The sequence below is a fragment of the Podarcis raffonei genome, chromosome 2 (assembly GCF_027172205.1).
Source record: "Podarcis raffonei isolate rPodRaf1 chromosome 2, rPodRaf1.pri, whole genome shotgun sequence".
Taxonomy (NCBI): domain Eukaryota; kingdom Metazoa; phylum Chordata; class Lepidosauria; order Squamata; family Lacertidae; genus Podarcis; species Podarcis raffonei.
The window spans coordinates 7,082,473-7,223,639 of NC_070603.1; the positions used below are offsets into that span (position 1 = coordinate 7,082,473).

A 141,167-nucleotide genomic window follows, 5' to 3' on the forward strand; every position below is an offset into this window, starting at 1 on the left:
AAGCCAGGGAGCCTGCATTCGCTCCATAGGACGCACACACATTTCCCCTTCATTTTTGGAGGGGAAAAAGTGCGTCCTATAGAGCGAAAAATACGGTACTTCCAACCTTATTCAGTAGACCTTTACGGTATTCGGTTGTATGATGTGCGCTTGTGTATCTTGTCCTATCAGAGTTCAGTGGAAGAACAGATGCTTTGCATGAAAAAAGATCTCAAGTTCAACCCCTGCAGGGCCGTCTTAAGCATATCCAGCGCCGTGGTGCAAATATCTCTCCGGTGCTGCCCCCTCTCCATTTCCCAGAGTTGTCAACCTTTTTTGGGGGGGGGGACTTCAGTCTGGCTCGTTTACATCGCGTGGTCCGATGCGCACTCGGCGCTGTACATAAGAGGCGCCCGGATCGCAGCCCAGATGGCCTCCTGCGAAGCCTCCCTCTAAGTGCCTGGCGCCCCTTACCTGCCCCCGTCTGGGGAAGTCCTCGCAACAGGAAGGCCAGCAAGCAGATCAGGTGGCTCACCTGCTGTCCCATCCTCACTCTGAACCAGGATTGCACAGGGCGCTTCCCTGCTCCACCCTCCGACTCCGCATGGAAGTGCGCAGGCAGCGCCGTGGCCAGAGAGGGGTGGGAGAGACACGCCCACCCCACCCCACAACTGCCCCCGATTGCACCTGCCAGGCACCCAGGCAGCCCCGGCGGGAGGGGACGCAAAGCAGCCCAAAGCAGTCCAAACACAGTGTGCTGCAATGGGTGGCTAAGAGGAGAGGAGCGGGTTGCCCCATAGCGGGGAAGGGGGCGCGTTCTGACTCTCCTTCCCAGTCACTCAGCCTGTGGCACCCTCCAAGATCTGGCGCCCGGGTGCCCCATGCCACTAACGTCTATGGGTAAGATGCCCCTGAATCCCTGGCATATCCAGGTGTGAATGAATCTTGTCTGAAGCCTGCCAGTTGCTGTAGACCAAGAGTAGGCAATGTGATGCTCTTCAGATGTTGATGAACTGCAACTCCCTAACCATCGGCCATGCTGACTGGTGCTGGTGGGAGTTGGGGTCCAACAATATCACCACATTGTCGTAACCTGTACTGATGGACCAATAGACTTCCATAAGGCAGTTTCCTAGCACCCTGATCCTACCTATCCACCAGATCTTCACTCTTAGTGGTATCACACATATTTGGCTATATATGCAGACCCTACAAGTGTCCATTTTCTCCAGGGATGTCCCTGATTTAGAGAAGTTGTCCTGGTTTCTGATTTGATCCTGGTATGTCCCACTATTCCTTAGGATGTCCCTATTTTCATTGGAGAAATGTTGGAGGTTATGGAGTTATCTGACCCCCCCCCCCAAGCTGTCTGAAGGCAGCCCTGTATAGGGAAGGATTTTTTTTAAGGTTTAATGTTTTATTGTGCTTTTATATGTGTTGGAAGCTGCCCAGAGTGGCTGGGGCAACCCAGTAAGAGGTTTGGGGTGTAAATAGTAAAATTAGCATTATGGAATGTGATGTCCCTATTTTCATCGGATAAGTATTGGAGGGTATGTATATATAAGAACACAAGTTCGGTCTCCAGCATTTCCAGTTAAATGGTCTCAGAGAGTAGGACTGGAGGAAGACCTCTGCCTAAGATATAAGAGAGACATTAATCGGAGATCACAGCACTGGCCTAGTTGGATCAATGTTCTGAACTGGCACCATATGGTAGTGGACTTTGCACTGCAGTGGACAGCAGTCCTCATCATTTCTGACCATCAGCCATGCTGGCTGAGACTGACAGGCGTTTTGGTCCAACAACACGAGGGCACAGTTTCCCTATTAATGGTATAAGAAGACATATTCATGATTTTGGCACTGCTGCAGTGGTGCTTACGCCACACAGTGGAGAGAATGGTGGGAAACCAGAAACTCTCATTTCATGAAGTGTCAAATGGCCCTTTGGGGCTCTACTGGACCATTTCCACTTTTTTGTGTATGGTCCAGTTCTGAGACAACATGAGTCTGGTGAAATGTGTCTCTCAACTGTGCTTGTGAGGGAGCAGACAATGCTGTAGCTTTGTTGAAACTACCTAGGTGTGGAATTGATTGGGGCGAGGATGAGAAACCACTGGGTGCTCCATATAAGCCACTCTGAGCTTTCTAAGTATCAGTGGTGGTGGCGGTGTTGTTTTCCCATACCATAAAAAACTAGAGTCCTTTCTTGCACATGCATGCCTTTGTGGTTAAGGTGAACTGAGCTTTCCCTAGGCATAGAGGATCTGGGGTTCCCACCCTTCGGCTAGGGCCTCCCTACCACACACTTTTCTTCTTTCAAATAAGAATTGCGTAATTGAACATTCTCACTGTGGTCATTTCTTTTCCTTTTGTATATTGTTCTTCCATTCTGGAGGGTTCTAAGGAACTGCATGCTGGAACTTGTGATCAAACCTGCTTTAAAAAAAACAGACACACACACAAAAAAACTGGGGAGGAATTATCTTCCTGGTGAGTCTTGAGATTGAAATGTGGGTAACTGCAAACCAGGGCTGAACATGGCTAGCATGTTTTGTGGCAAAATAGGTTGTTTCATATCACTTGTCCCTTCTGCTCCCTGATTGCTGGTCCCACCACTGCTCTGTACCAGGATTCATTGCTGAAACACACTGTCAATGACTCCAACTCTAGCACATGATTTGGTGTGCCAATCATGCCTTACTGGATTCCACCTTCGCCCTCTTGGGAAAAACCCCCACCCCATTATCATTAATAACTATTAAGTTATAGTATTTGCTTTACCTATTTAATTAATTTATATACCACTTTATCATTTAACAGTCTAAGCTGTCTACAAATCCCAGCAAAAAAAAAGAAATCAGTCTTGGCCCTGATCAAGCCAACACCGAGTTAGTTTCACATTTATTATGGCATAAGCTTCAGGGAAGACCCTTGCAAAGCAGATCTCTGCAGTGCAGCTTCTCCTTCCTGCCTGACCATCCTGCCCTTCTTCCCCAACCAACCTTTGTTCCAGCTTCCTGCCCAACTAACTTCCTGCCCCTCAACAGTCCCAGATTGCTATGGGTGGCCAGAACCAAGCCAAGACCACCTGCAACTGAATCCCCCCGACTCAGGCCAAGCCAGATCTCCACCACAAGTCAGCCAGATGCAGTTCGGGATTTAGCTAACTGTCATATTGCCAGAATGTTACCACGAACAACATTTTGCTTGTGGAATGATCCTGGGAAAAGTTACCTGAGGGGCCACAGATATTGTGGGGCCTGGACCCCAAAGGTGCAATTTAAAATGTTTAAAACTAAGAAGTAAATTCCTCAGCTTCGTATATGTGGAGAAGAGGGCAAGGAACAGCTGTTCATAGGGCTTTCGCATAAGCTTTCCCTCATCTACCATTTAAGAGACTACTCATCCCCCAGAACTCCAGCATCTTGAGTTTCCAGGAGAGCAACTGGAGATAATATCAGTCTTGTGGATGCAGCTCTCCACACCAGTTCTCTTTTAGTAATGGGTGCTTTTGAATTATGGTGCTGGAGGAGACTCTTGAGAGTCCCATGGACTGCAAGAAGATCCAACCTATCCATTCTTAATGAAATCAGCCCTGAGTGCTCACTGGAAGGACAGATCCTGAGGCTCCAGTACTTTGGCCACCTCATGAGAAGAGAAGACTCCCAGGAAAAGACCCTGGTGTTGGGAAAGATGGAGGGCACAAGGAGAAGGGGACGACAGAGGACGAGATGGTTGGACAGTGTTCTCGAAGCTACCAGGATGAGTTTGACCAAACTGTGGGAGGCAGTGGAAGACAGAAGTGCCTGGCGTGCTCTGGTCCATGGGGTCACGAAGTGTTGGACACGACTAAATGACTAAACAACAACAGCAACAACTTACAATGGGCAGTTTATCTAACCCTGCCAGCCTGCACAAATTCATGCATTCAAGCTCTGCAGAATTGCCAGTGCTTGAGAAAGTTACCAGCTCTTGGCCACACTTTCTGACGCTTAGGTGTGCCCATCCCTGCCTTCAATTTAGGGAGGACAGTGAAGAATAGGCTGTCACCTTCACAGAATTGAGTAAGTGGTTTTGCCATGAGATATAGCACCGGCCTGCTTTCTTCTCGTTCCCCAGCTCAAGTACAAATTGAACTCATTAACACTGCCAGTCTCCAACAGAGGCCAGGGAAGGTGGTCATTATCTTCAGATGACAAGCAAGCCTTGCTGAGACTCTTGTACTTCCATTCATCCTTTTGTGTATGGGCGTGTGTGGCATGGCAGGGTGATGTCACCACCCAGAAAAGCCGCAGGGCATGCCCAGCCCCATTAATCAGAAAGATGATCCATCTTAAATCATGCAACCAATCCCACTTTCTTCAGAATATAAATAAAAAGAAGAGCCCTTAAGTCCCAGAGAAAGCAAGTGCACACGCCTCTGTCTCATCACCTATCTGTGCTCTCTCCTGCTCTCTCCACGCCAGTCAAAATGTCTCACCAAACTTCAGTGAAGATCCAGAGGAGAGGCTTCAGCAACTCCTCTGCCATCGTGCCTGGCTGTGGCCGCACCAGCTTCACTTCGCGCACTGTAACCAGAGGTGGAAGCTGTGGTGTTGGTGGTGCTGGTTTTGGTAGGGTCAGTGGCGGCGGTGGCGGCGGCTTTGGCAGCCGAAGCCTCTGTAATCTTGGTGGATTTAATAGGGTCGCAGCAGCTGGTGGTGCTTCCAGCACTGGTTACGGTTACGGTTGTGGTTACGGTGGTGGCCTTGGCAGTGGATTTGGGCTTGGTGGTGGAGCAGGTGGCAGCTATGGGCTGGTTGGAGCTGGCTTTGGTGGTGGGAGAGGCGGTCCCGGCTTCCCTGTTTGCCCACCTGGTGGGATCCAAGAAGTGACCATCAATCAGCAGCTGCTGGCACCTATCAACTTGGAGATTGACCCCAACATACAGAGAGTCCGCAAAGAGGAGGGGGAGCAAATCAAGACGCTCAACAACAAATTTGCATCCTTCATTGATAAGGTGAGAAGTCAGATTTCATGAATGCCTTATCCTGCGACCCTTGAGTTGTTTCAAACCATTCAGTCGCTTTATTTCTGCTACTCTCCTTCATTCTAGCTCAGGCCACTATCACCATTTAACACAGGCACTACCAGCCATGTGCTCAGTGGCACAGAGCTGTCAACTTTTTATTGGCCGTGCTTTTGATTCTGAGAGCAGCACTTTCTGGAAAAAAACTGCAGCCGGTCCTTTTTTGTTTGTTTGTTTTGCCATGGACCTAAAGTGATCAGGAAACCTTCTAGAGCTGTGATTGTATTATGCTTGAAATTAACATGGCTTCAAGGCAAACTTGCAGATTCTTTCTTGGGAAGAGCATCTGAGCACTCAGTAATTTCAATAAGGTTGTTGAAATTCCATATAACCCCTTTACTTGGATAACAGTTTCAAGTTGCTGTTAGGCACTTGTCCAAGGCTGGTAAAATATGTTGGCAAGCAGAGTCCAGAAACATGGAGGGGTGAAGGAATTCTACCCCAGAGGGTTTGCATTTGATGCAGAAAGCAGGGCTGGAGGGAGAGGTGACTCATGGTGAATAGCAGTGATGGATAGGAGAGAGTCAAATAGCAGCACTGAAGATGCATGCAGGATGAGCCTTGAGTGGTTCACGGGGCTCATTCATTCATTCATTTGCTCACATTCGTAATTTGCCTCATCCCAAAGTTTGAATGCAGGTAATAATATATTAAGAGTGATTGTATTAACAGCCTGATCCTGTGCAAGCTTGCTTTGAAATAAATCTCAGTGTTCAGGGGGACTCACAGGTAAATGTGCTCAGCACTGCAGCCTTAAAAGCCTCATTAAAAGTTAAATCAAATCAATTAAAACACAATGCAAAAATAATGTTATTTGCTTTACATCCTTGCAATTCTACCCCACTTTTCCTCCAAGTAGCTCAAGGTGAAATGCATAGCCCAGCAATCCTATTTTGTCTTCACAACAGCCCTGTGAGGTAGGTCAGACTGAGAGAGAGAGAGAGTGATTGGATCCATGGTAACCCAGTGAGCTTCGTGGCTGAGAAGGGATTTGAATTTCCAGTCTTAGTACATATCCTAATGGCAACAACCAAGCTCCCTTAAAAGATGCTCAATCCTGAGCACAGATGAAGTTCGATGAGGGATGGGGAAGGGGTTCCATATAACTCAAATAACTCAAAACTTAAAAGGTTTTCTTAATGTGTATTACTTAAATGGATGCAAAATCTGAGTTATCTCTGTGTGTGTGTTTGTGTGTGTATAGATAGATGATAGATAGATGATAGATGATAGATAGATAGATGATAGATGATAGATAGATAGATAGATAGATAGATAGATGATAGATAGATAGATAGATAGATAGATAGATAGATAGATGATAGATAGATAGATAGATGATAGATTAGATAGATAGATAGATAGATAGATGATAGATAATGATAGATAGATGATAGATGATAGATAGATAGATAGATGATAGATAGATAGATAGATAGATATAGATAGATGATAGATAGATGATAGATAGATAGATAGATAGATGATAGATAGAAGATAGATATAGATAGATAGATGATAGATAGATATAGTTATTTCAACCCAGCCTATATGTGTACTTAGGGTTAGACTCCACTCAGTGTGGAATTTCCCTATGTGCCTTAACACTTGACTCTGCGTATTGCTAAAAGAGCCTTTAATACAACTAGTGGTCATATTAACTGTGGCCTAAGATCAGCATTAGAAGCCTTGCCATTAAGAGACTGGCAGGCACCAAAGACAGGGTCAGTTCAGCCCTGGCTTATGGAATTTATTTCTAAGGGAAGTGTGATTGGCCTTCTCTGTGCCAGTCTTCAAAAAGACCTTGAGGATAAACTAAGATAGTTTCATTCATGCCACTGCTGGGTTCTAGAGCATTGGTTTTAGTTTATAGAACTTTGTGTTTATTTTTGTACTAGGCTAAACATCCTTTTAAGAGTTACCTAATTCATACTTAACTGGCTTTTTGTTGTTTCGATTTTGGTTGTTTTCGTTGTTTTATCTGCCATACATTTGTAAGCTTCCTAGAAATTGCATCATCCTGTAAGGCAAATGAACAACATAAGTAAAATAGAACATAAGTCTTGTTACCTGAACGATTTGCAGGAAACTAGCTTGTAACTCCTTCTGTTGTGCATGATCTAGGATGTCCTTCCAATCAACTGCAGTAAATACCTCCAGTATTTAGGCTTAGATTAATGCTTTTCAAGTGGGACCCAAACTGTTGAAATTAATGGCCCAAATTAACGTCACCTTCCCAGCCCTTCTTTCTTCCTCAGCAGCAGAAACACACAAATACCAACACTGAAGAAACATATGTCTCCCCCCCCCCCCATGCTTAATGTGAATATACCTAGGCAATAATAGAATTTAATCATGAGATACAGGAAGGGAACACAATTTAGAAGGGGCAATGTGGGAATCTGTTTCTTCGAGGGTCCTTCAATGGTGTGTTGCTGGCTTGGTAAAAGGAAGGAAGGAAGGTCCTCATTATGAGACTAACCCAGGCATGGGCAAACTTGGCCCTCCAGATGTTTTGGGACTACAGTTCCCATCATCCCTGACCACTGGCCTGTTAGCTGGGGATGATGGGAGTTGTAGTCCCAAAACAGCTGGAGGGCCGAGTTTGCCCATGCCTGGACTAACCCAATATTATGTCAGGACTCACCTGTAAGGAGAGACTCACACTTAGGAAAATAGGAAGCTGCCTTGTATTGTGTCAGGACAGTGGCCCATCTAGCTTAATATTGTCTACACTGACTGGCCGTGGCTCCCTGGGGTATCAGATGAGGGGCATGACCTTTCCTACCTTAGAATGCCAGGGATTGAACCAGTAAACCATCTGCATGCAGAGCAGTAACTCGGCCACAGAGCGATGGCCCTTGCCAGTTTGTGAAACACTTGCTTAGCATCCCCATCAGAGTGTGACTTTCGTTTAGTCATTTAGTCGTGTCTGACTCTTCGTGACCCCATGGACCAGAGCACGCCAGGCACTCCTGTCTTCCACTGCCTCCCGCAGTTTGGTCAAACTCATGCTGGTAGCTTCGAGAACACTGTCCAACCATCTTGTCCTCCGTCATCCCCTTCTCCTTGTGCCCTCCATCTTTCCCAACATCAGGGTCTTCTCCAGGGAGTCTTCTCTTCTCATGAGGTGGCCAAAGTATTGGAGCCTCAGCTTCAGGATCTGTCCTTCCAGTGAGCACTCAGGGCTGATTTCCTTAAGAATGGATAGGTTTGATCTTCTTGCAGTCCACTTTTAGAAATGGTTAATGATGCCGTAGGTCTTTCTGCTTCCAGGTGCGTTTCCTTGAACAACAGAACAAAGTGCTGGAAACGAAATGGACATTGCTTCAGGAGCAGGGCCAGAAAACAATCCGAAAAGACACTGAGCCCCTTTTCGAAGCTTACATCAACAATCTGAGGAAACAGCTCAGCTGCCTGGAGAGTAACAAAGGAAGATTGGCTGGAGAACTCAGCAACATGCAGAACCTAGTTGAGGACTTCAAGCACAAGTAAACCTCTCTCTTCCTCACAGTTTGTTTTCGATGTCTTCCTTCTCTTCTGCATCTCCTCCCCTTTCTGCTAAAGCCACAATTCACACAAGCAAACAGCTTAACAGCAACCTCAAATGCAACACGCACACTGTGGCAGTCTGTGCATGCACAGCATAACATCTGCCATGTGGTTTGACCACATGGTGGATTTCAACAGGCTTGGTTTACAGGCCATGCAGGTCTTTTCTTTGCCAGTTGTGGTGCAGATTGGCCCTTTGTGATCAATAACCTCTTAGATACCATCAGTGCCATTCCAAACTTCTTTAAGCATTGCAGCCATCTCTTAACTGTTTTTCCTCTCTGTCTGTCCTGCCCAAACAGATATGAAGATGAGATCAATAGGCGTACAACTGCAGAAAATGAGTTTGTCACCCTCAAGAAGGTGAGTGTCTGTAGACAGCCCATGGGGAAATAGTTTTGCTGTGAGCGGTAGTAATCCTTTGCTATTGTATCCCACAAACCCTGAAGACAACTAAGTTTAAAATATATTTCTACAAACAAAGCTGTAATCATTCACTGTTGCTAGGCCACAGTCCTTTGTTTTTAAGAGACACATGTAAGTGTGTGTGTGTTGTTGTCCATAGAATGGATATATCACTCATTATTAGTGATGTAATGGATATATCACTCATTATTAGTGATGTAACTGGCATTAGCCAATAGGTGCCCGCCACAGTCATGCATCTGTACCCCACAGAGCACACTCATGGTAGTAAGTAATCAATTTAGGAGCTGGACCACCCTCTCTTATGCTATAACTTTAGACTGTCTAGTTCAACAATATCTTCTTTTTTTCAGGATGTGGATACCGCCTACATGAACAAAGTAGAGCTGGAAGCCAGGGCAGATTCCTTCAATGATGAACTCAACTTCCTCAAAGCACTGTATGAAGCGGTAAGGATCACACCTATTCACTTTAGCTGAAGTGTTCTGTGCTGTACGGTTATTAAACGTGGACTGCCAAAGAGGCCATCTAGCCATCTGCCTTGCTATTCCGCTAGAAAAAGAGCCCTGTTTCATAACCTCCCATGGATAATAAGGACAAAATGAAGGTTTATCCATGGGCTTTTGTTGTCTCTCAGCTAGAGCTGCCGTCCATTTTGCCTAAAGTGTAATTTTGAAGCAAACTCTAAAGATTCTGGTGGGGTGAAAAACAACTTTGGAAAAAAGCAATTTCAAAGGAAGCTAAAGAGAGAGAAAGGGAATACTAGCAAAGTTTATCAGAAGGAATGAGATTTACCTTTATATCCATAACTTGCTATTAGGGTTCAACTGTTAAGGTAAAAAATAAAATAAACACCTGATATTTTTCTGGAAAATTTAAAAAATAAAAATAAAAATGAGAGTGAATTTCTTAAAGGGATCCTGAGCACCCCTCTTTCCAACATCTTTATATGCTAGAGATAAAAGTATTACTCCTGTGAAAGGGCAAAAAATGTTGGAAGGGACTATAGGATCACACCTTTAGCCCCACCGACCAATGATATGAGGGTTTGTCCTCACAGCCCTGCCTCAACATTACTCACACATTGAGGGAAGATCTGAAGGGGGGGGGGATGTTTGAAAACACATAGGGAGTCCCCATGAGCCAGAACATGGAGTGCACAGAGTTCCAGCTCACAGGAACAGCCTGTGTGCAGCTCCCCCGCTTCAGAGCTGGATCACATTGGGATCCAGGAGAAGCAATGGCAGGGCAAGCACACTCAGTCCCACTATTAATCATGCAGAACACCTGAACCCAGAGGTGTGTTGTGCTCATGGTGCTTCACTTCTTGGCAAGAAATGTATGCTGATGTTACGATCCTTTGTGAATTCCATGAGAAACTATTCTTCTTCCCAGCATACCATAGCACTAGTCTGCCCTGCTAAGTTTGAATGGGTAATGGAATTTCAAGGGAACAGAAAGAGCTAAATTGAAAGTCCAGGAATTATAGGGTGGGGTTTGAGTGTCCTGTACAGCGCCTTCTTTTAATTGCCTATGAATAATCATGGCTCCGATCCCTGCAATTCATGTGTGTTCTTTCTTCTTATGTTTTAAAATCCTATTTTCATTTTGAAAAAGAAAAAGGAAACAGGTGTTTTGGAAGCAGAATGAGTTACGTGTACGCAAGTTTGCTTGCTTGCGTAACTCCTTACAGCGGAAGGATTCGCTTGGTGCACAGTTTGGGCTGGGAATTTGCAGAGGATGCAGAATTCAGTATTATATGGCTTTGACTGGGTTGTTGCTGCCTCAACTACAGGAACTTGCACAGATGCAGACACAAGTCTCTGACACTTCCGTGATTCTTTCAATGGACAACAACCGCAGCCTGGATCTCAACAGCATCATTGCTGAAGTCAAAGCTCAGTATGAAGACATTGCAAACAGGAGCAGGGTGGAGGCTGAATCCTGGTACCAAAGCAAGGTAAAACATCATAAAGGAACTAGAGAAGGGTGGCTTTCCTGATGGTTCATGGCTTAGAAAATAAGCCAAGTTGCTTCTTCCCCTTATTTCTGAAATGACTAGACTTATTTTCAAAAGCCGCTGAAAAATTGCTTCCGAACCACCCCTTCTTCCTCACTAGTCTCCCAAACTCCTCCCCTTTATTTGGCCAGGGAACCAACAGCATACTCAAGCCTTAGGGAAGGAGTGAGATCTGATATCTCCCTCCCTACTTCAGCGTGCTGGTAGAATGCCAGAAAGAAAGGCCACCATTTTGTATTTTACCCAATGAATATTGCATTGGTAGCATATCTAGCATATACTCATGCACCAGGCTTTTTTGTGATAGTACTCACCATAACAAGGTACCTGCACCCCTTTTTTGGTGCCCATTGCAGCCATTTTATGCTGGTAAAGGTAAAGGTAAATGACCCCTGACAGTTAAGTCCAGTCATGGATGACTCTGAGGTTGCTGCGCTCATCTCGCTTTACTGGCTGAGGGAGTCGACGTTTGTCCGCAGACAGTTTTTCCGGGTCATGTGGCCAGCATGACTAAGCTGCTTCTGGTGAACTAGAGCTGCACACAGAAATGCCGTTTACCTTCCCGCTGGAGCGGTACCTATTTATCTACTTGCACTTTGATGTGCTTTCGAACTGCTAGGTTGGCAGGAGCAGGGACTGAGCAACGGGAGCTCACCCTGTCGCAGGGATTCGAACCGCCGACCTTCCGATCAGCAACCCCTAGGCTCTGTGGTTTAGACCACAGCACCACCCGAGATTTTATGCTGGTACTCAGAGCATTTTGATCAATATTTGAGTATTGGCACCTGATTTTTAAAAAATAAAAAGCACCCCATAAGTATAGAAAATAAGAATGGTTACTCCAAATGGAATTAACCTAATGTTGCTGTGTTTGATTTCTGCCTATATTAGTATGAGGAACTCCAGGCTACTGCCGGAAGACACGGTGATGACCTTCGCAACACCAAGCATGAGATTTCTGAACTCACCCGACAAATCCAGAGGCTGCGCGCTGAAATTGACAATGTGAAGAAGCAGGTATGGTCTTGCTGGAAAATACGAAATGTGAAAATGTGTTTAGAATTCTTTAAAGGAGAACCTTAAATGTGTTGGGGGTTCTTCCTCAAAGGGATACGAGAGAGAATTTCCATAGGAGAATTTTGGTCCAATACATAACTTTTTACCTAGGCTTTCCCTGACTCATAAGTTTGGGTCTTGTTACTCAGTCCCTGTATTTATCTGCTTTTATAATACAATTTTACATTGTTCGTGTTTTATCTCTGTTTTTATAATACTGTTTTGTAGTTTTTATGTTATATTTTTGCATATCGCTTGGAGATTTTTAAATATTAAGTGGTATAGGTATGCTTTTAAGTAAATAAATAAAATAGAGGGAGGAGAGTTGCTCAATATCATCTCAGCATATGCAAAATGGCTGATTACTTATTTAGTGCAGTCAGTATCAATTGTGGTTTATGGAATAACATAAGGAAAAAATAGGTCTTTCTTGCTCCAAGGAGCTTGCGTGCCAAGGCCACATGCCCCGCAGTTCCCCATTGATTAATAAACACACCAACACAAGTATTTAGGATTATGGGCTAAAACAGGCCACAACTTTATTGGTTACAGATGTGAGCAGTTTGGCTTAGGCATTGGGTGATACCAGGCTATATCTTGACTCCCGCCCAACTGCAGGAAGTTGAACAAAGGGTAAACCACCAGAAGGGGAAGCCCTATGCCTTACATCAAATAGGGGCACCCCGAGGGGTTCCTGTTGGGGTCATGGCATGGTCCTAGCTCATGTCTGGGCTTTGGACAGGATCCACACTCCCAGATCCCTTTAACAGGATACCCTTATCGAGGAGGGTCAGGTGGAGGCTACAACCTCCCCTCCCTTAAACAAAGGCTTACCCAATGCCTAACAGCCACTTGAGCCCAAATGGTTCGCCACCAACACCCTCACACCTGCAACCAACATCTCAGCATAGGGTCACGCGAAATGGCTGATTATATAGTGCAGTCGGTATCAATGGTGGTTTATGGAGTAACATAAGGAAACAATAGGTCTTTCTTGCTCCAAGCAGCTTGCCATTTAAGCTAACCAGTCTTTTATTTCCCTACCTGCAAACAGTGTGCCAATCTTCAGGCAGCCATTGCGGAAGCAGAAGAGCGGGGCGAGCTGGCTCTCAAGGATGCAAGGCAAAAGCTTGCCGAGCTTGAGGATGCTCTTCAGAGAGCCAAACAAGACATGGCCCGGCAGCTGAAGGACTACCAGGAACTGATGAGTGTCAAGCTAGCCCTAGATATTGAGATTGCCACCTACAGGAAGCTTCTGGAAGGAGAGGAATGCCGGTCAGTGAGATACAATCTTTGCAACCTTGTACACATCCCATCCTTGCTCCAATGTTGATAAATCTAAGATGAGATATCCAATGTGGGGCATTCCAGATGGTGCTGGACTCCAGCTCCCATCAAGCCTGACCATCGGCCATGCAGGCAGACCTAATGGGAATTGGACAAGGGCACCACGCTGGCTACCTCTGCTAATGATCATTGCATACAGAAGGGAGAGGTGATAGCTCTTCATCTAAAGCAGGGCTTTCCAAACTTGAGTCTCCAGCTGTTTTTGGAACAGTTCCCATCATCCTTGACCACTGGTCCTGCTAGCTAGGGATTGTGGGAGTGTGGCCCAAAAACAGCTGGAGACCTGAGTTTGGGAAACCCTGATCTAGACCAAGCATGGGGGACCTTAGACCATCCAGATTTTGCTGAACTACAGCTCCCATCATTCCTTCTCATTGGCCATGCTCATTGATTGAACATCTGGAGGGCCAAGGGCTCCCCACACCTGATCTCAATGAAGAACTACCACCTCTGTCACAACACAGAGCTGATAGTTGTTCCCTAGTGCAAATTGGAATTCCTACTTCAGGTCTACCATTATACCATTCTGGTTGTGATGTAATTAAAGGATATTAAATATATCCTCCTTGAGTAATCTTAAGTGCCTGTCTGTCGTGGAGCCCAAATGAGGGATAACTTGCCCTCAGTCAACAATAAAGTATTGTCTGGTGTGCTGCTCCAGTGGTTTTCCCATGCACAGCTACCAAAGTCACTTGGAACAGTCAAGCTTCCCAATTTTACTGTCTGGTGGGAGTATCATAGAATAATAGTTTTCATCCAGTGTGCCTTGGCACCCTGGGGTGCCTTGAATGATGGTCAGGGGTGTCGTGGGCAACACTGGCCTCTGTCCCTCTTTCCTCCTTTTCTTATGTGTACAAACACAGATATCAGTCCGCTATTGATTGCACCCCATATGAAATGCTTTACAAAAAGAAGCCATATGTAAAGCATTTCAAAAATTTTGGTTCAGAGGTTTGGGTGCGCACTTTGCAGAACAACAAATTGAGCAAACGTGGTGAACATGGTATTTTTCTGGGTTATGAAAAAGGTTCCCATCATGTGTTAATCACTGACACAAAGGCAATTAGGTTGACCAGAAGCATGGATTGTAATCCAAAATGGGACAGAGTTAGCATTTTTCAATGTCATCCCATTTCAGATGATGATGGTGCAAAAGCAGTTAAGAAAGAGGCAGATTCTGTTGTTGCTGATGATAATGCTGATGCCAACATAGATTCTGATGATGACACAGATTATCAAAGTCCAAAAGCCTCTCTTAAACAATCAGATGAGTCTGACACTGATTCAGACACAGCACCTTCATTTGCATTGGGTCGTCATTCTCCCATCTCTGCCTCCAAAAGTCTTGTGCAGCTGTTTGTTGCAGCGGCCCTGGCTACAAGTTCCCCAGGCAAATGGTCCTCTGGGGCTGGCCAGGGGGTACTGGTTGCCAGGAGCTGAGGCGGCCTTGGAGTAAGCAAACAAGTGGGTGAGGGAGCCCAGGCAGGCAGCCAGTCTGCCAGCCCTTGCTGTTGGGAATGGATGGACAAATGGGAGGCTGTGCTGGCCTTGGTTGTGCTTCCTGTGTGCAGTGCCTGCCTGGGAGCTGGGTGCCTGGCAGCAAAGGGAAGCCTTTCTGCCATGCAGGCCTGGCTGTGGCTGCCGCCGCCACTTCCTCCCAGTGTGAGAAAGCTGCTGGCCTCATGTTCACTTCTAAGGCTGGGGGCAGCCTCTTCCCAAGTCCCTGTGGGGCAGCAGGGCAGGAGAAGGCACTTCTCTTTGGGGTGGCAGCAGCAGCTCAGAGACCAGGGGTGTTGGCAGCTGCTTCTTGGGGAGAAGGGGAGAGAGGAGAGGAAGCTAAGGGAACATTCCACAAGGGTGTTAGAAAAGGAGTGAGGGGCTGCAATCAAGGGGTGACATAACTGGGCTACTGAGGCTCTGAGTGCGTTTCCCCACAGGGGAGCCGCAGAAAGAATGTAGTTGGTCAAGGGAGCTGTGGACTCAAAAAGGCTGAAAAACAGTCTTAGAAGACCAGAGGAAGTTGTGCACACTGCTTTTCATGCCACCTAAGGGGGCTTGCAGGGACGCGGGTGGCACTGTGGGTTGAACCACAGAGCCTAGGACTTGCTGATCAGAAGGTCAGAGGTTTGAATCCCCGCGACGGGGTGAGCTCCCGTTGCTCAGTCCCTGCTCCTGCCAAACCTAGCAGTTCGAAAGCATGTCAAAGTGCAAGTAGATAAATAGGTACCGCTCGGGCAGGAAGGTAAACAAGCGTTTCCATGCGCTGCTCTGGTTTGCCAGAAGCCGCTTAGTCATGCTGGTCACATGACCCGGAAGCTGTACGCCGGCTCCCTCGGCCAGTAAAGCGAGATGAGCACCGCAACCCCAGAGTCAGCCACAACTGGACCTAATGGTCAGGGGTCCCTTTACCTTTACCTTTAAGGGGGCTTGCAGATTTCATCACAATGAACTGCACAATTCTGCTTCTTTTCAAACTTGCTCTAGTCGTTCCGTCAGGGCTTGAATCCTTACCACCCTCTTTTTGTTTTCTGACAGCCTGGCTAGTGATGGAGCAGGAACAGTGAACATCTGTAAGTATCCTGGGGAAATGTTTATAGCTTTGCACGTTGGGGAAAGGATGAAATAAATGATGACTTGTTTCAGTTCACATTTGGAGGGCTGCACATTATGCTTCCACTCACCCACCTCGCCATGCCTCCTCTGTGCCCACATTTGTATACTGCAAAGCCCTGAATAGCTATGCCTATCCATTTGCACAGCTGCTGTTCTGATGCAACATCTTGGGCTTTCTCTGCTGGTGCAATGCTGCAACTCTCAAAGCTGCTTAGCTTTAACAGGTTGTTCCCAAACGTTGCATACAACTCAGTGTTTTTTGCCCTATTCATTTTGTGCATCTGAAAGTTAGGGGCAGATAAGAAACTCAATTCATTTAATATTTAAAGGTGAAGCTACCTAATTAACACTTTATGAACAATACTCAAAGCAAAACACAGTCACCTTTCAAAATCTGTACTTTTCCTACTTTTGCAATGCAGTTCTCTAGCCAAGTGACGTGCAGAAATGCATATTCCGGGGGAAAGTGTGCACAGAAATGCATATACATACTAGTGAAAGTAGCATGCAGAATTGCATCCCATTGCGGAAATATGCTTTGCAGAAAAATGTCAGTATTAGGCAAAGTTGCATGCAAAAGTGGAGGAATTCACAATGAAATGCTGGTGCATTTTCACTAGCACTTTTTTTAAAAAATGCAAACTGATGTGGAAATGTGGAGTAGTGAATTTAAAACTGGAAGAATGAGAAAATGAGAGAGCCAGAATGGACAGATTTGCCCATTCCTACCCATTCATTCAACCCAGACATAGACAGATTGATGTGCTCTCAACGAGTCTTGATGACGTGTCCTTTCCCTTTCATAGCTGTTGTCTCTTCAACCATCGGACGTAGCGGTGTGGCCTCTGTTGGCAGCGGTCTTGGCTATGGAGGCGGATGCAACGTTGGCTATGGAGGCGGAAGCAGCCTCAGCATGGGAGGAGGTAGCGGTTTTGGAGTAGGAGGAGGCTGTGTGGGCCTTGGGAGTGGACTTGGTGCTGGAGGAAGCAGCTTCAGCTCTGGGAGTGGAAGAGGCGTCGGAGGCTGCAGCAGCTCTAGCGTGAAATTTATTTCCTCTTCTCAAAAATCCTACAGATGCTAAAGCTCAAACTTCCCTGTAGTCTTTGAAAACAAAAATGTAACTTGTGAACCCTGTCTCACCTAGGCCTCCCTCTAGACAGTACACACTTTTATTGTGAGTGGCTTGTTCAATACCATCCCTTTGTTTGTTCACATTTGGGGGGAAATGTAAAACTCTACTTTTCAGATGATCTGTGTTGTAATGGGCTCTCTGCCACCGACAGAGTTTGCACCAATTTTTAATCTTGCTTCACCTCTCCACTTCATTGTTGATGTTTTCCAATCAGAATTCTAAAGTTTCAAATTTTGTATAAACCAGATCACCGTTCGTTGGTTCTTGCTTGGTGCCTGACTTCACTTTTCTGGGGTGTCTGTGTGTGTGTGCGCGTTTGTTATTGTGTTCAATAAAATGCATTGTAATTTATAAAATGTTCTAGTCCTTTTGAATATACACCAGTTATCTCAAATAACTTGAGCACTTGCACAGCAGGTTAATAGTTTCTGAAGTGCTTTCCATCTCACTATTCTGGACAACAGTTCTGCAAAAGAGGCCAGTATTAAGAGATGTTGCAGGTGTTGGTGTATGGGGGAAGGAAGGGGTTAAGGTTGAGGCAAAAGTGGCTTGCCTAAGACTATCTGTTGGATGAGTTTATAAAAAAATTAACTAGGTGCTTCCTAGAATGAATGCAATTTCCATTCTGACCTGTATTCATCACAATCAGCAGTTTCTGGCCCAGTGCAGTTAAATTCCCACTAAATGCTACACTGTCACTGTCTTCTATTGAATGTAGGTTATGTAATTTACTTCAGTGTAAAGAAAATGTCAAAAACATTAAAAAGTCAATGTATCATTTGTGGGCTTAGAAAAAGGATGTGAACGAATACCAATCATATTCACTTTTCTTTTCCTGACCAAAAATACACCAACTGCAACAATTTCCACTTCCTTTCCTATTTTTGTTGGGAGTTCTGACATCCCTATTTTTTAGCTCCTCTTGGCTGCTAAGCCAGCCTTCTGCAACGTGGTGCCCTCCAGATGCTGTTGGACTACATCTCCCATCATTCCTGACTATTGGCCATGCGGGCTGCGGTTGATAGGAGTTATCGTCTACTCTCAAACATCTGGAGGTCACAAAATTGGTGAAGGCTAGGCTAACCAGCCCTATAATAAAATAGATAGGGAGGGCTATCACATTTCAACCCAAATCGTTTAGACTATCATATGGAGCGAAATGATTGAGGCTTATTCACAATGCCACATATTTTCCTTAAAATTAATTCATCATTAAATTAAATTCTTGAATACAAGTTGGCCAACAGATTGTTAAAAACTAGGGTTGTATCCAAACTAAGTTGTTCCATTCACACAAGGACCTCTACCTGCACAAGACATCCCGTTTCCTCTCCCCATGAGCCCCATAAATCTGCTCTAGAAGGTTGGGGGACGATGACTCCAGATTTGAGTTTCCTATATGTAATCGTAAAAATCCTTTTCCCACCTAGCAGTAGGAAGATAGCAGAGAAGCCATACTCTGTAACCACCTAACTATGTGCCCTTAAGTTAAACTATGAATGTGAGGATCCCTGAAAGTGTACAAGCTCCCCCCCCCCATTTCTCCCCCCCCCCAACATTATTCCTAACTAATGAATTTGAACCCTGTTGCTATAGAGCTTGAGACCACTAAGGATTCTTCTCACCCATCTACGCTAGGTTCCTGTGTGCAGAACAGCCTGCTCCAGGTTAGGGCAAATCATTAGCCAGAGGCTAGAACTCACAAGTACTAAACCACAGGTAGGGAGCCTATAGACCCTCAAGCTACTGGTGGACCCCAACTCCCATCAGCCCAAGCTAGTGAGGGGTAGTCAGCCAGTGGTCAAGGATGCTGGTTTTTAAGTATGTTGGAAGCCTCCCAGAGTGGCGGAGCAACCCAGTCAGACGGGCTGGGTACCAATAATAAATTTATTATTATTACTGCTGTAAAACATTTTGTTGCTTACAGACTTTGCTGTCGATATAGGGAACCTATGGGCCTCCAGATGTTGGGCTCCAACTCCCATCAGCCCCAGGCAGCATGGCCAATGGTCAGGGATGATGGGAATTGTAGTCCAAAAACATCTGGAGGCCCATAATTTCCCCAGCTGGGCTGTAAGAGTTCATCTACTGGAGCTCGCCACATAATGTAGGTAGCACAACTTCCTGGCAGGGAGCATGATGCTGATTGTTTATATAAAGCGTTTCCCACTTATGGATCTGAAAAGAGCAAAGTGATAGAAGCAGTTGCCGTTTTTAATCACATTTTACAAAGTATACGTAATTTACAAAGATAAATAAATCTTAGAAAACTTTCCTTCGTTGTACTGTCTGTTCACAAAATAAAAAAATCACTTTCCCCTTATACTGCTGTGGCAACCCAAAAATAAAAATGGTCTTGAGCTGTGAATAGATGTCTAGGCGAAACATGGCAGTTTTTTATTTATTCTATGGCTACATGCCACTAACTGCTCTGTTTGAAACAATGCCAACAAAAGCCCCAGAATAAATGGCATAGGAGTTGCTTTGTATTGGGAAAGGGTTTGCAACAAGACTGCTATTCTTGAGACACTGGACTTTTCACATATTCCCAGATAAAAACTGTCACATCTTTGACATGGCACAGTTGAGGCCAAACTTCTTGTTAAGCAAAATAACTGAGTACCAGAAAAGCCATTCACAGATGTAAACAATAGTGTTTCAAAACTCAAAACAAAATATGCCAGCTCCTTGCTTGTTAGTTATCGGTATTTCGTTTAAGAATCCTGACAGAGCAAGGTGAAAAAAATAGGTAGAAGGACAGAGTAATAATGTCTGCTTAGTGTCTTTGATTATTCTCCTGCCCATCTTCTGACAACTCCTCCATTTCCAAATCTGCCAGCTCAGGTAGGTGCTGTATTTTTGAGCAGTGCCTGCATTTTCCATTTTCTCCGCTCAAGAGCTTCTTGCTTTTTCCTTGCAATTTCTTCCTGAGAACACTTTCTGCTTTTCTGTTCTGCAAAAGTAGACATGCATTAGTAACTAAATTATTAAGCGTCATGATCTGAAGGTAGTAAGGCTTGTCTTTCAATGCATTAATGCAACAAATACAAAAGTCCATCGAGCAAAGTGAAGGTTGATGGTTCCAATACATTTGTAAGCCAGCTCTTCAATTAGATCATAAATTACAGAAACAGAGTTGGAATGGACCATGAGGATCATCTAGTCCAACCCCCTCAAAACCATGAACCTGATATTAATTCTCATACTCTACCAATTGAATGATTAGGAATCGGAATCCAAGGTACTGTCCAATATCAGAAAAGGGAATAGTGAAAATTGGGAAGAGAAACTACCTGGGTTTTACAAAAGTATGGATCACATATAATGTGAGTTTTAAACAAATATGGTAACAAAGGTTGATGGGGGCGAAGACATAACCTGAAGTTGCAAGACTGGGACACGATAACCTAGCAAAACATTTATTTGCATCAGTAACCCACAATAGTACAAAAATTCCTTCCAGTAGCACCTTAGAGACCAACTAAGTTTGTTATTGGTATGAGCTTTCGTGTGCATGCACACTTCTTCAGATACACTGAAACAGAAGTCGCCAGACCCTTATATATTGTGAGAGGGTGGGGAGGGGTATTACTCAGAAGGGTGGTGGGAATGGGTGATTGGCTGATAGGCATGGTAAACCTGTTGACGTAAACCTGAGTACAGTGGTGCCTCGCAAGACGAAATTAATTCGTTCCGCAAGTTTTTTCTTCTTGCGAGTTTTTCGTCTTGCGAAGCACGGTTTCCCATAGGAATGCATTGAAAATCAATCAATGCGTTCCTATGGAAACTGCCTTCAGACCAGGTCCGGGGACAGTCTGTCCCCCGACCTCTTCTGAAGGCTGGGGGGGGGGGGACAAGGGCTTTTCTTCCCACCGCCAGCCTTCAGAAGGCTGTTCTGAAGGCTGGCGGTGGGAAGAAAAGCCCTTCTCCCCACCTCCCACCCCGCAAGCTCCGGGGATAGGAGGGCTTTCCTCCCGACTGCCAGCATTTTAAAAGCCCCCGGGACAGCGGAGAAGTCTCCGCTGTCCCGGGGGCTTTTAAAATGCTGGCGGGCGGCAGCGCAGCGTCTCTCCGCCCCCCCCCCCGCCTGCCTTCGGAGCAGCCTTCCGAAGGCTGGCGGCGGGAGGAGGTCTCTCCGCCCCCCCCCCCGCCTGCCTTCGGAGCAGCCTTCCGAAGGCTGGCGGCGGGAGGAGGTCTCTCCGCCCCGCCAGCCTTTGGAGGAGGTCCGAGGACAGTGGGGAAGACGCGCTGCGCTTCCCCGCTGTCCCGGAGATTTCCCTATGGGCTTTCATCTTGCGAAGGAAGCCCATAGGGAAATTCGTTTTGCGAAGCGCCTCCAAAACGGAAAACCCTTTCGTCTAGCGGGTTTTTCGTCTTGCGAGGCGTTCGTCTTGCGGGGCACCACTGTAATACCCCTCCCCACCATCTCACTATATATAAGGGTCTGGTGACTTCTGTTTCATATTCTGATCTGTTGTCTAGAAATAAACCATAGTTAAGTTGCCAGGGGTAGGTTTGGATATACAAACAAACCATAGTTGGCTCAATGTTTTGTGTGAACCAAGCCGCTGAGCTTCAAAAAACCAAAGAATTTCAGAAATCTTACGTCTCTTTGATGGATATCACGTGTCAACACGTGAGCAGGGGAATAAGGAAATAATTTTGAGATCTTGTTTTTCAGGACTGCCTAAAAAGACATCAGCTGACCCTGAAAACCTTTCCAGTCATTTATGCTTAAAATGAAATCTAAACTAACAGTCAGCTTGCTATTCTGAAACCTACCTGTTTCAGACTGGGAGAAACACTCAGAGAGGTGCCTCTTAAAGACTGGCTTTGTGTTCAGCTGCTTCACTGTCTGCAGCAGGACGTTTGGTGGGTTCTTGCTTTCCCCCAATGCTACATTTGTTCTTGAAAGGTTGCCTGCATTTACATTTTTATGGTCCATTCCTAGGTCTTGGGAACTATAGCTCTTCCTGAACGCACACTTTGATTTCTCAGCTGGCACTTGATTAATACTGCCACTATTTTGTACTTTGCTTACATGGCACAGGTCCTTCTGCCACCGTATATTATTAACACTCAGACACATATTTGAGAGAGTAGTTGAGTCAGTTACAGAAGTGAAACAGTCTCCAGGCACTGAACTTGACCTATTGAGTTTCCCTGGAACACTGTTTATGCTGTCCGTGTTACACTGTGCCCACCTGTGCTTGTCAGAAGTATCTGAGCAGCTCTCGTTCATACGTAGTGTTGTAGCTGTAGCAGGAGCATGGAACGAGAAGGTTTTCCTGCCCATACGGCTCTTTTGAGGCTGTGGGACGTTAGAAAGTTCTTGCGTGGGTCCTGAAAGGCAAGAAACAACCTCTAACCTGGAAGCATTTCCTATCACCAATTTAGCTTTTTCATTCTCTTTCACCGGAACTTGGCTCAGACTAGTTTTTTCTACATCCCCACAGACTTGATAAAGCAAGTCGTCGTCATCAGCATCATCACAGCTTGTGCCCCAAAGGCTATCGGAATCACAAAACAATTCTAAAACTTGATCCGAGAACCTGGGCTCGTTCCAATCATCAAATGAAAACACATTCTTCTTTGTCACTTCCATCTGCTTTAGATGACCTGTGCTGACTTGCTTAGCCACTTTCCTTAGGTCGTGAGGCCTTCTACTGGCAGAAACCGTAGATGACTGATGGCATATACTGTGCATACCACTTCTGTATTTTTCAGTCCGTAATACAGGGACATCAGAATGTACCGAAAAAGCAGATTTTTTTTCAGAAGAACTGGTTCGAGTGGCAGATTTTAGTTGAGTAAAGCCTTCCCATATACTCTCCTTTTCAGGTTTCACTGAAGCAGAAATTTTGTTTTGACTTTTAGAAACGGAATTTAGTTTATTGGGTTTTAAATTACAATCATCATGCAGGACACCCTTTGCCTTTCCTATCTTAACACTTTGCTTTTCAACAGCATGTGATGCCGGAACACTGTTAGAGGAATTTAAAACTGCACAATGGGCACCGTAAGGTTTCTCAGAATCTATAGTTCCTTCCTTTGTTTCACTGGTTTCATTAGAGGTATGAGCTAAAGTATTTTGTGGAACATTGATCACTTCAGGGTTCTGAGTAATTTGCATTAGAAATGAATCGTCTGGCAGCAAATCAGCACCCCAGTCATCAAAATCATCACCCACAATCCCATCAAGCTTATTTGAGACAACAGATTCTATCTCAGAAGAGACTGCACTTGGAACCATTTGTTCAGAAGCCACTTTAGCTTTTTCAGCAGGCAAGTGTTCCATAGATCTCGTAGCAGGTGATGAATCTTGTCTCTGATGTGCATCTTCAATCACAGATTCAGTAACAGCTATGAATTCAACTGGAAGGCACCCTTCCTCTAGCAAACTATCGTTCAATGAGCAATCTGACAGGCCTTCGCTCAGCTGACCACTACATTGCTGGGTAGGGCCATCAAAGAGAGCATTGAGTGCTCCTTCAGCATCAAGATCTATGGACTTCTGGCTGCTGTTTTCACAGTGCTCAACTGTCCCGGCACTCTTCTTAACTTCTCCAAAGGGCAAGACATCATCAGTTTGGGGATGCTCTCCAAGGAAGTGCTGCTGATTTTCCATCTGTGCTTCATCTTGATGTTCAACTGATATCATTGCCTCTGATAAAATGTGGCTATTATGGCATGGAGCACTTTGATCCTGGATTGCATCAGTCATGCTTTTATCAAATTGCTTTGCCAACTTCATAAGCTCCTCTTCTCTGTTTCTCAACTGAAGTCCTCTAGGAGAATGAGCAGAAGGTGAAAATGCATTAGGAACACAATGCATTTTGAAATGGCTTGCTTGTTTTATAGCTATAAGAAAACATACAGTGTACCTCAAATGAGGCACATTTTTTTACTCTTCAGTTCATTATTTTACCCCACTTTTCTAAGGGTATTCAAAGCAGCTTACAAATAAAAGCACAGGATTACAAAATGAAATCAATCAACCAATCACCATCAAACAACCTAAAACCACAGTATCTGATAAGCAAATGAAAGTAATTAAAGTAAGACAGCAACGACAATTAAAAGCAGATAGAAGATAATTACAAGCCTAAATTCTATCTTAAAAATGGCCTCAAACTATAAGGTTTTCACTAACTGTCCAACAGCTTGAAGTTCAATAAAGTTCAATGTGACTTACTCCTAACTAAGCATGTACAGTGGTACCTCGGGTTAAGAACTTAATTCATTCCGGTGGTCCGTTCTTAACCTGAAACTGTTCTTAACCACGATTTCTGTTCTCATCCTGAAGCAAAATTCTTAATCTGAGGTACTATTTCTGGGTTAGTGGAGTCTGTAACCTGAAGCGTATGTAACCTGAAGTGTCTGTAACCCGAGGTACCACTGTACTGTATTGCAGTCTAATAGCAGATATAGAGGAAGGACAGTAGATCTTCACCAGCAGAGTGTTTCATAATCATGGAGCTACCATTGTGAAGAGGGAAATCAATCTCTTTTAGGTTACAATATCTACAAGTTTCGTGGATTTAATTACCATTCTGAAAGAATTCATTTTGGAATAAAACACACCTTGCGCCATTTACTTTTGTTCTACACCGTACTTTTGGCATTCCAGGAGTACAGGGAATTGCATCATCACCAATCCAAAACCCAAGAAGAGATCCTTCAGAGCAGGCTGGTTTTTCATCCTGAACAGTAAGAATCAAATATGTGAACACCTTGGATGTTATTAAACATGAGTATCTATCAATTGTACCAGCTTTCAAAACTATTTTTAAAAGCATTTATTTATTACAACATTCATATTCTGCTTTTCTCATCAAGAAGTAGCAATAGTAACTGTAGTAATAATAATAACAATACTATTAACATAATCCAGGCATTACCACCAATACAAACTTAATTTTATTTGTATGCCTTCTTTTCATAGTTCAAACCATGCTCAAGGTGGCTTACATGGAAAAAAGTTATAGTTATAAACATAACAAAAGTAGTCACAAATAATCAAAATATCAAAAGTACAGTGGTACCTCGGGTTAAGTACTAAATTCATTCCAGAGGTATGTTCTTAACCTGAAACTGTTCTTAACCTGAAGCACCACTTTAGCTAATGGGGCCTCCTGCTGCTGCTGCACCGCCGGAGCACAATTTCTGTTCTCATCCTGAAGCAAAGTTCTTAATCTGAAGCACTATTTCTGGGTTAGTGGAGTCTGTAACCTGAAGCATATGTAACCTGAAGCATATGTAACCTGAAGCATATGTAACCTGAAGCATATGTAACCTGAAGCATATGTAACCTGAGGTACCACTGTACACAACTAAATTAAACAATTTCCGCTTAAATCATAATAAGATCTAAAATAAAGATACAAAACTTAATATTGACAACAGCAACAACCACCCCCAACAAAACCCTCTAAATAATATCCTACTCCAAGAGACACAGCCAACAACAGAAAAATACCAAGGGCAAAATTTCAAAATGACTGCAGAGTACGTCCATAGAACAGAGATTCAACTACCCCACTCCAAAATCCTCCTTAAAAAGCCACATCCCCGCTGCCAGCTGAAAACCAAGCAATGACGTGGACAGGTGGGTCTCTCTATGGAGGATGCTGCATAACTTAGGAGCCACAGTTGGGGGGGAAATACTGTTATACTTCAGGTTGAAACTGGGTAGAAGCGAAGGAAGAGAACGCCATCAGTTCTTGAGCACAAAGTGCAGTGAGTAGACATTGATGCCAAGGTCTACAACGCTGCAGAGGGCTTGGTGCCACTCTCTGGAGCCTTCTGGTCCTTCTCCTCCTTGCTGTTACTGCCTGTTCACATCCCGTTTCTATGAGCATGCAAGAAATGACAAGAGTGAGGAGATGGAACAGCATCCTCTGCTTGCCTTGTACTCTTGCTCTGGGTAATTAGGCAGATTTGAGTGTGAAGAGAGGGCAGTCATGTTTCATGGCCCCTGCAACTCTTTTCTTTCTTGTAGTCTGCTAGTACTATTGGGTTGTATCCCACTAGGTTCTACTCAGAGTAAACCCAGTGAAATTTATGGATCCAAGTTAGCGATTTCCATTAATTCCAATGGCTTCACTCTGACTATGACCAATGCTGGATACAACCCACTCCCTTTAATACTTAAGCCAGGTTGTGGCTGCTGACAGGGTTAAAGAAACACTATGCTTTGGGGGAAAACAAAGATGAAAAAACAAACCGAAGAGGGCACCCCGCATCAAAAGCCCAATTGAGAACCAAGAATGAGCAGTAACCACAGAATGCTGATTGTTAATGAGGGAATAGCTGGCTAGAACTCTGAACAAGAGTCCTCCTTGTTAAGAAAGAGAAAGCACTGCAATGGTTGGTTGCAGGTCTCACTTATATCTCCTAAAGTGAAAAGCTACATGCTAATATTAATGATAACATCAGTTAACTCTACACTACTTCAATTTGTAGGTATGGTTTACTTTTATCCAAGTTTCCTTTCTAACTATACAGACATTAGAATTTCTCAAGAAGAAACACCTTTCACAATGAAGACTGTTTCTGCAAAAGAAAGAAAATGGGTTGGGACTATGCAGCGTTACCTTAGGAAGTAATACTTACATGTGGAGCAATTCGATTAACAATTTCTGAAATCTCTACCGTATGCCCGCTAACCAACTGCTTCTTTTGTCCATTGCCTGAAAAACAAAACAAAAACCTTTCTAGCAACTGCTAATCACTGGACAATGTAAATTTCTGTAACTTAGAAGCAGACTAGCCCCTGCAAATATTTAAGTGTATGACTTCCTACATAACAGAATTTATAGTGTGATGGCAGTAAAAAAATTAAAACAATGTGCTCCAGAGTTGGAATAGGAAATCAAAGTTGGTAAATCTTCTCTTCCATTTTTCAGTCACAAGATCTCTAAGGCAGTTTACAAATACTATACAAAATATCAATCCAATCCGCAATTAAAATGCCATTTGACAAGAATCAGCATTGAGAGAGTGGAATGCCCTGTTTGGAAAGTACATTGAAGACCAGCAGACGCTTTGATGGTGGATACACTGCAACATTTTGTTGCAGTCCCACTTGCATCTCCTAAAAATCAAGTACCTAGATACTTAAGTTTACTTAAGTATCTAGATACTTGAAGAGGGAAAAAGACAAGTTTTCTTTATTTTTAATTAGCACCCAGATACCAGCCCTATAGCACCCTAGTGAAAGAACCTACAGAATGAGTTCTACAACCAGGGAACCAGCACAAAGATAGCCCAACTCCTTGATGCTACTCACTTCCCCTCTGAAGTTAGGGGTGCCAACAGCAGGCCCTTGGCTGAAGTTTTTGATTAGACAAGTGCATACAGAAACAGGTGACCCTTCAGACAAACTGGCACTTGACCATTTAGGTCTCTCACCATATATTCCCAAATGATTAAATCCTGATATAAATAAGGCAGATGTGAAATAAGAATGATAATAAGTAGATACCTAGCTTATATGCACTTGGTGACTGAGGATCCCAGAAGATTTCTTGCTGTACATCAGTTTCATTTGAAGGAGAACTAAATATAGGCAAACGTGAACTGGCAGGCAGCTTTCTTTTCGGAGTCTTATATGAACTTGTTTCTGTGTGAATACATGCACAGACAAAAACACTTCTGTATAAATAAGCAAAACTGTTACATGCGATTTCTGCACCCTAATAAAGCAGTTCAAGATGTGAAACTGATTGGAGCAGATTTACCAATGCAGGCAATATTTATCAACACAGGAAATTGTCTTAGATAAAGTCAGACCACTGGTCCATCTAGCTGAGTGCTGACTACACTGAGCGCCGGCTCTCCAGGGTTTCAGACACAAGTCTTTCCCACCTGTGCCTGAAGATACTGGGACTGAACCTGGGATCCCTTGCTCAGCGACACAGGTGTTCTACCACTGAGCTACAGAAGGGTTCAATCAGTTTTCTTCTGCCCCATCCTAAATGTTTGATTGAGGACCAATCACATTGGCTTCCCTGGAGCGCTACATAATTGCAGAAGCCATTTGCCATTTTGAAAGAACAAAAGTGCAGCCCAGATTCTTAGAAGATGTTAACTTTCTAGGCCCAAGTCCAGGAATACTACATTTCCAGCTCTACAATTTTATGATTCTAAAATGCAGACCAGGCAGTGGGGACTGGATGGACTTTTATCGGCCCGAGGAAGGGCAGCCTTCCAAGGACTACATGGCAGTGGAAAGCTGGGTCAGAGGCAAAAATATATACATGCTTGTACAGCGGGCTGCAATCTATTCACATAAAACCAGTGAATTATCCTGCAGGTCTAGTAACATTATTGGAAGATAATTCACAGAGTAAGGCTCTGTGATGAGAGTAGTTTCTTGATAAGTACACTGGTGTCTACCTCCATGGCAATATGGACAAATATTGCACCTGAGGGGGCAATATACCAACACAGCTGCCACAATCAATCAATAGGACACCAGCTAGTCTTCTCTTTTCTCTCCTCTCTTACTGTAGCATTTTGCAACGCTTGCTTTTTAAAACAATGGTTCTCAAGCTTTTCATGAATCACTTGAAAATTGCTGGGGGTCTTGGAAAACCACCTAATAAACTTGTTGTTGTTCAGCATATCAAAGCACATGTGCAACTCCTATTTTTATAACCTTTTGTTCTTCAGTGCTGGCTTCAGTTTTTAATAACCAAGATGTTTATGAACTGTAGCTTGGGAGGGTCTGCCGTTTTCCCAAGAGAGGCATTTGTGGGTCAATGGGCACCTTTCAATCGAGGGCAGCAACAAGCAACTATGAATTTCGAATTAAAACTGATCTGCAAGTGTCCCTTAGCATTTGCACGAGATTTTTATTATTATTATTATTCTAGGTGCCAGGAAGCGCTCTTTCCTTCGGGCACATAGGCTCTTCTGCATGGGTTCTACGTATTAACGCGCAAAGAGTGCTGAAGCCTCTTAAAAGACTTACAAAACTACTGCAGCACAGACCAGCCTTTCCCAACCATGTGATCTCAATTGGCTTCAGGCTCCTGCTTCCGTTACAACCAGCAAGCAAACCGGGGGCCTTGTATAATGCAAAACATCTGGAGGGCACCCGGCTGGTAAAGGCTAGCAGGTGTCGTGGTGAATTTGTTCTGTGAACCACACTGAGAGTGTGTGTACATATGTGTGGGTGGGTGTACATATGTGTGGGTGGGTGTACATATGTGGGTGGGTGTGTTTGTGTATATATATATATATGTGGGTGGGTGGCTATGGGTGTGTGTGTGTATATATATGTGTGTGTGTGGCTGTGTGTATGTATATATATATATATGTGTGTGTGTGTGTATATATATACACACACACACACACACACACACACACACACACAGTGGTACCTCGGGATGCGAACGGTATCCGTTCCGGAGCCTCGTCCGCATCCCAAACGGAACGCAAGATGCAACGGCGCGTCTGCACGTGCCGTGTTTCGCCGCTTCCACGCATGCGCGTGCCGTCATTTTGAGCGTCTGCGCATGCGGCGAAACCCAGAAGTAACGCGCTCCGTTACTTCCGGGTTGCCACAGAGCGCAACTCGAACGCGCTCAACTCGAAACACATTCAACTCGAGGTATGACTGTATATACTGTATATATATATGTGTGTGTGTGTGTGTGTGTGTGCGCGCATATACTTACATACCCACACACACACATATATCTGTAGGGAAGTCTTTTAAGGCACAAGCCCCTTGCGGGCTTTCGCCTTAAACAACACACACGGCTATCCCACCCCGAGCTATACAATGAGGCTAATATTATTTTTCCCCCCCGCCCGTGAGGAATGCACGTGCCAGGATGGCACCGGGGGCTTTGGCAGGGGAAGAGTAAGAGACCCTTTTCGTGGGATGCTCTGCCTACGTGCTGCTTACTCGGGAGTAAACTCCCGCTCAGCCAAGGGCGGCTGCCGTTTGGTGAGGGCGCGGAGGTGACGCCGAGGCAGGCGGGACCCGCCGAGGAGGTCGGTGCCTCGGGGGACCCGCGGGGACAAGGGGCTCTCGTCCCCCCACGGAGCCTCACCCTCGGAGCCTCGCTGCCCGCGGGGACTCTCTCCATCCTGGGCGCCCTCGGCGGGTCTCCGCCGCCTGCTGCTGCTCCGCTTCACGGGGCTCCGGAGGCGAAAATCCTCCCCTTCCGCTCTGGCCGCCGCCTTCCGACGCTTAGCCGCCATATAAGATCCCCGCGGCGCCGCTTCCCCCCGCGAAGCGCGCCCAAAACTCACGGCGCCGCCATTTTGGACGGCGTCACTAGCCGGCGCTGATTGGTCGACGCCAGCTCTCCGGGAGCCGCAATTGGTCAGGACTTAAGCTAAGCGGATTGGAGGAAGAGGAGCCAGTGAGCGTTCGGATGTGCGCGCGGCGGGCGTCGCGTCCAGTAGTGAGGCAGCTCTTTTTCTTAAAGGGGCCACTCTCCTCTCAGTGAACCCTGCGGGATGTGGGGTGGGGTCAGCCTCAAAGGCTTTAAGGGAGGGACTCGGACACAGGTTAATAGATGCCAGGTCTCTCTTGGAGTGGAGCTTCCATGTGCAACTGCAGTGTACCGTGCCCTCCTGGTGGTGCAGCAATGAAACTGCTAGTACATTTGCGAAACGAAGCAGGGTCAGTATGGTTTCACACTGAATGAGGGACCACATATTGAGATCCTTGCACTGCAAGTGGTTCGATAATAATAATAATAATAATTATAATAATAATAATTTATTTATACCCCGTCCATCTGGCTGGGATTCCCCAGCCACTCTGTGCGGCTTCCCAAAAAAATTAAAATACTGTAATAAAGGTAAAGGGACCCCTGACCACTAGGTCCAGTTGTGACCAACTCTGGGGTTGTGGCGCTCATCTCGCTTTATTGGCCGAGGGAGCCGGCGTACAGCTTCCGGGTCACGTGGCCAGCATGACTAAGCCGCTTCTGGCGAACCAGAGCAGCGCACAGAAATGCTGTTTACCTTCCTGCCGGAGCAGTACCTATTTATCTACTTGCACTTTGACATGCTTTCAAACTGCTAGGTTGGCAGGAGCAGGGACCGAGCAACGGGAGCTCACCCTGTCGCAGGGATTCGAACCACCGACCTTCTGATCAGCAAGTCCTAGGCTCTGTGGTTTAACCCACAGCGCTACCCGTGTCCCAATAATACTGTAATACATCAAACATAATTTTTTTTGTAATACAAAACATATTTTTGTAATACAAAAATACTGTAATACATCAAACATTTAAAGCTTCCCTAAACAGGGCTGCCTTCAGATGTCTTCTAAAAGTCTGGTAGTTGTTGTTCTCTTTGACATCTGGTGGAAGGGCGTTCCACAGGGCGGGTGCCACTACCGAGAAGGCCCTCTGCCTGGTTCCCTGTAACTTGGCTTCTCACAGTGAGGGAACCGCCAGAAGGCCCTCAGTGCTAGACCTCAGTGTCCAGGCAGAAAAATGGGGGTGGAGATGCTCCTTCAGGTATACTGGAAGGAGGCCGTTTAGGGCTTTAAAGGTCAGCACCAACACTTTGAATTGTGCTCGGAAACGTACTGGGAGCCAATGTACGTCTTTCAAGACTGGTGTTATGTGGTCTTGCCGGCCACTCCCAGTCACCAGTCTAGCTGCCGCGTTCTGGATTAGTTGTAGTTTCCAGGTCACCTTCAAAGGTAGCCCCACGTAGAGCGCATTGCAGTAGTCCAAGCAGGAGATAACTAGATGACTCTTGGGGTCCCTTCCAACTTTACAATTCTATGATTTTATGTCCAGGTGAATAACAAGCGGGGCTGGCCCACCCCTGAGGCCAGGAGAGGCAACGGGGGCTGCGGATCCCAACGTTGATCTTTCTCCTTTCAGCGACAGGGTCACTGCCCAGAAGTTTGCTTCTTTTTTAAAACCTGCCACCCTCCCCTGCTTACAAAACAGTCCTAAGCTTTGCATTATACCAAACACTGTTTTAAGCAAGTGCAGCTGAGTTTAATAGGGCTCCCCTGGCAAATATGCATTAAAGAAAATGCCTTTATTTTCTGCAGCTCAACCCCTAAAATCTGTGCTTCTGTACAAACCCGTTGAACTCAGTGAGTTGGTTTCTGAGTAGCCTTTCAGGGTTAAGGATGCTCTACTCTGTATAGGGACGCGGGTGGCGCTGTAGGGTAAACCACAGAGCCTAGGACTTGCCGATCGGAAGGTCAACGGTTCGAATCCCCACAACGGGGTGAGCTCCCGTTGCTCGGTCCCTGCTCCTGCCCACGTAGCAGTTTGAAAGCACGTCAAAGTGCAAGTAGATAAATAGGTACTGCTCCGGCGGGAAGGTAAACAGCGTTTCCGTGCGCTTCTCTGGTTCGCCAGAAGCGGCTTTGTCAGGCTGGCCACATGACCCGGAAGCTGTACGCCGGCTCCCTCGGCCAGTAAAGCGAGATGAGGGCCGCAACCCCAGAGTCGGTCATGACTGGACCTAAAGGTCAGGGGTCCCTTTACCTTTACCTTACTCTGTGTTGGATCACAGAAGGCTTGGGGGGAACCTGTGGCCATCCAGATGTTAATGAACTACAGTTCCCAGCAAACCCAGCAAGAATAGTCTATGGGAGCTGAATTTCAGCAACATCTGGGGGGCCAAATGTTTCCCACCCTTGGATTACAGCCTTTCCAGCAAGATTCTATATGCATGTTTACTCAGAAGTAAGTGTGTTCAGTAGGGTTTACTCTCAGTTAAGTGTGCATAGGATTTGAGGCCTTAGTTAACCTTCTCCATGCACAATGACTCCCCTGTGTGAATTCTCATTAACAGATCTGTTTCCAGTGGGCAGAGATCCCTGCTCACTAATCAAACATACATAAAACATGTGGGGCTCTGTTATGGAAAAATCTAGGTGTGAGGCTGCTCAGTCACCCAGCTCGTTGGGCAGAGCCTGCGGGTCCCTGCGGAATAAAGGAAGGAGTCCAGCGAAATAAAGGAAGGAGTCCAGGTTGAAAGAGCAAATTTGAACCCGGAGGATGGGGTGACAAAGACTTTTAAAACTTTCCCACCATATCCCAGAATACAGTTCGTACAGGATCATTGGTACATCATTTGGGTAAATCATTGCTACATCACTGACATGTCACAAAAGGGGAGGGGTTAACCTTGGCAAACATGCCCAGACAAGACCTTGGTACAAGATTAGCATAAGCAGACATGGCAGGGCAAGACTCAGGTATAAGATTAGCATAGACAAATATGTCTTAAGTACCCACCACCCAAAAGTACAATAGAAGTTCCTTTGCATGTCTGGAGCCTGAGGCGAGTCAGGTGATGAGATTTGGCTTCCTTTGGCTAACAATGAGCCCAGCAATTGTCACCTCTGGGAACTTCCTGGAGTCCTTTTTGAAGGGGGAAATAGCTTTGGAATGGAGGAAACTGGGAAAGGAGATGATTTTATATTATTTTTTAAGCTAGGTAACTTCCCTGAGCTGTCAAGTTGAAAGGATACATTCAGGCATAATATTTGTAATATTTAACTTTAAAGATGTGCCCCCCCGCAGTAATTTCCGTAACAGGCTCCAACCTCTGCTTTTCTAAGGTGTGCTGAACAGCAGCAGGAGGAGTGCAGGTGGGCAATGGGAAGAAGATGAACTGATTTGCTAAGGAAGCGATAACTCGTATACCTTTAGGCAGGTGCATCTTATTCTCTGCACCTGCGCCACTAAATGACAAGCTTCACCTGCTAAAATTCCTGGCTTTATTTTTAATTTATTTTTTAAATACATCTTTCCAAAGGAAGAGGTGATATAGTATTTAAAAAATTGGGGGGGGGGGAGAGTCCAGAATAAATGCAGTCTTTCCATCTTTCCCTTCCATAAGAACACAAGAAGAAGAAGAAGAAGAAGAAGAGTTTGGATTTGATATCCCGCCTTTCACTCCTCTTCAGGAGTCTCAAAGCGGCTAACAATCTCCTTTCCCTTCCTCCCCCACAACAAACACTCTGTGAGGTGAGTGGGGCTGAGAGACTTCAAAGAAGTGTGACTGGCCCAAGGTCACCCAGCAGCTGCATGTGGAGGAGCGGAGACGCGAACCCGGTTCCCCAGATTACGAGACTACCGCTCTTAACCACTACACCACACTGGCTCTGTTGGATTCCAGTTAATGACATGATTTTCAAAATTTCTTTTATTACTCCTAAACACGGAAGGAGGCAGTTAATTTTTACAGATTGCCCTGCAGGCAGCAGGTTAAACAGGTACAGAAAATGCATAACGTGATACCAAAATGTGACTGAAATATACCCATTGCCCTCAGAAGTGGAGAAAAAAACTCAGCTAATTTTGCAGTTAAGTGTCTGAAGTATTTCGTGAAGATGGATCATTACAGCACCATTGTGAAAATGTGTACAGTTTTCCAGAGAATTCTTCTGGTCTGTGTATGTATATGATATTTGACCTCACCACCTGGCTGTCCCAAAAAGACGGTGGAATAACCACCTTTTTTATGTCTCTTAGAAGCCTAGGTGCTGAAAGTTTATTTGTTCTCTTCTTCTTTCCAGCACACCTTGCTAAAAACGCTCCTTTCCTGTAACCCCTCACATACACCCCACCAGCTTGGCAACCTCTGTCTGCCCAGGTCCAAAATTCCCGCTAGATGGGCCAACAAAACCTTTTGTCATGCTAATGTATCTATCCCAGGTGTGGCCCTGGCTTGGAAAGGAAGCTTAGCCTCAACTGGCCTCCAGTCTTCCCCTCAATACTCCATATAATCAAAAACCTACCATTTATTATTTTCCAGGTTTTTTTAGGGGGGGGCATATCCCTATACATATGTATAAGCAAAATGTAGGACCTCATGGAGTCCACCTGTTATGTACTGAGTTGAATAGGATCCAAAAGGCAGCAGTCTGATTGGTCCTAGAACAATAGGATTCAGAATGCAGCATTCTGATTGGTCCTGGAACAATAGGGTCCAGAATGCAGCAGTCTGATTGGTCCACAGCAGCCACCCAATCCAGCTCCAGGTGGAAGTGAATCTGCAACCTGATTGGCCTACAGGTGAATCCCGGAATTAGCCAATCACGTGGGGCCCATTGTGTAAATAATGTATATAAAGCAGACATTCTGGGGGAACTTCCATTCTTCCTCACCACTATGAACTGAATAAAGAGCATGAAATCCACTGTCAACTCAGAGTATATTTCACCACCCATAATCTTGGTTTCTGTTTTTAAAAGAATCCTTTTTGTAAGAGTCGGCCTCATGGAGCTCAATGGGACTTGCTTCTGAATAGACATGTATGGGAGTGTCCCATTAAAGTAATCTTATATCCTGGGAAACAGAGGTGTTTCCTCCTGGAAACCGTTCTTGTTCGCTTTGTACTGTAAAGACAGTTGCTGCAGGGGCTAATAAAATATAAAGCAACAAGATCATCATAATAAGAAATGGAAATGTTCTGTTAAATGACAGCATTCATTCAATCCAAAGAAGAACAGAGTCCCCTGATGGTGGTTTGGTGAAACAGGACTGGGGCTGTGTCCAAAATTCTCATCCAAACTGATCTCCAGCATTTGGAGTTCCTGATGAACTTCCCCCATTTCTGAAGTGGGATTGATACTTCAGGAATTCTACGTTTGATTTCCAGATTTGCTGCAGAGTATCTGTGCAAGTGTAATTTGTGCAGCTCTGAGTTCATTTGTGTCCCCAGCCCACTCAAAATATTGCCATGCATTTGTTGTGTGCATTAATTAACACTATCCCCCAAAAGCACACACCCCAATATTCTTTTTGTGTGGAGTTTGACCAATGCACAGTAGCATAAAAACACAACAGATAGGAATGTCAAGCAGTGGCTGAATTAACTGGAACCCCCTTTTTTCTGAAGTCTCCCACTATCACAAGTATTTTTAAATACAGTAAGATAGCATCTTGCATGCATTTAACTTGTGTGCTTTCAACTATGCGTGGTTGCAAGCAAGCAAGTAGGGGAGCTTTAAAGCTCATTTTGTGTCAAGAAAACTTGGTGCAAAAATAGCTTTTAAACTATATATATAATGAATTGAAAAAGGTATTTAAATATACCTTCTTGAAGAAACCAGAGGCCTTTCTCTTGGGTATGTCTGGCCAAGTGGTGCCAAAGAAGGACAGAACTTTCTTTATGTATGCTACAACAGCAGCAAGAATACTTATCGCAAAGTATTGGAAGACGCAAGATCTACCCACTCTGGAAGAATGGCAGATGAAACTGATTGACTGTATGGGACTGGCAGAAATGACGAGCAGAATCCGTGACCAGGGAGAAGAGTCGGCTGAAGAAGATTGGAAAAAGTTTAAGGACTACTTACAGAAATATTGTAAAATTAAGGAAAGTTAAATGGTGTTGGATTGAAATTGAGTGGTTTCTAGCTGTAATGATATAAAGGAACATAGATGGGGGAAAAGAGGGTTTGAAAAATAAGGTAATGTTATAAGCTGTAATGCTTTAAACGAAGGATTTGCTGAACAAATAATCTTAATTGGGATACAAGGAGGAGAAGTATGAGGAGGTCTGAGAAATTTGTTATTTTAAAGTATGATTTATGAACTTCATGTCTGTTTTAATGTTTTTGTTTGTACTGTTTTTGTTTGTTTGTTTAAAAAATTGGAAAATTTAATAAATGTTCTTTAAAAAAAAAACAAAAATAGCTTTTAAACTCTCCAGTTCCCTTGGAAGCATGGCTGTCTCTGCGTGCTGGGTCTAGGAAGTTCTTTCCAGATCTTGCAGGAACTTGAGTGGCCCCATGAGATCTCATGAGAGCATTCTGGGGCCTCCCTGGGATGTTTGTGCGGGCACAGTTCCAAGGGTTTGAGTACAGTGGAACCTTGGTTCTTGAAAGGCTTAGTTGATGAACAAATCGGCTCCCGAACGCTGAAAACCCAGAAGTAAGTGTTTTGGTTTTCAAACCATTTTGGAAGCTGAATGTCCGATGCGGCTGTTGGCTATTTTTTCTGGGGTGCCTGCGACAATTGGAAACTGCGCCTTGGTTTTCGAACGTTTTGGAAGTCGAATGGACTTCTGGAACGGATTACATTTGAAAACCAAGGTACCACTGAATATCCATTTTTGCATAAATGTGGAATCCTTGGAACCACCCCCCACCCCCACAGAGGATGCAATTGTGCTGTATTGCAAAGAAATTTCTAAACTGATTTGGGCATATGTAGAATAGTCCTGTCCTAAGAGTGATTCATTTATTTGTTCCAGTTACAGAAAGGTAGCCGTGTTGGTCTGCCATAGTCAAAACAAAAAATTTTTTTCCTTCCAGTAGCACCTTAAAGACCAACTAAGTTAGTTCTTGGTATGAGCTTTCGTGTGCATGCACACTTCTAGTGTATCTGAAGAAGTGTGCATGCACACGAAAGCTCATACCAAGAACTAACTTAGTTGGTCTTTAAGGTGCTACTGGAAGGAAAAAAAATTTTTGTTTCATTTATTTGTGTTGGACTTCTTTCCTCTAAGCACAGATGAACACTGAAAGGATCACCAGAGGGCAAAGCAAACCCAGGAGTCTGTGCAGGACAGGCAGATATCACAAAAGATGGGAAGCAGGGTAGCTGCTTGGAAGCACAATGGAGTAGGATGTCTATTCTAAAGAGTGCAGAAAACCAAGGATGGGGGAACTTGTGGGACTCCAGATGTTGGAGTACTGCTTTCATCACCCTTGACCATTGGCCTTGTTGACTGAGGCTGATGGGAGTTGGAGTCCAACAACATCTATGGGGTCACAGGCTCCCTACCTCAGATGTAGGCAGAAGTGGGGTGGGGGGAGAGAGACATTTCACAGGAGATCTCAGTCCTCAAGGATTCTGTTTGCAGGAACAGTTTTAGAAGGTCCTCGGGCTTTAGAAGTTCTCATTCGTATTGCATGGAAATTCTTCTGGTCAGGGCTACAATTTCTTTGTTTCATATGTATACTGCCCTGTACTTGTAGATCTCAGGGTGATTCACAACATAAATTTACAATATCAAATACACATGATACATAATAAAAACAAAAACAAAGTCAACCTAATAATCCCCCCTTCCACAACACATTCAAAAGGGCATCACATGTTAATCAGCAAAAGGCCTGTTCACCTGGCACCTAAAGATATGTAACTAGGAGTCAGCCAAATCTCCCCGGGGAGAGCATTCCATAAATGGGGAGCCACTGCAGAAAAGGCCCGTTCTTGTTTTGCCACCCTCCAAACATCTCATGGAAAAGGCACATGAAGAAGGGCCTCAGAGGATGATCTCAGAGCCCAGGTAGGTTCAAATGCAGAGAGGCGGTATACCTTAGTATACCTCAGTAACTTGAGGTATTGAGGTATTGTGGTCCTGAGCACATTAAGGCTTTATAGGTCAAAACCGGCAGTTTGAATTGGGCCTGGAAACTAACTGGTAGCCAGTGCAGTCAGACCAGGATTGGTGTAGTATGCTCAAACCGTCTTGCCCCAGTGAGCAACCTGGCTGCATTCTGCACTAACTGAAGTTTCCAAACCATCTTCAGAGAGAGCCCTACGTATAATGCATTGCGGTAATCAACGCGTTGCAATATGAGCATCTCCTGTTTCTCGCAGTGACAAACGTGAGTATATGGGTCCTCACTTGCGGTATCAATGACTTCACAATGGGTGTTGCACCTGACGAAGGAAGACCACAGGAAAGAAAGAAAGAAAGAAAGAAAGAAAGAAAGAAAGAAAGAAAGATGTGCCTAGTTGAGAATCATTCTCAAGGGAGCTGTCTCAGCAGCTCTCACTGAGCTTCAGATAGCCTCCTCTATTCCCATCATGTTCAAAGAAGAAAAAGTCACTTGTTAATTTATATGAAGTTAAAAGCAATGCCTTTAGGAAACCCCAGCACTGTAAACTACAGGGTTAGAAAATTCCGCTTGGTTTTACAAGTCCTCTTGATTTTACAAGTCGTCAGGACATTACGTTAGGTACAACATAATGGAAAAGGCCTCATGCCAGACATACCAAAGAGATTAATTCAGGCCAATTACCTGTGATCTCCAGCTGCCAAACCCAGCTCTCCAATGAGATAAAAAGGGGAAACGCATGAGCTTCCCAGAGGATCCTTTCACCTTGGCTATCCAGGAGTCTTGCCTCATCTCTCTCTGTCTGTCTCTGTTTCCCCTTCTTGCCCCGAGGAGGAACAATGGCTCAAAAATCAGTCAGAGTCTCTAAGAATTTTAGCACCTCTTCAGCTATTATCCCAGGTAGCCGAACTAGCTTCAGCACGGTTTCGGTCTCCCGGGGAGGTGGTGCAGGCATTGGACGTGTCAGTGGTGGCTTTGGCAGCAGAAGCCTCCATGGCTTTGGAGCAAGTAAAAGAATCTCCATGGGTGGCTACCGTACTACTGCCAGATCTGGATATGGTTATGGATTAGGTCATGGAGGAGTTGGGTACCGGATTGTTGGTGGTGGTGGCTATGGCTATGGAGCTGGCGCTGGTGGCATCCATGAGGTTACTGTTAACCCAAACCTCCTGGCGCCTCTTAACTTGGAGATTGACCCCACCATCCAGAAGGTGAGGAAGGAAGAGAAGGAGCAGATCAAGACACTCAACAACAAATTTGCCTCCTTCATTGATAAGGTAAGTTTCTCTCTGGATGCCATGCTAAACATTTTACGCTACTTTAAAACAAGTTCCTTCCTGCTACTGGTTAAACAAGCTCTACTGACAGTATAGGGCAGCTGTTTTCTTTCCCTGCTTACTATATCCTACCAACATTTCATTGCTAGAAATAGACACATCCGTGTACAGTGGTACCTCAGTTTTCGAAGGTCTCTGTTGACGAAAATTTTGGTTTTCGAACGCCGTAAACCCAGGAGTAAATGCTTCAGTTTTTGAACATGTATCGGAAGTCAAACATGCCATGTGACTTCCATATTGAGTTTTCCGTATTGAGGCTTCCATATTGAGGCTTTCATATTGTTTGTTCATTTTTGGAACGTTTCAGAACCCAAACCATCTTCCGGAAAGGATTACATTTGAAAACGGAGGTACCACTGTATTTGTAGAGCATCCTTGCTCTCACACCTTGGATCACTTCCTGATGGTTAATCAGAAATGGGGAAGAACTACAACTCCCATTATCCCTGGTTATGAACAATGGCAGCTGGGTCCAATGGGAACTGTAGTCCAAAATATCAGGAGGACATCAGGCTGGGAAAACAGCATCTCCTCCCTGTGATCAGAGACTAAACTTCAAGAGACCTGGTGGAAAGAGCAAAAAGGTTACGAGTGCATGTGTGTACACACTAGAGATGTTTTGAAAAGGCATCTCCAAAAGGGATGGGCACAGCCAAATGTAGTTGTGCCTCGTTAATAGACATGATAGGACTAAATGTGTTACCCGTTTGGAAATTGCAGGGAATCTCACAGGCTGCATTCATATTTAAGCTGTTTTGTGCAAATTAAAAGCATGACTACACATCTCAAAAAAGAAGTAAATCCTCTTTCATTGATGGGAATGTGTTTTCCAGTAAGGGTTCTTAAAGGTAAAGGTATCCCTGACCATTAGGTCCAGTCGCGGATGACTCTGGGGTTGTGGTGCTCATCTCATTTTACTGGCTGAGGGAGCCATCGTACAGCTTCTGGGTCATGTGGCCAGCATGACTAAGCTGCTTCTGGCAAACCAGAGCAGTGCATGAAAACGCGTTTACCTTCCCTCCAGAGCGATACCTATTTATCTACTTGCACTATGACACCCTTTCGAACTGCTAGGTTGGCAGAAGCAGGGACCGAGCAATGGGAGTTCACCCCGTCACGGGGATTCGAACCACCGACCTTCTGATCGGCAAGTCCTAGGCTCTGTGGTTTAACCCACAGCGCCACCCGCATCCCCTAAGACCAGTCAATAACTGGAGCTAAATCAGGGGGTAGAACATTAGGTCCTGGAGAGAAATTTCACTTGTTTATATTTTACTGACCTTAAAAATGTGTGACTAAAGAAACCAAGGTTTTTGCCCCAAGTCACTTATGATCCCCAGTGTCTTAGAACCAGCAAACTATTTATTTATTTAGTAACTTATTTAGTTTCAACATGAACCAAGGTTGTTAGCATAGTGGCACCAGTAATTTGGTACACTGTTCCTTTTGAAATCAGACAGACAGCTACAACCCTGATATTTCATCACCTGCTCTAAGCACATTTGTTTCATTATGTGTTTCCAGTGAATTGATAGGGATAGGGGGAGAAATTCAATTTAGTTTGCATTTAATGGCCAACGTACCTAATTTGCAGTATCTTAAACAGTTACATGAACTGAAACACTGCTGCCCTTCACACTTCGCAATGCAATTCTCCAATGTGTACAAAAATTTGCACTTAAATACATATTTATTTGCAAAATGTGTTTATTAAGGGAAATTGCATACAAAAAATGTGTACATAAAGAGAAATTTGTGTTGAAATGCTGATAGATTTTCAAGTGGGACTTTTAAAAACAAATTCACAAAATGATGTAGAAATATGTAGAACTGAACTTAAGCTGGGAATAAGGGAGAGGAGCTGAAATTGACAAGAGTCCCTCATTCCTGTGTTGATCATTTGTTCTGTACTTAATGATTTTACAGTTGGATAATGTTATAGCTGTATGATGTTTTAATGATTTTATTGTATATCACCTTGGTATTTTTTATGAGTGGCATGCTTAAAAATATAATTATAATTAAATTTAAATAAGTAACGTGGATTGCCTCCACACCAGCCCTTTCCCCCGAATTGCTATCCTTCATTCATTGGCTGGTTAGAGGGAATTCAGACCACCCTCAAATAATTGCATTTGAGTGTTTTTGAGTTAGCCTCCTATGTCCTTACATATATTTGATTTGTGGTGACATTTAAGTATCAGATGCAGGATTCCCTAGCTCTCAGGGGTCTGGTCTGCTGTAGCTCAAGTGTGGAGGACGCTATGGATGTTGGTGAACTCCCGTAAGCCCCAGAAAACATGGCTCATGGCCACAGATCATGGGAATTGTATTTCAGCAACATCCAAAATGCCAAAAGCTCCTCACACCTGCTGTAGTTGGATCCAGTTTCATTCTCCTGCTGCAGTGCATTGGCACATGATGCAAGATCATGTCTGGTTCTGAAGGTCTGGTTCTTCAGCTAAAACACATTGTGTCAATGGAAAATGTTTAGATAGCTTTGTGTACCTTGCATAGTGTTCAGCTTTTGCTTGTCTTGTGAGAAAGACCTAGAGATGATGAAATTTGAACAAGGTGCTTCCCGTTCATAGCTCAAGCTCTTAAAATGCTTTATCCACTTGTGCAATATGTGAGAGTAAAGGAGAATTTAGCATGGGATTGCTAGGAAAAAATGAGAATATGAATTAAATGGAGGTTGTAGTTCGAAGACCAGGCAGCCATGCAAGATACCAGACTCCACTGCTTGGTACCTACCAGCAGCTGAGAGCCCAAACTTACTTTGATTATATAAAAGTCATAATTGATCATGTATCAGAATCCACAGAAAATTCACCATCCTTTTTTTTTTTAAGCAACCAATAGACACAATTAGATGCATGTGATAAAAGATAACACTTCCCGGTTTCATTCCTATATCTTTCCATTTATCCACCATCTGCAAAGCTCCTGGACCTTCTGAATCATTTGATACTAACCACTCTTCGAGCTGCTACTAACTCATTAGGTACAACCTGCCAGCTTCCTGTAACATTTTCTATGTAAAGTATTTGCTGTGGCAATTTCTTGCAATCTATTTAAAAACAGAAGGGAAAGTTGTCAGGATATTACCTCCTTTGTTTTTTTTAATAATAATTTTTATTAAATTTTTCCTTTTACAAATTCTCCATCACAACAATGTTCACAAATTTCCACTTTTTGTACTTCCACCAGCTCCTCCACCAAACATCCATATTTTCCATTTTTATGCATTTTCTATATTTAATATTGCCAATTAATATTATCCTTTCATTTCTGTTTCTTTTTTACAATACATCTTTAACTATCACAAAGCCTCTTTAAATCCCACTAGTGTTGTCTGTTTGTCGCATATGCTTTTCAGATAATCCGTGAACTTTCCCCAGTCCTCGATGAACTTGTGATCCCGTTGATATCTAATTTTCCCAGTCAATTTGTCCAATTCTGCATAATCCATAAGTTTCATTCTCCACTCTTCAAGGGTCGGTAACTCGTCTTGTTTCCATTTTTGGGCATTAATATTCTTGCCGCTGTTACTGCATATTGAAAAAGGAGGATATTACCTCCTTTGATGGTGGTATAGCTTAGCAACCCATATTCTGTTTTGTCCATACACGAGGCCAACATTCAACATATTTTTGTCTTGGTGGGATACATTCAGGTCCGTTTCCTGGAGCAACAGAACAAAGTGCTAGAGACCAAATGGAGCCTCTTGCAGGAGCAAAAGATCACCCGGCGTAACCTTGACCCTTTATTTGAGTCATACATCAATGGTCTAAAAAATCAGCTGGATCACATTCTGGGACAGAGACCACAATTAGAGATGGAATTGAAGAACATGCAGGATACAGTGGAGGACTTCAGGATAAGGTGGGTACTGTAAGATTATTATTATTATCATCATCATTGCTGCATGGTAGGGGGTTAGACTAGATGGTCCTTGGGGTCCCTTTCACATTTACAATTCTATGATAACCACAATTCATTTATAAATCAGCTTCTGCACAATTGTCTCAAGGCGGTGTGCAGTTAAAAAGAGCAAACAAAAAAACACCAACCAGTTAAAAGCATCAAAGAAGACAATACAAATTAGACACTCATGAAAAAGACCCATTTATTCAGTTAAGGAAGTCTGTTGGAACACAATTGTTTCTGGAAAGTGCAGGTGGTGGGTGTCTTTCAAGAGGGAAGCTGTTCCACAACAGGGGCAGCCATGCTGAAACCCCTACTTCAAGTTACTTGCACATACTGCAGCAATCTGACTGAAGGCAAGAGTGTAAAATAGACAAATGAAAAGGAGTCTGTCAGTCTTCTCCTACTAGCAATCTCCTTAGCTGACTGCTGATGCTCTAAATGTGAAGCAAAATCTCAGTCAGATGAAAATCTTATTTATTTTGGGTCACATGTCAAAAGTCAGCCTGGCTGGGCAGCTTCTGAGGGCCCAAACTCCAGCAGCCCCCACCCACTGCCGGACTATATATTTTTTTTTGGGGGGGAATGAATGAATTCCTCGCCCCCACAAATAACCCAGAGATGCATTTTAAATAAAAGGACACATTCTACTCATGTAGAAACACGCTGATTCCCGGACCGTCCGTGGGCCGGATTGAGAAGGCGATTGGGCCGGATCCGTCCCCCGAGCTTTAGTTTCCCTACCCATGCCCTAAACACTGAAAAGATTATGGTGTCCACCATTTACAATTCAAAATAAAAAGAATACTAACTAGTAAAATAATGTTTTTAACAAACAAAAAACATACATTTATTGCAAACTATGACAGGATCCAGTTCCATTGCATTATTTTTATCTACATTAGTAGAAGGTCCCTTGGTTTAGGTGAGGACAGGAAAATGGCAGAAGAGTGGAAGTGAAGGAAAGTTCTGATTTTGCCCACAATGACCGCTCCCCACATTAAATGGGGGGCGCCCTTTGCGTGGTCGCGCACAGCCCCCTGGACCCTATGCGGCTCCATTAGCACAGGCTTGGCTTCGCCTTCCCCCAGGTGGGATACCTGAAGGTCTCCGCCTACCTCAGCCAGTTGTCCAATCCCACCTGGGGAAGCGTTGCCAAGGTGACCAGGCCAGGTAGGGGGAGGGACTACCTGCCCACACAACAGAGGGAGGATCTTACCTGGGAATCTTCAGTTGGCTCCAGAGCTTGATTTCTTTGATGTTTTTCCTAAAATGCCAAATGCCAAATTCTTTTATATATGTATATCATTAAATTGCTGAACACCCAAGTTCCAGCAGGTTCAGAAGGAAGCTATGTTGGCCAAGGAAAGTGGAAAATTGTAAGATGATTATTATTACCAACTCTTCACACTAAGGTCCCATGGCAGGTCACAACAGGTTAAAATACAACATTAAGAATGGTTTAAAAGGAATCATAATCACTATATATAGGGAAACACACACACACACACACACACACACACACACACAAATATCGGTTCAAATATAAGCTGTCCCCCAATATAGGTCACACCCTTAAAATGAAATTGTTTTGAAAGGAATCTCTTAAATCTCCAGCACCATCCAATGTATTTTTGTTTGGCTTTTTTACAATCTAAAAATCAAATGCAAATTTTCACTCTTTTCACAATAGACATAGTGGGTGATCCTTTTACGAAAACCAATAAAGTACACCAAAGTTCTGCATGGGTCCAGAGATGGGCTTAAATCACAGCTTCTCTACTTGCAAGAGCACAATTATAGGCCACACTCAAGTTTTATACAAATCAGATTAATTGAGAATGTGCAGCCTGTATTCAAATGAATATGGAATGAACAGACACACCCACACCCCTCTTTCATGAGGGTTTAGAGGTTGTCAAATGGCCTTTCCCCATTGCTTGGCTCCAGGGAACTAATGGCGTTAAGACGAGCCTCCTGGATCAGGCCCACTGCCCATCTCGTCCTGTTTTCATGGCGGCCACCCACATGCCAAAACTGCATTCCCAGAAAGGGACTGTTTCTGCTGCACCTTCTGGCCCCTTTGTATTTGGCAACGTTTCAAGAAAAGAAAGGTGAGGGCAGACTGGTCTTGGCCTCTCCTCAAAGTAAAGTCAATAAAACTAGTCCGGGCATTTTCATTTTTGAATTCTTTAGAAAGACGTAACATCAACCAAGGCCAAAAGCCAAAACACCAGGACACTTCAGGGCTCACAACGCTCTGTTTTTGAGGCCGAGTCTTTTTGCGGGCTTGTAATGGAGGCACGGGTGGCGCTGCGGGTAAAACCTCAGTGCCTATGACTTGCCGATCATATGGTCGGCGGTTCGAATCCCCGCGACGGGGTGAGCTCCCGTTGCTCAGTCCCTGCTCCTGCCCACCTAGCATTTCAAAAACACGTCAAAGTTCAAGTAGGTAAATAGGTACCACTCCAGCGGGAAGGTAAATGGCATTTCCGTGCGCTGCTCTGGTTCGCCAGAAGTGGCTTAGTCATGCTGGCCACATGACCCGGAAGCTGCACGCTGGCTCACTCGGCCAGTAAAGCGAGATGAGCGCTGCAACCCCAGAGTCAGTCACGACTGGACTTAATGGTCAGGGATCCCTTTACCTTTACCTAATGGGGGGACAGCACACCAAATGCCTCTTGATCTGGGCTTGCATGGAAAATAGGCCTGAACATGAGCTGCACTTATCACCAGGATTGATGAGAAGACAGTAATTCTTGTTTATTGTGGCGTTAGCTCTTCTTACAGCCTTCCACTCCCTTCCTCAGGCACTGCAGGTCTAAACCGCCACCATCCCTCAGACCTTGTGGGAGGCCGGACTATATTGGGGGGGGGAATGAATGAATTCCTATCCCCCACAAATAACCCAGAGATGCATTTTAAATAAAAGCACACATTCTACTCATGTAAAAACACCAGGCAAATAACCCAGAGATGCATTTTAAATAAAAGGACACATTCTATTCATGTAAAAACACACTGATTCCCAGACCATCCATGGGCTGGATTGAGAAGGTGATTGGGCTGGATCTGGCCCCTGGGCCTTAGTTTGCCTACCCGTGCTTCAACCAGTGCTTCCCAAAGCCTTCTGTCTGAATTTGCTCTTTACTAGGGTCCTACGCCAAGAAAGTCACCATAGATGCTCAGAGTTCAGCCTGGTCCCTGTGTCATTGGCAGGTTGGGGCTAGGGCCTCACTTGCTTCTGAGCCCTGGGGCACTCCAGTAGCCCCTTTCTCTAAGCTATGGGGCCTGAGAAGTCACACCAGCCTGCATTCCCAACTGCTGGATCTGGGGTTTTAGAGAGCACAAAAAATAATGATACTTAACATTATTGCCTTAAAGTTCATAAATGACAGTTAAGCATTATCAAACCAAGCATTCCTCAAAGCCTAATTTCCAAAGTGAAATTCTAAAATAAAATTTGAATTCTAACATTTTGATGGCTGCTAGCTTTAAATGTTTTGAAAGGATGTGAAAAAATGCACAGAAAGATTAGTTTGTGAAATGTTATTAGCCATATTACCTAAATGGAACCTGCATGCTCAGAGGCAGTATATCTTATATAGCAGAAATGTTGGAGACAAACAACTGAGGGGGGGGGTCTTGTGGGCTTGCTGGAGCCAAATGGATGGGTATCTATGCTGTGCTATATGGACACTGGTCTGATCAAGTAAGAATCTTAAGTACTTATGCTGAATTTGGAATTTGTGTAAACTTTCCTCTTAGCTTCAGCAAATATCAGTCTTCAAACAGGGATGTGCCTACTTTTTTGCACATGGGTTCCATCCTTCTACTTTAGTCTGCTGAAAGACCCAAAGATTATTGTGGCAGGTGCCAGAAGGCGATGGGAGACTTTAAAAGAATTCTGTGAAATGTGGGAAGGTCTTTTTTTCCGACTCATCAAGTGGTAATGAGTCACTCAATTTCCCCCTCCCTCCAACAGGTATGAAGAGGAAATCAACAAGCGCACAGGTGCAGAAAATGATTTTGTGATGCTCAAGAAGGTGAGTGGGTTTCTGTGAGGCAAGACACAGTGATAACAGCAAGAACCTTGATTGAACAACATAACTGGGAAACAGGGGCAAAGCAACTGCTTATATAAATTTCTGAACGCTTGGGCCACTCCCACTCCCAATGTGATTGCCTGGAACTTCCAAGTTGCGAATCACGACTCAGAGTTCAAGGGCCAATGGCAGGGGTCCCAATCTTGAAACGTTCTGTGATTGGACATCCTGTATCGAATCAGAACAAAGGAGCTCAGAATCCTTAGTCCAGACTCAGGCTCAGGCAAACACAGACCACTGAATACATAACAGTAACTTCAGCACATTCGGCACAGAGTGAAGGGGCTGCCCCTTTAAACGAATGCATGCTTTAACCTTTGTAGTTTTAGGGAATACTTGTGGTTTTGTTTTGGCTCTCGCATCTGCTGTGGTGTTCAGCCCTTTGATCTTTTTCTCTCTTTCCAGGATGTGGATGCTTCCTTTATGAACAAGGTTGAGCTGCAAGCCAGAGCGGATTCCCTAGCTGATGAAATCAACTTCTTGAGAGCTTTCTATGAAGAAGTAAGAACACCTTCTAGTCTTTTCAGGGAGAAAGAAAGAAGACTATAGCAACATGAACCAAAACCAGCTCTGGTTGACATTTTGCACCTTCAAGCATTGGTTGCTACCAACAAGTTCACTCTCTGGGGCTCTACTCAGATGGCATCCTAGCAGAGAGGAAACCAGCTCCTTGTGGCTCAATCCTACACTCCTCTGCTGAGGTCTAAATCAGGGATGGGAAACCTCTGGCATTCCAGATATTGTTGGACTACAACTCCCATCATCCCTCACCATCGGCCATGCTAGCTGTGGCTGATGTCATCTGGAGTCTAGCATTATCTGGAAAGCCACAGGATTCCCCAGTACCAATAGGCCGTGTAGGCATCGGCATAGAGGTCCCAAGCCTTTTAGGGCCCCTGAGACAACGGATCAAAATAATCTTGATTAGATCTTGAAATAAAATTGAAATCAAGCTTTCTTAGTGCAATGCTATCCCAGTAGAGCATGTGCACAATGGGGGTGCAATTTCAACTGCCATCCGGCCTCCAAAGGGCTTAATCCGGCACAGATCAATCAGTTTTGCCATTTGAGCAATTTTCCCAGCAGCTTCTTCGCTGTTCCGCTAGAGAAGCTGCCCTAGAAGTATACCTTTTGCTCACTACTGTAATATTGGGACCTGTTAACAGAATCCAGCTTAATTCAAACTGTTTCTTACTTAATGTGTCACTCAGATACCATAATAAACTACAATCAGGACTGAAAGATGAATGGATAGACAAAATACAAAGAGTTAGGCCTGACATGTAACCAACCAAGCACCAAGGAAGTCTCTTGAGGTGACTGCATCCTCAATATTAGCAAGAATTGGGCGGTGTTTTTTTAAGCAGGGTTGCAGACTGTTCTAGGGACTCACTTTTCTGTCTAGTACAGTAGAGATGGGGGAACGCTCCAGACATTGCTAGACGAAAGGTAAAGGTACCCCTGCCCGTACGGGCCAGTCTTGACAGACTCTGGGGTTGTGCGCCCATCTCACTCAAGAGGCCGGGGGCCAGCGCTGTCCGGAGACACTTCTGGGTCACGTGGCCAGCGTGACAAAGCTGCATCTGGTGAGCCAGCGCAGCACACGGAAACGCCATTTACCTTCCCGCTAGTAAGCGGTCCCTATTTATCTACTTGCACCCGGGGGTGCTTTCGAACTGCTAGGTTGGCAGGCGCTGGGTCCAAATGACGGGAGCGCGCCCCGCAGTGGGGATTCGAACCGCCGACCTTTCGATCAGCAAGCCCTAGGCGCTGAGGCTTTTACCCACAGCGCCACCCGCGTCCCTATTGCTAGACTACCAGTCCCATAATCTCTGACCCTTGGCCATGCTGGCTAGGATGATGGCAGCTGGAGTCCAGCAAAGGTTCCCCATCTCTGAAATAAGCTTCATGTTGCAAAGTTTCCTCGCTCAGTGTGGACCAGTGCTTGAATGTGGTAGAGATGTGGGAGTCTTTAATCTTGGTAAGCCTTCTTTCTTCAATTTTTTCCCCTATGTAGGAATTAGCCCAGTTGCAGGCCCACATTTCTGACACCTCTGTCGTTCTCCAAATGGACAACAACCGAAACCTGGACCTGAACAGCATCATTGCCGAGGTCAAGGCTCAGTATGAAGACATTGCCAACCGAAGCCGGGCTGAGGCAGAATCGTGGTATCAAAGCAAGGTGAGCGGTTCTTAAGTGATGGGGAAATGGGTTTGAAAGGAGGAGCCAGGGCTCTAAAGCCATGTATCTAGAGTGGCCATGTATCCTACTTTTACAGAAGACAGTCCCTGTTTGAAGAGCTGTTGGAGGATATTCCTGTACCTCAAGGCATCCACTGTTTGAAAGGCTGTCTGATCTAACTCCATGTAAAGCTAAAGAACCCTAAGAAAGGAAAACATGGAGGATCTTGAAGTTGCCCATCACCAATGAGCACTTGGGCAGCAGACTGAGCAGGCATGAAGGTCGCCTGCTCACAGCCTTCCCAATATGGGGAGATGTATTGTGTGCCTATATGACCTATATATATTATGTCTAAATTTACATCTACAGTTGTACCTTGGTTGTTGAACAGAATGCATTTCGTTCAATTCCTGAAACCATTCAAAAATTAAGGGATGGCTTTCAATTGGCTGCGGGAGCCAGATGTTTGGCTTCCGAAAATCATTCAAAAACTGGAACACTCACTTCCGTTTTTTTATCGTTTGGGAGCTGAAACATTTGGCAAATAAGCCATTTGAGATCCAAAGTATGACTGTATATAGATGTGCACATTTTATGCAAATATGTGTCCTGCTTTCTCCTCTTTGGAGTTTTCCCCTTTTTTTGAGGAAGGGGTGATGCTTTTGCTCTCTTTTTGGTAATTTAAAAGTGGCCACCCTATGTTTGCCTCCATCAAAGTTTGCACTTCAGTAATCTAAATAACCCCCCCCTTTTTTTTTGACTCTCAGTATGAAGAATTGCAGCTTTCCGCTGGAAGGCACGGAGATGATCTGCGCAATACAAAGACTGAGATCTCTGAGCTGAACCGCATGATCCAACGACTCCATTCCGAGATCGACAATGTGAAAAAACAGGTACTGCCATGCAGGGCTGCTGAAAATTTCAACTAAAGGAGTATTTCACGGCAAAGTTGGCAAGGGGCAGTGGCAGCTATGTAGGGTGGGTGGACTTAGAGGGAAGTAAAATAAGCTTTTTTTGTACCGGTCTTCAAATGCCCTCTTTTGCTGATAACAATACTGTGGATCCAGATATTTTACTTTATTCTAATTAAATTATCCTAAGTTGCTCCGAGCTGAGAACATGGCCTTTTCATTCTCCCCCTAGTGTGCCAGCCTGCAGGCAGCCATTGCCGATGCAGAGCAGCGTGGAGAACTTGCCCTTAAAGATGCCAGGATAAAGTTGGCCGAACTGGAGGAGGCTCTAATGAAGGCCAAGGCGGACATGGCTCGTCAGCTTCGGGACTACCAGGAGCTCATGAACGTCAAACTGGCCCTGGATATTGAGATCGCCACCTATAGGAAGTTGCTGGAAGGGGAGGAGAGCAGGTTGGTGGAACTCAGTGGGCTGGGGTGAAGTGTGAAATGCACCGCTAGACTGCCGGTGGAAAAAGACCCTCTCTTGGTGTGGACAGACCCCATCCTCCTCTTTGATCTCCACCAGGCTTCTTGCCAACCAAGGTATCGCCCAGGGACGGAGGAACTGTGGTCCTCCAGATGTCATTGGACTCCAATTCCCATCAGCCCCCACCAGATTGGCTAGTGGTCAAGGATGATGGGAGTTTTCATTCAACAACATCTAGAGACCACTCCACAGCAGTCAAAACTACAACACACATATCTAATATAGTCCTCTGCTGACCAGTGGTCCCAGATACAATGTTTACATTATGATGACGGGCTCTGAAAGCTAAAGCAAACTTTTTGGCCAGCCTTCTGGGAAGAGGAGAAGTTTAGCAGGAAGGTGCCCAGGCCTATCATCGCCACCTGGAATCCTCTCACAGTCACTGGGTCCCTTGCTGATGCTGAGGCCTCTGTTGCGTGGCAATTCCCGCCCCCCCCCCCAAGTTGGAATGAAATAAAGACACAGGACACCAGAATTTAAGGTTAATGGGCGAATATTGGCCACAACTTTATTGGTTACAGGTGAGAGCGGTATTGGCTTTAGGCATTGGTCCTATCAGACCATCCGGGATAAACCCGGAAGGCGTTAACACCAATAGGGGGAGCCCCTGAGATGCACATCCCTAGGCGCTTCCCGAGGGGTCTCCGCTCGGGAGCGCGCTTTAGGCCCTAGTCTCCATAGGTTTTGGACGAGGCAACGCCCCCCCCCCCCCGGAATCCTTTATCGGACTACCCCTAAATATTTGGGGGAGGTGATGGCGCTCCTCCCCCCCAACTCATCAGCATAAGAATACCCCTACCAATGCCTAACCGCCCAAACCAAAGGAGTTGTGACGTTTTGCTACGAGGTAGGCGAAAAAACCAAATGGCTCCAAAAACAATGCCAATTAGCCAAGTGGAAAAACTCCTACCAGGCCCCTTGCGGCGACCAACCGAGGTCCATAGCAAAGTCCGAGGAAAAACCTAGAAGGTGGGTGGGTGGGAAACTGCACCTGGAGCGTGGATGGAAAGGGGCGTTCTCGGGCCGTGCTGACCTTAAATGACCCAAGCCCGATTGGCTGGCTCAGGGTATGACGCGGCCCAAAGATTCCCCTAGTTGCGCGGGGCCGCAGCCAGCCCCACACGGATGAAGGTGGGTGTGAGCCCGCAACCCCCCCCCCCAATGTCGGGAGTGGCTTTCTGGCTGGAGTTTGCAGTTGCAATCTAAGAATGCTGCCATGGGTTCGTGGTAGCTGCCATGTTTTTTTTTAACCCACACTGCCATTGGAAAATGGAACTTCCTGGGCACTGCAGTTTGGAAAATGAAGGTGGCAGCTGCAACTGTGTCTTCTGGGCCCACACCAGACAACTCTCTGCCAAGCAGCCCCTTGACACAACCCTTGGGATACCACAGCTCCAAAGACCATTTTGCTCTATCACTTTGTTGTGGTGGCAATGGGGAGAAGACAGGATTGCCTGACCTCATTCTAGTGATCATTTCTTGCACATGGAAAGCAAGTTGTAAATGAGAAAAAGTTTGCAGCTTCCAATGGGATTTCTCTGTTCACAGAAAACTAAAGCCTTGCCAATGCTCTTGAATAGAACAGTGATCTTACTGGCAGTTATTAGCTCTGCAGAATTGCATTTGAACCACTGCTATTTTTTCCCAAGCTGCTGGATCATAACAATTAAAGAAATTTCCTTTGCTCTCTCGTTTAACAGGCTTGCTGGAGAGGGAGTTGGCGCCGTAAATATCTGTAAGTAATCAGCAAGTGAATCACAGATACTCACAATCCCCTAATTAATTACCTCTCACCACTGATCTAAAGAAATAAAGGATCAAATGTTTTGTCAGCAACCAAAAATATACCCAAAGAAATGCATAGTTATTGTATCAAAACAGAAATACAGTGGTACCTCGGGTTAAGTACTTAATTCGTTCTGGAGGTCCATACTTAACCTGAAACTGTTCTTAACCTGAAGCACCACTTTAGCTAATGGGGCCTCCTGCTTCTGCCCTGCTGGAGCACAATTTCTGCTCTCATCCTGAAGCAAAGTTCTTAACCTGAGGTAATATTTCTGGGTTATCAGAATCTGTAACCTGAAGCGTATGTATCCCGAGGTACCACTGTATTAGGTTGTGGAATTATTTATGCCTTCTTTGATGTTCCTCGGATGTTTTAATCCATGAACCCTGAACTTCTCCTCTGGTCCCTTTGCAGCTGTGGTCCATTCATCTGGAGGCATGAACTACGGCGGTGGAAGTGCCATGGGCCTTGCAGGTGGCCTTGGCCTTGGCTACGGAGGAGGCCTCAGCACTGGAGGAAGCAGTTTCACCTCTGCAGGTGGCAAGGCGCTATCTGGGAGCATGGGTTCAGCCCGGGGGAGCAGTTCCAGTATGAAGATTGTGTCGAAAACCTCCACCACCAGAAAGAGCTACCAGAACTAAAGGCGTCCTCGGCTAAGTCAGGGGTGGAGATACTTGTGGTCCTCCAGGTGTCGCTAGACTCCAACTCCCATCCAGTACAGCCAGCAGTGAGGGCTGATGGGAGTTGAAGTCCAACAACTGGAGGACCACCAGTTTCCCCATCCCTGGAAGTAGTCAAATTAGGCAAGGCTGACTCGCAGGGGCAAACTAGGCATAAGAGTGATGAGTCCCACTCAATGAACAAGCTGGAAGGGAGAAATGGAGAGTGGGATGGAGAGAGAAAAGAGAGAGATCTATGCAAGTATATCAGTGCAGTGCATGAGAGATGAAGTAATGAGAACATCGCTTGCATTTTCATCGTGGGATCTTCCTGATCCAGCAGTTCTTACCAGACATTACAGGTGATCTAAAGTGCTTATTAACACCTTCTCAATGGCAAATTTTACATCCACAGTTCCAGAGGTTCCGTTAGGAGATATTCCTAGCCCTGAACTCCCAGAGTTCCCTGGGAAGATGGGTTGCTTGTTAAACCCATCTGGTATCTCTGTGAGGAGAATAGGTGTCTCCTAACAGCTCACAGCATCCTTAAAAAAACAACACAGTTTCCAGGGGAAAGCCATGACTGTCTACAGTGGCACAACACTGATTAAATGGATAGCACTGCATCTGCTAGGGTTGCCATGCAGTAGTCAATTCAGATTTGCAAGATGAAAATATATCTGATATTCTTAGTTACTTCATCACCTCTCATGCATTGCACTGATGTAGTTATCTACTCTGCCATTTACTCTTCCTCCCACTCTGACTATCAAAAGATGTGAGATCTGTTCTCCATAGGTATCAGGATTGGAGAACACACACAGGGCATCTGTCTATTCTATATATTTCACTGTGCATCATGCAGTTCTGCAATTACCATTTAATGTGCTTTTCATTGGTTAACCCTATGTTTTTAAGTACATTTTTTATTTTCACATCTGCCATAAAGTACACGTTGAAGTTAAAATGCATTAATTGTCCCCTAATAAAAGCAATTCATTACTTTCTGAAAATAATGGGCATAATATGTATGTCTCTTCTGACAAATTAATGGGATGGGGACCTGTGGTCTTGTTTTCTTCTATAGCTAACAATACTTTTTTGTGTGTGCGTGTGGGGGAAGAGTTGCAGGGCAAATGTTAAAGGCTTAAACCTCTTCCCTCAACACTGTAAACCTGATTCAGTCCCCCCTCAATATAGTCATTAAAATATAATCAGGAAATCAAGTAGTGGATTTCCCTTTTCATATTTAGTTTTACCCTTAAGAGTGATTGGGTAATGCTGTGTAAAAGCCAACCATCATGGAATGATGTTCATTCTTTCCGTGTGAAATATCTTCCAGAGGAAATAAAGAAGGATTGTCATTTGTAATTTTGGTTTCCATAAAACATATTGGGTCCATGAACATTTTTCGTGGAAGGTTTTTCTCTGGAATAATGCAGAAAACACAAACCCTATCAATATAAATTTCAGGAAATTTGAATGCTCTTCAAAAGACAAACGTGTTTCAGTGGTTCATTGAAAACATTCTCGGTTTTCTATCAAGCTAATGTCTTTGGGATTAGGAAGCAGAAATCAGTAAAAAATGAAGAAATTGTTTCAGTGTTTGCAGTAAAAATAGTAGCATTCTTTTGTGTCCTTTGTTGCTGTTTTCAAAACAATAACACATCTACAGCTTAGCTGGCTTTACCCTGGCCTTGGGTGAATTAATTTTCCCAGAATGTTATGCCATTATGTATAAGAGCATGGAAACAAGTATCAACACCAGAATGGTCTTTGCATAATCAATATGTAGCAGAATCACCTGGAATAAGCAAAAGGGTCATATCAGTTTATTGGCTCCAAGACTGATGGCTCCTTGTAAGGAAAGGAGATGTATTTCTGGTCTATAATTGTACTCAAATCACCACAGCACTTGTCTTACATTTGTGTTTATGTTGAAGTCTTTTGAATTTCATGCCATCTCCATAATAAAACTGCTGTCGATCTAAGCTGTGTGCATCGATTCTGACTGTGTGGGGCTCCTTTCATACAACTTGCTTTAAGGCCCGTTCTTGTGTTGCCACCCTCCAAACCTGTCATGGAAAAGGCACATGAAGAAGGGCCTCAGAGGATGATCTCAGAGCCCAGGTAGGTCCAAATGCAGAGAGGTGGTATACCTTAGTATACCTCAGTACCTTGAGGTATTGAGGTATTGTGGTCCTGAGCACATTAAGGCTTTATAGGTTAAAACCAGCAGTTTGAATTGGGAATGGAAACTAATTGGTAGCCAGTCCAGTCAGACCAGGATTGGTGTAATATGCTTAAACCGTCTTGCCCCAGTGAGCAACCTGGCTGCCAAATTCTGCACTAACTGGCTCCAAACCATCTTCAGAGAGAGCCCTACGTATAATGCATTGCGGTAATCAACGCGTTGCAATATGAGCACCTCCTGTTTCTCCCAGTGACAGACTTGAGTATATGGGTCCACACTTGTGCTATCAATGACTTCACAATGGGTGTTGTACCTGACGAAGGAAGACCACAGGAATGCCAGAAAGAAAGAAAGAAAGAAAGAAAGAAAGAAAGAAAGAAAGAAAGAAAGAAAGAAAGAAAATGTGCCTAGTTGAGAAGTTAAAAGCAATGCCTTTAGGAAACTCCAGCACTCTAAACTACAGGCTTCTATGGGATAATTATTCTAGAAGAATTTCGATGAGATAGTGATCTGACATGGTCAACTCTTCCTGTCTATCTCTTCCTGGCTCTATTTAAAGGTAAAGGGACCCCTCACTGTTAGGTCCAGCCGCAGACAACTCTAGGGTTGTGGCATTCATCTCGCTTTACTGGCCAAGGTAGCTGGTGTACAGCTTCCGGGTCATGTGGCCAGCATGACTAAGCAGCTTCTGGCGAACCAGAGCAGCTCACGCAAACGCCATTTACCTTCCTGTCAGAACGGTACCTGTGTATCTACTTGCACTCTGACGTGCTTTCAAACTGCTAGGTAGGCAGAAGCAGGGACCGAGCAACGGGAGCTCACCCCACTGTGGGGATTTGAACCGGCGACCTTCTGATCGGCAAGCCCAAGAGGCTCAGTGGTTTAGACCACAGCACCACCCACATCCCTTTACCTATCTTTATTACCTCCCTATTCTATCCCTTGTGAAAGTCTTTGATGGTTGCCTTTGGTGTGTGGTCTGGTGGCAAATGGCTAAAAACATGCAGTGGCCAGTATGTGTCTTTGATGTAGGGCAGGGTGGCTCATAGCTGAGCCAGCATCTATAAAATATCTAGTTTTGGAGCATAGAAGTTCAGAAATTCAGCATAGACTGTTGGACCCAGTGCTATGCATCGAAGGCTACCTGGGATTCGCTTTGACGCTTCTTCAGGGCATTTCATGGCCAGATTTAAGTGCTGCTTGGTAATGTTTATTTTACTTACTGTTCAGAATAAAAACTGTAATCTTCTCACCCACTTGCATTTGTATTGCTTCTGAATCTAATTTTAAAAGAACCATCATGCATTGGGCAAGACACAGAGTTAGAAAATTCCACTTACCAGTTTTACAAGTCGTCAGGACACTACGTTAGGTACATGAAGTGATGAAAATAATGGAAAAGGCCTCATGCCAGACATACCAAAGAGATTGATTCAGGCCAATTACCTGAGATCTCCAGCTGCCAAACCCAGCTCTCCAATGAGATAAAAAGGGGAAACACATGAGCTTCCCAGAGGATCCTTTCACCTTGGCTGTCCAGCAGTCTTGTCTCATCTCTCTCTCTCTCTCTCTGTTTCCTCTTCTAGCCCTGAGGAGAATTTTAGCACATCTTCAGCTGTTATCCCAGGTAGCTGAAATAGCTTTAGCATGGTTTCGGTCTCCTGGGGAGGTGGTGTAGGCTTTGGACGTGTCAGTGGTGGCTTTGGCAGCATAAGCCTCTATGGCTTAGGAGGTGGTGGTGGCTATGGAGCTGGCGCAGGTGGCATCCATGAGGTTACCATCAACCCAAACCTCCTGGTGCCTCTTAACTTGGAGATTGACCCCACCATCCAGAAGGTGAGGAAGGAAGAGAAGGAGCAGATCAAGACACTCAACAACAACTTTGCCTCCTTCATTGATAAGGTAAGTTTCTCTCTTGATGCCATCCTAAAAACTTTACGCTACTTTAAAACAAGTTTCTTCCCGCTACTGTTTAAACAAGCTCTACTGACAATATAGGGCAGCTATTTCTTTCCCTGCTTACTATATCCTACCAACATTTCCTTGCTAGAAATAGACACAGCCGTGTACAGTGGTAGTTCGGTTTTCAAAAGTCTCTGTTGATGAAAATTTTGGTTTTCGAACGCCGTAAACCCAGAAGTAAATGCTTCAGTTTTTGAACATGTCTCGGAAGTCGAACATGCCATGCGGCTTACGTATTGAGTTTTCTGTATTGATTGTTCGGTTTTCAAACATTTCAGAACTCAAACGGTCTTCCAGAACGTATTAAGTTTGAAAACCGACGTACCACTGTATTTTTAGAGCATCCTTGCTCTCACATCATGGATCCTTTCCTGATGGTTAGTCAGAGATGGGGAAGAACTACAAATCCCATTATCCCTGGTTATGAACAATGGCAGCTGTCTATAATGGGAATCAAAGGCTCCACACACCTGCTGTAGTTGGATCCAGTTTCATTCTCCTGGTGTAGTGCATTGGCACATTATGCAAGATCAAATTCTCTAACACTGAAGGTCTGGTTCTTCAGCTAAAACACACTGTGTCAATGGAATATGTTTAGATAGCTTTGTGTACCTTGCATAGTGTTCAGCTTTTGCTTGTCTTGTGAGAAAGACCAAGAGATGATGAAATTTGAAAAAGGTGCTCCCAGTTCATAGCTCAAGCTCTTAAAATGCTGTGCCCACTTATGCAATATGTGAGAGCAAAGGAGTATTTAGCATGGGATTGCTAGGAAGAAATGAACACATGGATAAAGATGGAGGTTGTAGTTGGAAGACCAGGTAGCCGTGCAAGATATCAGACTCCACTGCTTGGTACCTACCAGCAGATGAGAGCCCAAACTTCACCATGCTTTTTTTTTTTAAGCAACCAATAGATACAATTAGATGCATGTCTCAAAAGATAACACTTCCCAGTTTCATTCCTATATCTTTCCATTTATCCACCATCTGTAAAACTCCTGGACCTTCTGAATCATTTGATACTAACCACTCTTTGAGTTGCTATTAATACTAGCTCATTAGGTACAACCTGCTAGCTTCCTGTAACATTTTCTATGTAAAGTATTTGCTGTGGCAATTTCTTGCAATCTATTTAAAAACAGAAGGGAAAGATGTCAGGATATTACCTCCTTTGAAGGTGGTATAGCTTAGCAACCCATATTCTGTTTTGTATGTACACGATGCCAACATTCAACATATTTTTGTCTTGGTGGGATACATTCAGGTCCGTTTCCTGGAGCAACAGAACCAAATGCTAGAGACCACATGGAGCCTCTTGCAGGAGCAAAAGATCACCAGGAATAGGCTTAGGCTTATATTTGATCCATACGTCAGTGATATAAGAAGAGAAATGGATAATATTACAGGACAGAGACCACAATTAGACATGGAATTGAACATGCAGGATACTGTGGAGGACTTCAAGATAAGGTGGGTATTGTAAAATTATTAATATTGTTATCATCCTCATTTTTGCATGGTAGGGGGTTGGACTAGAGGATCCTTGGGGTCCCTTCCACATTTACAATTCTATCATAACCACAATTAATTTATCAATCAACTTCTGCACAATTATCTCAAGGCGGTGTGCAGTTAAAAACACAAACGAAAAAACCCCAACTAGTTTAAAGCATCACGACAGCAGATCTATTTAAAAGAAGACAATGCAAATTAGACACTCAGGACAAAGACCCATTTATCCAGTTAGGGAAGTCTGTTGGAACACAGTTGTTTCTGGAAAGTGCAGGTGGTGGGCGTTTTTCAAGAAGGAAGCTGTTCCACAACAGGGGCAGCCACACTGAAACCCCTGCTCCAAGTTACTTGCACATACTGCAGCAATCTGACTGAAGGCAAAAGATTGTAAAATAGACAAATGAAAAGGAGTCTTCTCCTTAGCTGACTGCCGATGCTCTAAATGTGAAGCAAAATCTCAGTCAACTCTCAGAACTGTTCGAAAACCAAGGTGCGGCTTCCGATTGGCTGCAGGAGCTTCCAGCACTCAGGCGGAAGCCGCGTTGCACATTCGCAAACCAGAACACTTACTTCCGGGTTTGCTGCGTTCAGGAGCCTGATTTGTTTGGGAGCCAAGCCATTTGGGAACCAAGGTACAGTGGTACCTCAGGTTACATACACTTCAGGTTACATACACTTCAGGTTATAGACTCTGCTAACCCAGAAATAGTACCTCGGGTTAAGAACTTTGCTTCAGGATGAGAACAGAAATCGCGCTCCGGCGGCATGGCGGCAGTGGGAGGCCCCATTAGCTAAAGTGGTGCTTCAGGTTAAGAACAGTTTCAGGTTAAGAATGGACCTCCGGAACGAATTAAGTACGTAACCAGAGGTACCACTGTATTACTGGAAGGCCTTGAAACTAGACCACAAGGAATCAGTTCACACACTCTTGTGCTAACATGTGGATCAGGTCTGAATTCTGATTTTGCTTCCTTTTTAGAAAACATTCAAATTTTAAAAAGAACAAAAGTAATAATAATATACATCTCAATATAACAATGTTGCAAATATTATAATAAAAAGACACACTTATCAAATATGGTTTAAAGAAAAGCAATAAGCCATCAAGCAAAAGCCAGACAATTCCACCAACCTTCTTTCTATGAATGTAGTTTTTAAAAGTAGTGAATAGAAGGAAACCATAGGCTTTCAAAATACCCAGTATTTTGCTGGCTTTTATTATTTTGTATCACAGTGCTGGAGTACCAAATAGGCTGTGTAGGCATAGGCATATGTGCCCCAAGCCTTTTAGGGGCCCTGAGACAACAGATCAAAAAAACCTTGATAGAAAATTGAAATCAAGCTTTCTTGGTTCAATGCTATCCCAGTAGAGCATGAGCACAACGGGGGTGGCCTGCAATTTCAACTGCCATGTGGTCTCTACAGGGCTTAACCCGGCACTGCTAAATCAGTTTTGCCATTTCAGCAATTTTTACAACAGCATCTTTGCTGTTCTGCTAGAGAAGCTGCCCTAGAAGTATACCTCTTGCTCACTACTGAAATCTTGTTTCTTACTTAATATGTTGCTCAGATGCCATAATAAAATACAATCAGGACTGAAAGATGAATGGATAGACAAAATACAAAGTTAGGCCTGACATCGAACCAACCAAGCACCAAAGAAATCTCTTGAGGTGACTGCATCCTCAATATTAGCAAGAATAGGACTTTTTTTTTTCAAGCAGGGTTGCAGATTGTTCTAGGGCCGCTGTTCTCAACCAGTGGGTCGCCAGTGTCGGACTACAACTCCCATCATTCCTGAGCTCTGGCCTTGCTAGCTAGGGGTGATGGGAGTTCTAGTTCAACAATATCCGGGGATCCACAGGTTGAGAAAGGCTGTTCTAGGGTTTCACTTTTCCATCTAGTACAGTAGAGATGGGGGAACCCTCCAGACATTGCTAGACTACCACTCCCATAATCTCTGACCCTTGGCCATGCTGGCTAGGATGATGGCAGCTGGAGTCCAGCAACATCTGAAGAGCCAAAGGTTCCCCATCTCTGAAATAAGCTTCAGGCTGCAAAGTTTCCTTACTCAGTGTGGACCAGTGCTTGAATGTGGTAGAGATGTGGGTGTCTTTCACCTTGGTAAGCCCTCTTTCTTCAACTTTTCCCCCATGTAGGAAATAGCCCAGTTGAAGGCCTACATTGCTGACACCTCTGTCGTTCTCCAAATGGACAACAACTGAAACCTGGACCTGAACAGCATCATTGTCGAGGACAAGGCTTAGTATGAAGACATTGCCAAAAGAAGCAGGGCTGAGGCAGCATTGTTGTATCAAAGCAGGGTGAGCAGTTCTCAAGTGTTGGGGAAATGGGTTTGAAAGGAGGAGCCAGGGCTCTAAAGCCATGTATCTAGAGTGGCCATGTATCTTACTTTTACAGAAGACAGTCCCTGTTTGAGGATATTCCTGTACCTCAAGGCATCCTCTCTTTGAAAGGCTGTCTGATCTAACTCCATGTAAAGATAAAGAACCCTAAGAAAGGAAAACATGGAGGTCGTATCAGTTTATTGGCTTCATGACTGATGGCTCCTTGTAAGGAAAGGAGATATATTTCTGAACTATAATTGCAATCAAACCACCACAGCACTTGTCTTACTTTTGTGTTTATGTTGAAGTCTTTCCAATATCATGCCATCTCCATAATAAAAATGCTGTCAATCTAAGCTGTGTGCATTGATTCTGACTGTGTGGGGCTCCTTTCATACAACTTGCCTTTCGGTGGAATTTCATTTGCACAAGAGACCTGAATTGGTCTATGAGCTCACCAAAGTTCTGCTCTGCAGCTTCTTTGGAAAAGAAACATGAAGGCTAAACTCTGAACCGTTATCAACATAAGATAGTATTCAACCAACTTGGCCATGCTCATTTATTTCACTGGGTCTACTCTGAGTAAAACTTAGTTGAATATCATCCAAAGGAAGCTGCCTCATACTAAGACCACTGATCCATCTAACTCACTGGTTTTCAATAATGGGGTAGAACCCACTAGTGGGGCACAGCCTGATCCAAGATGAATTGCAACAGGAGCACCAAGACCATGCAAATATATGGTCAGTAATGGGCCTTGGGATCTCAAATTTCAACAGCAGCATGTGCAATGATAAAATTTTGCGCCCCTCTGCCTCTCACACTCCATTCTAAATCATAGTTGCAGCTCCATACCCAGGGAGACCAAACCAGCTGCTCTCCCCTAAATCTGCCTCTGGTAAAAGACAAAAATATGGGTCCCGAAATGCATGTTGGTTCTGAGTCTGAAAAGGCTGAAGATATCTGACCTAGCTCATTGGCTGGCAGCAGCTGTGCAGAGCTTCGGACAGGAGTCTTTCCAAGCCCTACTGGAAGATGCTGAGAATTGAACCTGGAATCTTCTGTATGTAGAGCAGATCCTCTACTGCAAAGCTATGGCCCCCGCGCTAACTGGAGTCGTAAACTTTGTTTATTCAAAAATGTTTTTGAGAATGCGTAGAATGTCCTTCCTTCGTCAGCACTGAAGAGGGATTTTCCTAAGGTCCATAGCAGCGGAAAAAAATAATTTCCCCACCGTGCCTGCTCTGATCACATTAATTATCATCACACATGCACACACCTACACCTGATGCAATTTTCCAAACCTGCACATGGAATGCAAATGTGCATTTAATGCTCCCTGCCACGCCTCCAGTTGAAAGTGCTTTGATATGCTCTGAGAAAACCGGCTGCAAAGAAATCCTTTAAAACAATGCATCTCAAATTCTGATTCTACTGTTAGCTGCAGAAGACATAAAGTCAGTGGCGGACCTTGGGCTCTCAAATTTCAGCAGAGCCTTGTATAATGCCAAAATTCGGTGTACCCCCCACCTCTCACAATCCATAGTTGCAGTGTCCCTGAGGTTCTGTGCCCAGTGCAACCAAACTAGTAAAGGTAAAGGGACCCCTGACCATTAGGTCCAGTCATGACCGACTCTGGGGTTGCGGCGCTCATCTCGCTTTATTGGCCGAGGGAGCTGGCGTACAGCTTCTGGGTCATGTGGCCAGCAGGACTAAGCCGCTTCTGGCGAACCAGAGCAGTGCACGGAAATGCCATTTACCTTCCCACTGGAGCGGTACCTATTTATCTACTTGCACTTTGATGTGCTTTTGAACTGCTAGGTTGGCAGGAGCTGGGACTGGGAAACAGGAGCTCACCCCATTGTGGGGATTTGAACCGCCGACCTTCCGATCAGCAAGCCCAAGAGGCTCAGTGGTTTAACCCACAGCACCACCTGCGTCCCAAACTGGTAGCGCTCCCCTAAATCTGCCTCTGATAAAGTGGGAAGGTTGCAAGATCTGCACCATGTCATTACACATGCCACTCAGACAGTAAGGATGAGCGAAATGCCAATGTCAATTTCTCTCTGTTTCTCATTTTCCCAATCTTAAGTACAGGTCCCCACATTTCCATATCAGTTTGCACCTCTTTTTTGGCACCATTCATCATAAATTTAAATGCTTGTGTTTCAGAATTTGTCTTTTCTACAGACCACAAAACTCGGCGCCTCTTCATACGTTCTCTTTTGTACATGTAGGATTCTTGTTAAAGTGTCCACCTAAAAGTGTGAAGGGTGAATATAAGAAATAGGCATTTGACAGCATGTGCACCATATGAGTATGCTCATCACAGAGTTGGGGTTGGCTGTGAGCAAATGGATGCTGGTGAACACAGTTTTGTTGCCAGCTGGAGCATTTAAAGGCCCTACCTTGCCAGTCTAGTTTTGGATTGTTAAGACTTCTCAGTCAAGAACATTGAGGGAGGCATATTACTCTGTCTCTTGCATTTTCATCTTGTGATGGCTGGTAACTAATAGCAAAGCAGGGATTCAGGATGGAGAAATAAACACTAAAATACTGATGAATTACGGTGCAGAAATGTGGCAAAATAAACAGAAAAAAGAGAAGCCGAAAAGTTAGCTACCTTGGAGACATTTGGTCCAAAGGCAATTTACAGACATTCCCAATAAATAAATGAACAGAATATGATGCCATCAGAATATGATGCCATCGCAATGTGAGTTTTCAGTGCCCTTTCCACTGCATTGGCTGCTGTTTGCAGGGATGATCAGAATTTCAGCTTCATGGCACAGCATGTGTTTGGCTCTATCAAAAATTACGTGGGACGAGGATGTGCAATGGGGTCAGTGTTCATGTGGGACTGCCAACCCAGACATATAGTTCCAGCCACGCTTCCTTTGCTCAATGGGTCCAAGTAGTGCCATTTTTTTCTAGAGAAAGAGGTGCCAGAACTCTCCACGAATACCTCTCTTGTTCTCTTAGAATGGCAATGGAGAGGTGCCAGTACCCACCTGAGAGGTGCTGGAACTGAGTTCCTGTGAGTTCCCCCTGGAAAAAAACCTGGACCCAAGGTTAATCAACAAGGAGCTCCAGAGTTACATTGGCATAATCTGAATTCAGATTTTGACCACATCTTTTCATCACCAGCTAAGCATTCTCATAGGCTTGTGTATCAACATTTGCTTTTTCTCACCTGTAAAATGAATCAAGCGCCTCTTTCCTAACTCTGAACATGCTGAGGACATCAAAAGAGTCCTTTCCTCTTGCTTTTCTCTTTTCATCATCACTATAAAATTGGAGGCCTTCAAGTCTAGTTTTTATGGAACTGGATTTCCCTGCCATTAAATTAGAAGTTACGGGAGACGTGCTTTTAAGTATAGCTCAGATCTCTGCTCAGCAAAACGGGCAAGCATACTGGTTAACCAACACCCCAAGCTAATAAACGGGATGTAAATGGAGATTTGGGGCTGATGAGAGCTGCCCATCACGCAGATAAAAAGAGGAGAAAGTTCCAGTTCTGGTTTCAGAGTGAGGGTACCGCCTGTGGATAACTTCCCTGCCTGCTCCGGCACACAGAGACATAAGGCATCATCATCCTTCATTCCGCTGTCTGTCAGCTGCTATGTCTTGCCAGTCATTCTGTGCTAGTACTAGAGGGGGTGGTGCAGTCAGGAATTACAGCTCATCCTCAGCTGTGGTACCAAGGAATGTGAAACGCTACAGTGCCGTTAGCACCGTCTCATACAAAGGGGGCAGCAGTGTGGGCCCCCGAGGGCTAGGATTTGGTAGCAGAAGTCTTTCTGGTGTTGCGTCCTGCAGGCCCAGAATAGCTGCTGGCAGCTACCGCCCAGTGAGATATGGATATGGTCTGGGGGCCGCTGGTTTTGGACATGGCTATGGTACTTCCAGCTTTGGCTACAGGGTTGGCGGAGTCAGTGGGACTTGTTCACCAGGCATTGCGCCTGTCACGGTCAACCCTCACCTCCTCCAGCCTCTCCACCTGGACATTGACCCCAACGTCCAAATGGTGAAACAGCAGGAGAAAGAGCAGCTGAAGACCCTCAACAACAAATTCGCTTCATTCATTGACAAGGTAAGTCATCAGATGGAGGTCTTCACTCTAAACAACTCGTATAGATATTTCAGTGGATGGAGTTAAAGTTATTCGTTAACCAAAATCTTCAGCAAGAAAGCATGTGGTTGGTAGTATTCAACTAAGTTTTACTCAGCGTATACACAATGAAATTAATGGACCTAATGTATTGATTTCAGCAGGTCTACTCTGAGGAAAACTTATTTTAATAATAATAATAATAATAATAATAATAATAATAATAATAATAATATATTATTATTTATATTATTATATTCCCCAGCCACTCTGGGCGGCTTCCAACAAAATATTAAAATACAGTAGTCCTTCATATATTAAAAGCTTCCCTAAACAGGGCTGCCTTCAGATGTCTTCTAAAAATTTGGTAGTTGTTTTTTCCTTTGATATCTGGTGGGAGGGTTTTCCACAGGGCGGGTGCCACTACCAAGAAGACCCTCTGCCTGGTTCCCTGTAACTTTGCTTCTCGCAGTGAGGGAACCGCCAGAAGATCCTCAACGCTGGACCTCAGGGTCCGGGCTGAACGATGGGGGTGGAGACGCTCCTTCAGGTATACTGGACCGAGGCCATTTAGGTCTCAGCAGCCGCTCCTAGTCACCAGTCTAGCTGCCGCATTCTGGATTAGTTATAGTTTCTGGGTCACCTTCAAAGGTAGCCCCACGTAGAGCGCATTGCAGTAGTCCAAGTGAGAGATAACTAGAGCATGCACCTCTCTGGTGAGACAGTCTGCAGGCAGATAGGGTCTCAGCCTGTGTACCAGATTGAGCAGGTAAACAGCTGCCCTGAACACAGAATTGACCTGCACCTCCATGGACAGCTGCGAGACCAAAATGACTCCCAGGCTGCGCACCTGGTCCTTCAGGGGCACAGTTGCCCCATTCAGGACCAGGGAGTCCTCCACTCCTGCCCACCTCCTGTCCCCCCCAAAAAAGTACTTCTGTCTTGTCAGGATTCAACCTCAATCTGTTAGCCGCCATCCATCCTCCAACTGCCATCCATCCTCCAATACCATCAAGTCATGTCCCAATGGGGAGAAGAGAATGAAACCATGTTTTACAACAGAAACATCTTGACATGGGAATATTTTGGGTAATTCGTAATTCCCTAGTAAGGAGCCTTGCTGACTTGAAACACATTGGATGTTACTTTTGGATGGATGGTTATTTTAAAACTCTCAAAGCGAGCCAGCTTAGCTCAGCGGTTCCACTGACCAACGCATTGCTTGGATCCCCCAATTGCTTCCAGCAGTTTGAGAACCACAGGCGCTGCTTGGCTTTTTTAAAACAACAACAAAACACAACACAACAACTCTCAAAGCACCTTTGGGAGGAAGAACATTAAGTGGCCTCATCCATCTAAATTAGAGATGTGGAACCCAACAGAGGCTACTGGATTTCAGCCCCAGCCAACAAGACCAATTGTCAAGGATGATGGGAGCTGTAGTCCAACAAGACCTGGAGGGAGGGCCACAGGTTCCTGCTGTGTTGCCAGGGTCTCAGATAGAATGTTTTACTCACTTTGTTTACCTGAGGATGATCCATTAAATTGATACGTCAGGAATTGAGCCTGGGACCTGCCACATAGAAAATACTTGTCAATACAGAGCTATGGTCCCCTGTTACTTTCTGTTGTGCTACAGTCTCTCCTCCTCTACTTTCTGTAGTTTTGTGGTATGGCCCTCTTGGTCTTCTCTGAGACCAATTCCACGTTGGTGCTTCTAGGGCGGTGGGTTAGCATGTGGCAGCAGTTGTAGCCCAGTTGCCTTGGGGTACAAGTGGTTGCTAAAGGTTAAACTTAAGCAATTAACACCTGTATTCCCAGTGACCATGGTTCTAGGGGGTTCCTTGATCCACCCTCTAAAGGATGTAACGCAACCTTAACATAAAACTATGGCATTTTCACAAGAGTAGAGATCTGAGGAACTTGAACTTTGAGTCTTCCGCACGCAAAGTAGTAGAATGGGTTCTACTATGTAATGCCAAACAAATTCAACTCCCAGTTTCAGAATACTGGATTTCTGTACACACTGGCCAAAATATTAAATCCTACAGCACTGGAAGAAATCTGGAAATCTCTCACCCAAACTGACACATTTGGAGGACACATTCCAGTATTCTGTACAACTTTGTCCCATGGGTAGACACAGAGCTTTTCCAAATGATTGGTGGGTAGGGAGTATTGTGAAAGGGGAAATGTTCTCATGCAACTATTGCATTGGGCGTGGAGATCAGGAATGAGGGGAAGTAGTTTTTTTAAATATATATATATTTATTTATTTATTGCTTGCAGCAATTCAATATGCCCAAGCAGTAGACTATAAACATAGTAAAGGTGGTGATAAAATGTCAGGTTAGGATCTCAAAGACCAGGGTCCAAATTCCCACTCAGCTATGATGCAGCATAGTTCTGGGCACCAGTTTAAGGACATTGACAAACTGGAACATGTCCAAGGGAGGGCAAGAAGCATTTGGATGGGGCCTGGAGACCAAGTCCTATGAGGAAAAGTTGAAGGAGTTAGGTATGCTTAACTTAGAAAATAGATTGTGCCCACATCCATTCCATATATTTAGGGCACTATTTTACCACTTTAACGGGATACGGGTGGCGCTGTGGGTTAAACCACAGAGCCTAGCACTTGCCGATCAGAAGGTCGGCGGTTCGAATCCCTGTGATGGGGTGAGCTCCCGTTGCTCGGTCCCTGCTCCTGCCAACCTAGCAGTTCGAAAGCCCGTCAAAGTGCAAGTAGATAAATAGGTACCGCTCCGGCGGGAAGGTAAACGGCGTTTCTGTGCACTGCTCTGGTTCGCCAAAAGCGGCTTAGTCATGCTGGCCACATGACCCGGAAGCTGTATGTCGGCTCCCTCGGCCAATAAAGCGAGATGAGCGCCGCAACCCCAGAGTCGGTCACGACTGGACTTGATGGTCCCTTTATCTTTATACCACTTTAACAGTCATGGCTTCCTCTAAAAATGTTCATTATGGGTGCTGAGAGTTGTTAAGAGAATCCTATTCCCCTTCACATTTCCCAGAGTTCCCTGGCCGGAGGGATTTATTCTTAAACCACTCTAGCAGCACCTCAACACACCAAACTACAGTAAGTTATTGGAGATGTGGCTGCAAAGTCAAGTTTGATTAGGTAGGGTCTGAGTGTTTCATATCCTCCATTATCCTGTCTCCATGCTGGAGGAAGATATAACTATGGTTATATATGGCAGGAAGGAGAAGGGTTGTTGAAATAGGACACATTCAGATAAATACATAGGGTTTTGTCTACTTTCATCATAACAACAGTTGTTTTGTGGGCGGGGGGAGATAGGTCCGCTTCTTGGAGCAACAAAACAAGGTGCTGGAGACAAAATGGAGCTTATTGCAAGAGCAGAAACGAGTCAGGAGCAACATAGAGCCCTTGTTTGATTCCTTTATCAATAACCTGAGGAGGCAGCTGGAGGGTCTCGGATGCGACCGAAGTAAGCTGGAGACTGACCTGACCAACTCAAGAGATGTACTGGAGGATTACAGGAGAAAGTAAGTGCCATATATTTATCTGTAACACAGGATGTTTTCTGAAGTTGCATAAGCTTCATTTGAAGAAGAAAAAGCTTTTTTGTGGGGTATTCTACTACACATGAACACCATATAAACAGGCCCTTAATATATGCAGCTCTTCAAAAGTTTAGTGACACATAGCAGATTGAAATAAATTAAATCTCTTTATTGCAGTCTGAGTCAACACAGATTTTGCTTACGCAAAGTTTGAAGATGTTGCTCCTGTGAAGTATTCCCTCAGAAGCAGCCATTTTCAAGGTCTCAGATAAGCCCCACTTGCCACTGTTTCTGCATGCATAGTTGATTGATCCGTATGCACTGAGGCTAAACGCACTAAGCTATCCTGCAAAGACTTCACCCTTCCCTCCAGGACTCCATTCTGCAAAGAATTGTGATGTTCTGCGTTTGATGCACAATGCAAGGCTTATGCAGTGCAGCATAGATATCTGTTGGGTCTGTATATTTTAGTTCCAGGGTGTGATCTGAAGGTTCATGAGATTACCACCTTGCTGAAGCTGAGCAGGTCTGAAGATCTGTCTGGGTGACCACCTGGAAACCACATTGCTGCTTCCTTGAGTTCTCATGATGGAAGGAAAGCAGGATAATAAGAAAACTAAATACATAAGTGTCAGGGGCTCAGGAGCAGAAGCACAGGGGAGAGAGGAAATGGAGAGCGAAGGGGAGGAATCCGAGGGCAGCGTAGGGGAGTATGACAGTGACCCGAGAGATTCCATGAGCTTCTCCAGCGAATCAGAAGATTCCCAGAAGGGGGCGCCGATGGTCAGGGCAAGGGGGGTCCCAGGGGGGACGCACCAGAAGCAAGGGGCCAGCGGGGACTCCCAAAGCAGCAGCGGGGGATCAGGACCAGCTTCCCCACCAGAGCGTAGTGGGGGGGAAGAGTCACATGTGTCAGGACCAGCGTCTCCTCCAGCGGGGAGAGAAGATGAGTCAGGGCTGACCACGCCTCCATCGGAAAGTGAGGGAACGGAGGGGAGGTCAGTTCCAGCTAGCCTCCCCGAAGGGGGGAGCAGTGACAGCAGCAGTGCAACGGTCAGGAGGAAGGTTGCCGGCTGGGCGCGCGCGCCAAGTTCAAATGTACAGGCGCGCGGGACAGCAGGAAACCCGGATTGGGAACCAGGTCCTAAAGCCCGCCGGAGGGAGGGGGAAGACTCAGGGGACTCAGCGTCAGAAGAGTCTAGGAAGGGCGAGACCCCGACAGACAGGCGGAACCAGAGGAGGAGAGAGCAAAGGAAGAGGTGGAGCAAGGCTAGAGTCTTAAACTGGTGTCTGGGGGGAGGAGATTCAGACGGAGCTTCAGCGGTCTAGAGTTTGAGACGTAGGGCTGCACGCTGCGGCTGTGAAAGTGAAACTGAACTTCAATAAAGACTTTTATACTTAACAACGAAGTGGCGTTGGTCCTTTGTGAGCTGGGACCTCGGGCAGCTCTGACAATAAGTGTGATAAATCCCTCTCCCTGGCTCCTGCGTGCTGATGAGAGGTTCAGGAGGCCCATTCCCTGCTTTCATGGCTTATCCTCTTCCTGTCTTTACTATAGGGATAGCTTGACTTGAGAACCAGTGGTCCTCCATGAGCTGTTGCACTCCAGTGTGGACGATGGTCAGGGATGATGGGAGCTGTGGTCCAACTACTTCTGGAGGGCCACAGGTTCTTCCCCCCTGGTCTAAAAAGGATCCCTATTCCCATGCTAAGTTAAAGAACTTGACCCTTAACCAAAGCTACATTCCCAGTCTCGTACAAGAAATTAGATAATAGCTCTGCCAAAGAACATAGCACTGGTACATCTTGATTTATTGAACTTTGCAGAAATTGTGTTCTTTTATAAGTTGAAGGACTGGAAGAGCTGCTGCTGTTGCTGCTGTTGCTGCTGCTGGGTTGGAGACGAGGCTGCAGGAACCTGTACCCGTCACACAGCGACTCCTGCTGCACCTTACAAGGACACTAGTGCAGTTACAGGCAGCCCACCCACTTAATACAGTAGAGTGTAAACATAATTATATGCACTGGGAAACAAAAAAATAATAATGTGTGACTTTATTGCGATATTCACTGTGTCGCAGTGGTCTGGAACCAAACCCCCAACATCTCCAAACGATGCCTGTATTTCTTTGAACTATAAGAAAAACCCATTTGCTGTACTGTTCAAATGTCACATACTTTTTACAGTGTAATAATAGGGCCAGTTGTGGACTGTTGCTATTTTGCAGTATGACTCAATCGTGCACCAGCAAATTCAAGTTGCACAAATAAGGTGGATTTGGTCTCCTGGCCAACAGATCTGCTTCACACATAATATGTAGTAAGGAAACTGATGGGAAAATGCACTGGGAAAGGTGGGATAAAGACGATGTTGAGTGACGTCATATACCCACAGTGCAAACAACTCAGAAGGAATGTCAATACGTTGTGGGAATCGTATAAGCTCTGCACAAATTTTGTGCAATCAGATCAGGGTGAGTGCCCCATGCACGTTGCCTTGTCCAGAACTGATCCACTTTCTCACCAGGTATGAAGAGGAGTGCAACGGACGAACCCGTGCTGAGAATGAATTTGTAACACTCAAAAAGGTACGTGATGCACAGCTTGATTGAAATAAATGAGGAATTGGGGCCGACCTTAGAAAAAGACTTTTAAGAATAAGTATTGACGTATAAAGATTGAGGTTTATAAGTTAAAATTGGTTAATTAAATGGAGGGGGTGAACCTAGAAAAAGATTTTGAAGAATAAGTATTGATGTATAAAGATTGAGGTTTATAAGTTAAAATTGGTTAACTAAAATGAATTAGAGAAAATAAGGTAAAGTTTGGGGACAAGAACTTGCTGAGCTAAAAATTGGAACTGGAATACAAGAAGGGGAGGTGTGGGGAAGTCAAGGAAATTGGTCATTGACAGTAAGAAATGTAAGTTGTATGTGTGTTTAATTGTTTTTTTTCCTTTATGTTTTGTTTTTATTTTTTTTGAAAATTTCAATAAATATCTTTTAAAAAAAATTAAATAAATGAGCATGGGGCAGAGGAAGCTGTCTTGTACCAAGTCAAACCATTGGCCCATGTCATCTACACTGACTGGCAACAGCTGTCCTTGGGTTTCAGGCAGAGGACATTTCCAGATCCACCTGGAGATCATGCCATGGATTGGACTTGGGACCTTCTGAAGATGCTCTAGCACTGTGCTATGGCCATTCTCCAGTGACATCTCTTCTTTCTGGTGTTGGATATAAAAAGTGTCCATTTACTAGTTGTTTATCTAAAGGCAGAGATGTGACTGGAGGTCTTCTTTCCAAGTTTCAGTGTTGTAAAGATTGGTTTGCAGGCTATTGAGAAAAATATGTCAGGCACAGCCAGTGATTTTTCCCCCTGCGGGGTCGCAGGAGTACGTATACCCCTAAACACTTTGTGAATCTGAGTTTGGACTCATTGAGGGGCAGTATTTCAATGAAAGGAAAATGAGAGTACCCCTCAACAATTTTTTAAAGAAAAAAAGCAGTGGGCACAGCCATGTTGGGATGCTTTGTGAGGTGACTTCCTCGGTCTGTCTAATGGTAGGACCAGTCCTGAGGTACAACAGAGGGGGAAGCAGAATTGCATGTTGAGTCTACAGACAGGGAAATAGATCGGAGAATAAGATGGTAAGTGCAGGTAATGGGGAAGTATCTAAAGAGGTACACAGTCAAGAATCTAGCTGCTGCCCAGGTTAAGAAGCAAAACAAAACAGGCTTCACCTGTGATGATTCATAGCTAGGCCATAAGGAACCAATGATGTACCAAAGCCATGTTGAGACATGGAAGGATAGTACAATTCTAGCCCTCTCCAGACAGAAGATGATACTCAAGGGCTGAGCCAAAGCTTCTTCTTTCCAGAGAATGAAGAGCGAGATGGTTCTTCCCCAAGGAGCCAACCAGATTGGCAGGTGTATCTGACTTCAGCACTGGTGAAAGGATAGTCCACTCCATGGCACAAGAGGAGACTGAATTGCATAAAATGGTCTGACCCAACAAGGGTCTTTTTTCTAGTGAGAACTGAGCATGCTCAGTGGCCATGGGATGTTGATTGGGTATTGAAGGGGGGAAATGGAATGGAGTGGCTGAAATCCTAAACAGCAAGCACTCTACACTCTCAGAAGTCCCACTTGTATCTGCTTCAAACAGGCTTCCTGATCTGCTGCTTGAAATGATGGGTATGGGCCATTATCAAAGTACTCTACCAATGGCCCACTGTTGTGTTCTGGGAAATTGTAGTTTAAAAATACCCTGTCTTACCATATGTTTAACTGGTCCCTAGGATGTTGACTGCATATACATGAACAAGGCTGACCTGGGAGCGAAAGTGGAAAGCTTAATTGAGGAGATCAACTTTCTGAGATGCTTGTACGAGGCGGTAATGACATTTCCTAATCTGCAATACACATTGTAGCCCACTTTTTATTGATGAAGTGAGGAAAGTCTATATTCCTTTAAACAGCAACAGCAACAATGAGAATGTATGGTAATAAAAGAGAGGGAAAGTCTAAGGTTAGCCAGTATACAGAGGCATTTTGACATATGTCCAATGAGCCCATTTGATTTTTCAGAAGCACAACCAAACTTTGGGTATGTCAAGTCAATGCATAGTATTCAACCTTATGCAGCTGGAGCTGATCACACACACACACACACACACACACACACACACACACACAAACACACATCTATGATGAAAATTGGCAACCCACAGGCCAGATCCAGTCTGTCTTGTTCGAGACAGAAGTTTACTGGAGTCTCCCAGGCAAGCATGGAAGAAGTCCAAGATAGGCCAGTCAGGACCATAGACTGCCCACTGCACTACCTGATTACAAGTTCAAACTTGATACATGCAAATTGACACCCAGAGCTCTTGGAATGTCTCCCTGGAATAATCTGGAGCAAAGTGAAAGCTTTAAGTGGTCTTGCTTTCTGGAGAGTTCCTCACGCTCCATCTCCTGAGGGAAAACTGACAGGCACTGCCTCCTCCATTGGAGCTGGGAAATTTCCTTATGCCCCTGGATGTGGAGTGATAGTGGAGGGGTGGCTCCAGAGCTGTAGGACATTCTGTGGGCAAATAATGTGAGTCAGAAGAGTGATAGGGTTACCTCCTCAAGCAGAGAGGATGGAGGCATCACCAGACCTAAGTTCCCCTACTGCAAGGGGTCTCTGGTGTGAAGCTTTATCTGGCCTCTGATCACTTCATTACATTTTAATTCAGGTGTGCTGAAGGTTTTTTTTAGTGTTCTTCTCCCCGCACCAACCCCCTTTCTTATGCAGCCCTGTGCCTTGCTGTGTATTCCACATCAGTCTGGGTGCATTCCCCAATGGCAAAGAATCTCTTTAATAATTCCTGGAGCCTTTCAGGAAGTAAAGAGTGGCTAACCAGTTTTGGGCCCAAGAATTCACCCGTGGCCAAACTTCAGGCAGGATGGGCACATGCCAGCAGTTGGTGAGGCCAAAAGGGGATGTACCCATCACACACTCACATGTATTTTCTTGCATGCATGCATGCACGTGCGTGCACACACACACACACACAGAAGCAGAGACAAACATACACAAACACAGAAGCACTCAGCTTTCCTTCCTCAGCTGATTCATACAGAACAGCTGAGGAGGCAGGGCTGTCACTGCCCTCTCTGCTCATCAAATGTTTGATCTGAATCAAGGCTCTGGGCTCCACCCAGCCCAGCACTGTGTCTGCTTTAACACCCCTCCCCTTTTTGCAGCACCCAGCAAAAATGGTGGGATATTGGGGGTGGGTGCATCAGGCCATTGACCTGGGAGTTAGTCACCCCTGACTTATTCCACCCCAGTATATGTGGATCCCATACTGCTATGTCATGCAAATGAAATCCAAGATGGGACTGGTTTGTTCCCGTCCCCAAGGCCTAGCTTCTGAATAAGAGAGTGGCCCTTGAGAATACAGAAAATGGTCATCTAATAATAACATACCCTCTAACATTTCTCCAAGGAAAATAGGAACACCCTATTCGATATTAATAATGATGATGATGATTTTACTATTTATACTCCACCCATCTGACTGGATTGCCCCAGCCACTCTGGGCAGCTTCCAACATATATAAAAACATAACAAAACATTAACCATTTTAAAAAGACCTTCCCTTTAGATGACTTGGGGGTTGGATAACTCCGTACCCTCCAACATTAATCCAATGAAAATAGGGACATCCTAAGGAAAAGTGGGACATTCTGGGATCAAATCAGAAAACAGGACAGCTTCTGTAAATCTGGGAGTGTCCCAGGAAATTAGGGACACTGTAATAATAATAATAATAATAATAATAATAATAATAATTTATTTATTTATTTATTCATTCATTCATTCATTCATACCCCACCCATCTGGCTGGGTTTCCCCAGCCACTCTGGGCGGCTTCCAACTGAATATTAAAAACAGTACAGCATCAGACATTAAAAACTTCCCTAAAGAGGGCTGCCTTCAGTTGTCTTTTAAAAGTAAAATAGTTGTTTATTGCCTTGGGAGGGCGTTCCACAGGGCAGGCGCCACTACCGAGAAGGCCCTCTGTCTGGTTCCCTGTAACCTTACTTCTCGCAATGAGGGAAGCGCCAGAAGGCCCTCGGCGTTGGATCTCAGTGTCCGGGCTGAACGATGGGGGTGGCGACGCTCCTTCAGATATACAGGACCGAGGCCGGTCCTGTATACAGGTGTAGAAAGGAATCTCATACCTAGCTTCTTACAGGAACTCCAGGAACTCCATGCCTGCATCTCAGATACCTCTGTTATTGTGCAAATGGATAACAGCCGAGCCCTAGATTTGGATGACATTATTGCTGAGGTCAAAGCCCAGTATGAAGACATCGCAAACAGGAGCCGCTTTGAGGCAGAGTCATGGTACCAGTGCAAGGTGAGATTTAGATTTCTCTGGGAGGAAAGGATGGTTGATATTGTATTGTATGTTAGCAGAGAAAGTTCACAACCGAAATCACTAGCAGCTCCTGAAACATTTTCTGTCTTGATGGCTAAGATAATGCCGTTCACAGGTACTATCAGATAGATGCTGATTGCATTATTGATGTTTAAATCCAACCTTTTTTTAAAAAAAAAGATGATGTTTTAATAAAGCTTGGTGTCTTTTTTTTTAAAAAAAGGTGACTAGGAAGATTGGTGTGTTTAAAAATGAGATGCAATCTATGGTTAATTGTTGTCTACCATGAAAATTACTGAAACTTCAGTGAACTTTAGTAAACCATGGATTATTAAGAGGGAAGAGTTGCTTGGATAATTATGAAGTCTGACTGTCCCAGAAGGTATTTCACATGCCATGTTTTCTTTCTAAGTATGAAGAGATGAGGGCAACAGCTGGCAAGCACTGTGACAACCTACGTGACACAAAGAACGAGATCATGGAGTTGAACCGCATGATACAGAGACTGAAGGCTGAAATTGACAGTGCCAAAGGACAGGTAACTCTGGGCAACTTTTGTGTGGGTGTCTGCCAGAATTATACCAGTTTGTGCCTGGAAGAAACTCCTGATAAGCACACCGAGGAAAAATATGAAGGCTGGGCAACCTCACCCTCCAATTCTTCATGCTATTTGTGGGCAGGAAAATTGAGGGGTGTGCTTTGCGGAATATTGTTGGCATGGGATGTGATATTCGTTTCTCAATAAATAATCTTCTGGGAATTTTTTTAGCCAGCTCTTAATGCTGAAGAAACTCTGTTGTTTGTTTATATTGATGAAAGCAAAGGGTGAGAGGACTGGAAGGAGTAGGAGCCATAGCGTCTATTAGCTACCGTATTTTTCGCTCTATAAGACACACCAGACCACAAGACGCACCTAGTTTTTGGAGGAGGAAAACAAGAAAAAAAATATTCTGAATCTCAGAAGCCAGAACAGCTGCACAGTGAAAGCAGCAATCCCTCTTGCTGTTCTGGCTTCTGTGATAGTTGCGCAGCCTGCATTCGCTCCATAAGATGCACACACATTTCCCCTTACTTTTTAGGAGGGAAAAAGTGAGTCTTATAGAGCAAAAAATACAGTAATAAGCGGGCACCGGACAGATCCAGAGCTGCCTAACTTCAGCAAGGTTGCAGCTTCGCGTCCTTTTAGATCACACATTTAGGACTATATTGACAGAAAGAAGAAATATAGTTAATTTAAAAAAACCCTAGTGAAAGCCTGATCAACTTTCTGTTAACTACCCCGAAACCTCCCACAGATATTTCACCTGAGCAGAATCCTCGGAATTGATTTCCAGTTTTGCTCTAGGCAAGATTTGGGGGGATCTTCATGCTTCCTGCTATAAAGTATATAAATGAAGTGCCTGGCGCAACAGAGAGCCTTGACTTGAATTGTGTAATTCTTGCAAAGATGATACAATAGCTGCCCCTCTGGGGTCTCCAGAACTCATTTGGTAACTATACTTCAATGTGAAGAGTTTTAGGTTCTAATATCAGTCACTCTCACTAGAGTCTGTCTAGAGCAGGGATGGGGAACCTCAGGCCTGGGTGAAAGCTCAGGCAAAAGTAGCCCTCCAGCCTTCTCCATCTGGCCCTTGGGACTTTTCCCAGGCCACATCTGCTCCCTGACTATGCTTTGCATCCTGCTTAAGATTTTTTGGCCTGACTTGAATGTGTCCTTGAACTTTTGGTTGCCTGGATGAAGGATACAGAGGGGTGTGTGAATGTGCATAGAAACTACTCTACCATACAGAGATAAAATTTACACTCCTTGCACAACCCTTTTTTGCCTCTGTCTCCATCCACCACTGTTTATCAGAAGGGAATGTGGTCCTCAGGTTGGAAAAGTCTCCTTTAGAACTTTAGCCCTAATGTCCAATTTATCCATGGTAGCTTAAATTGTTCAGCCCAATGGATGAGCATGTGTTGGGAATATGTCTCTGGGTTTTGCCTCTGCAGCGCAGCAAACTGGAGGCTGCCATTGCAGAAGCAGAAGATCGTGGAGAGATGGCTCTCAAAGATGCTAAGTGCAAGCTAACAGAGCTAGAAGATGCCCTGATGAAGGCCAAAGCAGACATGGCCCGACAACTGCGGGAATACCAGGAGCTCATGAATGTCAAGTTGGCCCTGGATATTGAGATTGCCACCTACAGGAAGCTATTGGAAGGAGAGGAGAGCAGGTGAGTTGATTGTTTCGATGCAAGGTGCACACACTGGGTTGGATCCAGAGATAGTCACATGTAGAATAGGTCTGCTGAAGTCACTGGGACTTTGGCTAGTCATTACAAACAAGTCCCATAGAATTCCTGAGGTCTATGCCAGGGACACGGGTGGCACTGTGGGTTAAACCGCAGAGCCTAGGACTTGCCGATCAGAAGGTCAGCGGTTCAAATCCCCACGATGGAGTGAGGTCCCATTGCTCAGTCCCTGCTCCTGCCAACCTAGCAGTTCGAAAGCACATCAAAGTGCAAGTAGATAAATAGGTACCGCTCTGGCGGGAAGGTAAACGGCATTTCCGTGTGCTGTTCTGGTTCGCCAGAAGCGGCTTAGTCATGCTGGCCACATGACCCGGAAGCTGTACGCCGGCTCCCTCGGCCAATAAAGCGAGATGAGCGCCGCAACCCCAGAGTCGGTCATGACTGGACCTAATGTTCAGGGGTCCCTTTACCTTTTTATGCCAGACTAGCCAACATGGTGCCTTCCGGATGTTGCTGGGCTCCAACATCCACCAGCCCCAGCAAGCCTGGCCAATGGTCAGGGATGATGGGAAACTCCAACCCAGCAACATCTGGAGAACCCCATGTTGGCTACCTCTGATCTTATCTCAGCATGACCCAACCCTTGAGGGCCACCATTTGGAAACTGATTTCAACTGCAACATGTGGTGAGCCAAAAGGGGGGTTCACTTCAGTTCAGAATTCAACATCCATGATACAATGGAAATATGAGACTTTCCCATTCTCTCTGAACAGGTTGTGTGGTGAAGGGGTCTGCCCCGTGAATATCTGTAAGTCGTACTTTGCTTTCTATATTTTCACTTTTGTTATGGATCTCCTGTGGATCTCTCTTGAGTTTTGAGCTAATGAAGCCTGTGTTGTGTTTCCTTGTTATTGCTGCAGCAGTGTGTCGGACCCAGGGAGGAGCTGTGTATGATTCTGATCCTTGTATCGGAGGAGGATATGCTTCGAGCAGCAGGACCATAGTCCGAGGTGGAGGGATTGTTGGAAGAAGCATCATGGCTGGTGGCAGTGAACTGGGTGCCCCTTGCCTATCAGTTGGGGCACACAGTGCAGGAAGTGCAAAAAGCTCTAATGTCAAATTTGTGTCCACTTCCACTTCTTTTAGAACAAAATATTAAAACGAAAACAAAAAGGAGCATTCTGAAAGGGGAACTCGGTGCTTCAGCGGGGACACCTAAGCCTTCTAGAAGAGCATTTAGGGCTACTCTGCACACTCCTTTCTTTAGCCAGGTATGCACACCTGGTAGGGATGGGTGAGACATTCGTTCACATTAAAATGCAAACCTACCTAATTCACAGTTCTTGAAGCAACATGTGAATCAAAACACAGATGTCCTTAAAATTTGCACTTCTCTGAGTCTTGATATGTTGTTCTCCAACACAAATGACACCCAAAAGCATGTAACAAAGCATGTGTTATGGGAAAGTGCACACAAAACTTCATTCCTTGGGATTATATATTAGGTGAAATGCAGATGAAAATGCACCTTAATTTTCAGGTGGTCTTTTTTGTATTTTTTTAAGGGTTGCAGACTGGTGTAGAAATGGGAAGAATTGAACTTTGGGGGGGGGTCGGGGGAGAGCACCTGAGACCAATTAAAACTATTCCATCCCTATCACCTAGTTACAAAATATATATGGACTGTGTCAAATATGCACAGTGCATGCTTGCATTATGCACTCAGCTTTTTTTTTTTTTTTGCCTTCCAGCAGGGAAGCACATCTTTCCCCCCTACCACTCACAAGATCCCAACTGACAGTAAAATGCAGAACACACCCACCCAAAACTTCTTTGCTGACTTGGTCCTGGTGGGCAAGCTGTTTTCCACCATTACCAATCAGCTAAAAAAAAAAGCAAAGAAAAAGGCTTTTGATAAGCTTCTGGGGAACTCTGAGGTTCCTCAAGAGCAGAGTATGTAAACAATTGCTTTTTGCAATAAGCAGGGATTTGATTTTGTGGGGATCTCTTGGATAGATTGAATGCTAAGTGGTGGCTAACTCCTTCAGATCATTTCATGCACACCAATGGGGCAACTACACACATGCAAAAACTGTCGTTTTTCAGCTTACCACACTGTCAGCTAGCTGCACTGAATTGCAGTTCCATTCCTTTATTCAGTGTACAAGTAGAGGTGGGGACATTGCTGATTATTCCTCCTGCTGTCCCCGTGGTTTGCATTTCTCTTGGATTATTTCTGTATTTTCCAATAAACCTATACAGCAGCACATGACCTACAGTGTGATGGTATCCTAGCTTTATGGGAAAAAATGCAAGGCTCCATAATAATTGTTATTTCTTGTGATGTGAGTCCCAGCCAGATCCTATAATATATACTATATTCTTCAAGTGTGAATCTTTATGTAACCAAAATAGCATCACCTATGCACAAGAGGGAAGTAATCTGCAAGTTTGGGGAAATCCCAAGGTTTGCAGAAGTACAAAAAAGCAAGTTTGGGGGTTGAGACTAAAATCATTTTGGTAAGGACTGAGCATGCACAGTGGGTATGCAGTGCTGACTACCTGTTGTGGAGGGGTGGAGGAGAATTGAATGGGAGAATCCTGGAAAAAGAGTTTGGCTGGCTGGCTGGCATTCTGAACAGGAGCCCACCATACTGCAACATTTTGTTGCAGGTTCTTCATATTCTCTTTTGAATACCCACAAACAACCTTTTTCAAAGCTTTGAATATATGAAATGCCTCTGTGTCTAAAAACCCACAAACTTCTCCCACAAATTTAGGTAACCACAGCCAATCTTCTACATCCTTTCAGGATCAGAGTGCACCTTTCTTTAGTCACTGGCTGTTTTCTTACAACAATTCAGAGTTGATGAATACTTACTTATAAGGCTGCTGACATCATGTTCCTGTACTAGAAAAAATCCTAAACACCTGCTTAGTGGAGGGCAGTCTTTATGGGGCTACAGTGTCACACTAGTGCGCAGCCTCTTGCTGTTCTCATGCCTGGTATAGTTTTGCTTCTGGTCTACTTGGGGGGTAAGTAACTTTGGGTGGCAGATAAGTGGGTGGATCCAATTCTGTGCCACAACCAAGTCCAAGAACCCACATGCCCAGGTGTGCCATCTCTCCCCCATGCCTTTGCCACTAGTCACACTTGTGGGAAGGGCTGTAAGCCAGTCGTAGACTATTTGTCTTGCATGCAAAAAGTAACAGCTCAGCCTGCTTCTTCCAACACTGGAAGGACAGTAGAGTGACAAGGTAGGGATGGAGTACTGGAAGCTGAGGTCCTGAAGGGGTGAGAAGCAGTCAAAGGGGAAGTTAGGAGGCAATGTGCTGATCCCTCCAGGAGGAAATCAGGTAGTCCTACCAAGAACCTGATCTAGTGACCCATTTCCAGCCCCACAAGCCATCAGAGATAAGGTGAGCCCCCTTTACCACCTGCCAGATTAAGAGAAGCTCAAGAGGCCCCCAGGTGGCTGAAGCCAAGGTACCATAGTGGTTGGACTGTTGGACTAGGACCTGGGAGATGAACCATAAAGCTCACAGTGTGGTCCTGGGCCAGCCACTGTCTCTCAGCCGAATCTAGCTCAGAGGGTTGTTGTGTGAGGATAAAGAAGTAAGGAGAAGAACCATGTAAATCACCTTGGAGAATGAGTAGGGAAACTAAGGCCTGCGGGTCGGATCAGGCCCAATTGCCTTCTGGATCTGGCCTACGGATGCTCTGAGAATTGCCAAGGGGATCGCCAGAACACACATTCTTTCCCTCTCCCTCCACACCAGTGTGGTGTAGTGGTTAAGAGCGGTAGTCTCCTAATCTGGTGAACTGGGTTCGCTTCCCCGCTCCTCCACATGCAGCTGCTGGGTGATCTGGGGCCAGTCACACTTCTCTGAAGTCTCTCAGCCCCACTCACCTCACAGAGTGTTTGTTGTGGGGGAGGAAGGGAAAGGAGAATGTTAGCAGCTTTGAGACTTCTTTGGGTAGTGATAAAGCGGGATATCAAATCCAAACTCTTCTTCCTTCTCCCTCATACGGGGGCCGGTGGCGGTGGCGGGGCCTCCTCCCTCCCTCCTCCTGGCTTCTCCCCGCCCTGCCTAGAGGAGGAAGGAGGTGGGCTTTGTTGGTGCCAGCAGCAGCGGTGCTTGAGCGGTCGCCATTTTTAAGCAGCCCCTCTCTGGAGCCCTTTTGTTCACTGCTCATCGTCCCTCCGCCAGCCCCTGCCGCTCGCAAGACATAGGGAAACAGCCACTGGGACTCATGGTGCTTTTGCATCATTCCCCCCACCCAAAAAAAATATAGTTCAACCCCACCAAGGTCTGAGGGACAGTGGACCGGCCCTCTGCTGAAAAAGCTTGCTGACCCCTGCCTTGGAGGAAAGGTGGAGGGATCTAAATGTAAGAATAAATATGACAAATGAACCTTCTCTGGTCAGAAGCTGAGGCAGTGGTGCTATGGGAAAGTGTTGTAGATTCTTCCCAAATAATTTTGGGCTTCCAGTGTTACCAGAGCAGCCCCAGAGGGACTTTTATCAGACAATGACTGCAATGAGAAAACAGGGTTTTTTCCACTTTCAGATTTATATATCTCACTTCTTGTTCCCCAAATCATCAGCAAGTGCCCCCCGCTTCTTGCTCAGCAATGACAGAAGCAGACATTCTTTTTCTGATATCAGGAGCTGAGAAACATGTGTGTTTCATTCTACACAGAACTCCTTATTTTCAATGTGGTGGCCCACATGAGTAACTAGCGGACACAAAGCGCAATGTGGTGGTCTTAGTACTTCCACCACTGAAGCCCTGAGCAGGGGCATGTGTCACTGGGCAAGAAGAACTGCGAACATCCCCACCACTTGTCTGGACGCTCCTTGTGGTTGTGCCGCTGCCAGAGGTGGCCCTATCACGGCTGCAAACACCTTCACTTCTATGGCTGCTTCCATGTGTGTCTCCTGCTCCACGGTGAGGGCCACCATCACTCACTATCGCCCCCTCACTTCTCTGAACAGCTGAGGAGGAAGAAAAGAGAACAGCACATTTACGTTTCTTAGGGAACCTAGACTTAGCTTCCTACCAGAATAAGGACACACTTCTTATGGAAGCTTCCTGGCTTTCAGTGATCTCAGCTAGCCAAGTATCTAAGAAGATGAATTCATGTAGGGTAGACTCATCAAGGCCAGTTGTAAGACATATTATTGGGTAAGCATGGGACTTCCATATTCAGAAGCAGTAGGCCTCCAATGGCAGATGTTAGAGACAAAAAACAGGAGATGCCTATAGCCACCTGGTCCTGCTGAAGACCCTTTGGGGTAGAGCATCTGCTGTGCATGTGGAAGATTCCAGGTTCAGTCCTCAAAATCTGCAGTTGGTGACATATCTTGCTTGAAACTGTGGAGAGCTGCTGCTAGTTCACATGGAGCCATGTGGACCAATGGTGTGACTCAGGCAAGACAAGACAGAGAAGCCAGTAGGAGAACACTTCAACCTCCCAGGACATTCAGTACAGGATCTCAAAGCAACTGTCTTATTACAAAAGAATTTCAGAAACAGACTTGAAAGAGAAGTTGCTGAATTACAGCTTATCACTAAACTGCAAACTATGGAGAGACCTGGTCTTAATAGAGATAATGGATTCCTGTCTCATTACATATACTAATCATCTTCATACCATCCCTTGCTTTTTCCTGTTGGACTAATTGCAGTCGTTAATAGTTGTCAACAGGTTTACCATGCCCATTGAGTCACCCATTGCCTACTACCCTTCTGAGAAAACCCCCACCCTACCCTCTCACTATATATAAAAGGGTCTGTTGACTTCTGTTTCAGTGTATCTGAAGAAGTGTGCATGCACACAAAAGCTTATGCCAAGAACAAACTTAGTTGGTCTCTGAGGTGCTAGTGGACTTTTTAAATTTTATATATATATATATATATATATATATATATATATATATATATATATTCAGTATAAGGCAGATTCTCATGGTCTCATTATGATCTATGAGCTTATAGGCAGCTGGAGGCCCAGCACTGGAGATGGAATGCAGGAGGACAAGATAAAGCTTTGAACTGATGCAACGAGGCACATTTTGTTTTTAAGGTGGCTGGTTTACTCTGGTCTCACACTTACTGCCTCTTTGTGGTATGGGTGGATGGGGATTAGTGCTGTGCACCCAATCCATAAATCTCCTTTTAAAACTCAAATGCTGAACTTGATTCGACTGTGTACTTGATCAATAAGTACATCAATGAAATCTGCGTAACTTTCAATTGGAGTTAAAGCAATATTCCAAAAAGAAAACAAATTATACTGGAATGTTTAGATGGCACACACATCACCGCAGGCACCCTCTTAGAAGAGTCACTGGTAAGAGTTTAGGGGAAATCACTCTTCTAAAATGGAGCCTGCAATCTGGAGTTCTGCAAGTGCTTCTAGTAAAGCTTGTTAAAGAAGTAAGCAATAGTGATCCAATAGTGGCATGTTTTTAAACAGTTTGAAGGTTTTTAATCCATTAGTCTAATTAATCAACTGAGTAAACATTTTAGCCCTAGGAAGGATACTTTGAGGGTCTGGGAAGGGACTGGGTTGCGAACATGTATGGATTTGGGCAGTGCTGTCTTAAGCATATGTGGCACCGGGGTGCAAAGATCCGCCCAGCGCCATCCCCCACAGGTTGCCCATCTCAGGCACGCAGGAGGGCTGAGCCGGCCAGCTGCCTCAGTGTCTTGCTGGCTTGGCCACCCCCAAACTCGTGGCGCAGAGCTGCCCACAGCAGAAGTGCCCGCCGCAGCACTCCAACCAACAGGCGGACTCTTCCCCGGACTCAACTCTCAAGCCCCGGACTCTTGGCCTAGCGCCCCTGAGAGCCTGGCGCCCAGGTGCCCCGCACCCCTAGCGCCTATGGGTAAGATGGCCCTGGATTTGTGTGTGTGTGCTGTAGCACACCTCCTTTTTAAACCACCAAGAGGATGTGGACTATGGTCTCATAGAACTTGTCATATAGTTATCTCAGTTTATAAGCTACTTACAGATGTTCACAGCACACTCCCCTTCATTCAACCTAGTGAGAAATGAAAAAACCAGAACCATTTCAGATCTCTTTCTATGCTCAACAGCTGGCTTGAGGTGCCTCTTAGGGCTCACTGATGTGTTAGCGGTCATAATAATAATAATAATAATAATAATAATAATAATAATAATAATAATAAATTTTATTTATATCCCGCCCTCCCCAGCCGAAGCCGGGCTCAGGGCGGCTAACAACAATAAATCAATACAAAAGTACAACACAAACAACACTCTAAAATCATTCATTATAAAATTAATTAAATTCAAGCCACTGGCCACCATTGGGCCAGAGCTCCGCGAAGATTGCCGAGGGAGGGAGTCAGGCTGTGCCCTGGCCAAAGGCCTGGCGGAACAGCTCTGTCTTGCAGGGCCTGCGGAAAGATGTCAAGTCCCGCAGGGCCCTAGTCTCTTGTGACAGAGTGTTCCACCAGGTCGGAGCCACAGCTGAAAAAGCCCTGGCTCTAGTTGAGGCCAGCCTAACTTCTCTGTGGCCTGGGACCTTCAAGATGTTTTTATTTGGGGACCGTAAGTTTCTCTGTGGGGCATACCAGGAGAGGCGGTCCCGTAGGTACGAGGGTCCTAGGCCGTATAGGGCTTTAAAGGTTAAAACCAGCACCTTAAACCTGATCCTGTACTCCACCGGGAGCCAGTGCAGTTGATATAGCACCGGATGAATGTGATCTTGCAGCGAAGACCCCATAAGGAGTCTCGCTGCAGCATTCTGCACCCGCTGGAGTTTCTGGGTCAGTCTCAAGGGCAGCCCCATTGTCACTTGATGACTCACAGTCAAATGACTGAAATGTCTCTATGGAAAACCATCATGCAGAAGCAAGGCTGGTGCCAGGTATGAGAGGGACCCTGAGCAAGGGACCCTCCAGACCACCCCAATGACACCCAGATGGGCCCTTTGCTCGTAATTTTTCTAAGGAGACAGGCTGTGCTCAGCCTGGTACTGTTAAGCAAATCATTGAGTGAGGCTGCAGCCAGTGAGCAGCCCCAGCTGTGGTCCAGGGCCCATGGACCACAGCATTTCCCCTACCAGGCTGGGTGCTGATAATGGACGTCATGGCAGCCAACTCCTAGGGGCCGAGGTCACTTTGGCCCCACCAATAAAATATTTGAGGGGGGCAGGCCTCCCCAAAGTTGATGGGCATTGGCATTCAAATGGTGTGTGTGCATCTGTGGCCCCCAATATTTTATTCAAGTTGGCACTCCCAATGAGCTCGTGCAGATATCCTACCTGTGATGGCTGTTTTACAGATGCAAGTCACTTCTTGATAACTATAGTCAATAAGTGAGTGGACGACATGTGAATTAGCCTTTGCAGCTCCTTTTAAAGTATTAAAAGTGCTTAAAAAAATATGTTCTGTTTCCGAGTATTGTGGTACCTCGGTTTACATACGCTTCAGGTTACATACACTTCAGGTTACAGACTCCGCTAACCCAGAAATAGTACCTCGGGTTAAGAACTTTGCTTCAGGATGAGAACAGAAATCGTGCTCCGGCGGCGCGGCAGCAGCAGGAGGCCCCATTACCTAAAGTGGTGCTTCAGGTTAAGAACAGTTTCAGGTTAAGAACGGACCTGTAGAACGAATTAAGTACTTAACCCGAAATGCCACTGTATATGAAAGGAAAATGTGTACCAGGAAAAAAAAGAAAATAAAAAACCCTGAAGATCTAAAAGTCAAACCAGAAGTGAAATACTTATTATAAATGCATCCCTCCCCCTTTCAAATATTATCTCTAGATTTTGTCAAGATGCAGCATTCAAAATGGAACTATTTTATATTTCAGTGTCCAATTTCAAAGCCTGAAATCTTAGATGAATTCTGGAGTGGGAGTCTGTTTTAGCAAGAGAACAAGCAGCCCTCATATTGTAGCACCTAACTTTCATTTCCATAATGAAACTTTTCATTTTGATATTTCAAAATTCAAGTGCCTGAACCCAATTATTTCAGACGTTGAATTTTCTGCAAATAACTTCATTTCTAATCTGAACATGGGGGGTAAAGCAAACATATTGTTTGCAAAGCAGAGGCGCCACCTTCTCCAGAGGACTGAGGAGAACAGACACAATGTCCTGACATCATGCAGGGGCCCTCTGAACACTGAGGGGGCCCAGCCCCCAAAAAATATACAGTGGTACCTCGGGTTAAGAACTTAATTCGTTCCAGAGGTCTGTACTTAACCTGAAACCGTTCTTAACCTGAAGCACCTCCTGCTTAACCTGGGGCCTCCTGCTGCTGCCGCGCCGCTGGAGCACGATTTCTGTTCTCATCCTGAAGCAAAGTTCTTAACCTGAAGCACTATTTCTGGGTTAGCGGAGTCTGTAGCCTGAAGCATATGTAACCTGAAGTGTATGTAACCCAAGGTACCACTGTATCTGCCTACCAGGAGCCAGTGCCCTTGTTGGTTAATACTGGGAAAAGACACATTGTTTGGGATTCTTCCCACCAAATGTTTTTAACAAGCTTAAATTACACTCACCAACTTTCCTCTCCTTCAAGAAGCTTCCTGTATGTGGCAATCTCAATATCCAAAGCCATCTTAATGTTCATCAGTTCATGGTACTCCCGCAGCTGGCAAGCCATGTCCTGCTTGGCTTTGTGCAGGGCCTCCTCCAGGTCCGCCAGTTTGCATTTGGCATCCTTCACCGCCATCTCCCCGCGTTCCTCAGCTCCAGACACCTCTTCTTCCAATTTGCGACACTGTCAATGCAGAATGTACAGGACATTTCCCTATGGACCTTCCTCAGTGTGCTTGGAAGTTTGACCCAAGCCAACCTTTGTTCCATATGAAGAGAGCCATTGACAAGCTGTGATATCCTGCAGTGCTCCGGTGTGCCATTATTTCTGAAACTTCCAAATCAGGGCCAGTATATTGCGTTTTATCATAGAATCATAGAGTTGGAAGAGACCACAAGGGCCATCGAGTCCAACCCCCTGCCAAGCAGGAAACACCATCAGAGCACTCCTGACATATGGTTGTCAAGCCTCTGCTTAAAGACCTCCAAAGAAGGAGACTCCACCACACTCCTTGGCAGCAAATTCCACTGTCAAACAGCTCTTACTGTCAGGAAGTTCTTCCTAATGTTTAGGTGGAATCTTCTTTCCTGCAGTTTGGATCCATTGCTCCGTGTCCGCTTCTCTGGAGCAGCAGAAAACAACCTTTCTCCCTCCTCTATGTGACATCCTTTTATATATTTGAACATGGCTATCATATCACCCCTTAACCTCCTCTTCTCCAGGCTAAACATGCCCAGCTCCCTTAGCCGTTCCTCATAAGGCATCGTTTCCAGGCCTTTGACCATTTTGGTTGCCCTCCTCTGGACACGTTATCAGATCTCCTGCCATCTTCACTACTCCTTAAAAGCAGTTGTGTGGATACACAGAGCAAAGAGATTTCGCTCTTTGTATCTGATTCCAATGGACTGTTTTATGGAGTTTTGCATTCTTTTATTGTAAGCTCCCCTGGTGATATATTTGAACAGAGGGGTATTAATTTAATAAAATAAATAAATATGAGCTGAATTGGAAAGTTGCCCTGGGAGGAAAAGGGGTAATCCTTTCCCAGTGTCATTTTTCTCTTCTAAATTTACACACTTTGGGGGAACATCCACCTCCTCCTCCGCCTCCTCATTATGCACTCTTCTTCCCAAAGAAGCTCAGGGAAGCAGACATATCTTCAGTTTTTTAAAAAATACAACCATGAATAAAATGAAACGCATTTAAAATACATTTCAAAACTGTTCAAAACATCTATTAAAAACACTCAATAAAACATTATAAGCAAATTGTGTGTTTGGAGAGGTCTGCCGAAGCAGAAATATTTTCAGCAGGTATCTAAAAGGATGCAGTGACGGTGCCTGCCTTTTGTCAACAGTCAGGGAATTGCAAAGTATGCCTCCTCAGAAATGCAAACAGACATTGTGTGGCACTCATAGAAGTGCAAGTTCTGCAGATTGAAGTGATTAAGTCAGAATGTATGAAGTAAGATGATCCCTTAAGTAACATATATGTCTGCCTCCTCTAGCAAGGCACATGGCACTTTTTTGGTACTGTGGAATTTACATCAGGAAAACAGAGGAAAAGAGTTCGCAACTCCCTGCCTTGCTCTTGTTCCCAAAGCAAGTCAATGAAATGCCATCTGTGAGAGAGGGTGGCATTTGCTTATTAATTCCTTTTCTATCTTTTTAATACTGTTTTTGGCTGTATTTTTGTTTCCATGGGTGTTGTTCTATATTGTACATAGTGCACACCACTTTGAGATTTTGCAACATGCTAAATAGTTTAGGAAATGATTTTAAGAAAGCAACAAATAAAAATAAGTGGATCCAACCCCAAAGTTTCCAGACGCTATCGGGATGAAATGGGAAGGGATCACAGGGAAACAGCTTACACATCTTTGTGGGGAACATCTGTATCTGCCCTTAGGCTGTTTTCAAAATTTGTGAGGGGCTTCCTGAGAAATGCCCCTCTATGTAGCACTTGATATTCAGGTTTGCTGCCCAAACCTGTCTTTTGAATGGATAAACCAATGGAGCAGAGGAGGGGAGCCTATCGCATTCTACTTGTTCCTGGGCTCCAACTCTCATCAGCACCATTCAACGTGGCCAGTGGTCAGGGATGGTGATTGGGGCTGTAGTTCAACAACACCTGGATGACCACAAATTCACCATCCCTGCATTAAACTCACCTGAGCCTTGACACTTGCAATTTCTGACTCCAGCTTGTGAGCAACACGGGTCAGAGCCTGAAGTTCTTCCTTGACGTTATGCAGATCGTCACAGCGTTTCGCTGCTGCTGTCCTGAGCTCATCATACTACCATGAAAAACAAAATAACTGGTTAAGAAGTGGAGCAGGCAACAATTCTGCCATGTTTCCCCAAGGACAGGGGTGAGGAACCTGTGGCTCTCCTGTGAGAGCCAGTGTGGTGTAGTGGTTGAGAGCGGTAGTCTCCTAATCTGGGGAACCGGGTTCGCGTCTCCGCTCCTCCACATGCAGCTGCTGGGTGACCTTGGGCCACTCACACTTCTTTGAAGTCTCTCAGCCCCACTCACCTCACAGAGTGTTTGTTGTGGGGGAGGAAGGGAAAGGAGAATGTTAGCCGCTTTGAGACTCCTTAAAGGGAGTGAAAGGCGGGATATCAAATCCAAACTCTTCTTCTCCTGGTGTTGCAGGGCTATCATTCCCACCGCCCCTGACATTTGGCCATGCTGGCTGGGGCTGATGGGAGCTGGAATCTAACAACATCTGAAGGGCTCCAGGTTCCCCACCACTGATGTAGGAGAAAGGATCCCTGGGGCGAAATCTGCCAAATTCCTTACCCTGCACTGGAACCAAGCCTCAGCCTCAGCTCGGCTTCTGGAAGCAATTGCTTCATATCGACGCCGGAACTCCTCAATCGCATGGTCCATATCTAGGCCTCGGCTATTGTCCATTTGCACCATAACACAAGTGTCGGAAATGCAGTTTTGGAGCTCACAAATTTCCTGCAGTGACATAGTATGTGAAGTCTCAGTTATGTATGTGTAACCAGGAATTGAGGCAAGTGCTGAAGTAACTTCATGTTTAGAAACTTTTGACCAAACCTGGGTTTTAACAAATCATACCTGGTATTAATCTAACAACAACAAAAAATAGATTTAGTAGGTAGGTAAACAACACAAAGGCCTAGACAGCTTCTGTAATATGTTAGGCCTTTCTTTAAAGTTATGGAAATAGTGCTTTATTTGATACAGTCATACCTCGGGATAAATACGCTTCAGGTTGAGCACATTTGGGTTGCGCTCTGCGACGACCCGGAAATAGCACAGCGCATTACGCCCAGGTTTTGCCACTCGCGCATGCGCAGACGGTCAAAATGACATCACACGCATGCACAGAAGCGCTGTTGCATCTTACGTTATGTTCAGGATGCGAATGGGGCTCTGGAACAGATCCCGTTCACATCCCGAGGTACCACTGTAGTGCTTTAAATCTATCCCTGCCAATGTGGCCTGCCAGTCCAATCAGCTTCTGGAATGGGTGAACGGGCTACCATCATGTCCTTTGCTTCCAATAGCAAAGATCTTGGTTACAACCTGGGAGCCAAAAGAATTTTGTGTTTTATTGTTTTGGACCATTCTTTAAGAGAACTTACTGAGAATACTTCACCCCAATAGCAGAAAATCTTATCACCTGTTTATATGCACATTTCAAGAAGCTGATTTGTTTCATATGACTTTCTGCCTTGGCTTCCAGCTCTGCCTTGTGTGAATAGACACAGTCCAAATCCTGCAAAAGAAAGGAGACCACAGCGACTTGTACCACATTTTACCACCTGGAACAAGGAATGGGATGAGGCATGAAGCTCAAAAGGCAAAAGTGGTCCCCAAAGAACCCAAGAATCATTGGTGTGGGTTAGCTTCTGCCCTCACCCACATATTTGCATGGAGATCTCTCCCTTGAAATAGATCCAGGTGAAAAGCAAGCAGTTTTTAATTGGAGTGCTCTCGGAAAATATTTCTCTGTTTTTATAAGCTCGACCTGTCTGTGACAAAGAAGTCCCGTCCCTCCAGCAACACAGCCACCTTCTGTTATGAACTCTGGGCATTTTCCTAGTTAGCTTAGCTTTGTTCCCTGAGGGGAATGGCTGTGCATTTTGTTTTTGATAGCAATGGCCACTTGGAAACTTAGGGAATCCCTGGTGTGCCTTGAGAAGCCTTCTTAATGGCGCAGTCGGAAAAGTGAAATAACCACGGCCCAGATCACCCTCAATAATTCAGGGCAAACACAGAGATTATATAAATACACTTCAGAGTTTTAAAATAAAGTGATTACATAGGTGGTAAGATAAAAATTGCAACTTCTGACAAAAATGTTGCTGTGCATAACCTTTTTCAGTAGCACAAACTCATTCTCTGTAGACGTTCGCCTGTTGCATTCCTCCTCGTACCTAAGCCAAAAAGGGAAAATATTTTTTAATCATTTTAATCATTAAACATTAAAACAAAACACCAAAGAAAATAGCAATTCATAAAGAATTAGATATTGGAAAGACATTTTTAGGGGAAGTTATAAAATCCGCACAGAAGCTTTTCAAAGGATATAATCTATCAATACCCATACAACACTTCATGGCAGTCTTCTGCAACCTCCAGATATTTTGGGGTAAGAATTGTCATCAACCCTGACCACTGGCCATGTTGTCTGGAGCTGATGGGAGTTGGGTTCTAACATCTGAAGGAGATAATTTTGGGGAGGGAGAAAGCTGGAGGATTCTTGTGAGGCTTACGGAAATATGAGGAAAGTACTAGATGATTCTTTCTTGTGACCTCAGGTGGGTATAAATCCATGTGCATGTTGTGATTTTTACATTATGCGGTAAATCTGAATTCTCCCCCACAATGTTTTTCCCATGCCTCTCAGTGTGTGTGTGTGCGCGTACACACACACACACACCTTCTTATTTATATAGGTGCTCTATATAACATGGAATTTGACATCTTTAGAGCTCACCTCGCTTTATAGCCCTCCACAGTGTGCTCCAAAGTGTTGCGCTCAGCCTGCAGCTTCTCTCTCTCATGCTCAAGACACTCCAGCTCCTTCTTGAGTTGACCGACATGTTCATTAAAGAGGGGCTCCATGTTGCTCTTGCAACGTTTCTTTTGTTGCACAAAATCCCACTTAGTTTTCAGCATCAGATTGTGCTGCTCCAGTAATCGGACCTGAATCCCAAAAGGAAAATGTTTGTGGCTCTTCCGAACATGGGACAAATAAACAAACACCAGCAATTTCTGCTTCCATTTCCGTTTTCCTCAGAATTCTCCAACACCCCTACCTCTATCCAGACATTACTAGAATCCATGAGGTTTAAAAATACTTTCGTTAAAAAACCAGAAGCCTTTTTGCTGGTTATAGTGGGTGAAGAGATACCAAGGGAAGATAAAAGACTGTTTATGTATGCAACAACTGCGGGAAGAATTCTTTTAGCCCCAAAATGGAAACAACAAGAAATATTAATGAAAGAAGAGTGGCAGATGAAGATGATGGACTTTGCAGAACTGGCGAAGCTGATGGGAAAAATCCAAAACCAGCATGATCAAGTATTCCAAAAGGACTGGAGTAAATTTATACAATATTTGTAATAATAATAATAATAATAATAATAATAATAATAATAATAATAATTTATACCCTGCCCATCTGGCTGGGTTTCCCCAGCCACTCTGGGCAGCTTCCAAAAGAATATTAAAATACAATGATTCACCCAGATTATTGTAAGCAATTAACATCACTAACAGGGTTGTCTGAAGATTTGTAATGAGAAATTTTCTATCTTTCTATTATTATTATTTTTTTAAAAATGAGCTATTTTGTAATGAGTGTAATTAGAATTGAGAAATGTACAAAATGCAATGATATAAAGGTTAATTTTGAAAGCCATGAGACGGGAGGGAAGGAAGTTGATAGGCTCTAAAGAGCCAAAGCGGTAAAGTGAATAGGACCTGACCATTAGGTCCATTTGTGACTGACTCTGGGGTTGCGGTGCTCATCTCACTTTATTGGCCGAGGGAGCCGGCTTACAGCTTCCAGGTCATGTGGCAAACCAGAGCAGCGCACAGAAACACCGTTTACCTTCCTGCCAGAGCGGTACCTATTTATCTACTTGCACTTTGACGTGCTTTCAAACTGCTAGGTTGGCAGGAGCAGGGACCGAGCAATGGGAGCTCACCCCGTTGTGGGGATTCAAACCGCCGACATTCTGATCAGCAAGTCCTACGCTCTGAGGTTTAACCCACAGCGCCACCCACGTCCCTGGTAAAGTGGATAGTGATGTTTTATTTATATAAAATAATGCATTGCATCATTATAGAGTGTGCATTGATGTAGCATGCCCAAGGATCTGTGGAACTGATGAATGGTGGGACATACATGGAACAAGCAAACAAAAAACATTTCCTCATGACTTCCCACAGTATCTCAATGTGTCTACACATAGCACATACACTGTGTTAAACTCGTTAAATACAGTAGCTGCTCTAATATGTGTTCATCCTATGAGTAAAGGCTTGCAACCATGAAAGCAAGACTGTTCATATGCACTTTCCCCATTGACTCAGCACTCTGATGGGATGAAGGATGTTGATTCCATGGGAAAGGCCTGTGTGAATGGCTTTCTCCATGTGGTTGTGAGTCATTAAACACTATAGCCAGTGTGGTGTAGTGGTTAGAGCGGTGGACTCATAATCTGGTGAACTGGCTTCGATTCCCCACTCCTCCACATGCAGCCTGCTGGGTGACCTTGGGCCAGTCACACTTCTCTGAAGTCTGTCAGTCTCACTCACCTCACAGAGTGATTGTTGTGGGGGAGGAAGGGAAAGGAGCATGTTAGCCGCTTTGAGACTCCTTCGGGTAGTGATAAAGTGGGATATCAAATCCAAATTCCTACAGCAGTGCTTTGGGGTGAACCCATGGCAAAGCAGTTCTCACAGAGCTGAGAGAATGTGTCAAAGGTGGGATAGACATGTGAGCATTTGTTATCATGGTGGTGAACAAGTGTCCTCCACGTGCTGACCTCCTACATGGAGGCGATGGTCATGTAGGCAATTGCCATATGGGAGATGAGTTTGAGGCACACTTGGAAAAAAGCTTATACCCAAACAGAATTTTCCTCTAGTCTCAAATAGGTCCATTGAGGCTATCCTGTCCCTTAGACAATTCTGGGCACCAGGCCTCTGTAGGAACATTGCAAGTCCTTGTTGGAAACGGAAGGTGCCCATGGCAGTTTTGCTGTTGCAACCCCAGAAAAGAAGCCAACTGAGAACTCCCAGGTAAGTTCCGCCCACTGTTGTGTGGGCTGGTCGATTCCTCCCCTTACCTGGCCAACTCTCTCCTGGCAACGCCCCCCCCCCCCAGCTGGGATAGGGTATCTGGCAGAGGTAGACAGCTGCCTCCAGGTGTCCAGCCAGGGGGGGGCGCACATATCCAGGCTGTACTGCTGGGAGTCACATGGGATGGGGGGACTGCACACAACCGCACAAAAGCCACCCCCCGTTTCATGTGGGGAGCGGTCATTATGTAACACAAGGCCCACTCATCAGCTGTCTCTAGGGTAAGTACAGTACATTTGCCACATATAAAGGTAAAGGAACCCCTGACCATTAGGTCCAGTCACAAATGACTCTGGGGTTGCGGGCTTATCTCGCTTTATTGGCCGAGGGAGCTGGCGTACAGCTTCCAGGTCATGTGGCCAGCATGACTAAGCCACTTCTGGAGAATCAGAGCAGCGCACGGAAATGCCGTTTACCTTCTCGCTAGAGCGGTACCTATTTATCTACTTTCACTTTGACGTGCTTTCGAACTGCTAGGTGGGCAGGAGCAGGGACCGAGCAACGGGAGCGCACGCCGTCGCAGGGATTCGAACCGCTGACCTTCTGTTTGGTTCTGGGGTTTAGACCACAGCGCCACCTGCGTCTCCACATTTGCCACATACTTGGGCCAAATAGGGTTGCCATACATCCAGAATTTCCAGAAAACTGTAGCCGCAAGTCCGGGCTGAAATATTGCAGAAATATCTGGGGAAATCCAGACGTATGGCAGCCCATATCGGCCCATATCACTGTGGCCTACTTCTCTCTGAAACGCTCAAAAACTTTGGCAAAAAAAAGGTCAACAATTTTTCTGTCCAGGGACAAACATTTCTGTAACAAAACCTTGCTCAATGTTTGTGCAAGACATTTGTCCAATTCCCTTTTAATTGCTCTGAGAGAACATAAAGGCCTTTTCATCTGTAGTATTTGCAAGAATAAGGTCAAGAATGTCAAGTTCTTCCAGATTGTTCTGCTAGGCCTTTTGCCTAAAACTTGGCATTAGCATCTCATTCTAATCTGACTCCCTTTCACCATAACCGTTCTGCTGTGTTCCTCTGATAGATCCCGATTGACACCTGTTTCCCCCTCCACCCCTCCCACAACTCACCTTGTCAATGAACGAGGCCAATTTACTATTGAGGCTCTGCAGCTCATTCTTTGCTTGAAACTTCACCGCTAGGGCTGTGGTATCAATCTCCAGGTTCAGAGGTTGCAGGAGGGACTTGTTGCAAATCACAGGAGCGATGGCGCGTGATGTACTGGTCATGACGCTTCCAGTATTCATGAAGCTGCAGCTATATCCAGTGCCATGATAGCTATGATCAGCAACAACACTACAACGGCCACTTCTGCTACTGGTGGAAAGGTTGGGTCCATAAGTGCCAACACTCTTGCTGCTAAAGCCACCAGCTCCTCCATAATATATCCCAATACCCAGTGGAGGGCAAAGAGGTTGGCTCATAAAGCCCTGGCTTCCTTTGGTGGGCAGAACCTCAGAATAAGAGCTGTAATTTTTTGGATCAGATCCAGAACCAGATTGAGAAGACATTGCTGCCTGGAGGAGCTGGAACAAAAGCAGATGAAAGGAATTGCAAAAGGTGCACTCCGGGGGGGAGGAGAGGGGGAGAGGAGAGGCAAAGGCTTTGTGGGTTTAAGTAGGGCAAGTCGTCCTTTATATCCATTTTGGGAAGCTGGGTTTGGCTGCTTTGTTGTGGAGGAATAGCAATTTCTAGGCATTTATGAGCTGGGAATTTGGGGCAATAGGCTTCTCATGTGATGGGCTTAATAACCAGGCGAAACACTGGCAGCTCCCCTTCTGAGTGAGCATGTGAAGAGTCTCCTATAAAGCAGCCATGGATCTGTGTCACACAATATTAGGCCAGGGCCAAGGCAGAACCCCACTCCAGTCGCCCATCCTTCTAAAAGGAGGCGTTTTTGAACCTTTCCATGCAACCTAATTGCAAAATCTGCAGGCTGGCTAACTAGCTTATTGTGAGTGAAGACATCCAAGAAGAAGAGCTCTTGAGTGCTAAACATTCATTAACCCCCATGGAAGCTTTTGCAGAAATGTCATCACCACACCAGAAGCACATTCCTGAGTGTGGCGGACGCTTCGTGATGCTTGCTTAACAGGCTACACTACAGACTGATGACCATCACAATGCTCAAGCCAAGTATCTAGGCCCTTGTGAGGGATAGTGAAGCGAGCAGATGCCATAATTAACCTTGTGGTTTTTGTTGCCATCCCAGCTTCATCTGCCAATAAAAACTATGATTATAGGATCTGTTGCTGCCGCCCTTTTGAAGGCTTGCTTATTCATTATTAGTAGCTTTGGGTTTCTTTGTATCTGTCTCTGTCTCTTCTCTGGTTGCTCCACAACTAGCAGCTATATTATTGTTTTGTTTTGGGTATCTAGTGGTCTATAGTGAACTCAGACTTCGGGGACTTTGTCAAGCTCCTCCCTGATTTTTTTAAAAAAATATACTGTATTTTTTGCTCTATAAGACTCACTTTTCCCCCTCCTAAAAAGTAAGTGGAAATGTGTGTGCGTCTTATGGAGCGAATGCAGGCTGCACAGCTATCACAGAAGCCAGAACAGCAAGAGGGATCGCTGCTTTCACTGCACAGCGATCCCTCTTGCTGTTCTGGCTTCTGAGATTCAGAATATTTTTTTTTCTTGTTTTCCTCCTCCAAAAACCAGGTGCGTCTTGTGGTCTGGTGCGTCTTATACAGCGAAAAATACAGTATTTATTGGGGTCTTCTGAGGGGATCAGCTAAGCCCACCAGTAAAGAGAGGAAAATGTCTGGGTCACAGCTGGTTGAATTTAACTAACTGCTACTCAAAGAAGTCCCACTGGAATTAATGAAATGCTCCCCTATTTCATTTTCTGAAATGATATGTAAAGCAAAGCAAAGCAAAGCTGTCCTTCAAAATTCACACTTCTCTGAATTTTGTAATGCAGTTCTTCCTCCAAGAAGTCATCGCTAAAATGTGCAAATAAATTCATATATTAGCAAAAAGAACATACAAAAAATGTATTTGCTTTGTAACCATGTGTATGTGTTAGGCAAAATTGCATAACAACTTGTATATTAGGAGAAATTTGCATGCTGATGAATTTTGTTGTTGTTGTTTAGTTGTTTAGTCATGTCCACCTCTTCGTGACCCCATGGACCAGAGCACGCCAGGCACTCCTGTCTTCCACTGCCTCCCACAGTTTGGTCAAACTCATCCTGGTAGCTTCGAGAACACTGTCCAACCATCTCGGCCTCTGTCGTCCCCTTCTCCTTGTGCCCTCCATCTTTCCCAACATCAGGGTCTTTTCCAGGGAGTCTTCTCTTCTCATGAGGTGCCCAAAGTATTGGAGCCTCAGCTTCAGGATCTGTCCTTCCAGTGAGCACTCAGGGCTGATTTCCTTCAGAATGGATAGGTTTAATCTTCTTGCAGTCCATGGGACTCTCAAGAGTCTCCTCCAGCATGAATTTGCAAGAAGACTTTTAATAACAATTATAATCAGTGCTTTTTTTCTGGGGGGACGCAGGGGTAAGTGTACCCCTAAACATTTTGTGGATCTTTGTACTTTTGTCCATTTACTGTATTTATTTTTCCTGATTTGAACTATAAAATGGTGGTTTTCTTGAGTCAAAATGAGAGTACCCCAAACGTTGTGTTGTTTTGTTTTGTTTTTAGGAAAAAAGCAATGATAATAATAATTGCAAAATGATGTGGAAACGTGGAGAACTGAATTTGTGTGAGAGAGAAACCAAAACCGACAGATTTGCCTACCAGTTGGCAGGAAAGGCCCATAGTGGAGAAAGAGAGATGAAAGAGGGAAGGAGGCAATAGCACCACCAAAATTTATGGTCCAATTTGCTGTAGAATGGGAGACATTGCAATGATGGTGGGGTGATTTTAAGGGAAGAGGTGCACATGCATGCAGTAAAGGTAAAGGGGACCCCTGGCAATTAGGTCCAGTCGTGGCCGACTCTGGGGTTGCGGTGCTCATCTCGCTTTATTGGCCGAGGGAGCCGGCGTACAGCTTCTGGGTCATGTGGCCAGCATGACTAAGCCGCTTCTGGCGAACCAGAGCAGTGCATGGAAACACCGTTTTCCTTCCCGCTGGGAAGGTATCTACTTGCACTTTGATGTTCTTTTGAACTGCTAGGTTGGCAGGAGCAGGGACTGAGCAACGGGAGCTCACCCCGTTGCGGGGATTTGAACCGCCGACCTTCTGATCAGCAAGTCCTAGGCTCTGTGGTTTAACCCACAGAGACACTTAGTCATAAGCATGCTTAAAAACGTTTTGCAAAAATAAAGGTTTTAAAAAGTAGAAAAGGGTGGAAGAAAACACACACAGCATTCCCTCCTTTTGTTATCTGGTAGATTTGCAGGTCTAGTCATCAGCTGCTGCTGGACATGCAGCATAGTGTCCTCGCCTGCCACACCCATTGGCTAATTCTCATTGAGCCAGTCCACTTCCCCCTTGTGATGATTATTCAGGGAAGAGCATAAATGTACGTGAATTTATGTATTTATGGAAATCTATCCAAATTTTATCTGTGTTTATTGATGTGTTTGGCTGTATTTGAATGTATTTGAATTCTGGAAAATATTTGAAGAAATGTGTAAGTTGAGATTTTCATTCCTTCAGATGCTGGAGACTTTTCACCCATTCTGTAGCTATATCAGGAAATAATATTGCACAAGCTATTGCATATTTTAACAATATTATCATGTGTTATTGTTATTTTCAATTAGTCATACTCAGAATAGATCCATTGAAATATTGGTCTATTGATTTCAATAGGTCTATCCTGTGCATGACTTATTATTATTATTAGTAGTAATAATAATAATCTTTTAATGGTTGGCTCATCATTGTTTTATGTTTGCTTTTTATTTGTAAGCTGCATTGAGCACATGCTTTGTAGGGGGGAAATGTAGGGTACACACACACACACTTATATTTATTGCACTTTCCATTTCAACAGCTTTCAATGTTAGCTTTCCAACTTGTGTAGAAGAAAGGGGGCTGCCCCCAAAGTTGATGGGCATTTTGGAGTGCATGTGCAGCATCTTGTGATCAATTACGTGAGGCGGGGCTTACTTGCCCCCTCCCAATATTTTATTCAAGTTGGAACCCCTGCCATTAACAATCTAAAAAACAAGAACCAGGGAGAGTGAAAAATACAGCTTTGTAGATTGTGCATTCTGGACAATGACTAGTAGCTGTGTATATTTTATAGGCTCAATAAGCCACACTTGGCTTTTTTTAATTAAGCACAGCATTCCAAGCTCATAAATGCTGGAAACGTTCTGATCTCCCCATTATGAGACTGCCAAGCCCAGTTCTCCAAAGAGATATAAAGGCCAAGCTCTTTTCAGAGTGGATCAGGTTGTTTTGTGTGGGCCCTTCCTGCAATTTTTAACTCTCCTCGTTTTCGAACGCATTTAACTTCAGAAGCAATGTCTTCTCCATCGAGCCCTGGAAACGGACCCAGCAGCTTTACTTCCTGCTCAGCTGTCCTTCCGCCGATCGGGAGCAAAGACCGTACCAGCTCTCCCAGCCCTTCAAGGGGATCCAGCTCTGGGTTCAGGGCAGCTGGTTACTTTAGCAGCAGAAGTCTGGGTGGCATCAGCTCAAGAAGATCCAGAAGTTCCAGTGGTGGCTACCACTCCGCTAGATATGGATATGGCCATCGGGGAGTCGGCTATTCTGGCACTGGATTCAGTCACAGTCCTTATGGCTCATATGGGTTTAGGCGACCCGTTGCCAGCGGAACTGGGACGCCCTTCATCACTCCTGTGACTTGCAATGAGTCTCTGTTGCAACCTCTCAACCTGGAAATCAACTCTGCCGCCCAAGCGATGAAATGCCAGGAGAAGAACGAGCTCCAGTGCCTGAACAGCAAATTTGCCTGTTTCATTGACAAGGTGAGTTAAGAGGTCAGCATTCAATGCGATGCTTTGACCATGTATCTTTAAAGCCTGCTGTTCAATCATTGACATGCTATTTGCCCCAAAGCCCCTAAATTCCAACTGCATAAAAAATACTGGAAAGCAAACTGAAATAGGAAAATATGAACTTGTGCAAGGAAATGTCAGAGATGGGAGACTTTTGCTCACCAAAGACAGATGCCAGCTGCTTCCAATTCTCCTGTGAATGCAATGGCATCTTCAAGAGAGAACAGGCCCTTTCTCTGTCCCCCTCCCTTCCCAGTTGATACTAAACTAATCTGCATCTCTTGGACCAATGTGCAGATTGGAACTTGGTTGTCTTCTGGCTTCAACACTGCCCAATTGTTCCGATCCAGTTTTCTACACAAAAAAAGTTTTGGGATACATTAAAAAATGTGTATTTTATAAGAAAAGAATGTTTAGAGATGCATCTTTGGAGAGAAAATGTTTTTTAAATACATATTTAAATGTGGGTTTTCATGTGGCTATTGTGGGGCAGGGGGAGCATGTGGAAAGAGGGCAGGAGAGACTTCTGGTTGAACACATGGAAAAGTGTCATAAACCATGAAGGGACTGGTTTGCCCATCCTTACTCACTTTGAGAGCACATGGACAACAGCTGCTATTACACAGAAGAAGTGGCCAGTGTGAGATTCTCTTATACATTTTCGGACTTCGCTCCTCTCCAAGGTAGTAATGCAGTTAGGTAATCTTAGACTCTGAACCTAATGGCCTTGTGTCCTCTGCAACCGCTTTAGATGGCAACATGGAATACTTCACTTACTTTGAAATCTGGTAAGCCACCCCTGAGGCATTTGATGGCCCTCCTGCTCATTGCGTGACCAGGCGGCGACAGCCCCAGCCCCCAGGGATCATAAGCAAGGAATAAAGACTCTGACAACGTTATATGGAATTAAAATTAGGCCACAACTTTATTAAACTTCCGAATGTAGGAAGAACTTGGCTTAGGCCTTGGGTTTGTATCCCTCCCAGCCCCACAGCTGGGGGAACTGGGGCACATCAGGGTAAATGGGATATGGGGGGTGCTCTGCGAGATGTAAGTGTAGCAGGCAGCCCAGTCCATATCCACACACACAGGGTAGTTCACTGACAACCTTTCAGGGTATGGCTAGTGACACCCCTTTAAGAGGGGACCCTGGAATCGCAGCTGCAGGGGTGTGAGTCACCACTTCATGCCCCCCATTATAGGGAAGAAAAGACTAAAGGATTCCACCCAAGGCCATAACCGCCAAAGTTCTGACAAATTGCTACGGGGAAGACAAAACCTGCCAAAGCAGGAAAATTTCTTCCCAGTCTTTCAACAGCAACCAGTCATAGTCAGGGGTCCCTTTACCTTTACCTTTACCTTTACTTCGGGTTAAGAACTTAATTTGTTCTGGAGGTCTGTTCTTAACCTGAAACCATTCTTAACCTGAGGTACCACTTTAGCTAATGGGGCCTCCTGCTGCCGCCACGCCGCTGCTGCACGATTTCTGTTCTCATCCTGAGGCAAAGTTCTTAACCCGAGGTACTACTTCCAGGTTAGCGGAGTCTGTAACCTGAAGCATTTGTAACCCGAAGCGTTTGCAACCCAAGGTACCACTGTAGTCTCCAAACATCTGGAGGGCCAAGTTTGGCCATGCCTGGAGCAATGGACCAGTTGTCTGATTTATCATAAGGCTAAAGTTCCTATAGCTTATTTGCAGAAGGTTTGGGAGTTTTCTTTTTTCTTTTTCTACTAGATTCTGGTCTGTTTAGAGCTTATTGGATTTGCGGCGCTAGAAACCTTGTGGTGTGGAATCAAGTATGACCTGTGCTCACCTGAACTTTTTCAGCATCCCAATGCTAACAGAAAAATCCAGATTAGAAATTGTCCAGAAGAACAAGTGGGGAGAGCGGCGTAGCACTCATAGCGTGTTTGTGGGCTTCTAAGAGGTGTCTGGTTAGCCACTATGGAAACAGGATGCTGGGCTGAATGGGCTTTCAAGCCAATCAAGCAGTAGTCAGATAACTGTATGTGGTTGAAGACAAAGGGAGAATTCTGTTTGACCCAAGCTTTAACAGTGTGAAAATCGCAGGTCATTGGCTCTGTATTTGTGTGTAGATAGAGAATGCTGAAGGATGCAGAGTAAACATGAGGGAGAAGGTAGAAATTGGATTTTTCTTTCTCCTTATTTTGCTGAGATCATTTTGCATATTGCTCTTTGATTTTTATTTATTTTTTAATTGTAGGACTGTTCACAGCATACAATAAAAACAGTTTCAAAAGACCCAACAGTGGGTTCATTCAGTGGGACATATTGTGTTGCTTTTCCTTATTATAATGCTAGTTCTTCTCTCAGGTTTGGTAATGTTCCTTTCACACTTCAGTGCCTGTTGCATTATGGATCCGTGGTCTCTCCCCACCCCCTTACTTATATACCAGCATGTTGCATTAAATTTCACTCACACCAGTGACACACTACTCTCCCACAATTTCTGCACATGTGTGATTTTGTTTCCCCATGATCCTCGCCTGGAAACAGCTGTATGCTGGTATACTGCCCCAAATTTCACCACTTTCACAATTTTTCAGGTTAAGGGGGCTGCATAGGGATTCCCCCCCCCCGAATTATGTAACATAGTAAAGGTAAAGGGACCCCTGGCCAGTCGTGACCAACTCTGGGGTCGAGGTGCTCATCTCACTTTATTGGCCGAGGGAGCCAGCATACAGCTTCCGGGTATGTTGCCAGCATGACTAAGCCCCTTCTGGTGAACCACAGCAGCGCACGGAAACGCCGTTTACCCTCCCTCCCAGAGCGGTACCTATTTATCTACTTGCACTTTGAGGTGCTTTCGAACTGCTAGGTTGGCAGGAGCAGGGACCGAGCAATGGGAGCTCACCCCGTCGCGGGGATTCAAACCGCCGACCTTCTGATCGGCAAGTCCTAGGCTGTGTGGTTTAACCCACAGCGCCACCCGCGTCCCTCATGTAACATAGAAATGACCCCTAAACACGAGTTATATTCCATTAGCTCTCCAGAAGTAGCTTTTACATCATGTGAATGCTCCAGTATAATGTGGAATTTAACAGTTTGGCAAATGCTAGGGAATAGAATAAAACACTTCCAGCAGCAATTTAAAAACCTGCTGAAGCTGAACCACTGTCTTTTTGCCGGGTGGGGCACTTTTTTATTGCTGTTGTTGTTGAGAAAATTTGGGAGGGGGTGAATTGATTTTGGGGAGACATGGAAAAGAAATTAATGTTTTGGAGCTTGGTTTATTAGAACTTAATGTTTCAGGATTTGAATATTTTGATGGTTTAGTTTTGCAGAGGCTGGAAATTTGTGGTCTCAGCCAAATCACTTGTTCCCAAGTCTGACACATTTGCCTTCTGAAGCAGAAATGGTTGTGGGGATCAAGTGAGGCTTGGGAATAAGCCTCTTTATCTGCTTTGCATTCAGTTTGTTGTCTTGGGCAAGTCACATCTAGTCCAGTATCCTCCCTGAACAGTGAATTTGTAAGATGCTTTTGCAAACACATGAACTAAACCATTCAGTAATCCATTGTCACATCTATCAAAACTTATTTGTACTGTTGAATTTATCTTAATGCTACCACTGTTTTTAAATGAACACAATTTTCACCCATATATTCAGTAAGCATTTTCCAGTCTTCTTTAAACATACATTCTTCTTGTTCTCTTAATCTATATGTTAAATCTACACTGCCCACTTTTTGAAAGGAGAGATGGGTGCTCTGTGTATTCTCCTGTAATGCTTGGTCACGTACCCTATGCATTTGCAACAATACAACTTTACTTATTGTAAAAGCACAATAAGCCTCCAGTGTATTCTGCTTTGAGGAAACTAACCCTGCCAATGTTTATTTGAATTTTCCTTCTTTTCTTCCTTCCAGAGCACAAAATACTATTCCAGGCACTAATGTTTACACTTATATTGTACATGTAGTGGAATGTGCTTGGGAAATCAGACATAAGAAATAAAAATACAAAATGATTTTTTCCAGGATCACTCCATTAGCATGGCGCTTGCTGGCTGCAGACAGGAGCTAATGGATAGGCTTTGTGAATTTAAATGCCCCCTGTTCCTTTCTCAACTTAGAGGTAGTGCTCTTTCAGTGTCAATCTTCCTTACAGGGTTGTTGTAATGGATACAGGATCCATTGCAATGGCAGATAGGATAGTCCTCATGCAGAACTTTTCTGCAAAACTGATATGGGGGTTTCAGTCCCAGTGAAATCCCTTTGCATGTGTTTTCCTCCTTGTGAATACATCCAAATCAGCTACATGGGAGAAAGGCAAGGTCGGGGTGGCCCTCTATGTCACATGGTACAAAAAAGAGTGAAAACAATGCTCTCTGATACCATAATCTAGGGGTGATGACATTTTTCAGCTCAAGGGCCACATTCCTTTCTTGGCAACCTTCTGGGGGCCACCTGTCAGTGAAGGTTAGAGCAAAAGTGGGCAGAGCAAGGAATGGGAATTTTACTTTTGTGCCATAGCCTGGTTTATTCATGTCTCACATGCCCTTCTCTATCCTCTGCCGAGGCAAGCAAGCAGCATTATCAGAGTTCGAGAACATATTCCAGCTAGGCAAAAACATGCAATGGAAGTGCAAAGAAAGGCTGATGTGGCTCAGAATTGGATGTGGCTTGGGGGACTGTCAAGGGCCAGATAGGGAACTCCAGAAGGTCACATGTGGTCCACCCAGGACATGAGGATCCTCATCCCCAATCTATGCCCTTATAGACATTCTGTGTTGTACGGAGGCAGATCAGCAGAAGCATTTCTCTGCACATATATCTGCCTTCTCAACTGAAGTACATGTAGGAGCTTCCTGTGTCTGTATCACAGTTCACATGGGGACCAGTTCAAAGTGCATGGGGGTTTGGATGGTTGAACGTTCCAAAAAAGCATTCTTTCTCCAGTTTAGTTTCTTACATTGTTGTTTAGTCGTTTAGTTGTGTCCGACTGTTCGTGACCCCATGGACCAGAGCATGCCAGGCACTCCTGTCTTCCACTGCCTCCCGCAGTTTGGCCAAACTCATCCTGGTAGCTTCGAGAACACTGTCCAACCATCTCGTCCTCTGTTGTCCCCTTCTCCTTGTGCCTTCCATCTTTCCCAACATCACGGTCTTTTCCAGGGAATCTTCTCTTCTCATGAGGTGGCCAAAGTATTGGAGCCTCAGCTTCAGGATCTGTCCTTCCAGTGAGCACTCAGGGCTGATTTCCTTAAGAATGGATAGGTTTGATCTTCTTGCAGTCCATGGGACTCTCAAGAGTCTCCTCCAGCACCATAATTCAAAAGCATCAATTCTTCGGCGATCAGCCTTCTTTATGGTCCAGCTCTCACTTCCATACATCACTACTGGGAAAACCATAGCTTTGACTATACAGACCTTTGTTGGCAAGGTGATGTCTCTGCTTTTTAAGATGCTGTCTAGTTTCTTACATAGCATGTGAATAAATAACATGATCAACCAACACACCACCCTTTGGGTGTTTTTTTAATGGTCTCCCTTAAGCTGCTTTTGCTCTCCATTCAGGTCCGGTTCCTGGAGCAGCACAACCTGATGCTGAAGACCAAGTGGGACTTCTTGAAGGAGAAGAAGCGCCAGAAAAGCCACATGGAGCCCCTGTTTAGTGAATACATCAGTAGGCTGAGGAAGGAGCTGGAGTGCCTGGAATGGGAGAGGAATCAGCTGAAGGTCGAAATGAACAATTGGAGAGAAAGCATGGAAGGGAACAAGAAGAGGTGAACTCCAGGGCTGGGTTCAGCATTTTTCTTCTAAGTGGCCTGGTCTGAGGTGGGTCACAACAGCAGCATGACTGAATAACAGGGTTATTCTCTGCAGGTTATTCTCTGCATTAGGCCCACCATGTTTTCCTCAGTGAAGTGGTAAATCTTGGTTCAAGGTAGTTTGTTAAAGGTGCTGGGAACTGTAGCTCTGTGATGGTTGAACTACAGCTCCGAGGATTCTTTGTGGGAAGCCGTGTGGTGTGAGTTGCACTGCTTGGCAGCAGGTGGCCGTTGGCTCAATGCTCTCAATGCTCACATTGAGAACTCTTCAACTTTTTCAGACCTGGCACCCACCTTTAACCCAATCATGCACTGGGTGGTAAAAAGGTAATGAATCCCTGACAGTTAAGTCCAGTAGCAGATGACTCTGGGGTTACGGCACGCATCTCGCTTTACAGGCCGGGGGAGCCAGCATTTGTCCTCAGAAAGTTTTTCCGGGTCATGTGGCCAGCATGACTAAGCCGCTTCTGGCGCAATGGAACACCAAAACCAGAGCAGTGCACAGAAACGCCGTTTACCTTCCCACTGGAGCGGTACCTATTTATCTACTTGCACTTTTTGGTGTGCTTTCAAACTGCTAGGTTGAAAGGAGCAGGGACTGAGCAACGGGAGCTCATCCCATTATGTGGATTTGAACTGCTGACCTTCTGATTGGCAAGCCCAAGAGGCTCAGTGGTTTAGACCACAATGCCACCTGCGTCCCCGATGCACTGGGTGACCCAGTGCCAATAGGTATTTGTATGGGGACTGTGCTGCTGTTGCGATCCACATCAGACCAGGCCACAACCTGGTAGTGGGTCAGGATGACCAATGGCCCAAACTCCTGTCATTCATTCATTCATTCATTCATTCATTCATTTATTTCCCACTCTTCCCCAACTGGCTACATGGGCATATGCAACTGGCTACATTTTGTATATGCAGGGACCTTAGTATGATGGGGGCACCTTGAGTCATGTGAGCCATGGAGCCTGTGCCTAGAATATGAACCTGCCCAATACATTTTGCTGCCCGATGCAAAGGAATGATGGTAGCTTCCCGACACCACCGGCATTCTGTGTACACAAACCAGCCAGACAGGCAGTTGAATCTTATTTCAACATTGGTGATGGGACAGCTGGCTAGCTTAGATAGTACAGGGCAGATCACACAAAACTCACTGCTCTGTCTTCCAACAACTTCTTGCCACTCCTTGCCATTGCCACCACTCTGCCTAATGTTAGGGCCGGCTTTGATTGGGAAGTGGTCCAGCCTACCCATAAGTGGACTATTTCAACGAGACCCCAAGGCTTAACAAGTCACTATCGGGCTAGTCATTTGAGGACATAATGACCTTCTATTTAGAAAGGCCTTCCTTTCTTTGTGGTTCAACATGGTGATATTAATTATTAGTCAGTAACGCACAAAGTCTGTCTTTATAACCTCCCCAGGTTTGAGGAAGAATGCAGTCGAAGGACCTGTGCTGAAAACGAATATGTTGCACTTAAAAAGGCAAGTGATGGGCATATTTCTGCTAAAGACCTTGAGAGAATTATTGGTGGTTTGTTGGTATGGTATCAGAATGGATCAGATGTAGAGAAGAAGTATTGCAAGAATATGATCACTTTGTTCTGGAGAACAAATGCAGTGTAGTGACTTGACCAAAGTGTGGCCTTCCATGTGACGTGGGACTATAATTTCCATCATCTTTCCCCATCACCAATGCTGCCTGGGGCTGATGGTAATGGAGTCCAGCAACATCTAAAAGGCCTCAGGTTCTCCTTCCCTGGTCAAGGTGAAGACTCAAAAGACCTGGCTTGAAGCACTTCAAGCAGATCAGTATTTATTTATGTTTTATTGATTTTTAACAATATCTTCATGGATTAAAATCTGCTGATTTTATTATAGCTTTGCATGTTGTATACCAGCTAGATAAACCTTTTATGAAAGTGCAAATTATTCATAAATGTCCTGAACACAACCAGAACAATGAGGATAAGCAAGTGGATTTTTAATTATTTATTGACAAAGCACTCGGTTACATCAGCTTCTAACATGCAAGTGATGTACAACAATACTCCTCGCTCACTAGCTGTCTAGGCAACCCAGATAGTAGGAGCTGTGATGAAACTTTGCTTCAGCACTGTACCTTTTTGTCTTCTCCTAGGAAGTGGATTGTGTCTTCATGGACAAATCACAGAAAGAAGCCAAGGTGGAAACTTTAATGCAAGACATCTGCTTTTACAGAAATACATTTGAAGAGGTAACAAGGAATGTTTATATTTGATCATGCTGCTTGGTTGTCATCACAAAATGGTTCCCATGGTCCCATCTGGAAGGTCAGAGGCTCCCCTCCCCTCTTATTTAAGATGAAGGCTGTCATCCTAAGAGCCCCTGAAATAAGTGGAAATAAATGTACCCTTCTTGACTTGTACAGCTCAACTGATATGTACACAGGGTCATTGTCACACCTGAATGTGCACCTCAACTATTTGTGTACACAGGCACTCAGATTGTATACTTGTTGAATATTATGTGTGAATACCACTTTATGTAGACATAAACATGTTTAAGGTTTAGGTACAAGCATCTATTTTTTAGACTTAAAAAAACTTATCCCAAGTAAAATAATTTACTATCCAACTCAGGATTGTGACATTAAAAAAAGGAAATTCAAAAGCCACAGGCTGAATCTATTCCGTGTAATTCATAGGAAATATGTGAGTTGCAGTCATGCATCTCAGACACTTGTGTCACAGTGAAAATGGACAACAGCCGAGGCCTGGATGTGGGCTGCATCATTGAAGAGTTCCACCGTCGGTACGAAGACATTGCCTCCCGGAGTCGAGCCGAGGCTGAGGCTTGGTGCCAGTGCCAGGTTCATTGATCTGTCTTCTTGAACATCTCCATTATATATGTTTTGTGTGTGTGTATGTGTGTGTGTGTGTAGGTGTGTGTGTACCCCATACTAGCCATTATGACTATGCTCCACCTAAATAGCTGGAGACAGCAATGTTTCTCGATACCAGTTGCTGGAACACACAGGAGAGGGAGATGTGATCAAATCCTGCTTGTAGGTTTCCCAAAGGTTTTTGGTTGGCCATTGCGTGGTGATTCCCGCCTCCCCCCAATTGGAATAAATAAAGACACAGGACACCATTATTTTAGGTTAATGGGCAAAAATTGGCCACAGCTTTATTGGTTACAGGTAAGAGCGGTATTGGCTTTAGGCATTGGTCCTATCAGACTATCTGACTTCAGCCTGTTAGCATGAAAACCGGAAAGGCTTAACACCAACAGGGGGAGCCCTGGGATGCACATTGCTAGGAACTCCCCCAGGGGTCACCGCTCGGGGGGCGTGCTTTAGGCCCTGGCCTCCATAGGTATCAGACGAGGCAACGCCCCCCGGAATCCTTTACCGGATTACCCTTAAATATTTGAGGGAGGTGATGGCGCTCCTCCCCCCCCAAACACATCTACATAATAATACCCCTACCAATGCCTAACCCCCATAACCAAGAGATGTTGTGACGATTTGCTACGAGGTAGGCGAAAAAAACCAAATGGCCAATTTGCCAAGTGGAAAAAAATTCCTACCAGGCCCCTTAATGGCGACCAACAGAAGTCCATAGCAATGTCAGAAGGAAAACCTAAAGGGTGAGTGTGGGAAACCGAATCTGCAGCTGGGATGAAAAGGGGAGATCCTGGGGTCGCACCAGCCTTAAATGACCCAGGCCACGCCCCCAGAGCCAGCTGATTGGCTGGCTCTAGTGCTGACGCAGCCCGAGGATTCCCCTGGTCGCGTGGGGCTGCAGCCAGCCCCTCACGATTGTTGGGGGCGTGAGTCCGCAACACCACCTCCTCCTAATGTTGGAAGTGGCTTTGTGATGACAAGAGGATGCTGGACTAGATGGGCCAGCTCCTCCTCCTCCTCCTCCTCCTCCTCCTCCTCCTGGTTGCTTGTTGCATTTATATCCCCCCCTTTTCTCCAAGGTCTTCCCCACAATAAGACTGTGAGATAGGTTGGGCAGCGAGTCAGTGACTGGCCCAAGGTCACCCACTGAGCTTCATAGTTGAGTGGAGATTTGAACCCTGGCCACCCAGGTCCTAGTCTGACGCTTTAACCACTACACCACATTGGTGTATTAGTCACCTAGCAACAATAGTTTTCTGGGTGAACACAAAATAAGGCTGGAATCACCTGGTATGCATGCCTTGGGATGACCATCGAAAACAGCTCCCCTGTGTCAGCTTCTCCTCGTTGGCTCCATAATGCAGGACAGCCTTCCTCAGCCTGGTGCCCTCCAGATATTGTTAGACTCCAACTCCCTTCAGCCCTAGCCATGTGGTCAATAGTCAGGGACGATGGGAGCTGTAGTCGCAACAACAGCTACAGGGCCTCAGGTGGCAGGAAGCTGGGTGTAGAGCAGCCTTTCTCAACCTGTGGGTCCCCAGATGTTGTTGAACTACAACTCCCATCACCCCTAGCTAGCAAGGCCAGAGCTCAGGGATGAAGGGAGTTGTAGTCCAACAACATCTGGGGGCCCATAGGTTGAGAATCGCTGGTGTAGAGGAACACTTGCCTGTGATAGGTAGCATCTATAGCTCAGTGAGAGAGTATGCATTTGGCAAGCAGGTTCAACTTATCCATATGGCTTTCAGATGTATTGGTATTTTGCTCAGCCACATCACTTCTCTCCTTGCAGTACCAGGAGCTGAGGACAACAGCTGCCAAACACTGTGACAATCTACGCAATGTCAAGGATGAACTTGGTGAGCTGACTCGGATGGTTCACCGACTGCAGGCGGATATCTCAAATGTCAAATCCCAGGTGAGAATGACCAGTGGAGCTTGGCTGCAACAAGAACACCACTATTGTTGAGGAGTGTCATAACGGTGATGGAGCTAATATTAACAGTTCTTGTGGCTGATTAACACATTGTCATCTTAAGAAGGGGATATGTTATTCAAGACCCATTCTGCCTGTGTTGGAAGATGAGATAAGGTTTGTTTCATTATATGCAATCCTTAGTGAGTTGAATGTGTGCTCCAAATAATCCAGATGAGAACCATCTTGTTCCCTTTGATGTCCATTGGGTGGTACCTAATACATCCCTAAGTGCAAGGAGTTCCACTCTGCAATGGAACTCCCCCCTCTTCCCTCCTCCTTTGCCTCCTGAATCTGTGCCACTGGCCTGCGTGTAGAGTGGTGCAAGCCTGGGGAACAGCCACTCACAAGCTGTTCAAGAACTTTTCTCATGCCACCACCCATCTGATAGTCATGTGAAAACCAAAGGAGAATGGAGATTCATCTTAGACTGTTCATGCTACAGAACCTTGTTGCCGTGTGCTCTTTTCTTTGTCTCTCGCCTTCCCTCTGCGTCTTCTGTGCCGACAGCGCTGCAAACTGGAAGAGGAGGTAGCTGGAGCTGAGGAACGTGGGGAGATGGCGGTGAAGGATGCCAAATGCAAACTGGCAGGTCTGGAGGAGGCCCTGCACAAAGCCAAGCAGGACATGGCTTGCCAGCTACGGGAATATCAGGCCCTGATGAACCTCAAGTTGGCCCTGGATATTGAGATTGCCACCTACAGGAAACTCCTGGAAGGAGAGGAGTTCAGGTGAGACTCTTCCGGACCCATTTGAAAGTCTATTTTAGAAAAGCTCCCCCAGAAAAGCAAATGTCAAAGTTGCACTGCAATATTAAGTGTGTACATTTGTTGATTTGTATAATACAAATCAACCTATGGCATGCACAGATATGCAAACTGTACAGTTGTTGAATGTAACACGTGAATACCCTTATTGTGTTGTTTCTGAATTAATCTGCATAAAAAAGATCCGCACAGGAAATCTCCAGACGAATACATATGTGTAAACATGTTTTCTTTGCAAACATACATTCCTGTATCACTTTATTTCAAAATGCAGATCTCTAAATATATTTTATTTCAAACTATGCTTTTAAAAATGCACCTTGATGTGTGTGTTTTTTGGAGGGGCTGGGAACTGTATCACAAATAGGGATGAAGGTTATTTTTGTTTGGTCCACATTTTTAAGACTTAATTCACATCTCCCAGACTAATACTTGGCTTGAGATGTAATTAGTCTTCAGATCTCACACTTCTCCAAATTCTGTGATACAGTTTTCAGCTCAAAAACCAGGAGCTGTAGCACGGCAACATCTGGAGAGTCACAGGTTCCCCACCCCTGCCATATACTTACCGTATTTTTTGCTCCATAGGGCGCACCGGACCATAGGGCGCACCTAGTTTTTAGGGGGGGAAATAAAGTGGAAAAATTATTTCCCCTCCAGGTTTACGGATAGCTGCCTGAAGCCCAGGGAGCACAGCGGGAGTTGGCACTGCGCTCCCCGGGCTTCAGGCTGCAGGCTGCTATCCGCAAGCCTTCAGAGCCCGGCGGGAACTCCCGCCGTGCTCCAAAGGCTTGCGGATAGCTTCCTGAAGCCTGGAGAGCAAGAGGGGTCGGTGCGCACTGACCCCTCTCGCTCTCCAGGCTTCAGCAAAAGCCTGCATTCGCTCCATAGGACACACACACATTTCCCCTTCCTATTTTTTTTGGGGGGGGGGGAGTGCATCCTATAGAGTGAAAAATACGGTATGTTGTGGGGCAAGGGAGATTCCAATTCTTGCAGGCAGCTATCAGAAGGCAATGAGAGTGTTAGTCATGCACTGCACATATAAAGGTCCACAAGCAAATCAGTAATGATTCAAAATTCACTGGAAGACAGCTAGTTCTCCATCATTTATCCTCCTTTGTCATATGCAGCCGCAACAGAGAACCTGTTCTGTAGGCTACGCTTTCAGTCTATCTAAGATGGTAGCAACACACACACAAACACCTAGAATGTACACCTGGAATATGCCACAGAATCCCCAGAATCCTTTGCAATGTACAGAAGTTCCATAGCATAGATGCAGAGGTTCCTTGACATTTATTCATGTGCAAAGCACTTCGTAAAAAGTATAGAAGCAAACACAACAAAGTATATATGTTCTGCATGCATTTTTTCCTATGCACAAGTGATCAGAATAAAGGCGGGGAGAATGAATGTAACGTGACCTTGTGCCAAGCCAGATTCTCATTTTATTTTTCTTACATGCTTAAAAAACAACAAGCACACAATGAGAAAATTTAATACAGGAGGATTTAAACTCACCAATTCTACAAGCTAGAATATTTTCTGTTAAATGTGCCCCCAGGTGGTGACAGGTAGCATTCACAACATGAAGGACCTGGCTAGTTTGACTTTTCCCAGGCTTTTTCCCACCTGCAATTGGGTGGTGACTTTCTCATTGAGCTCCCATTGCTCTGTCCCAGCTCCTGCCAACCTAGCAGTTCAAAAGCATGCCAGGTGCCAGTAGATAAATAAATACTGCTGCGGCGGGAAGGTAAACGGCGTTTCCGTGCGCTCTGGTTTCCATCACTGTGTTCTGTTGTGCCAGAAGTGGGTAAGTCACGCTGGCCACATGACCCGGAAAGCTGTCTGTGGACAAACGCAGACTCCCTCAGCCTGAAAGCAAGATAAGCGCCACAACCCCATACAGTCATACCTCAGGTTGAATTAGCTTCAGGTTAAGTATTTTCGGGTTGCGCTCTGCGGCGACCGAGAAGTAACAGAGCACGTTACTCCCGGGTTTTGCCGCTTGCGCATGTGCAGATGCTCAAAATGACGTCACACACACACGCAGAAGTGGCGAATCGTGACCTGCACACGCGCAGATGCGCAGTCGAGGGTTACACTCTACTCATTATGCGAATGGGGCTCCGGAATGGATCCTGTTTGCATCCAGAGGTACCACGGTAGTCACCTTTGACTGGACATAACCGTGCAGTGATCCTTTACCTTTTACCTTTTCTCATTGAAAATTTACTGCTGTGGGTGCTGTTTAATGCTGGCCTTTCCAAGTCATTGTTTTTTCTGTATGTTGTCCCCCTATCTGGGTAGCTTGGATTGCTTCTTTAAAGGGCCATACCTAGACAGACAGACAGACAGTCAGTCAGTCAGACAGACAGACAGATGGATAGATAGACAGACAGACAGATGGGCAGATAGACACACACACAGATATATCTATATATATATGCATGTATACATGCACAACCTATTTCTAGCTATGAAATTGTTGGTGATTTAGGCCTAATATTCAGCTAATGAGATATTTCAATCTATTTAATTTCTTCTAGGATGGGCGATGGAGAATGTGCTGTGAACATCTGTAAGTACCTCCAAGAGATGCCTCCAGAAATGCCATTGCTAATTTATTCATTTCTTTCTGTTTTGGGTGGACCCTTTCTATATATCTCACCCTATGGTCCCTTCCTCCCCTTTCCCTCCCCAGCTGTGCAGAGGAGCCAGGGCGCTGTTGTGTGCAATCCTGACCACCACTGTGGACCTGGAAGAGGTGGGCACATTATGGCAAATGGAAGAGATCCCTGCAGCCCAGCAGGTTTCAAAAGAGGCATGGGTCCCTGTGGAGATGCGGGTCTCCCATGTGGAGACAGCCATACCCCTCCTCCCGAAGAATTTAGCACCCAGAGTGTGAAGAGCTCCAACGTTAAACATGTAGTAGCGGCTTCGCCTTGCGCATCAAGAGGTTAAATCTAGACTTTGGGTTTCTGCATGCCTGAAGTTGTTGATTCAGCATTTGTACCTTGACTCAGCAATTCTTGTACTTTTCCCAAGCAATCCTTGGGAACAGGTCCATCCACCTTTATTGGCTCCCTAATCTTATGTCACTTTCAATTCACAGTGAATTCTGAGTATCAACCAACTTCTGCATAACCAGGATAAAGACTGTTGCTATTTTTCTGGTCCCTTATTCTAAGATCAAACGGAGGTAAGGCAGGAGCCCCCAGGTGCTTTCCTCCAGCTCCAGTTAAACCCCTTGATCACCCAAAACACTGATTTTAAGAGGATGTTGTCATTTCAGGGTAACTGATTACGAAAGCAAGTTCCAACGCCTACAGTGAAAGGGAGGATTTATTTCATTTGGAAATGCTGTGTATTCTGATGATAAAAAAAATAAGTACGTGGCTTCCTGCTGAAAATATTGTGTTAAAGGTCTATTTCTTACCTGCAAATACCCAGACTTTGGCACCCTTTCTTGCTTCTCTCCTTCGGTTTTGTCCTGGGAAATTGCTTGTTTAGACAAACTTTGGGTGCTTCCAGACAGGGACTTAATATTGTAAATGATCATATATATGTATCTCAAATGGGTCATAGGTTAGCTTTTTTAAAAAACTTGCTGTATTTTCCCTGGAAGGGAGGTGAGGATATGGACTGATATTTTGATTCCAGCAATGTCTTGTCGATGCTACAAAACATTTTATGGCCCTGCAGTTTGATGCCATGGTTAACAGCCAGAGACATCTATCTTCTAAGAATTTATCTTGGGCTACAGTCCTGTACACATTTACCTTGGCAGGGACTGGGAGTAAGCCTCAATGAATTCAGTGGGGCTTGATTCTGAGTAGACATGCACAGAATTGCATTGCCAGCCCTTTTTAAATACCCAATCTAGGCACTGGTTTGCACAAAGCTGTGTGTTCATGCAAGCCAAGAATGTATAACCAAAACCGGTTTGCAAAAGAAGACAAAGTGCTTTCTGTGAATGATAGAGGTGAAGGTATTCAGACAGCCTACATGAGGCTGAATACACCAGCCTTTGGTGAATGAGAAAGGGAGTCGGGTTGCTTTTCAGCTGCTTGTGTATCTGCCAAATTATATCTCAGTGACAGAGCTTTAGCACTGCATGACTGCTAGCAGAGAATAGCCCAACAAGAAAGTGGAAACTGTTTTAGGTTTGGGCATGCCTTTTTCCGTCTGGTGGGTTGCTTTTTAAAAATGTGAACCTCTGCTTTTGTGTGTGTGCATGTGAACTTCTATTTTAAATAAATCAATTCAGCTAAGCAATGACTCCAGTCTGACTAGCTTTAACCATGCGGCAGAGATTGAATGAGCTACATTATGGGTAGCATTTTTCAGTTTTAAGACTGATAATCTACAGGCAGCTGGTTCCCATATGCACTTCTGTTATTTGATTGAATGATTACTTGCAAAAACATCACCTTAATGCAGGCATAGGCAAACTCTTCCCTCCAGGTGTTTTGGGACTACAACTCCCATCATCCCTAGCTAACAGGACCAGTGGTCAGGGATGATGGGAGTTGTAGTCCCAAAACATCTGGAGGGCAGAGTTTGCCTATGCCTGCCTTAATGACATTGCTTTCTAGTGGACTTAGTTTACGGGTCCACTGACAAGCATCATGCTGGGTAATTCCAAGATGCACACATGCATATATTGTCCAAGCTTGTGATGACCCTAGTCTACTCTCGCCATCCCTGTGTCCATTCCAATGTGGTGCTCCTCATTCAATGAATGGGTTCCCTCCCTCATCTGTGTCCTCTCTTTGTGTCATCCACCACACCACACCCTAGTGAGGGAAACAGCTTGGCACTGATACTGAGAAGGGTGTGTTTTTATCTCTGAACTGTAGGGTCATCAAGATGGGAAGGCTTTCCAACCATTCAAATGCTATCCTATACATAGCTCCAGGTCCACCCAGGAGGTAACGAGAGGTGACCACCTCAGGTGGCCAGATCCATAGGGACAGCAGATCCTGATGTAGATCTGCATTCCCCTCTTGTTCCTGTTGTAGATCTTCACTTACCCTTTCTTCTTTGGGGGAGGGGGGTGCCATTTTGTTGCTCGGCTTAGGTGCCAAAATGTTTTGGGCTAGCCCTCCATAGTTGAGACTTATCTCACAGCCTACAACCATGTACATAATGTAAAATATTAGGTTGGTACACTCAGCAAGTGGACAACATTGCATCATGTAATTCCAACTAGGGTAGCTTCAGTTACCACCTCTTCGGATGGCCCATCCCCACAATGGAATCACTTACTACTTTAAAACCAGCCCCCCAACATGACCCAGTTTCAAATGGCTTGTGTTCCATGTGTAACAACAGCAGAGCTAATCCAACTTCCTCTCCATCTTCCTGAGGCAATCCTGAACAACCTTGGGACCATGGGGATGCGTTGGGGAGGAGCATATTAGTTTTTCCTCTCCCTGCCATGGTCCTGATAAAAATCACATTTCAGAAGCTCCTTTCTGTATGTCAAGGGAAGCTCCTATTGGTCTCAAAGGAGGGAATGTTCCTTGGAATGCAAACTGTACCTTTGGATTGTCTATTCTTGTCAGAACTGTAGAAGGGAGAAAGTTAACTCTACCCCTTCTCCATCCCCACCAACCATAGTCTCAAGGCTGCTCAGACTTTCCCGAGGTTGCTTGCTGTTTACATAGCAAAAAATGAGCTCCTTATTTGCATTCACACACTTAATGTCACAGGCAAGCACAGGGATGAATTCATGCAATCTCACATGCATGTCCTACGCGCTAGGTCCAGCTTTTACATGAGTAATAGCAATCTGGAGTGCAGATATGAACCATCTCATCACAGAGCAAAGGTAGCAGATGGGTATGGCTAATATGGTGCTCTTCAGTTGTTTGTGTGACTCTTGTCAGCCCCAGGCAGCCTGGCCAATAGTCAAGGATGATGGGAGCTGGAGACTGACAACCTCTTAAGTGTTACATGTGCACTACATTAGGCCATGCCTAATGTGATGCTAGCAGCAGCCATATGTACCATATATTTGGGGGAATTTGCAAGTGAAACAGCTGGAATCCCAACCACCATGGCCAAGGTTCAAATAATTATTCTTCAGAAACATCTGGAGGACCAGATGTTCCCATCCCTGATCCGAAGAGGTGGGGTGGGGAGCTTGTATACTCCTCCCCAGTAATCATTGTATATTTTGAGTACACACACACACACACACACACACTCAACAGAAACCCAACTCTGATTGTACGGGCACCTTTTGGACTGCCCTGAGAAATAAATGATAGGCTGTATAGATTTTTATGGTGAACGTGTCATATCACAATTGCACTTCAATGGGATAAGTTAATGTCTTGAAATTGTGCAAGTATCATTGCAAAACTTTAAATAGGGCAGTATCATTTGCAACATCAACACCTCTAGCCATTGTTAGAAACTTGCTTGCTATCCCAGCAGTACTAAATTTCTGTGATGTATGAAGCATTCAGAGAAGTGCAACTTCACAATACTGTCCTCCAAGATGGAGAAAAAACAGTGGAAACTAAGAGGGTTTGCTCAAGATCACATGCATTAATAGTTAGGAGAGAGGTGCTACTATTATGCTTACGACTACATGAAAAATATAGGCACACAAGACCCCTATAAATTTTGCTGATGTTTAGGGATGGGAGACAGATTTGATTTTGTTTGCATTTTGATGAAAAACTACCCAATTCATGCTTCTCGAACCAATACACGAACCGAAACACAGCTACCCATCGAAATGCACACTTCTCTGAGTTTTACAAAGCAGTTCTCCAATGAAACAATGTGCATATATGTTAAGGAAAAGTGCACACAAGCATTGATGTAATTAGTAAAAATTACATTGCATTAGGGAACTTGCTTGAAAAAAATACGTGGATTAGGAGAAATGTGCTCTAGAGTGATGCCAATTTTTCACGAGCATTAAAATAAATAAATCCAAAGATGACTGTGGAAACAGAGAGAAGGAGAGAATTTAAGATTGGAAAAGGGAGATCCATCTGTCTCTAATAATGTTTCTTCCTTTTGCCTTAAAATCCCCGCAAAGCTTTTGTGTGCTTGAGTTTTGCTTTACCTGAAATTCAATGGCAATATTATTGAAACATTTTAAAGCTTTTTTGGAATTTCCTGTGGATGTCTTACTTTCTCAAATTGCCCATTACATGAAATTCACAGGCAACTCTAGCCCCTTGACCATAGCCATAGATGCAGTTCATGCACGGAGCAAAGAATGGGACTGTTGCACTAACCCCAACCCTGATGCCACGTAGCTGGCTCAGCGTCAGTACCTGGCCTCTGTGCTCTATGCATGTACAATTACTCATGTAGAGGGGCTTCACACTATCAGGAGGGCTGTGCAAAGGGGGGGGTCCCAACCACAGAAACATGTGAAGGGGCTTCTCTTCCCAACTAATCTAGAGATTAAAACACGGACGTCATTAGCGACTGCTCAGATAAAAACAGGTGCAAGTGAATATGTTATTTGATAATATATTATTATTTGATATACAAATAAGGAGAGACCTGAAAGCATCTTCCAGATGAAGGGACAGAATTGGCTTCGGGGTGTGTGCATCTTTCAAGGTCAATCTGACTTGGCATCCTTTAAACGGTGATGGGCTATTCCCTCTTGCAATTTAAAGGCTCTAATGCAATTAGATTAGGCACGTAGGAAGCAACCTTCTACGACGTCGTGCTGTTAGTCCATCTAGACCTGTATTGTCATGGCTCTCCAGGACCTAGGACTGAAAGGTCTTTCCCATAAGCTGAAACCTTATTCTTTTAACTGGAGATGCCAGGGATGGAACCTGAGACCTTCTGCATGCAAAGCAGGTGTTCTACTATGCTATGAAGACTGGGTCTTGAGAGTACACATACACAAACACAACCCAAGACGTTTTGCTGCTTGGAGTGGAGGATGAAAAGGCACCCACCCTATTCTACACACACACACAGACTGACAGACCGACCGTCATATCATACTTCGACACTGATGGCAGGGCAGGGCCCTTCAGCACCTGAGGGCAGCAGCCTAGCTTGTGGGGACAGAGGGCAGGCTGAATGTCATACTCTTCCAGCAGCGGATTATGGCCAGAGGGCTTAGGAGTATGGCAGGCGGGCAGCTACCACTTTACTACACACACACACACAGAGAGAGAGAGAGAGAGAGAGAGAGAGAGAGAGAGAGAGAGATCTGTTGGGACACAGAGATCACATGTACCCTCTGAGACAGTTCTACCCCACATCACTCTTTAGCCTGGGAAGGAGTAACTCCAAGAACTGGGCCTGGAGCCCACATGCTAGAGACCTCCTATGCCCCTTTCTGAAAGGCAAGTTCCCCTCACAGCTTAAATAATCCTGAAGGGGTAGGAGAATTTGGCTTCAGTGAAGCAGAACAAAAAGGTAAAGGTAAACATACCCCTGACCATTAGGTCCAGCCGTGGACGACTCTGAAGTTGCGGCGCTCATCTCACTTTACTGGCCAAGGGAGCCGACGTTTGTCCGCAGACAGTTTTACCGGGTCATGTGGCCAGCATGACTAAGCCGCTTCTGGAGAACCAGAGCAGCGCATGGAAACGCTGTTTACCTTCCTGCCAGAGTGGTACCTATTTATCTACTTGCACTTGACGTGCTTTTCGAACTGCTAGGTGGGCAGGAGCTGGGACCGAGCAATGGGAGCTCACTCCATTGCGGGGATTTGAACCGCCGACCTTCTGATCAGCAAGCCCTAGGCTCTGTGGTTTAGAGCACAGCACCACCCGCGTCCCTGAAGCAGAGCATAGGGTGGCCCATATTTAGACCCCAGGCTGAAGAGGAATGAGAGGCAGGAGGAAGTTAAATGCTACATACAGTAAGAGATGATACTAATACAGTGAAGGCAACATCTGTCAGCTACTTATTGGGGGTGAAGAGGGGTCTCCACTGAGGGTGACCCCATAAGTCTGCAGCATGATGTGTTGATGGCCGCAGTTTTCAGGGAGACTGTGTGAAACCCATGCCTGTCATTGCATTCCTAATTCTGTTTCCACGTCACAAAGACTCTGCTTCTTCAGCAGCTTAGAGAGATTTTGCAAAAGATCCCATTATGTTGCGCAGCAATGACTTTGCTACATCAAAGCAACCTTTCATCTCCAAGCAGCACGTCTGATAATTAAGCCTCCCAACATTTTTGGGTGTGGGTGGAGATCATAGAACCTTAGAGCTGGAAGGGACCCAAGGGTCATCTAGGCCAACCCCCTCATTATCTTTGCTAAGAGGTCTATAAACTGAGATGCAAAGGTCACACAGCCAACTGCCGACAAAACCAGGAAGGGCTGTCAACTTCAAATCCCAACTTCTTGATATCCGTGTCATAATTACAAGTCTAGTTTCCTCCATGTATAAAAAGGGGAAGGTGGAATCAGCCCTTTTAATACAGCATTGTAGGCGCTGTAAAAAAAAAGGCCTTTGTGAAATCCCTAAAACTCTTTTTCATCTACCAGGTGATCAGCCATCAAACAGTGTGGATGAGGACATGGGGAGTTGGTTCCCTAAATGTCCCAAGCTAATAAATGTCAGAGAAGTTGCTTTCTCTTCCATTTCAATGCTGGCCAAACCCAGCTGTCCCAGACAGATATAAAGGGAACGTTTCCCCGCAGTAAACCACACTACCTCTGCCTCTTTTGCTTTGCAGTTTCGCTTCCCCCTTTCTTCTTCCAACTTCTGCTCTCCTACAAAACCATGTCTTGCCACTCAAACTCTGCATGTGGCCCCAGGAATTTCAGCTCCTGCTCAGCTGTCCTGCATCCTGCAGGTCATGCTTCCCGGATGAGCACTTCCTGCTCTGCTAAGGTCACTGAGATCAGCTATGGAGGAGAGGGTCATTTTAGTAGCAGGAGCCTGGGTGGCGCCGGTTCATGTGGCCCCAGGATGGCTGCCAACAGTTGCCTGCCTCCGCGGTGTGGATATAGCTGTCATGGTGCCGGCACTGGATACAGCTATTGCGGCACTGGATACGGCTATGGTTTCAGGCGCTCTGGAGTCTGCCCACCCTGTTCACCTGGCATCACCCCCGTCACTTGCAACGAGACGCTGCTTCAACCTCTCAACCTGGGGATCGATGCCACAGCCCAAGCAGCAAAATGCCAAGAGAAGAATGAACTCCAGTTCCTCAACAGCAAGTTTGCCTGTTTTATTGACAAGGTGAGTCATGGAAGGGCTATAGCTCACTGGTAGAGCATCTGCTTTGCATGCAGAAGGTCCATCCTAGCTTCAATCCCTGGCATCTCCACATAGGACAGGAATGTCCATTGCCTTGGAGGGAGACACTGCAACACTGACCTAAATGTACCAATGGTGTCATGGTCCAAGTTACAGGCAGTCAGAGTCCCGGCTTGGTACGTCGGGACCAAGTTAGAGGTCGGGAAGCAGGAATCAGCAGTCCAGGGTCAACAGTCCAGGGGTCAGGAAGCCAAGAGTTCACAAATCAGGAAACCAGGAGTCAGGAAGCCAAGGGTCCAAGGGTCAGAAAACCAGGAGTCAGGAAGCCAAGGGTCCAAGAACCAGTTTACCAGGTGCCAGGAAGCCAAAGCACAGCTAGGTGGGTAGCGTGTTGCTGTGGCAAAGAGCCAGAGGGAAATGCTGGTCTTATTACCCCTCCTGGCCCTTGACACCAGGTGCTACGTGTCTTCTGTCAAGCCTCACCTGTGTGGCAGCGCCTTGCCTTTCCAGGCCAAACTCAGGAAGGCCCCAGTCCTGCGAGGCCCTACCAGTCACAGGGCTTGGCTCCTGCACGCACTCCTGACAAATGTTCTGACTCTGCATAAGGCTGGTATGTTCAAAGAGTTTGGCAGGGAATGTATACAGAATGCTTATACCTGAGATTGGAATATCCGGCATCACTCTTTGGATATATTTCAGAAGCAGCCAAAGTCACATCACGGATGATCTGAATCTAAGCTGGCCTGTTACTTGCAGCAGGGTGGAGGAGGCAGGTGGCATCTCATCAGCTTCCTCTGTGTGTTGTGAAGAGAGTGCCACAAAACGTGCTGTTGGAGATTGATCAATATGTCTTTTCAAAAGGAGGAGAGAAAATAGAGCGCCGTTGCACTCATGTAGGTTTCCCAGAGGCATCCAGTTGGTCGTCAGGAAACAAAATGTTGGACCAAAAAGGCCTTTGTTCTGATCATCCAACATGGCACTTCTGACATTCTTCTGCATATAGTAGGGCTGGAGAGCCTGATGTCCTCCAGATGCTGGACTACACCTCCCATCATCCCTGACTATTGAGCAGGCTGGCTGGAACTGATAGGAGCTGGAGTACAACATCTGGAGGGCTACAGGCTCCCCTTTCCTGATACAGGGGATAATGGTAGCTAAATTAAGCCTGCTAGATTAGACAGGCCTTTGATCTGACCCAGGTTGCTCTTCAGCAATTAGCACTGGGATAGCAGACTGAGCAGACCCACAAGTCAGCTGGGCACAGTCTTCCCCTCTGTGGGAAGACCCGTTGTATAGCTAATAAAATGTTAGTCATTGTTTCTCCGTTTGCATCTATACCTATAACTCAGCACATGCACATTTTTATGCAAATGGGTGTCTCTTATTTAGTGATGCATTTCTTCCTGTTTGGCAATGAGTATGTAGTCATTCTGCACTAGCAAGGCTTTTCTTATGCTTTCAATGGTAAAGTGAATGTGTGCAACTTTGTTGTTGTTGTTGTTGTTTAGTCGTTTAGTCGTGTCCGACTCTTCGTGACCCCATGGACCAGAGCACGCCAGGCACTCCTGTCTTCCACTGCCTCCCACAGTTTGGTCAAACTCATGCTTGTAGCTTTGAGAATACTGTCCAACCATCTCGTCCTCTGTCGTCCCCTTCTCCTTGTGCCCCCAATCTTTCCCAGTATCAGGGTCTTTTCCAGGGAGTCTTCTCTTCTCATGAGGTGGCCAAAGTATTGGAGCCTCAGCTTCAGGATCTGTCCTTCCAGTGAGCACTCAGGGCTGATTTCCTTCAGAATGGATAGGTTTGATCTTCTTGCAGTCCATGGGACTCTCAACTGGGAAAACCATAGCTTTTACTATACGGACCTTTGTTGGCAAGGTGACGTCTCTACTTTTTAAGATGCTGTCTAGGTTTGTCATTGCTTTACAGTTCTGCAAAACCCACTGAGCTTAACGGGACTCAGGCATGCACCTGGACCCCTGGAATAACCCTCTTTGCCTTTCACATTGGAATCAGTTCTGATTCAGCCCTAAAATTAAACACTCCTGTCCTGATGTGGGGAATTATTGTTTCCTTTGATTGACAGGTCCGATTCTTAGAGCAGCAGAATCTGATGCTGAAGACGAAATGGGACTTCTTGCAAGAGAGGAAGTGCTGCAAAAGTAACATGGAGCCCATGTTTAATGAGTACATTGCCAACCTGAAGAAAGAGCTGGAGTGCTTGGAATGTGAGAGGGCACAGCTGCAGGCGGAAATGAAAAACTGGAGCGACACCCTGGAGTGCAACAGGAAGAAGTGAGTGAGATCCATCATCTCAGCCTGCTGGCAGAAGGACATGCTGAAATGCAGAGCCCAAACCAGACCTGTGCAGTCCAATTGCAGTCATAAGTTACGTATGGTGGCCCACCAGCAGATCAGTAAATGGTGGCTACCTCTGGTCATGCCTCTTCTGGCCTTGTGTGAAATCTTCCTTGCCAGCTGTGTGACACATCTGGAGTCCTGTTCATTACAGAAGACATGGGGGGATGGAAGGCAGAATGGGCAAGAGAAGCCACAACTCTGCCTCATGTGCCAATGCTCTGGGGCAGAGACAGAGAGCCTGTAGCTCTCCAGATGTTGTTGGAATCCAACTCCCACTTGTCCCAGTCAGGGATGATGGGAGCTGTAGCCCATCAGCATCTGCAAGGTATTACATTGACTAACCCTATAGGCCAGCTTTCTCTTTCGTGATTTGTCAAGCCTAGAGTTCACTCAGCGTTAAGCAAAGTCAGTCTTCAAAGGTCATCCCAAAATGAACATGAGCAGAATAATTTTGGATGAGATATGCACAAGTACCTGATAAGCACCACCTGTAAATACCATATTTTTCCATGTATAAGACTAGGATTTTTTCCTTAAAAATAATGTACAAAATTAGGGGGCATCTTATACATGGGGCCATCTCCCCCAATTTTCTTAAATATGAGTCCCCCAAAATAGGGGGCATCTTATACATGGGGGGCGTCTTATAGAGGGGAAAATACAGTGTTTCACTCTTTGCCTGGGTTGCCCCTTTACTTTAACAATCTTGTTTCAGATGCCCAAATCCCCTGAATTTTTGTTACATTTCTTTTTGCATGCATCTACTTGTTTTTATGCCGCTATTTTATTGATTTTTGGTTTTCTTTTTGTTTTAATGACATTGCTTGTTTTATTTTATACCGTAAATGGTTTAGAGGTTTTTAAAATATTGAGCAGTCTGTAAATGGTTTTATAATAAATAAAATAAACATTCAGATGTGAGGCTAAACTGTTTCACTTACCTCATCAGGTTCGAAGAGGAGTGTCACCGCCGCACATGTGCTGAAAATGAGTATGTGACTATTAAAAAGGCAAGTGGCAAGTCTTCCAAAATATGGCATTTGTTTCTAGACCTGAGTGGGTTTGAGCACTATTCTTGTCCTAGCACCTTGAATGGTAATTGTTAAGAGTCATGGCTTCTTATCAATATTTCTTCATTTCATTCTCATGTTCCTATAGGAGGTGGATTGTGTTTTCATGGACAAGTCAGAAAAGGAGACTAAAGTGGACGCCTTGAGGAAAGACATCTCCTTTTTCAGAGCTACCTTTGAGGAGGTAAGGCACTTTCCCATTCCATACAGAGATGGAAAACCCATGGAGTTTTTGGACCACAGCTTCTATCCCTTGTGACAGGTTGTAGCCCAAAAGGCAAACACAAAGATTTTTGAATTGGGGTAAGAGCTGAGAAAGAAAACCATGTTAGAACTAGATCAGACAGACATATTCTTGACCTCTCAGGCAGAAAGCAGAAGCTTTGGTGTGAGCCTCCATGTAGCTGAGAGAACATTTGGATTCTTTTTGATGCCAAGACCATCAACTGCTATTACTGCCCATGATATTCAACCAGCTCAAGGCAAATCAAACATTTCTTCAGCTGTGTGGAGGCCCCAGCTATTCAGATGCAGCAGTGGATGATAACAGCATGGTGGGTGTGGATGACTTAGGCCAGGGTCTTCTGTAGAGGTTCATGGGACAACTTCATCATCTTGGGTGGAATAAAACGTGATTGATTAGAGGAGACTGTGAGGTAAAGAGGAGCAGGAAGGGGCATTCTAGACTGGGTTGGGCTCATGACATTAAGGCCATTTTAGTGCAAATCTCCCACACCTTAAATCATGCTCACAGAATAATAGGAAAGTAGTATGGGTGGTTGACCTTTAGCACCCTCAACTCTTATCAGGGCAGCTGAAGATTCAAAACCAGCCTGGTTCTGGCCAGTTGTTCTTGACCTCCCATCATCCCTGGCCTTGCTAGCTAGGGCTGAGTCCAGCAACATCTGGAAGGTGTTGGCTACCTCTGTCCCAAACAGGCCACCAAAGGCATCCTTCCACATTGGCTAGAGAACATGGAATTTGGCTGTGGAATCAGGTATATTCAAAGGAATTCTTCCATCTTCTCTGAAAGACGCAGGCCAAATCTGGAGGCAATTTCATGAAAGTAAAACTCCATAGTATTGACAGGCCATGTTCTGTCCCTCTGACAGGAAATCCATGAGCTGCAGTCTTGCATTTCGGACACCTGTGTCACAGTGCAGATGGACAACAGCCGAGGCCTGAACATGGACTGTGTCATTGAGGAATTCCGGCGTCGGTATGAAGATATTGCCTCTCGGAGCCGGGCTGAGGCTGAAGCTTGGTGCCATTGCCAGGTGAACCCTGTGGTGGAAATATCTAGCATGCCTTAAGGCAGGAATGGGAAACTTCTCTCATTCCATACGGTGGACATACAGCTTCCACATTTCTGCCTTCAGCAGTGGAGAGTTGTGACCTTTGCATTTTGCTGGGTTTAAGACAGAACTGTGTTTTCCACATGCAAAGATGTGTACAGTGTCAATCAACTGGAGAAGGAGGGGGAGAGAGAACAACTGGTGGCTGGGAGGAATAACTGGGCATTGGGACCTGGCAGAATGAGGCACTGCAGGGAGAGCGGATTCTCCGGTGGATGGGAAGCACGAGATAAGACAAGGAAAATGAGTGATGGTATAAATAGAAGTGGCTTATGGTATAGGAAGCAATCTAGAGAAGGGAGTTCCCTCAAGGATGGGTGGATGTCAAAGGATGCTATAGGGGTGCTCTTCAGTTTCCATTGTTTTGAAGTATCTCCCTTTGCTGGAGCTACCATATTTTTTGCTCTATAGGACTCACTTTTTCCCTCCTAAAAAGTAAGGGGAAATGTATGTGCGTCTTATCTAGGAGTCTTGGTTGACCACAAACTTGACATGAGCCAACAGTGTGACGCGGCAGCTAAAAAAGCCAATGCAATTCTGGGCTGCATCAATAGGAGTATAGCATCTAGATCAAGGGAAGTAATAGTGCCACTGTATTCTGCTCTGGTCAGACCTCACCTGGAGTACTGTGTCCAGTTCTGGGCACCACAGTTCAAGAAGGACACTGACAAACTGGAACGTGTCCAGAGGAGGGCAACCAAAAGGGTCAAAGGCCTGGAAACGATGCCTTATGAGGAACGGCTAAGGGAGCTGGGCATGTTTAGCCTGGAGAAGAGGAGGTTAAGGGGTGATATGATAGCCATGTTCAAATATATAAAAGGATGTCACATAGAGGAGGGAGAAAGGTTGTTTTCTGCTGCTCCAGAGAAGCGGACACGGAGCAATGGATCCAAACTACAAGAAAGAAGATTCCACCTAAACATTAGGAAGAACTTCCTGACAGTAAGAGCTGTTCGACAGTGGAATTTGCTGCCAAGGAGTGTGGTGGAGTCTCCTTCTTTGGAGGTCTTTAAGCAGAGGCTTGACAACCATATGTCAGGAGTGCTCTGATGGTGTTTCCTGCTTGGCAGGGGGTTGGACTCGATGGCCCTTGTGGTCTCTTCCAACTCTATGATTCTATGATTCTATGATTCTATGATTGTGGAGCGAATGTGGGCTGCGCAGCTATCACAGAAGCCAGAACAGCAAGAGGGATTGCTGCTTTCACTGCGTAGCAATCTCTCTTGCTGTTCTGGCTTCTGAGATTCAGAATATTTTTTTTCTTGTTTTCCTCCTCCAAAAACTAGGTGCGTCTTGTGGTCTGGTGCATCTTATAGAGTGAAAAATATGGCATTTGCCCTGATATTCATTCACAGCCTCCTCTCTAGAGGGCTTTGGGGTGGGGCCTTTCCATCCACTTCTCTTTGGCCTCTATCTTTTCCCACTGAGGCTGCATACATTGGCTAGAGCTGCACAGTAAGGGCTGGGCTTCTGAAGGGGAAACAGGGGGGTGATGGTGTGACTTCCCCCACCACACCCGGCTTTCAGTGGTTCCAACGCCTTCTCTTTCACCTTAGTATCAAGAGTTGAAAACGACTGCGGCCAAACACTGTGATAACCTGCGAAGCGTCAAGGAAGAACTTAGTGAGCTGACCCGGATGGTCCACAGGCTGGAGGCAGAAGTTTCAAATGTCAAAGCCCAGGTAAGACGGGATAGTGTGGACTTTTGGAAGTCACAATTGTGAGGTTAGCTGCAGATTAGAAACATGCAATTGAAGTATCACAGCTGCTTACCAAAGAACCAAGCGACTTCAAGTTCAGTCGAGCAGGAATTTTCGATCACTACTGGGTACGGAGTTCAGCATGTGGAACAAATGACACTTTCATCTTTTTTAAAAAAAGTTCCAATTTTTTGGTCCTCAATACTGCTTGAAAACAATTCCAGGTAAAATTGTAGGAGATCTGATGTGAATAAATAGTACGGGGGTAGGGGTGGGAAATCTCTTAAATGAAACTAAGAGTGTTAAGCTTAGTTAAGCAGACTGTCTCACCAGAGTGGTGCATGCTCTAGTTATCTCCCGCTTGGACTACTGCAATGCGCTCTACGTGGGGCTACCTTTGAAGGTGACCCGGAAATTACAACTAATCCAGAATGTGGCAGCTAGACTAGTGACTGGGAGTGGCTGCCGGGACCACATAACACTGGTTCTGAGAGATCTGCATTGGCTCCCAGTACATTTCCAAGCACAATTCAAAGTGTTGGTGCTGACCTTTAAAGCCCTAAACTGCCTCGGTCCTGTATACCTGAAGGAGCGTCTCCACCCCCATCGTTCAGCCCAGACACTGAGATCCAGCACTGAGGGCCTTCTGGCGGTTCCCTCATTGCAAGAAGTGAGGTTACAGGGAACCAGACAGAGGGGCCTTCTCGGTAGTGGCGCCCGCCCTGTGGAACGCCCTCCCACCCGATGTGAAGGAAATAAGCAGCTATTTTTTACTTATGTATTTTTGAAACTTTGAATAAATATCATTTTTTTTAAAAAAAAGAGGAAATAAGCAGCTATCTTATCTTTAAAAGATATCTGAAGGCAGCCCTATTTAGGGAAGTTTTTAATATTTAATGCTGTATTATTTTTAACACTCAATTGGGAGCCGCCCAGAATGGCTGGGGAAACTCAGCCAGATGGGTGGGGTATAAATAATAAATCGTCATCGTCGTCGTCATCATCATCATCATCATCATCATCATCATCATTATAGTTAGGAAACATGGATCTGAATTAAGCCATTGTTCCTTGATGAGAGGCTGAGCAAGGGGTGGGAGATTTATTCAGTTTTTATGCATACCAAATAATAGGACATTAGAATTGATGGACCAGTGGCCTGATCCAGCAAAGCTCCCGCCCCCCAACGTGTGTTTACCCATTTTCAAAAGGAATGATCACAGGGTGGGAAAGAATATAAGGTAAAGGTAAAGGTACCCCTGCCCGTACGGGCCAGTCTTGACAGACTCTGGGGTTGTGCGCCCATCTCACTCAAGAGGCCGGGGGCCAGCGCTGTCCGGAGACACTTCCGGGTCACGTGGCCAGCGTGACAAAGCTGCATCTGGTGAGCCAGCGCAGCACATGGAAACGGCGTTTACCTTCCCGCCAGTAAGCGGTCCCTATTTATCTACTTGCACCCGGGAGTGCTTTCGAACTGCTAGGTTGGCAGGCGCTGGGACCGAGCAGCGGGAGCGCACCCCGCAGCGGGGATTCGAACCGCCGACCTTTCGATCGGCAAGCCCTAGGCGCTGAGGCTTTTACCCACAGCGCCACCCGCGTCCCTGGGAAAGAATATACAAAGCAATAATTAACCTATCACTTCATCAGCTCACAAAATCTCCAGGGGAACTCCTGAATTGTTGTGGAATATGCAGAGAAATTATTGGTGTCCCTCAAAACCACTCCTTCTAGCTCTTTAGAGTTTGCAACAAATAAGGCATTACATTAACTAGGCAAATGACAGTCCAGGGACCAATATAGCTGAGTTCATGTGCTGTTATGATGCTGTTGCCTTTGCCACCACAGAAAGCAAAACTGGAAGAGGAGGTGGCTGCAGCTGAGGAGCGTGGGGAGATAGCTGTGAAAGATGCCAAATGCAAGTTGGCTGAGCTGGAAGATGCCTTGCACAAGGCCAAGCAGGATATGGCCTGCCAGCTGCGAGAGTACCAGGAGCTGATGAATGTCAAGCTGGCCCTGGATATTGAGATTGCCACCTACAGGAAGCTGCTGGAAGGAGAGGAATACAGGTGAGCACCATAGGATTGGGTGAATTAGCACACCGGCTGCACTGCAGCACAGTCTAGAGCCCACCAAGCAAAAAGTAGCACACTAGCTATGTATTGTGGACATGAGGCTGGATAAATGCATTGTGTGTGTTTTTTGTGCCTGCCCACAACTCCAAAAAGGAGGATATCAAGCACCTGGAAGAGCGTAATGCATGGTGCTCAAAGAGCATATGTTATTGGGCAACTGATATAAGTACAGTAAATAAATAGGTAAAGGGGGTAAAGGGGACCCCTGACCATTAGGTCCAGTCGTGACCAACTCTGGGGTTGCGTTGCTCATCCCGCTTTATTGGCCGAGGGAGCCAGCGTACAGCTTCCGGGTCATGTGGCAAGCAGGACTAAGCCGCTTCTGGCAAACCAGAGCAGCGCACGGAAACGCTGTTTACCTTCCCGCCGGAGTGGTACCTATTTATCTACTTGCACTTTGACGTGCTTTCGAACTGCTAGGTTGGCAGGAGCAGGGACCGAGCAACGGGAGCTCACCCCGTCATGGGGACTCGAACCGCCGACCTTCTGATCGGCAAGTCCTAGGCTCTGTGGTTTAACCCACAGCGCCACCCGCGTCCACAGTAAATAAATACATATCATCAATAAAGAATAGCTGTATGGGGCATGCTTGACTCAATGGGACAGAAGTTGTTCGATATCACTGTTAAGTCTCCATAGGAGAAGGAAACAGATGAAATCACTAAACCATTATTGAATCCTTGTGGATTTGTCTAAATAGCTGCAGGCTTTTAAAAGTTGTTTTAGTTCCTTTAACAGCAATCTGCAATGCAGAAGTACAGTAGGCTACGTTTTCCTATCACTTCACTGGCCAAAAGTGGAGGCTGGCCCATTAGCCTTGTAGAAATGGATTTAGACACTAGGAGAGGATGCATTGTTCAGTTATTATCCTTCCTTGCCGGTGGATCCAGCAAGGAAGAGTGACAGTGGCACTTAGCAGCTGCCTTACACCAGATCAGACTGTTGGTCTGCTCAAGTCTAGCGTTGCCTATTCTGATGGGTAGGTAGCTCTTGAGAGCCTCAGGAGCAGGATATCTTCCCTATTATCTGCTACTCAATTTTTTAAAAAAGAAAAAGAAAGGCAAGCTGGAGACGACAGGATTCGAACCTGGGGCCTTCTGCAAGCAAAGCAAGCTCCCTGCCATTGAGCTACAACACTCCCTGCTCTGCCCCATGGTGCCTTGGAGGGTATAGGAAGAAGCTTTGGATGAATCATTGGTGGCCATTGTCAGAAAGCCCCATAGAGAGGTCATGAGATTAGAAACAAGCTGGCAGGGCCATTCTACATCCTTCATGTGTGATATCAGGCCAAGATTTTTCAGCTGATGAATGATGCATAGCAGTGATGGTGATTTCCTAGCAAAGAACCCATTTATTTACCATTTACTTATTTGCTTTTTTAGGTTGGGTGAGGGAGAATGTGCTGTGAACATCTGTAAGTATTCTGACGGCCCCCTTCTTGGGTGACATTGGGGATGATGGTTATTAGAGAAGTGAGATATGATCATGTTTTCATCATGAGTGGGGGGGGGCAAGGAAAAGTGACAGGGGCCCAAGCTATGAGACAATGACTTCTGTGAGGCCAGAGAGTTGAAGGCCAGACAGTGGTGCAATTAGAAAAGTTTAGACTCTGGAAAAGTGGTCTTATGGGGGGCTCTTTACTTGGTACTTAGGAGGACTCCCCTCATTAGGGGAAATGTGCATATTTTTTAATTTTACTGTCATTATGACATTTCTGTGTCCCACTTCATAAGAAAACCCTAGAGCGGTTCAGAAATATGAAGATACAAAATATACGCCCTTAAATATCAAATTCATTAGATGTTACTCCAAAATGTGGGGGCCCTGACCTCTGCCCTAACATCCCCTCCCCCTGGTCTCCTAGAACCAGTAGAGGTATGAAGAGGGCAGAGCGAACACAGGCAAAGTCTCAGATTGCTTGCGAAGCACCGAGGGGAGCAGGAGGCTTAAGGAACTGTAGGAAGGTGGGGACCTTCAGTCCTCACAACTGCCCCATTGGGGTAAGATCTACCAGGAAGCGCTGCTCTGCTCACTGGGCCTGGTCTCTCAAGCTGTCTTGTTTCTTTGAATGAAGAGTTAACTTCACTGACGCCGTGTGATTTATTGCTGACCTGCTCCTGACAGTTTTGTGAGTTCACACAGTTATGGAACTCACTCCACGGAGGAGAGTGATGGACACCAACTTGGACAGCTTCAAAAAAGGATTGGACAAATTCATAGATAGGGCTACCAATGACTACTAGCTATACGAGTTATGCTCTGCCTCAACAGTTTTAGGCAGTAATGTTTCTGAATACCAACAGCTGGAAGCCAAAGGGGGGGGGGAATAGGGCTCTTGTGCTCAGATCCTGCATGAGGTCAGGAATATGGTTGGCCACTGTGAGAACAGGATTCTGCCTAGATGGGCCATCGGCCTTATCCAGCAGGCTATTCTTATGTTCTTGTGAGTTGACCTCTAACCACCATGTTGCTTTTCTCCCTCTTCCACACCAGCTGTGCGAAGGAGCCAGGGTGCAGTTGTGTGCGACACCGACCCACAACCTGTGTGTGGGCCCCGCGGCAAGATCACAACAACCTGTGGCCCTCGAGTGACAACCTGCGGGCCAGGCAGAGATTCGTGTGTGGATGCCATGCATCCTTGCAGGGATGGGGTGACGTGTGTTCCTCCCTGTGGCCCACCTTGCGGAGAACCATGTCCCCCTCCACGGGGTTTCAGTTGTGGGAGTGGCAGGGGCTCCAGCGTCAAGTTTGTAGCACCCGCTGGCTACTGCGGACGAAGATACTAGGAAGGTCAATAGGCAGCTGGCACCGCGGATGACCAATAATGGCAACCTCCCCCTATTACTGCCTACCAATAGCAAATACTGAAAACAGCAGATTTGCCAAACAAACCCCTTTGCAGATGTTACAAATGCCCTGCTGTCAATTTGATATTTATTCAGAAATACTAAAGTGATGGCTCCCACCATACATTTCTACAAGCTGTATGAACTACAGCAATTTTGCTGTGGCAGCACAAATGTGTCTTCTTGGTAGCTATAGTAAATTGGCTTAGGTCCACAGAACACAGCTGTACCATCTATGAATACTGGGAGCTATTTTGCAATTTTCACCCTCCTCTTGCTATTGGATAGCAGGGTCTCCCTCCGTTAACCTGTCAGTCTGGCTGTGTGGTTTCAGTCTCTGTGCTCCTACCAGCCAAAATAATCACTTGAAGCCCAAACCTGATCAAAGAGCTTGTCTTTCCAGGACATAATACTTGTGATTAAGTATAAAGATGGCCAGAAACTCCTGTGTGGGTGAAAACATACATGTTGTTGTTGTTGTTGTTGTTTAGTCTTTTAGTCGTGTCCGACTCCTCGTGACCCGATGGACCAGAGCACGCCAGGCACTCCTCTCTTCCACTGCCTCCCGCAGTTTGGTCAAACTCATGTTGGTAGCTTTGAGAACACTGTCCAACCATCTTGTCCTCTGTTGTCCCCTTCTCCGTGTGCCCTCAATCTTTCCCAGTATCAGGGTCTTTTCCAGGGAGTCTTCTCTTCTCATGAGGTGGCCAAAGTATTGGAACCTAAGCTTCAGGATCTGTCCTTCCAGTGAGCACTCAGAGCTGATTTCCTTCAGAATGGATAGGTTTGATCTTCTTGCAGTCCATGGGACTCTCAAGAGTCTCCTCTAGCACCATAATTCAAAAGCATCAATTCTTCGGCGATCAGCTTTCTTTATGGTCCAGCTCTCACTTCCATATATCACTACTGGGAAGACCATGGCTTTAACAAAAAAACAACTCCTTGGACAAAGACAACAGAAAACATACATGTTCTTTTCTAAATATTGCAACTGGCATTAACATAGAAGAATGATCAATTTTCATTCCCTGTAACAAGGATGGATAAACTTATGGCCTTCCAGATGTTGCTGGACTACAGATCCCACTGTCTTTGCCCACTGGGGCTGATGGGAATTGGCGTCCAATAACAATTTGAGGGCTACAGGTTCTCCATCTCTGCCCTCCAATGTGCATAATGAGACAAGTGTGCCATTCTACCTCCAACTGACTGCCCTAAGTGCTTCTGTATAATACATTTCTGCATGCATTTTGTTTCCCATCCTATTTTGGAATTCTGTTTCTAATAAATGGATTGTTCTGAGCATAAAAAAATAAAAAAAAATGGTTTGAGGGATTCCATGTTTCCCCCCTCTTCATTATTGCTAGACTATTGTCCCTATAAAGGGAAGGATAAAGCACTTAAGTGTAAGTGTGTGTGTGCGCGCGCACGCATGTGCACAGAGCTGTCTTTCCCATTGGTCTTAGTGGTTCGTTGCACCAGGTCGCCTGCCTCTCAGGGGCGCCCTAGCGAGTGGGGGAGCTGTGCGGCTTTGCCAGCAGCCTCCCCTTTCCCTGTACGCCCGCCAGCTGCGCCCCACCAACTATATGGCTGGTGGGCGCACAGCTTCCCTCCCAAGCCTCTGCTAAAGACGGCCCTGTTCCCAGTCGTTGTCCTCCTGCTTCCTGAAGAAAGGCCACGCAGCCTTCCTAGGCTGCCTTCTCGGGTGCCCCGATGCTGGAGAGCATGTCTGCCAGCATGTTTTCCTGCTTGATCACCACCACCACGCCGGGGATCAGGGCAGTAGGGGAGGCAGAGGACATTTTTCACCACCACTCCCTTGTTTTAGAGTTGTCGGGGGGAGGAGTGGAGGGATCTTTGCACTACGGTGCCGGATATGCTTAAGATGGCCCTGTGTGTGTGTGTGTGTGTGATTTGTTTAGAAAAAAAGGTGACTAAGGGCCCTAAGGTATGCTTGTGGACCTGGATAAAAAGCACTGCCAAAAACTCCTATTGATGTGATGAAATTCTTTTTTTGGCTTGGGGTTTTACTAGCAAGCAAGCAAGCAAGAATTTCTGCATGAGTAGAATGTGGTACAATGAGGATTTTGATGCTATTGCAGGGGGAGAAATAATGAAAAGATATGATGGCCAGATACAAAATGTGATGGTTTTGTAAGGTACATCTGCTGAAATACCCTCCGTTCTACAACTATTGGAGGTGCAGAATCCCACCTGAGAAGCAAGCAAACACTGCGGCAAACCACACATGCATCAGTTCCTGAATTACTTTAATATTTTTCCTGGTTTAATCTGAATTTACAGGACGAAGTGAAGAATTCAAGGAAGAAAGAAAAGCAGAATAGAGGGAAATCTAACCCAGAGTTGTAAAACCTGTGGACTTCCACATGTGATTGAAATTGAGATCCCATCAGCCCCAGCCAACATAACTATGATCTGGGAAGCTACAGGCTGCCCCGACCCTTGCTAATTTTCTTTAGCAGTTCCTGAAATATGCTGGCCTTGAGCAAATAATAGTTTCACTAGACCCAACTGACCTCTCAGGGTTCTTGTTTTGATGACTCCTATGTATGCTGCCTGACCTCACAGGAGAAAAGGTCAGATTAGATGCAAATGGAAACTGAATGCAATATAAAGGTAAAGGTAAAGGGACCCCTGACCATTAGGTCCAGTCGTGACCGACTCTGGGGTTGCGGCGCTTATCTCGCTTTATTGGCTGAGGGAGCCGGCATACAGCTTCCAGGTTATGTGGCCAGCATGACTAAGCCGCTTCTGGCGAACCAGAGCAGCACACGGAAATGCCGTTTACCTTGCCGCCAGAGCGGTACCTATTTATCTACCGTACTTACACTTTGACGTGCTTTCGAACTGCAAGATTGGCAGGAGCAGGGACCGAGCAACGGGAGCTCACCCCGTCGCGGGGATTCGAACCGCCGACCTTCTGATCAGCAAGTCCTAGGCTTGCAATATATCGTTTTCTAAATATTGTACATGGTTTTATGTTCTGGAGCCGATCCAGAGCAGTTTGCCCTGGGAGCAAAATATTTAATAATAATAATAATAATAATAATAATAATAATAATAATAATAATTTATTATTTATACCCCGCCCATCTGGCTGGGCCTCCCCAGCCACTCTGGGCGGCTTCCATAAAAACCAAAAATACAGTAAAAATGACTGTCAGAGGAAATATCTGGGGGGTTTTAAACCCGTTGTCGAAATGGGATTCTAGGGCAGCCACCATTTTATCAGTCTGTAGATGAATATCAGAAAACACCTGTGTGTTCTGAAGCCTAGCCAAATTTAGAGGTGTGACCTCTAGTGGTTGTACTAGAGTGGAGCAAGCAGGAGGGGTAGCCCCTAACGTGTAAATAAAATGATACATCCCAAAGACGCCACAGTCTCCGTTGACTTTCATTCTAAGGAAACGGAACCCTGGGTAAAAGCTGGAGCCCCTGGAGCTTTTCATCGCTTGGAGACTGCGATGTGTGGAACAATTTGTTGTGTACAATATCTACCAGTCCCAGACTCAAAATACCGAAGCCAAAATGACTGGCTGAGTGATAGTTAATTTGTAAACATTTCTAATTACACAATTGGATGAAATCAGGATATCTTATGCTAAAATCATGGGAATGAAACTGGCTGAGGGGAAGAAGAACACGTCTGGTCTAGGAAGCAGCTTTCCGAAGGATTTTCTCATTTTCTTTTGACTCCGGTGCCTTGCAGATTTTCTTGGCGAGAACACAAAGGAAACAAGTAAGGACAACGCTATGATGCTAAGTAGAGAGTTATGCTGGCACATACAATTAGGAACTTTTCTCACCCAAATCTCACACACAGTCTTGGAACAGAGATTGTCATATATGGGTGGGAAAGGCAAGCACAGAACAAGCAGAGTTAACACAAAGAAGGCGGCAGGTTCTAGACATAAGAGCGCTGCTAATAGGACCAAAGACACATCTGGCCCTAAAAATGATCTTTCAGCAAATCCTGACACTGCTGAAACCTATGATCCATGCTATCTCTCCTGGGTTCCCTCCCCAAGACCAGAGACACCAAAGTAATTTGCTGTCCCTGAATGTCCAACCTTTGTTCAAGAGTACAGTGGTATCTCGGGTTAAGAACTTAATTCGTTCTGGAGGTCCGTTCTTAACCTGAAACTGTTCTTAACCTGAAGTGCCACTTTAGCTAATGGGGCCTCCTGCTGCCGCCATGCCGCCAGAGCATGATTTCTGTTCTCATCCTGAAGCAAAGTTCTCAAACCGAGGTACTATTTCTGGGTTAGTGGAGTCTGTAACCTGAAGCGTCTGTAACCTGAAGCGTATGTAACCCAAGGAACCACTGTAAAAAGGTAAAGGGACCCCTGACCATTAGGTCCAGTCGTGACCAACTCTGGGGTTGCGCCGCTCATCTCGCTTTATTGGCCGAGGGAGCCGGCGTACAGCTTCTGGGTCATGTGGCCAGCATGACTAAGCCACTTCTGGCGAACCAGAGCAGTGCATGGAAACACCATTTACCTTCCCGCTGGAGCGGGATAAATACCTATTTATCTACTTGCAGTTTGACGTGCTTTCGAACTGCTAGGTTGGCAGGAGCAGGGACCGAGCAACGGGAGCTCACCCCGTCGTGGGAATTTGAACCACCGACCTTCTGATCGGCAAGTCCTAGGCTCTGTGGTTTAACCCACAGCGCCACCCGTGTCCCTTGAAGCGCCTGTAACCTGAAGCGTCTGTAACCCTTGAACCTGAAGTGTCTGTAACCTGAAGCATATGTAACCCGAGGTACCACTGTAGTTTGCTGCTAAATCATAGTTGGGTGAGACCTAGCCAGTTCTCTGATGGGCATTTACAGTGGTCATGCAACCAGTGGCGGAGCAACATGCTGCAGGCCCTGGAGCAGAGAACAGGTGGGGGCATGGCTGGCGCACGTCCCGGGGGTGTGTTGTGTGGCAAGCGGTGCAGGGCGTGGCACCCACGGGGGCATGGCGAGCAGCGGAGGGGCGTGGTGCATAACCTGCGGGGGTGTGGTGCACATCCAGGGTTGTGTGGCGTGTGCCGTGCATCCCGGGGTGTGTGTGGCCGCGATGGCACCCTTTCCCCAAATGGTGCCCAGGGCAGTGTGCTCCTCTGCCCCCCTTCGTACGCCAGTGCATACAACAAGGACTGGGAGGGGGAGGGCCAGTCCTTGTTGCATGACCACTGTAAATAGGCCCAATTGGACTACAATTCCCATCAGCCCCAGATAGCATGGCTAGAGCAGACCTACCCATGAGACAGAAGCAACCGTTTTGCTTCTATAGCCTCTCTCTGTAAATATCAAATTAAAAAGGATGGTAAGAAACCTTCCCTTGTCTATATACTTTCCTGGGCAACCTGCCGGGAGTTGCTTACAGCATCCTGGCATACAGCTGTGTTGGGGCTACTTCTGCTTCCATACGTGCCACCAGCACTAGTGGTGCTGCAGTAAAACTGCTAGCACATTTGCAAACCTAAGCAGGGTCCAGTATGGTTTCAAATTGGATGGGGGACTGTGTGTTTGGATGGGGGTTGGACTAGATGACTCCAACTCTGTGATTCTATGATCCTTCTATGATTATCCAAGAAGGGTGTGGGGGCAGCAGAAGCAGGATGACAACAAAAATTATCTCATTTGCCTTTCCCAGCTTTCCCACAAGTTTTAAATGCAATAATTGCATTGTCATTAGTATCAGCACGATTCTCCCCACATCCCCAGGCCCCCAGGTAGAGGCAAGAGACATAGGTAAGGATGGTGAAGTAATCCTAGCATGTTAGAGCCTGCAAAACAAAGTTCTAAATTTACAAGTTTAATATACATAATAGCTGGTGTGCTCCAGCCTGAAATCCTTCTCACACTGTGTAGCAAGTTTGATATTACAGTGGCACCTTGGTTCTCAAACACCTTGGTACTCAAACAACTTGGAACCCAAACACTGCAAACCAGGAAGTAAGTGTTCCAGTTTGTGAACTTTTTTCAGAAGCTGAACATGCTCCGTTTTGAGTGCCACACTTCCATTTTGAGTGTTATGCTGAGGTCTGTCTGTTTTTGCTATTCATTTTGCATTTTTGCTTCTGCGGCTCTTTTTGTTTTGTTTTTGTGACTGTGTGGAACCCAGTTCAGCCACCAATTGATTGTGTGATGGCAGTACATTGATTATTGCTTTCATTTTATGGATCAATGGTCTCGTTAGATGTTAAAATTCATGTTAAATGGCTATTTCTGGGGTTGTTTTCAAAAGTCTGGAACAGATTAATCCATTTTGCATTACTTTCTATGGAAAAGAGTGCCTTGGTTTTGGAACGCTTTGGTTTTGGAACAGATTTCCGGAATGGATTAAGTTTGAGAACCAAGGTACCACTGTAATTGGCT

General features: G+C 45.3%; 8 protein-coding genes across 8 annotated transcripts; 6 read left to right on the top strand and 2 right to left on the bottom strand.

The window, feature by feature from the left end:
- Window positions 1–4,374: 4,374 nt before the first annotated feature.
- On the top strand, window positions 4,375–17,460 carry LOC128405500 (keratin, type II cytoskeletal 5-like). The gene is made up of 9 exons (XM_053372212.1): window positions 4,375–4,981; window positions 8,327–8,541; window positions 8,905–8,965; window positions 9,382–9,477; window positions 10,824–10,988; window positions 11,940–12,065; window positions 13,159–13,379; window positions 15,987–16,021; window positions 16,871–17,460. Exons 1-9 carry the CDS (start codon window positions 4,454–4,456, stop codon window positions 17,143–17,145), a joined length of 1,722 nt encoding a protein of 573 aa, XP_053228187.1. The 5' UTR covers window positions 4,375–4,453; the 3' UTR covers window positions 17,146–17,460.
- A 2,262-nt stretch (window positions 17,461–19,722) lies between these two features.
- On the bottom strand, window positions 19,723–30,497 carry ETAA1 (ETAA1 activator of ATR kinase). Its single transcript, XM_053372240.1, has 6 exons — window positions 30,264–30,497; window positions 27,683–27,820; window positions 26,812–26,888; window positions 24,781–24,899; window positions 21,979–23,984; window positions 19,723–20,149 (listed from the first exon to the last, which is right to left on the bottom strand). The coding sequence occupies exons 1-6, from the start codon at window positions 30,412–30,414 to the stop codon at window positions 20,037–20,039; spliced, it is 2,604 nt and encodes an 867-aa protein (XP_053228215.1). The 5' UTR covers window positions 30,415–30,497; the 3' UTR covers window positions 19,723–20,036.
- An 8,718-nt stretch (window positions 30,498–39,215) lies between these two features.
- Window positions 39,216–54,376, top strand: LOC128405522 (keratin, type II cytoskeletal 5-like). Its single transcript, XM_053372253.1, has 9 exons — window positions 39,216–39,783; window positions 43,520–43,728; window positions 47,756–47,816; window positions 48,282–48,377; window positions 49,894–50,058; window positions 50,826–50,951; window positions 51,202–51,422; window positions 53,199–53,233; window positions 53,699–54,376. Exons 1-9 carry the CDS (start codon window positions 39,346–39,348, stop codon window positions 53,923–53,925), a joined length of 1,578 nt encoding a protein of 525 aa, XP_053228228.1. The 5' UTR covers window positions 39,216–39,345; the 3' UTR covers window positions 53,926–54,376.
- Window positions 54,377–57,702: 3,326 nt separating this feature from the next.
- On the top strand, window positions 57,703–61,835 carry LOC128409643 (keratin, type II cytoskeletal 75-like). The gene is made up of 3 exons (XM_053380207.1): window positions 57,703–58,039; window positions 59,363–59,572; window positions 61,770–61,835. The coding sequence occupies exons 1-3, from the start codon at window positions 57,785–57,787 to the stop codon at window positions 61,833–61,835; spliced, it is 531 nt and encodes a 176-aa protein (XP_053236182.1). The 5' UTR covers window positions 57,703–57,784.
- A 3,745-nt stretch (window positions 61,836–65,580) lies between these two features.
- LOC128405533 (keratin, type II cytoskeletal cochleal-like) lies at window positions 65,581–79,944 on the top strand. Its single transcript, XM_053372278.1, has 9 exons — window positions 65,581–66,051; window positions 69,386–69,594; window positions 72,140–72,200; window positions 73,916–74,011; window positions 76,365–76,529; window positions 76,963–77,088; window positions 78,546–78,766; window positions 79,559–79,593; window positions 79,706–79,944. Exons 1-9 carry the CDS (start codon window positions 65,581–65,583, stop codon window positions 79,942–79,944), a joined length of 1,623 nt encoding a protein of 540 aa, XP_053228253.1.
- Window positions 79,945–83,380: 3,436 nt separating this feature from the next.
- On the bottom strand, window positions 83,381–97,248 carry LOC128409644 (keratin, type II cytoskeletal cochleal-like). Its single transcript, XM_053380208.1, has 9 exons — window positions 96,808–97,248; window positions 93,346–93,554; window positions 92,722–92,782; window positions 92,026–92,121; window positions 91,173–91,337; window positions 90,541–90,666; window positions 88,333–88,553; window positions 85,806–85,837; window positions 83,381–83,785 (listed from the first exon to the last, which is right to left on the bottom strand). Exons 1-9 carry the CDS (start codon window positions 97,246–97,248, stop codon window positions 83,502–83,504), a joined length of 1,635 nt encoding a protein of 544 aa, XP_053236183.1. The 3' UTR covers window positions 83,381–83,501.
- A 3,919-nt stretch (window positions 97,249–101,167) lies between these two features.
- On the top strand, window positions 101,168–116,061 carry LOC128409645 (keratin, type II cuticular Hb5-like). Its single transcript, XM_053380209.1, has 9 exons — window positions 101,168–101,635; window positions 107,206–107,414; window positions 108,890–108,950; window positions 109,606–109,701; window positions 110,152–110,316; window positions 112,145–112,270; window positions 112,838–113,058; window positions 115,647–115,678; window positions 115,802–116,061. The coding sequence occupies exons 1-9, from the start codon at window positions 101,168–101,170 to the stop codon at window positions 116,059–116,061; spliced, it is 1,638 nt and encodes a 545-aa protein (XP_053236184.1).
- Window positions 116,062–122,314: 6,253 nt separating this feature from the next.
- Window positions 122,315–134,914, top strand: LOC128405539 (keratin, type II cuticular Hb5-like). The gene is made up of 9 exons (XM_053372290.1): window positions 122,315–123,294; window positions 125,399–125,607; window positions 126,623–126,683; window positions 126,832–126,927; window positions 127,856–128,020; window positions 129,655–129,780; window positions 131,644–131,864; window positions 133,313–133,344; window positions 134,424–134,914. The coding sequence occupies exons 1-9, from the start codon at window positions 122,647–122,649 to the stop codon at window positions 134,714–134,716; spliced, it is 1,851 nt and encodes a 616-aa protein (XP_053228265.1). The 5' UTR covers window positions 122,315–122,646; the 3' UTR covers window positions 134,717–134,914.
- Window positions 134,915–141,167: the final 6,253 nt, after the last annotated feature.

What these genes read in the sequence shown, in the direction of transcription:
- LOC128405500 (XM_053372212.1), top strand. Translation starts at nt 4,454, where the DNA reads ATGTCTCACCAAACTTCAGTGAAGATCCAGAGGAGAGGCTTCAGCAAC. An exon ending in TTGCATCCTTCATTGATAAG is followed by an intron (nt 4,982 to 8,326) that starts GTGAGAAGTCAG and finishes TTCTGCTTCCAG; the next exon opens with GTGCGTTTCCTTGAACAACA. An exon ending in AATCCTGGTACCAAAGCAAG is followed by an intron (nt 10,989 to 11,939) that starts GTAAAACATCAT and finishes TGCCTATATTAG; the next exon opens with TATGAGGAACTCCAGGCTAC.
- ETAA1 (XM_053372240.1), bottom strand. Translation starts at nt 30,414, where the DNA reads ATGGCGGCTAAGCGTCGGAAGGCGGCGGCCAGAGCGGAAGGGGAGGAT. An exon ending in TTAATCGAATTGCTCCACAT is followed by an intron (nt 24,900 to 26,811) that starts GTAAGTATTACT and finishes CTTACTGTTCAG; the next exon opens with GATGAAAAACCAGCCTGCTC. An exon ending in TTTCTCCCAGTCTGAAACAG is followed by an intron (nt 20,150 to 21,978) that starts GTAGGTTTCAGA and finishes CTACTTTTGCAG; the next exon opens with AACAGAAAAGCAGAAAGTGT.
- LOC128405522 (XM_053372253.1), top strand. Translation starts at nt 39,346, where the DNA reads ATGGCTCAAAAATCAGTCAGAGTCTCTAAGAATTTTAGCACCTCTTCA. An exon ending in TTGCCTCCTTCATTGATAAG is followed by an intron (nt 39,784 to 43,519) that starts GTAAGTTTCTCT and finishes GGATACATTCAG; the next exon opens with GTCCGTTTCCTGGAGCAACA. An exon ending in ATTTTGTGATGCTCAAGAAG is followed by an intron (nt 47,817 to 48,281) that starts GTGAGTGGGTTT and finishes CTCTCTTTCCAG; the next exon opens with GATGTGGATGCTTCCTTTAT.
- LOC128409643 (XM_053380207.1), top strand. Translation starts at nt 57,785, where the DNA reads ATGGTTTCGGTCTCCTGGGGAGGTGGTGTAGGCTTTGGACGTGTCAGT. An exon ending in TTGCCTCCTTCATTGATAAG is followed by an intron (nt 58,040 to 59,362) that starts GTAAGTTTCTCT and finishes GGATACATTCAG; the next exon opens with GTCCGTTTCCTGGAGCAACA. An exon ending in AGGACTTCAAGATAAGGTGG is followed by an intron (nt 59,573 to 61,769) that starts GTATTGTAAAAT and finishes TCCCCCATGTAG; the next exon opens with GAAATAGCCCAGTTGAAGGC.
- LOC128405533 (XM_053372278.1), top strand. Translation starts at nt 65,581, where the DNA reads ATGTCTTGCCAGTCATTCTGTGCTAGTACTAGAGGGGGTGGTGCAGTC. An exon ending in AGTCATGGTACCAGTGCAAG is followed by an intron (nt 76,530 to 76,962) that starts GTGAGATTTAGA and finishes TTTCTTTCTAAG; the next exon opens with TATGAAGAGATGAGGGCAAC. An exon ending in TTGACAGTGCCAAAGGACAG is followed by an intron (nt 77,089 to 78,545) that starts GTAACTCTGGGC and finishes TTGCCTCTGCAG; the next exon opens with CGCAGCAAACTGGAGGCTGC.
- LOC128409644 (XM_053380208.1), bottom strand. Translation starts at nt 97,248, where the DNA reads ATGTCTTCTCAATCTGGTTCTGGATCTGATCCAAAAAATTACAGCTCT. An exon ending in TGAAATGTGCATATAAACAG is followed by an intron (nt 91,338 to 92,025) that starts GTGATAAGATTT and finishes ATGTCACTGCAG; the next exon opens with GAAATTTGTGAGCTCCAAAA. An exon ending in GGAGTGTGCTGTGAACATCT is followed by an intron (nt 83,786 to 85,805) that starts GTAAGTAGCTTA and finishes CTTCCTCCTCAG; the next exon opens with CTGTTCAGAGAAGTGAGGGG.
- LOC128409645 (XM_053380209.1), top strand. Translation starts at nt 101,168, where the DNA reads ATGTCTTCTCCATCGAGCCCTGGAAACGGACCCAGCAGCTTTACTTCC. An exon ending in AGGCTTGGTGCCAGTGCCAG is followed by an intron (nt 110,317 to 112,144) that starts GTTCATTGATCT and finishes CTCTCCTTGCAG; the next exon opens with TACCAGGAGCTGAGGACAAC. An exon ending in CTGGAAGGAGAGGAGTTCAG is followed by an intron (nt 113,059 to 115,646) that starts GTGAGACTCTTC and finishes AATTTCTTCTAG; the next exon opens with GATGGGCGATGGAGAATGTG.
- LOC128405539 (XM_053372290.1), top strand. Translation starts at nt 122,647, where the DNA reads ATGTCCCAAGCTAATAAATGTCAGAGAAGTTGCTTTCTCTTCCATTTC. An exon ending in TTGCCTGTTTTATTGACAAG is followed by an intron (nt 123,295 to 125,398) that starts GTGAGTCATGGA and finishes TTTGATTGACAG; the next exon opens with GTCCGATTCTTAGAGCAGCA. An exon ending in AAGCTTGGTGCCATTGCCAG is followed by an intron (nt 128,021 to 129,654) that starts GTGAACCCTGTG and finishes CTTTCACCTTAG; the next exon opens with TATCAAGAGTTGAAAACGAC.